The sequence below is a fragment of the Aquila chrysaetos genome, chromosome Z (assembly GCF_900496995.4).
Source record: "Aquila chrysaetos chrysaetos chromosome Z, bAquChr1.4, whole genome shotgun sequence".
Taxonomy (NCBI): domain Eukaryota; kingdom Metazoa; phylum Chordata; class Aves; order Accipitriformes; family Accipitridae; genus Aquila; species Aquila chrysaetos.
This window is the reverse complement of record NC_044030.1, coordinates 60146506-60286201: the sequence shown is the minus strand read 5'-3', so window position 1 is coordinate 60286201 and position 139696 is coordinate 60146506. Positions and strand designations below refer to the sequence as shown.

Genomic DNA, 139696 nt, shown 5'->3' with positions numbered 1-139696 from the left:
CAGGGATACCACAAGCTCAAAGGCTAAAATCTGAAGAAAGAGATAAGGACAGGAGTTTGCGATGCAGCCTGAGGAGGAGGAATTAATATAAATGTCAGGTATATTTTCAAAGAAATCCCCCAACCGAAAACCCACTTGTGCTTTCAGAATTAACAGCCTCCAGAGAAAAAAAGAAAGTTTGCAAAGGCTGGCTTTTCTTTGCAGGGTCTCCCTCAAACAGCGGAGCAAGTCTGATATGCTCTGGGTGTAGAAAATGAGGGAGGCTGCAAGGACTGCCCTCTGTGACCAGGTGCCTCTCCTATTTCCTTCCAGTGATTTTTTTTTTTTTAATAGCATTGCTTCTGTGTTACTGAGAATGCTCTGTGAGGAAGCCTACTGAGAAGGGACCTCTAACAGTTTGGGGGAAAATAGGAAACCCTTTCAGCAAGCAAGCTTTTTGGCACAGCAGAAAGTTCTGCTGCTCCCTTTGGCTTGGTGGGCTCTGCCACTTGGCAAGCTGTCACCGGTGCATAGTGAGCAGGGCATCAGAGGCTCTTTGTACCAACTGCTGTAAGGAGATCTTCAAGTTTCTGCTCCAGCCGACACTGGGTTCAAAGCAAGCTATGCTTCTGCAGCAGGGCTTTTTGCATTTGGTCACTCACTGGAGTTGGAATTTAGTGGGACTGCCTCTGGTCACTCGCTGTGCCAGAGACAGCAAATGCGGCATCCCTGTGCAAGCATGTGTACATGCATAAATACATATATATATTTCAGTGTGTATTTATGTAGGTGTACGTGTATAAATACACACTTTTATGCAAATACAGGCATAAAATACATATTCTGAATGAAAGGCTTTGTACTTGCTTTCTTGATTCACAGGTAATTATGCTGTTGTACCTTTCAAAAACAAAATACGCCAAGCAGCAGGTACAATTTTTGTCTTTCTCTTTGGCCTCTGCTTAAGGCCTGTCTTGTTGCTCTCTGTACTTAGGTAGATGCTTTCATGAGTACAAAATGCATATTAATGACTTTAACCAATTTCTTCCCATTTTATTGGCATGGCCTTTAGAGCATTTTATGGTATTTTGCTCAGATATGAATGAACTTGTCCTTTCCACTTTTTCCTTACTCCTACTGACTTTATTAGGACATTGCTTAGATTGATCTTTCGGATCTCCCTTTGATGCTTCCCAGAGCTTTCCCTGGGAATTCTGAAAGCATGTGTCAAAAAAGAAGAAAGAGGGGTGTAAATTCAGTCACATTACCCTGACTGTAACAGTGGTATTTAGCCCAGTCACTAGGCAGAGCATTATCACTTCACGTCCTTCTGGGTTGTTCCAGTCCAGCACAGCCTGGGAAGAGCTCAGGACTTTTGCTGCTCTCCCATGCCTCCTTTCAGGATTCAAAAATATCCCCATGCCAGGGCTAGGGCATGGAAATAACATAGGCTGCATAAAATGTGGGGGAGCTTTATGGCAGCTGGGAGATCAGCATTCAGAATCTGCTCCTTTGTGGTTTTGCTGGTCCTGCATGACCCATAACCAGAGTGCCTTGCCTCTGCTCCTTTTTGCTTTGCTCTGCTCTAGTGTGTCAAAAACAATTATTTCTTCCCCTTCTTTCTTCACATCTGCTTTCACTGTGTCCCAGATAGCAGAGACCTCCTTCCTCATGTCTTTAAAATCAGACATTTCTTCCATGAAGCCCTGATCATCCCCTCAGACAATAAAAGTAAATCTCCCAGAACCTTCAAAAGGTTGTCATTACCTGGCACAACATCTACAAGCTCTTGTTGCTGACTATATCCTGTTTTCCTAGCAAATGCTTCCTGCCACAGTGTTTGTACCTGCCACTCATCCAATAATAGTTTAATGTAAAGTCTTGTGGGTCTTGTGGATGTGAGCAGGCTTTATGCGTGAATTAGCTGAAGAGAAATTGGTGATTCAGATTTTTGTGTTTTATAGCAGAGAAATCTACAGTAGCTCTTTTCACTTTCTTGGATCTGCTGTTTTCACAGTGCTGGAGATAAGAACCTGGCCAACAGTTAATTCTTCGGAGAAGGATTGGAGGAGCACAAAATGCAGCCATTGGATTGTAAGTTGATTGATGCATAAATGCCTATGAAATACCTTTGAAAATTCATCATCTCCTTATGTGTACCAGAAGGTGAAAGATCACAAAACAGTCTTTTCAGTGCTTTGGATAGATTTGTTGTTTGGAATGTGCGCGTGTGTGTATATGGATAGTAGTAATACTAGGAAGTAAGCAAAATCAAGAAGAAACTATCTATCTGATTATAATGCTAGTACATATCAGAAAATGTAGAAGGGGGAAATCAATAGATTAGATTATCACTGAGGCATTTGTAGCTCGTGTTTTATTAAAAGCCCAGGCTGTCTATTTGACAGAACATGGAAGCTTAAGCCTCTGTATGAATGTGAGCAGTTCTGTCTGTGGAGATGTAACTACAGGTTGCAATCGATCTGCTGTAAGCAGGCCAGACAAATGGTTTTCCAGCTAAATGTTTCACAGAGCTGTCTGTGAATGCTGCATAGGAAACAATTTTTCCATAGTCCTTTTGGATCCCTACAGAAAAGAATCACCAGCTATGTCAAGAGTTTGAAGCCCCAGTCTTGGTGCATTGTTTGATGTTAGAGTTTATGCTGACTGTTTGCAAGACCCAAGAGAGTACTGGAAAAAGGCATGGAAGTAGAAAATTAGGATATATAAATTTTCAGCCTCCAGAACTTGTGTATCTGTCTGATTGCATACTCATAAGCTTCCAAAATACATCTTGACTATTTCTCAGGAACAAAGTTCTTTATCATACTCACTCTCAGGCAGTTGTCAATGGGGAAAATACTAATTACTTGTAATGCTTGAATATACTGAGTTTTTTATTATGGGCTGCAATTGCAGCAAGCTCCATGCTCAAAGGAGTTCTGCATTTAGCTGCTTCCCTGAGGTCCTGTCTGACTTCTCCTGAAAGCTGTCATACCAACAATAATTGGTGAAAGGAACAAGTACAACAAAATCTGTCTCACTCAATGACTGTGTTCAGTGGGAGGCCATTAAAGTGAGCAGACTGAGTCTGCTGGATGTAACCCTTTGCTAGCAGACCTCTCCGTTTAATATCACCCTGATTCATATTTGTCATGGTTTTGTAGGAAGCACACAGCGGATGGAAATCAGAGAGAAAGGGGAGAGAGGATTTTCCACACTTTAGCTTGTGGCTCAGGTCACACGCAATGACAAAATCAGTCAGATGAAGAAGCACTGCAGCACTGGAACCTCATACTGTATAGCATGACCTGCATCACTGACCGGAGCATATGAGAAAATGGGGCTAGCTGTAGTCAAGTCAAAGAAAGAAACAGCTCAGGGCAGCAAAATGGCAATGGCCTCGTTTTAGCCCATGCCAGATAGTTGGGCTGGGGGTGCTGCTTCTGCCAAGATAATGGGTTGAGGTATGTACAGCTTGCTCGTCCCCCTGACAGCACACCTCTTCCCAAAATCTTTCACAGCTGATGGTAAAGGAGCACCAAGATTAACTCTCCACCACCTGTTTCCCACTACTTTTTCCCTTTGTGGGTGCACAGCAGCATGACCTTGGTCCAGCCCTGGCCCTTGTTGCTGATGTGGCCAGACAAGCCTTGAGGCTGCTCTCCAGCAAAAATGTGCAGCTGCACCTACAGCTCTGGTTTTCCCAGGCATGGGCTGGGATAAGTCTGTGTTCTCTGAAGTAAAAAAAAAATTGTGAAATATAGCTCTGTTGTGCTTGGACACAACATGGAGTAATTTTGAGATTTCTATCTGTGTAACTGCTGGTCAGAGGCAGACAGAGAAATCTTCAGTTTTCCTAGGCCATTGAGTTAATTGGAAAGGCTGAGTCTGTCTATTATTAGGAATATTTTGTGTTGCTGAAGTGTCCAAAGCACCTGGCAATGTCTTCTACAACCCAACCCCACTGGCATTAGCACTGCAGGCTCAAAGCAAGTCCGTAGCCAAGGAGATGGCTGCATCCAGGAAAACAACGCCATGTTTGCTTTCAAACTGTTTAGAGATACCCTATATTATACTGCGGTGCAAAACAGGGCAATCAGCTCTACCACTGCCAATAAATAAAACCAACCCACCTAATTGAGACCCATTTGGCTCAGTGGCCAAATAAGCCAAATCAAAACACTTGGGATTACTGGATCCTGTTTAGACGGCTAGTCTTGGGCAGGCTGTTCTGTCCCAGCGTCTTGTCACCCTCTCTATAGGGTGCATAGGCATTCACCTTAGGAAGATGGCTTTCCTATGTACCTAGAATTAAGGTATGACTGAAGTGTTTCAGTCAAGCACAGTGAAGCCTGCCCTGGGATCCAACAGAAAGTTGGTCTGTTCTGGCTAGTGGCCAGATTAAACCAAAATGTGTTTGATGGAGCTTCTATACTGACTCGTAGAGAGGACAGTGCTTGCTAACAACCAGCAACAAAAGAGAATGAGGAGAGACAGAGGTCTGGAATGGTTTGTTTTTATTGACAGAAATGTCCTGGATGCAAATTAGGCTACTTCTCAAATAATTTACAAGTAACCTTATTTTACCTGTCCTTAGGTGAGAATTGCAAGCTCTGCAACACATTGTGGACTGGTATCATCACAACTTGCTTTGTGATCTACAAATACCTGTGGTCCCTTCTCATCACATTATGCACTGGTTTTGTTATGTCTAACCCTAATGCTCAGTAGGTCTTGAGAGGATTTCCCCACCTCCAATGCTTTGCCCTTCTCTTTCGTTGCTGCTTTTCTTAGAGTAGTGCAAGACGTAGAAACATCTGGCCTGGCCAGTATTTTCTGCACTGACACCAATGAAGCAATAGCATTACATGGTGGTCTCCAGTGAGCAGAGCAGCATCTCCTGTTATGAGTGTTATCACACAGACTCTGGTGAGACAAATTGTGTTAGGGTAATATTTCATTGCTTTTTGTTTTTTTTTTTAATTTCCTGCTCACTGCTGATTGAAGTGACAACATATCATGTAACCAAGGTGTGGGCAAATTTGTTCAGAAGAGGTGGGGACAAAAAGCAGAACACATGCAGGGCAGAAATTGCAGTTGTTTTTTCTTAGTAATTAGGGAAGCATATTTCTGTGACTCTAGCTACAAAAGCCACAAAGTTAGATTACATTAAAAGGTTTCACACCATATGAAACACTGAATTGCTTCTGGAGGGACTTCCTTGGTCTAACCGGAGAGCCTAATGCTCCTTACTCAGGCAGCAGTGTTTGTTGCCAAAAATTAAATGGTGTGGCTCTTCTGCTGGCTTTTACCTCAGCCAGATGGGAACTAGTCATACACACTTTGTGAGGCATGGTGCCATGGAGCAGATGAGCAAATGTAGCTGTGCCAGCTCCTTACAAGCCATGTGATTCTCCTGCTGCTTCCACCACTTGTTGCCATCCTTTCTGTGCTCCACCTGCAAAAGGAGATTGTAATTTCTTCATAGATGCATTGACAAAACCAGAAGACACCAGATGTCCTAACCTGATCCGGAAGCTTAGGCTCCTGTGTGCACAGATGTTAATATCAGATAAACCAGTCTCCAGTGGACCCTGATTAACTCTAACAATGAGCAGAGATGTAATAAATCTAAGTGTAGGGCATAGTTCACCTGGGCCTTCATGACCACCCTTGAAAACGATGACGTGATTGAAGATTTGAGCCCTCAAGACGCTAGTGTAAACGCTACAGAGGCTAACAAGAAATGATGGACTCAAAAAGTACGTGGTGACAGATCCTGCAAGGACAAGCCTGCTTTGAGCCACCTTGTTGGTGCACTGCTGAGTCAAACTGGCCTTAAGGGCCAATTGCTAGTCCCTGTTGCGTGAAAGAACACTCAGGAGTGGTAAGGCAGCTTGTGCTTGCCCATGCCACCTGCTTCATTGTGTACCCTTCACATCAGGAGGGTGAGGAGAGCAGCATGAGGAGGTGCAGCAGGGCTCCTCTAAACTCCTCCTTGAAGAACAGTTTCCTGGAGGCATCTCAGAGTTTTTCTAGGCACCAGGTCAACCATATGGCCACATGCAGGGGGAAAGCATAAAAATGCCCTACAGCTTTCCTACCTTACTGCTGAGGCTACAGGCAAGTGTGATCATTAAACAACATGTAACTTGATTAGGGAAGTAAGTTTCACGTTTCTGCAGCAACACAGACAAAACCAAACCAAAGCAAACAACCCCCCCACCTTCACCCTCAGTTTTTGCCTTCTGAAGAAAGTCAGGTGTGTATCTCTCCCTGAGGGCAGCAACATAAAAAGGAAGGAATTTTCATAATTCATCAGATTTCCTCCCCTCAGAAGCTGGTTGTTCAGGTCTCTGCTTCCCCCAGATCTTTCCCAGCCCTGGAGGACAGGCTGCCCTATATGCCTGTGAGTTTTATGTGGTGTGCTTTGGGATTGACTAAGAAAGCTCACTAACCCTGCTGTAATCTGTAAACTCCAGGCAGCTCAGCAGAACAGAACAAAGCTAAGGACTCTCCTGGACTGGTGTCTTTGCTCTCTTCCTGTCTTGGTCTGCTGGGTCCAACAATCTGATCAGACAATTATTTTTATTAACGATTGCTAAAAGAAAAAACAGGAGTCAAGCTTAATACGGCGAGCAGCCACTGTAGTTTGTTAAGAAGCAGCTCATTCGGTAGATGAAAGCTTTTCCAGCAGTATTTTTTTTTGAAGGGGGGGAATACTCAAAGATGTTCACACTTAATTGATCTTCGCTTCTTCTAAAAAGACAGCAAGACTTTACTCATGTTTTATCTGCCCTCTTCTTTTTCTCTCCAGTGTCTCTGTCCCTCATCACCAGGAGACGGGCACAGAATTTTCCCAGTGATGAGTATCTCTGCAAATTCTGCTTTTCATCTCCTGTCTCTGGGTAGGGAACCAGACCTTGAACTTTAATTACTTTTACTTTATGCATGTTACTTGATCTCTTTGTGCCTCTAGTCTAACTATCTCTATGGCTAAAAGAAATGAAAAAAATAGTTCTCATAAAGTACAGCTCACCACCTGCTTTTCTAACTAACTTCTTGCCTACAGTAAAGCATAGTAGCTTTGTGGGAAAAGATCAGCTTGAAAAGGTAGACATCTGTCACCTGAACTAAAAAGGGGACCCATTAGCTGTGAGTAGCAGGATGCTGTAGCTGCTAAGATCAGGCAAGACACGGACACAAGATCAAATACAAAGCTAGGATACCGCACTGTGTAATCAGAAATTTGGTAGTGGTTGTGAGGATTGTGAATTGGACCTGTTTAGTGATGAGTATTTCATTGAACTTGATGGAAACAAGATCTAAACAACAAGGGCAAGAAGCAAGCAAGAGTACAAAAGTGGTTAAAATCAGCTTTAAAATATACATGAAATGGATGAAATAAAAATTTCCTGTGAAATATTTTCTCCCTGATGACAGGACTGTGAGGTTTTGGGGCCCCACCATGGCAAAGAAGAGCAGCTGTGTGCTCTGCAGCACCAGGCGGTGGTCCTACTCCTGCACTGGCAGCACCCACGGGTGCTCTGCCCTGACGTGCAGTCAGCATGGGCAGCCACGGGACTGGCACTGCAAGATGCACCACTGCCAAAGCTTGCAAGGCACTCCAGGTACCTGGCTGCAAAGCTTCTCCATCCCCTACCTCATTTCAGGAATCAAAATTTAGAAGAAGCAGACAGGGACAGAACTGCATCCATGGGGGAATTCCTTCTGTGTGTAGACATTTAGAGAGTCTTCACTGTGTTCACCTCTTGTAGGGTGCAGCGCAGAGTACAGATGGACAAAGCCATAGATATTTATTGTTTGTGTATAAGGAGTCACCTCTGAGTACTAGTGAGGAAATGATCCTTTGATTTCAACAGGGTATTGTTAATGTTACCTTTACAAACAATGTTTGTGTTGGGCTGGGACTTTGTCAAAGCATGCTTTAAGCTCCAGTGGAAACTTCTGCTTTGCTAAGTTGCCATCAATATGCACAACTTATTTGAGTATTAGAGCTTAAATGTACTTCTCTTTGAAAGGCATATTTATATTCAGGTGCTGCAGCTCATCACAATTGGTTGGAAGATTCTCTCTAGTCTAGATGAAACACCCTTCTGCTTTTTCAGTTCATCTGATATTCACCTGGCATTTCTCGGAGCTCCAGGCTGGGAATTTTTAATTTCACATTCCAAATATGAATTTGGAAATTCTCAAGTGCACATTTTAGGAGGTCAAACTCAACTGGCTTTATTTTTAAAGCCAAGCCATCAGAAACAAGAAGGGGTAAGTTACCATTTAGTTTTGTTGGTGGAAAACTAGTGGCCGGATAACAGTCTGGGAGAGATTGGGTAAAGAAAAAGGTGAAGCCAATGTCTGCAAGGCAGTATTAATTTTAGGAGGGGGCTAGCAAAGGAAACTGGATAAGGGTTGGTACAAATTCTGTTGTGGTTTAAGCTGGCAGGTAGCTAAACACCACACAGCCATTCATTCACTCCCCTGCAGTGGGATGGGGGAGAGAATCAGAAAAAAGGTAAAACTCGTGGGTTGAGATGAAGACAGTTCAATTAGGACACAAAAGGAGGGGAAAATAATAATAACGATAAAAGAATATACAAAACAAGTGATGCACAATGCAATTGCTCACCACTCACTGACTGATGCCCAGTTAGTTCCCAAGCAGCGGGCCACCACCCCCTGACCAACTCCCCCCAGTTTTATTGTTCAGCATGACATCACATGGTATGGAATATCCCTTTGGCCAGTTTGGGTCAGTTGTCCTTGCTGTGTACCTTCCCAGCTTCTTGTGCACCCCCAGCCTCTTCTCTGGCAGGGCAGTATGAGAAGCTGAAAATTCCTTATTTTAGTGTCAGCACTGCTCAGCAACAACTAAAATATCAGTGTGTTATCAATATTATTCTCATCCTAAATCCAAACCTAAAATATCAGTGGGTTATCAACATTATTCTCATCCTAAATCCAAACCACACCTCTATACCAGCAACTGTTAAGAAAATAAACTCCATCCCAGCCAAAACCAGGACAAAGTCATAATAGGAGATATGGATAAAGCTTTGTGGTCTACATGTAATGCCTTTTGCTCTTATCTTAGAAACACAGATGGGAGATGTCAGTATGCCTACTTTTTAGTGTAAATGAAAAGTAGACAAAGATAGTGCTTGTGATTCTTGAACTGTGAACTGCCTCATTTTCTAATTGCGGGGATTTTTAAATAACTCTTAACTCTGCAGTGTGCTGTGCTTCATATTACCAGACATTTTTTTTATTACTTTAGCTTTAACTTTTTTGGTCTGGGACGCACCATTTTTTCATTTGTTAGAATGCTGTTTTTCTTTATCCACAAGCTCTGTGTTTTCTTTACTCATATATTCTATGTTCCACTGAAACAAAGAAAAACTTAACATGCTTGAAAACTACTCCTGCTGGTGGTAATGAAGCATACACATACAGACTAGGCATACAGTTGTGGCACTGCTTTCTGCTCTGTGTCTCTAACGTTATACAGGTCTACTCCCCGTCCCAAAGCACGCACGCAACGTTTCTCGGTGCTACTGAAACCTGCTGCATTCTACCCCAGAGGTAACTGCTTGTGGCTGCCATTTCCCCTCTATGGGGAAGACTATCTGAGGTTATTCAGCTGGATTTTTTTTTTCCCTCTCATTTCTATCTCCTGTGTCATGTGCCTGACATGACTAGAAGTAGATGAGAGGAATTATTTACAATTATAAAGCATGTTGTGAAAGAAATGCACATGGTCCTCTCGAGGAGTTTGCTGTCTTATATAACACTGTGCTAGGTACTGTAAATACATAGATGTTTTTGACCTTATTAGTAGCTTATATTTTTGTTCAGCCAAATCAAATCCTCCTTAAGCATCTGCAGAAGCGATGCACAAATTGTTAAATATTTGGGCTTCCAAGCATCTTTCCAAATGTACTGAATATTTCAGCTGTCTTGTCATGTTATTGCTGTTTGCCTTTCAGTGGGCTCAGCAGAAAGTATCTAGTCCAGATTTACAGCAGCTTAGTATTAAAGCATCTCTGTGCCAACACTGTGATTTGCTGGCTTTATAAATTATTAAAGCATCTGGGTGCAGGAATATACTTCAGAGAAAGCTTTGTAGGCCTTTGGCATTAGCAATACTATGACAAGATAATCTGGGAGCTTTGGTACCCTGAGGAACACAGCTTGCTTGGGGAACCCAAATGTGTCCATTATCTGAACTGCAGTGAGCAGAAGCCCTGAAGGATATACAGGAATAGGGGTATGGAAACAACATGAGGTTTCCAGATTCATGTGCCAATAGTTGCAGAGTGCTGATGCAGAGGAGTCCATGAAACATTTAGGAGAGAGAGTTGCTAATTCCAGCCCCTCAGCCCCGACAGTGACGGGTTCATTAGAGCCTGCTGCCATGCCCAGCTGCCCTGGGGCTGCGTGGTCGCCGTCTGTAGAGCAGGCACGGCTAAGGGGAGCTGGGAGCCTCAGGATTCTGATGAGATGAGGGAGCGCTCCCAAAGTGCGGAGGTGTCCGAGGTGAGGAAGGAGACACAGTAGCATCCAAGGGAGGGGACACAAAGGGCAGCTCCCTAGCTGAGAGTCACTGGGCTTCTAGCGCTTCTTGGTGTGGTATAAGGTCTTCTGTTATTTAATCTGCTTTTTGCAGCAGACATCTGTGGAAGAACAAGTCATTGCCAGGATCCAAGCAAAGAGTAAGGCCCCTCAACAGAGCACAGCTGTTCTAGGGAGATTTGGATTTAAATCAGCACAGAGCAGCTCCCCCCAGGCAGCAACCTGCTGCTGGCCTGGCAGTGGTTTTGCTTTTGCAGTGTCTCCCTAGCCAATTTTCAGCCAGTGGGGTCCTGTGCCATGTGTTGCAAATGCCAAAATAGACCCAGCAGTAGATCTTCAGCTGGGCTGTGGCCAAGCCTTCCTGTAATTTAGAACTGTTTTGTCTAGTAAGGTGTATGAAGGGAATTATAGGCACCTAGGCAAAATTGGTACAGATCCCGAGTGTCAGACTCCGGGGTGGAAAATACTGAACGTTCTATTTTCTGTTTCATATTTTGAAACATGATCCCATTAGTATACTGATTAAATGCCACGTTAGACATTTCATTTCAATATTAAAATTTTAATTTAATCTAGATTAACTATAGAAGCTATTTAATTTCTATATTTAGTATCTCTTCCCTGCCACACAACCCAGAAGGGGTTGTAGATGTGATGTGCAAGTTGAATTTCCATCTTGCTCTCGTACAGTTGGACTACATTTTTGAATGATGCATGTAGTCAAGAAATAAATTAGTGCAATGGAAAGGGAATAGATTTTTCCCTTTTATATTTAAAAAATAATGAAGTTAGATGAGATTTTAATAGAAGAGGCTGAATAACAGGAGGCCTGGAAAAGGGATGTGAGGGGGAGAGCGTATCTGTTCGCTGCAGGGTTATGAAAAAGGAGGAGGGAATGCAAGTGAGGGATAATGTGCAATCAGACAAAAACAAAAACAAAAAAAAAAAAACAAACAAACAAGCAAAAAAACCCGTAAAGTCAGTAAACTGCAGAGAGGATGTTTTTGTACTTTGGAGAGAAACATCTCAGTTTAAGTACTAGCCAGAGAGTTATGGAAATCCCTCTGAACCGTGTGCTGTGGCAGGCTTGCCATCCTGTGCCTTTTCATAGTAAGCCTATTTTAGTACATCCTTCTTGTTGCTCATTTCCTTAAAAGTGATACTGGAAGGCACTTCACTACTTGGCTGTTCAAACAATGAGCTCTACTTTCCTGTGTCCAGAAGGCAACTACTGGCTCACTGTAGACAATCACAATAACATGAAGAGGTGCATTTGGTGGCTAACACTAAAAGGCAAGGTTCCTAGGTCTATTCTCAACTTCTTTGCAACTTGAACTAAAGCCTGTTGAAGTCATCGAGGACCTACGATATGACATCACTAGGAATAGAAACTACAGGCTGGTCAGCCTCCCCTTGATTCCTGGGAAGGTCATGGAACAAGTAGTCCTGGAAACCATTTCCAGGCACATGAAGAACACGAAAGTTATCAGGAGTAGTCAGCATGGATTTACCAAGGGAGTATTCACAAACTGAAACACAGGAGCTTCTGTCTGAATGTTAAGAAACACATTTTTATTGTGAGGGTGACTGAGCACTGGCACAGGTTGCCCAGAAAGGTTGTGAAGTCTTCATCCTGAAGGTGCTCAAAAGACCTCTGGATGTGGCCCTGGGCAACTGACTCTAGGTGGCCCTGCTTGAGCAGGGGCGGGTTGGACAAGATGACTTTGAGACGTCCCTTCCAAATCCAACCATGCTGTGATTCTGTGATTCTGTGAATCATGGTATGATCCATCATAGACAAATGACTTAGCATGTCAGTGTCTCAACATACTTATTTTCAAAATAAACATATTACCTGCTTTGCAGAAGTACTATATTGGTGCACTTGTGAAGAGTTGTGAGACTAGGAGTACAAAACTGCTGATGATAATTTCTGTGTAGCTTTATTAGCATTAAACCAAGATTTCAGTGTGAGATTAAACACTGCCAACTTTTACACTCCTATGCTTCTGTTCCTTGTGGGTCATCTTTGAGGACTGTTAGGCAGTGTTTGGGACTTTCTGGGAATGGGTATAGTGGATGTCTGGTAGGTGTAGTCCTTCCGAATGAATTGCCTCATAAATATGCCCAAGCTTGTGGGGGACTGTCTTGATGGCCCTGACAGTCTCCTCCTGTCTTATGTTCTTCTGTGGTCTAGGAGAGAGGAGGGCACCTGCACCCCTCTCTCCTGATGCATTCATATCTCAGTTCAATGTCCTCTATTGACAGGTGACATGCCCCTTCTGGGAACCACATCCATAGATGTGATGGTTAGACAGAATGAATAGGGGACAGATATTTTTAGAATCCAGTATTTCAGTGTTCTTCCACAGGATGGGAGGAAATGCTAGACAGCCAGCATTCAAAGACAAGTCAGAGACAAGGAGCTGGGTATCAGGAGCTGGGAATTACATACTTAAATATGTTTGGGGCCTCACTGTTGACCTGACCTTTTCTGATGTCAACACTATTCTGGACTAAGTGCATTGGTTCACTATTTGAGACACAGAGAAACTGCATGCTGGGAAACTTTCTGAAGCATCTGGAGGATTTATGATCAGAACATAAGGTCTTCTGGAAGTCAGTAGGGCTTCTGTCCCTAAATCTTTCAGCTGGCTTTTAAACTCACTCCTGTAAACTGTAAATGGCCAGGGTAAAAGTAATTAGCTTCTTGGCATTTGTGGCAGAAGGTCAGTGACCGTGCCACTGAGAGGGAGAAGCTACATCAATTGGTTGCGTGCAGAAACCTCTGAGCACTTTGAGGCCTTTGCAGCTGTGTTGGTGCAGATTCCATCTCAGGAATTCATTCAGTGCTGACCCACTGACCCTGTTAATTATTCAAGAAGTTACATGACTGGCAAGGACCATATTTTTTGTTTGTTGTTACATGTGAATCCCCCAAAGTCAGTCTCTCTTGAGACAGAAAAGTTACCTGTCTCTTCCCTCTGAGTACGTGTGCTATGGTCAAGTCAACGCGCATTGTGAGTGGGGCTCACAGTGGCTATTGTATATCCTGTTGGATGCAGAAATACAACTTCTTGGCTTAGAATTTATCTCCTGGCAATGTCAGATGACTGACTGATTGCAGGTAAGATAATCACACACAACCACTGGCAATGTTGAGGAGCTTATATCACAACAGCCGACCCAAAATTATTGTGTCTGATGCAGCAAAGGCAAAAGTTGCCTGGCCCAAACCATCTGCCATCAGTTTAAAGTTGCATGGAGCTTCTATTTGATTTGGAGCTACATTTTCCTCTGTGTTTGTTTTCTAAACTATTTTCATTCATTCAATTTCTCTTCAAAAGTATGTTCCAAAGTGGTTCTTGAATACAGACAGAGCAAGCTGTGCTTCCTGAGCCTGGATAAATCCAGTGCGATCACAATGACCTTTTGGCCACAATTCAATTCAATGAATAAGCTTCATAATGAGGTAAGTCATAATAAAACTTCAGGTCCGTTTGAAATAGAGATAATACTCAATTACTGCAAAATATTTAACAAAGACCTTTCTGTCTCAGTCCTTAGAAATGAACAGTTTTCACTATTTCACAAGAACTATTATTTAGGTACTGGGGCAGGCTGACCTCTGTTGAGTAATGACTCATGTTTTGAGGACATTAAAAAATTAATTTTGAAACTGCAGAGAGACAGAAGATGAGTTTCAAGTCTTTAAAGATCCCACACCAGGTTTCCAGGGAAATGAACTACTCTCTTTTTGTAAGGAGGATTCTGTTTGTTGTTTAGTAAAAAAAATGCAGTAAAGCCCTGTAATACAAGTCACGTGATAGAAAATAAATTGGCATAATCAAGTTTGTCTAAAAATTAGATCAGGGTAAGGGTTTAACAGCCAACTCATAACAAGGGCTGAAAGTGGGGGTCAAAGAAATTCTAGATGTGGTGGGAGAAGGGAGGGCTGCTGGCTTGCTGTTACCAGTGAGAACAATTAACTATTTGAACAATTCAATGTAATCTTTTTCTCTCCCAGAGGAACTTTTATCCCCATTTGTGGGCTTCATACTGAGATGGGAAATGTTTTGAAAAAATGTGCTGTAATTGAGAGAGGAATTTTTGGTTTGCTAGCTACTTGTGGAATCTTGTATTGCAGAAGCAATCATATCATAGTAATTTCTGAATTTGATCAAAGTTTCTGCTAAGAGTTTAAAAAGGAGAGATTAAAAGCAGTATCCTTTTTCTTGGGTCTTGCACAAAATTTTCTCTGGTATGGTTGAACCTGACATAAGTTTTGACATGAAGGTAAAAGACAAAGACAAATTTGTTTAAAGAATTGGTCTGTTGGGAGTTTGGATGGCTTGCAGGCATTAAATGAGAAGGGAAGAAACTTGGAATTAGATTTTGGAAGCAGATGCAGAAGAAAATATAGGAAGAGTTAGGAATGCATGAACCATTGAGATATGTCTGACTATCTCATAGGTTGTGCCATAGTGCATGGGAGAGATTTTCTGTCTGTTTATTTCCTTTTGTGTAAGTCAAATCAAAGCCTAAAGGAAAGCATGTCTGGACTTTACACCTTTTTTAATGCTAAAATCTCTTGAGATATTCCACTTAATAATTTCAGTATTTTCCTAATACTTAAAGTACTTTTCTAGTATTGTGCATACTGTATTTCCTATAAAGAAATAGTTGGTAAATGAAATAGGTAATCCCAATGTTAACTTGAAAGAAAGTTGAGATTTCACATTAGCTCAAAATAGGATGAAGTTTATTTCTACAATCAGTATATTTAGGATTGGGGCTTTTACCACATAAAAGTCATTTTTCTTATTGATTCCTTAAAACCAAGGCTTAATGGTTGACTTACAGCATATATAGTAAAGTCTTAAGCACGATAACAAAAGAATGATGCTTCATTGCTCAAATGAAACTGGTTGCTAGGAACTTTTTAGGGCATCTTAATTATAGATCATGGTGTTCAGAGCTGAAAGTAAATTAATTCTGAACAGTTCAAAATTCAGTAGTGTTCAGATGCCAAAAGATAGTCAAGCATTAGAGATTTCCTCTAGGCTCTGTCTTCTAGGCATTTTCTTTTTGTCTTAGAGGAAAAGTGCTCAGGAAAAAACATGAAGGATGCTGGCACAATCCCAACATGTTCATCATTGTCTTAATTTGGCAGGGCAGTCTAGGATAGCCTGAGGTCTCATGTTCTATAGAAGAAGCACAGCCAGCATTTCCTCATGCTTCTGATGCCCTTTTCATCCCACTGCCTCCATTCCTCCTCCTCCATATACAGCCCTTGACTCCCAATACCTCAGTGCATATATAGTCCCCTCATTTCCTTTAGATGTTTCTGGTACCATTCTTGTATCCCCCTCCCATGTATATATAGCATATCCAGTTGCTGACTTTGTCTTTAGGGTTAGAATGGGTGGAAGAAGAGAAGAACTTGTTGTGTTAGTGCTTTTCTTGTAGCCTGCACATCTGAATTCCCATGGTCTTTTCCAAGTACAGTGAAACAGAGCTGACAAATATTCTCAGAGCTAGGGAATCTTCTTCCTGTGATTATTTTCTGGAGTGTCAGGAAGCTAATTTCAGATCTCTTCTCATGGCATCTGATATGGCTGCACATTGTAGCAGCTGTATAGAAATACTGGGAGGACATACAGAAAGTATAAAAAGAAGAAATAACATTCACTTCCATCAATCTCCATCTATGTGGCATAAATGGTGAATTCTGTGGCCTTTGTAGGGATGAAATAACTCTTAAATGGTGCAGGCATTCTTTTTGTACAGTTGAATTTAACACATTTGTATCTCCAGGTGTCCAAATCTCTCTGGGAATCCTGGAAAGTTAGTTAGTCTCTCTAAAGATGGCCTAATAACTTTCAAATGGTTGTATTTGTATAAAGTGATTCCATGAGCAGAGGAATTAGAGAGGACTGGTTTCCTCCAGATTTCTTTCCCTCTCTCCTCTCCATCTGTCCTCACATCCCCAGGACCCTACCCCCAGGGCGGTGTTAGGTCCTTCCCATGCTCCTAGACTTTCTCACCACCCCCAACACCTTCAGTTCCTCCCAGAGCAGCTTCAGCTTCTTCCCCTCTTCCCACTGCATGCTGCTGTAACTCCTTCATTTTCTTCTCCTGTCCCTTTCTGATTTGCCTCTGGCTAGTTTGAAAACTGCTGCACAAATAGGCAGTACCTACATACATGACTAATTGGCCAGTGTTTTTTTCAACTCTGTTAATTTGGGGGAAATGTGTAAGAACTTCATAGAACCATGCTCCTTTTAAAGCTTGGATGAAATTGGCATATAGGTTTAAAATAGAGTTAGAAGAGGATGTTAAGGGTACACCGAGGCAAACAGTCTATATGAAGTGGAGGTTTTCAAAAGCACAAGGGAATTTAGGAACATTCTCTGTTTGTGGGGAACTATACATAAAAAGTCCAGACTTTTACCAGATTGAAATGTTGGCTAGGGAGATTACTTTACTTTATATTTAGACATGTTTATTCCAGTGAAAGGAAGTTGCATGGATGCTGTTGGGGCAATAAAAGTCTGGCTGGTACAATTTCTTTTATTCAGAAACAATACTGACTGAGGCAATCTTTTATACTTTGCCATATAAATTTTCTACAGTAGGACACCCTACCAGTTTCTCTACTATGCTCCTAAATATTTTCAATATTTCTAGACCATTCCCTGCCCCTGTTTTCAGTATCACCTTGGGCCTCGGTGAAAGCACCAAAGATCAATTTCTGCAGCATCTAAGTTTCATTTTCAAGATCAAACATTTCACTGAGATAAGCCTTGTATCATATGTAATGATGAGTTTTCAGCAGCAGCAGCTTTCAGACAGGTGTGGGGGATTTACAGGGAATAAATTGCTGGGGAGCTGCTGTCGCTGGAGCAAGGGAGGTGGCTAGGAAAGATATCTGAGCCTCATTTCTTGCACCTGTGTCCTGGTTTTGGCGGGGATGTAGTTAATTTTCTTTTTAGCAGCTGGTATAGTGTGTTTTGTAGTTAGTGTGAGAATAATGTTGATAACACACTGATGTTTTAGTTGTTGCTAAGCAGCACTTAGGGTAAGTTAAGGATTTTTCAGTTTCCCATGCTCTGCCGGCAAGCACGTGTACAAGAAGCTGGGAGGGAGCATGGCTAGGACAGCTGACCCGAACTAGCCAAAGGCATATTCCATACCATAGAACATCATGTTCAGTATATAAACTGGAGGGAGTTGGCCAGGAGGGGCAGATCACTGCCCCGGCATCAGTCAGCGGGTGGTGAGCAATCGCACTGTGCATCACTTGTCTTTTCTTGGGTTTTATTTATTTCTCTCTCTTTTAGTTATGTTCCTTTCTTACAATTATTATTATATTTTATTATTGTTAATATATTTTATTTTACTTCAGTTATTAAACTGTTCGTATCTCAACCACAAGTTTTACTTTTTTGTCCGATTCTTCTCCCCATCCCACTGAGAGGGGGGAGGAGTGAGCGAGTGACTGTGTGGTACTTAGTTGCTGGCTGGGGTTATACTGTGACAGCCTGCCAATTCCCTGCCTTCAAAAACATCCTCAGTATCACAGTGTCATACAAGGTTTCCAGGAGACATTCCCTGCTCATTAGCATCTGTCTCATAAGGTTAAGCTCATACTGTACAAATACAGTTATAAGAAAAAGTAAATTTTTTTTTACATATTCCATGTAAAATTTAAGATTTCATTTAAATTACAGATCAGCATGCACTCTGCACAAAAAGGCTCCTTAGGATTTTCAAAGAATTTTTGCAGTGTCATTAATTTACAGTTAAAGTAATGACAAAAGTGAGCATTTGGTGCTGTGCTTAAAGCCCTAGATGTGTAAAGCTGGCAGCTTGCTTGTCGGGGAGAACTTGAAATGCCAAAGGCTGGAGGCCCCCAGACCAGAAAGTAGGCATAAATATTCCTTTTTGTTGTTGTTTTATATCACAATTTTTCAAGCCATTCTTCTTATGACTAGGAGGGCCCAGGCAGGTTTTTACTCTTGAACCCTTTGGTGGGCAATAGTGCTTTGTGTTTATTCACTCTGACTCGCTGTCGTGCTTGCTGCCCGGTGGGTGTCCGCCACGGTGCCATTCATCGAGAGCCCCACGGTCAGACCGACCTGTTAAGTTTCCTTGATACAATAGAAACTCTCCAGAGCAGACCATCCCTGTTCTTTCGTTTTGCACAGTACCTCTTCCCTGGGGACTAAATGAACGGCTAGCAAGTCTAATGGGAAACCGTAAAAGCTATTAGGTTGCAAGCCAATATCTGATAATGGGAGCAGCAATAGATGATTTATCGTCTGTTGGTTTCAGACTATGTTTGTGGTAGTGACTTGGCATTGATCTTAGTATGCAGTTGCAAAATGCATTAGCAATGGCCCCATTGTTTAAACATCCATTACAGAGCAATTAAATATTTCACCAATTAATGCAAACCTTGGTCAAAGCATGTCTTTGGAAAGAGCCTTGAACAGCCCCAGACCAACTCCTTCCTGGAGGAAGGGATCTTTGCAGCAAAGGGTGGGCAGGTTTGTAATAGCTGGAGAATGAGAGCTTGGAGAGTAACACCACCCTCTGACAGCACTTGCATTGTGTCTATCTGAGCTGTGTTTGTCAACCTGTGTGACTTTTTACATTTTCTGCTCTGGTGGAGAAAAATACATCTCAGTTCTGAACACAGAATCAGCTGAACTTGCCAGAAATTTTTATCAGGAAATGATTACCTCCTGTGTATTCCACTAACAGCAGCATGAGACTTAACTGAATGGTTTAGAAGAGTGATTCTTCTAAAAGCCCTTTTGTCCACAGACACCTTCAGACTATTCTGTTTAAAGCTATTCAAAATTTTCAGTCTCTCTGGATACTTTTAATTTATTTTCCACAAATCCAACTCTAGCTCCTACATTCAGGGATTTACACAGCAGACTAATTTGTCTCTGTCTGCTGAGGTGGTATGGAAGGAAGGATTTCGTCTCTGATAAAATTAAGCACAGGACCACAAATTATTTTTATAAAGATTTGTAAAACTCATTATTGCATTTTTACTGCAGTATCTTAAATAATTCTTAGTTATGCCACCCAACTAACTAAATTTGATGGGCTGCTCCCCAGTGAAAACTGAGACACATCTTAGTCCAGGCAGATATCACAATATATTTGGTTTTGATGTCTATTAGCTGTGTTATAGCTGAATATTATTTATTATGTGTCATAAGAGTAAGATTTCTGCTGTCCCCTAGTGGCTAGTTCATTTTCTGAGTTCAGTACATCCATTACTATTTCTGTCATCCTATCAGAAATTATAAACTGGCTTGCAGTTTGATTTACACCAGAGAGCATACACAAACTTAAAAAACTCAGTTAAAATACTTTCCAGCATAAAAGCTGATGACCTGATAAAAGCCTGATGAAATAACCAGCAATTGTATCTGTGTAGCTTTACCTTCCCGGGAACATGCCAGAGACTGTGTGGTGCCCTTTCACAGAAGCTTACGGTGAAAGATAAAAGCAATGAAACCTGGAAACAGCTAGAGAAAGCAGATTTCGTTTTTATTGAAGCAATTAGTGATGTTTTGACACTGTCTTGAGTTCGCTTAACTTGTTGATAGAGTGAGATACACCAGAAGTGGCACAGAGCAACTCCCTCTCCTCTGCATCCTGGTGTCAAACTGAGCTTGTGCACCCAGACCCCATCACCTGCTGGTCTAAAACCATTTTTGCACCAGCAGAGCTGAACTGATGGCAGCATTGCCTGATGGGCGGCATGAAGGCTGCAATAATTTCATGAGATGAGATTAAAAGGAGCTTTATGAGCAAGCCTTGTGTCACATTACTGGTGCCAATCCAAAGGCTCTGCCTGGCTTCAGCAGTCTAAAGATGGGGGTAAGGTGTGAAGTCTGTAAAGTGACTGCAGAACAGAAATTGTTGAAATGTAGTTCATGCATTAAAACTCAATTCAAACCGCTGGTGTAGAATGACCAAGTCTTTCTATAAGTCTCTATAGAGTGAATCCAAGAAAAGCATAGGGTGGCCCTCCTGTCTCAGCATGTTTTATCTCCATCAGTTAATTATAAGAATAAAGAATACTCCACTGCTTAAAGACTTCTTTGTTACTTCTACCCTGCATAAGCATGCTTTCAGGGTCCTCAAATGCACAGCAGGGGTTCTGGCCTCCAGAGAGTGTCCATAATGCTCTGCTACACTTCCTCCAGTCAGGGAATAGTTCACATGACTTGAAATATGCAGTGTGGGAGCTTGAGCTGATGGGAGGAATGGTCTGTTAGGGCAGCTTTTTGTATTAAGCTTATGGAGCAGAGCTTGGAGCCAGCAATACAGGTCTGTCACGCACTCTGCTCTGAGAAGATTCAAGTACAGTCAGTGTTGCCAAACCTCAGCATTTCAATGCAAGCCTGACAATATTTGGTGTTTTTCGTGAAGCCTTTGCCTCCTGGCATCCCACTGCATTCCACTGCTGGCCAGCACAGGAGACCACTGGTGTCCACGCCTATGGAGCCGGAGGATTTGGGGCAGGGGTGGCTCCACCTTGGCAAGGACTGACCTGTACCAAGGAAGACTGGCTGGACTTTGAGTCCCTTGGGAGTGCAGCTCCTTCGAGGCTGTGAAAGGACTCAGTGCTGGATTCACGCTGGTCCCACACATTGGCAGGGTGGCTCTACATCAGGTACGTTAGCCTGTAGCCAAAATTTGGAACAAGAGGAGGAGGGTGTGCTTGTTTTTCTCCTTAACTGCTTTGATTAGAGTAAGCTGTGTTTTGGGGAATGAGAATGTGTAGGTGGGAGGGCAGAAAGGTGTTTGGTGTGTGAAGACATGTGAAGAATCTGGCTGGCAGCACAGTGGAGGAAGCAAACAGCAAAGATGGAAAATGGAAACAGTTTTGCAGTTTTCACCTATTTGCCTGGGGCTGGAGCATGTGGCATACAAGGAGAGGGTGAGACATTTAGATGTGTTCAGCCTGAAGAGGAAGGAGCAGGCAAAGAGGACATCTTTTTCGTCTCTTCAGCTACCCAATGGGACACTACGGAGAAGACAGATTTTTCTTGGAGGTGCACAGTGACAGGACAAGAGGCAACGGGCACAAGTTAGGTACAAGGAAATCTTATTAGGTATAATGAAAAAATTTTCACCGCAAGGGTGGTCAAGCACAGTAACAGGTTGCCAAAAGAGGTTTTAATCTCCATCCTTGGAGATACTCAAAACTTAAGAAGGCCTTGCACAGCATGATCTGCTTAGACATGCTTTGGGCAGGGTTGGACTAGATGACTGTTAGCAGTCCCTTCCAACTGAAATTTTTCTGTTTCTATTATATTTTGCTGTTATTTAGCTAGTCAGTATTTCTGGGTCTGGCTTTGAGTCTTTATGCACACACATAGGGAGCTAATAAGCAGGATGCTGTCAGGACACAATAATGATTAACCATTAAAAATACAGATTTTCTGAAAAGGCTGGGCTGGCCCTGGTTTCATTCAGATGCACAAGTGTTCAGATTACAGTAGTGTTAGGGGAATAGTGCTGATAGTATAGTTGGATTTCTTGAACGGAGCTTTTTTGTATAGCTTGCAAATAGGTGTGTCATACAAATGTTATATTTTCTTGTATGTAAATCTGCAGCTCATCAAACTACTTCCATTATTAGTGGAAAAGTCTTACCTGGAATTTCAAAGGAACTTAATTATATTAAAGTTCAGTGGAAGTTGCACCTGAATCTCTATGAAGCTTCACTGAAAACAAGGCCAGTTTTGCAAAGAGGTTCTAGCCTAAAGGGTAGTACCTGGCATAAGAGGATATGTCTCAAGATCTCCCACAACAGTGGAAGACCTTTTTATTTTAGTGGAAGTCCTATTTAGTTATTAGACCATTATGTAAATTGGTGTAAATTGGCATAAAATGCCCAGTCAGGATGGGAGAGGTGGGGCCATAATTCAGGCCACCACTGTGTCTTTCCAGTACCTCCACTCTGTCTGGGTGGAGAGGGTCCCAAGAAGTTTGTGCAGGTGCTGTTGTTCCCTTTAGTGTTGCATATTGCAATACTGGAGCTGTAGTGCTTGCATATGGATGTTACATAAAATAGTTAACAGATGTCTGTTGCAAATGTTTTTTTCATACAGTTCCCATTTTTGCAGTAGGTTCTTTGGTAGAGACACTAGTTAATTTTTTTTTATTACTTCTTAGTACCAAAAATGAACTTCATGCAAGGTGGCTATAATGTTTTCCATCTGCTAGCCACATCAATAATAAACAACAAACTCATTTGTTCTTTAATTTCCCCATAATGGCACTGAAAAAAAAAACCCAGAAGCTTTGCTCATTTATCCACTGCTTTGTTACTGATACAGAGGCAAATGCAGTCCTTATTTTTAAGTCAATGGAGTGACTACATGGATGAATTTAAGCATATTGAACAAATTACAAAAACCAATCTCTTATTTTGTTTGCACATCCACACATGGTGTAAGGAGCAATAGAATGGAATGACAGATGCTTCTGTAGTCTTTTTTTCAGTAAGTCTTCAACCAAGCAGTGAAACTATTTTTTTACGACACTAAAACCCAATGCAACTAATATATTCATAATGGATTTTTATGATCCACTCTTGTATCCCCAATGGCTTATTTGCAGAGCTTAATGCAATTTTCCAAAAGCTGAAAAATGTAATTCAGAGCAGCTTCCTGGTCTAAAATCGCATTGATTCACTAATTCACTGTTTATAGGTTCTTGTTGCAGACAAGGCAGTTTTTTGCAGACAAGACCTTTCGTGGTAAGTAAAATATAAAGCAGCTGAAGACCCTAATTCTTTAGCTGAAATAATCAGAGAAGTGTTTAACCATGACTGCAACAGGCCTCAACTACATCTTAAAACTGAAGTGTATGCTTAAATATTCTCCCAAAGTAAAGAAGCTTTTACTACTAAACTAGTGCCAAAAACAATCGAGAAGGGCTTGTCTACCAAGAAACTGAAGAAGACAAATTACAATGCACCTAAATTAAAACATGTTTAACTCCTCAGTGCGTTCTTTTTATTAGGGGAACAGAAGCCAAGAATGTCTGTTACACATATAAAACAAACAGCAGCAAAAAATGTAATGAATATAACAAAGAAGTGACCATGAGAACACCAGACCATCCGTTTGGTTACCTACTCCAAAAATGCTCAGCCATGAGGCACAAAACATCCATGAACTACATGTTAGTGTTGCAAAAGTTTGTTCTAATGCTTGGGCCTGGTGAAATCTCCTTGGCCAAAAATGATGGTTTAACCTGTTTTAAAGACAATCATGAATTAAACTTCTCAGACTTTTTGTAAAAAAAAGCTGCTGGTGTTTGATAGCTGTGGAGTTAAAAATTGTAGTTTTCTTTAAACAAAACTAATGCTTGTGACTTTTCATCTTTAGGTGAAACTACATATAGTCCATCCTTCAGAGCCTGAATACTGCTGGCAAAAGAAAGTCCTGGGGCTCTCTTCCCCACCAAACCCAGAATTTGCATCTGATCCTGCCACCTCATTTACTCGAGCAGTCCAGTGACTTTGGTAGGATTGGTACATTACTCAAGCATGTCTTGCAACACCCTAAGATAAACATTACTTTCCTTTTTACAGCTGAAAGACCAAGTCTCAGAGAGATCAGAAGGTTTACACAGTGCCATCCAAAGTCTAGCTGCCCCCTTGTCTGCTGTCTGACCCTGCCAGCACCTGAGATTTTGATATTCAAGTTCCTCTGACGCCTGAAGGACTTCTCCCAGGACATCTAGACGCTCTTGGGTCCTGCTGCTCCACGGAACAGCTTGCACCTCAAGCCTAACCATGTTGGGATTCACAAACCTGCTGTTTCCTCACTGAGACTTTTTAAGGACCATTTCCCACATGTGCCCAGAGACACCTGCTGCATTGGCTTCCACATAAAATGCAGGTTCTCCCTGCTGGAGCAACAGATGAGGCAACACCTTTGTCTTCTTCATGGCCTGAGGCAGGAAGTTTAGTTTGGTCTCAGATCCCACATGTGACTGGCAGCTTTGCTCTAACCACCAAGTCACAGGTTCTTTGGCTTGAAGCACAAGTTAAGGTAAATAACCTAGATCTCCACTTGAAACCATGCTGCTGGCAAAAAGATCAATAAGATGGAGAGTGATGTAGGCTGAGATCAGGAGCAGGACTAGAGCCAGGTGGTTTGGGATCCTCTCTGGGAATGAGCATCCATGCTCCAAAGCCTACCTGTGCAGTTTTAATAACCGAGTCTCTAATTTCCAGCTGATTTCCCTAACATTTAGTTTTAGCCTTTGTCACAGCTGCTGCTTGATTTAAAATGTAATACAAAACAGCCTGTAGTAGGTGTCTAGGACAGTTTTTGGAGAAATGTGTGGTCTAGTATCCTCATGCAAAAGTGAGAATAGGAGCTGAGTTTTCTGCAGCCTGTAACTCATCTGAACAGTAGCTATTTGGCATTGAAAGGAAGGGCATCCTTGTCCCAGGATCTGTGTTGGAGGCACAGGAATGACCCATAGCACAGCATTGGCAGTGAACGCTCAGTGTGGCCAAGATTTTGAGATGCACTCTTTTGAATGGCATCACTTTTTCAGGCTATTTTCAGCGGATTCCTGCCCAGCACACTGCCTGTTGTGCTTTCCAGTCAGAAGCTGTCAATTCCCACAGGCATTTATTTGGGAACTAAACTGGGAACTGAGGATTTCTCTGCAGAGGTGAGTGTTTATAGCTTTGGTGCTGCGAGACTGAGTGTCCCACTCTCATTACGGATCTGGTCTTAAATTTCTTGTTTAGAATAAGGCATGAGGGTTTGATTCTGGAGAAGCAAAGCAAAGAACAAAACCCCTGAGACTCCTTCTGTTAAGTGTCCCTTTCTGGTGGAGACAGAAGTGATACCCTCCACGTGGGTGTGGGAAGTCTCCTCCACCCTAAGCAGGCACTTCTGCAGGTTGATGGTACAGGGCATCTCTTCAGGGGAGTTCGGCAGTGCGGGCCCTTCAACACGCAGTCTTGCAATTCAGGAACCCAATCAAATTGGTGGTTATTTTAATTATGAATGATGCAAATCTGGAACTTACCAGGGAAAGGCGGGCTGTCCTCTGAGCCTGTTCCCTGAGACGCTGCAAACAGCTTGAGAATAGCACCATCTCCTGGAAACGTCTCATACAGCTTTGCTTTTCTAAGTTGGCTGAATGCACTTTTTTCCTAAACTGTCATTCAAATCGATAGTTTGGTTAACATACGCCCCATAGTCAAAGAGTAGTTTGGCTAAGGTATTCCCATGCTTCAGCAATAACTGAACCACCCACACGTGTTTTTTCCAGTGTACCCCATGTAACGGTGAACCAAATGTGACGCATGCATAGGGCAGTTTTGTCGGTGTAAAACTTGAGAACACACTATATTTGCCACAGAGGCATGCCAGGGTGCCTCAGAAGGCTAACTGAAGACCTTTGGGCTAGTAACCTCCAATCCTAGCTAAACTAACTTTTACATTTTCTCTAAAGCCTTTATCTGAAAGCTGATTTTTCTCAAAGTAACGAAGAAAAGAAAAGAAAAATCAAAGTGTATTGGGTTTGCCTGGCAAGGTTTTGGTAGCAGGGGGCTGTGGGGGTGGCTTCTGTGAGAAGCTGCCAGAAGCTTCCCCTGTGTCCGACAGAGCCAATGCCAGCTGGCTCCAAGACGGACCAGCTGCTGGCCAAGGCCAAGCCCATCAGCAACAGTGGTATCGCCCCTGTGATAACATATTTAAGATGTTGGGGGGAACCAAAACAAAACAAAAACTTCAGCCACAAAAGAGAGGAGTGAGAACATGTAAGAGAAACAACTCTGCAGACACCAACGTCAGTGAAGAAGGAGGGGGAGGAGGTGCTCCAGGCGCCGGAGCAGAGATTCCCCTGCAGCCCATGGGGAAGACCATGGTGAGGCAGGTTGTCCCCCTGCAGCCCACAGAGGTCCATGGTGGAGCAGATATCCACCTGCAGCCTGTGGAAGACCCCACACCAGAGCGGGTGGATGCACACAAAGGAGGCTGTAACCCTGTGGAGAGTGAAGTTGAGCCTGGGAAGAAGGGAAGGGTTAAACTAATTTCCCCAAGATGAGTCTGTTTTGCTTGTGATGGTACTTGGTGAGTGATCTCCCTGTCCTCATCTTGACCCACAAGCCTTTCATTGTATTTTCTCTCCTCTCTCCAGTTGAGGAGGAGTGATAGAGCGGCTTGGTGGGCACCTGGTGGTGAGCCAAGGCCAAACCACCAAATTAACAGTTGCTGTCACCCTGCAGAGATCTCCCAGGATTGTCCCAGTGTTGCATATCATTCCCTTATTGCTTCCTTATATGTGCTGCTCGTATCACAGCCTAGCACAGTCCCATAGTCAATGCATTGCACTGCTGAACCACCCAATATCCATAGGCACATTTCTTCTCTTAGTGGTGTCCTATTACAGCTACAACAGGTTCGACCTAAGCTAAAACTTTAGAGTACTAATCACACCAATGGCAAAATTATCTAACAAGTTACAAGAGATTATAACTTTATGTAGTTTGGAGTCTTGGGTGAAGGTAAGCTGGAAACTATACATGTTTCCCGTTAGGAACAGATTTAGGATTTTAACAAAGTATTTATTGCCATAAATACAGCCATAATATGTGTTTATCTACACAAACTGTTGCACCAACGTTTATTATAAAGAAGAGAGAAATTGCAGTGGCTGCCTGGCTGCAGAGCAGTTGTTATATAGCAGAAAGTAACCTGGGTGGCCTCTGTGCCCTGGCACCCAGATGGCAAAATGGTCCCTTTGACTGTGCCTGCTCTGCGTGTCTTCCCATGCGGCACTTGTCATTCTCCTGCCCAAGCATTCTGCTGGCAGTGTGTCCAGGTCAGCCTTAGAGAAACCTGAAATGGGGACACTAGTCACCTCAACGTACATCAACGTATTCAGGGAGCTAACAAGTGGTGTCGTGTGTTGCCTGTTATTGGTAACCTCTTCCACCATTCTTCATTAGCAACCACTGAGACTGTCTTCTCAATTAGGGACCCAGTTAGGGACCTTTCATTGTGAGTGATGGTGCATGCAGAGAAGTACATTAGAGATTGTTAGAGGATGAGCAAGCAGAGGGGTGTGATGAGTGGTGCTGGCTGTTAAGGTCTCTGAATGCTCTTGGCTTCATGAATTCTCTTGCAGGGTATGTATGGCTGGCTGGCTTGCTCTGAGATGGGGGAGGCAGGGAGAAAAGCAGAATGAAGGTTGAAGCTACCTCTTTCTTGTATGCACTAAGCCAAGATAGTTTATCTAAGGGAACTGAGCACTTACACAGGCAAGACCTCTCCCTGGACCTCCCTCCCGTCCCAAGGCAATGGAATGGGGTGGAAGGTGATTGCTCTTCAGACTAGCGCAAGAAAAGATCACCTGGGTGACAAACGACAAACAGCCTGGCTTGTTGTCTCAAGTACTGAAAGGCAGTCCCAGAGGAAGGTACAGTGTAACACACGCTTAAGTACACTGATAAAGCTGGTGGTATAAATGGAGAACAGTGCTTTCTGCTTGATGGTTGACCCACAGCCTGTGAAGCCACAAGGCTGCCAAAGGAGGAACATGAGCTGAACAGGCCTGTACCCACAGCACCTGATGGGGATGGAAAGGACCAATCAGCAGGAGAAATGCAAAAAAGTAATTTCCTCCTTTCTGTGGCACTTTTAATTTCTCTCTCCCTCCCTACATCATTACAGTGGGTATCATCATTACATCGTTACCTGGGGCTATGGACAGCAGCAGAAGTTCAGGCTCAGGCTCTACAGGGCCAAGTAAGAACCAAAAAGAGCGCCACCTCAAACCAGATCTCCAATGACCCCAGGAAGACCAGCCTAGCGCAACGGTCAGGTTGAAGTATACTGGCATTTACTAACCTCTTGCTAGGTATCAACCCCCTTTGGGTGGACGGGTCAAATGTTTCCTTTTATTCAAAGCACAAGAGCACAGCAAAACCCTCTAGCCTATGGAAATTGTTGTCAGATATTTAGATACTTTTTGCTAAGCCTTATGTTCAGGTATTTTGAGATGTAATAGGTACTCTACATGGCACTGAGATATCTGTTTCCAGGAAAGAGCTGTTTGATGTAGATGACAACCTGTTCCCTAGATCTTCCTAATCTAGGTGGTACCTGGCTGACTTTAATGAGGTTAGTGAGGAAAATTACATTTGTTTAGTAACTTTTCTTCAGAATATTTTACAGTAACGGGAAAAACCGTGTCTGCCTCTTTTCCCCTCTGCATTGTTTTGTTCACCTACAATCCCTCTTTCACTGATGGTGCCCTAAGGGCCTGCCAGAAGAGACATGAGGTGTGAAAAATCCTCTCCAGAAAGAAGACAGTCATATGGCAACATACTGTTGTGATTATTACTGTTTTTTAAAAAGGAAAGCAATTTTCTTGAAGGATTTTCATAACCTCTTCTTGCTCTATACCATTTAGAGTAATTGGCTTCTGAAAATCATGTACAAGCAAGTGAATTGTGATATTTTTAAATACCATGGGCAGTTTGTAGGCATTCACTTCTATGCTAATCACTTCTGGCTTCTGTTACAATCAGTGGAGACAAGTGGGCAGTTCATCCTAAAGCAGAATAATATCTGGGTTTCTCAGCTGACTGTAAGAGTAGTGTATAGAAAGTAATGAATGTATAGACCTCTACACAGTAGACACTCAAGGTGAGATGAGATAATTCCACCCAAAAAGAGCACTAGGCTGTGTTTACACAATTTAATGAGACTATTTTCTGAAAGGTGGATTAACAATGGGAAGTTTGAGCTCCTTTTCATGTGCTTAAGTTTGGTATGTAAAATGACATGGTCTGAATACCCACCTAAATGACTGACTTCACATCACACCAAAAAAAGTACCTCCCTGTTCCAAAGCCTAAGTCTACATACACCACCATTCAGTAATGTTCTTTCCCTCAACATAAGGAATATCACTTCACAAATATGAGCTCTAGTAATCTGAAATACCAGTAAATTTGAGGAGGTGGGGTGTATCTTGCTTTCATGTAACATTATCACACTACAGACATTGCTGTATCCTGAAGCTCTGGGACTTGGGAGCTCAACTGAAGTCAGGAATGATCAGCAAAGTACTGAAATCAACAAAAACTATGCATAGGCATTATGTCAGATTTAGTCATAAATATCTGAAAGCCTTGGTTTAGATCCCAGTTTGTAGTGTTAAAAAAAACTTTACTATTATGTTCAATCCATAAATGTCAATTAAAATAATATTGATATACTTTAAAAGATCATGTTTGGACATGGAGTTAAGCAAGAACAGTATTTTGTGTTAATACTTTGTCCCGGTTTTGGCTGGGATAGAGTTAATATTCTTCTCGGTAGCTGGTACAGTGTATTTTGGATTTAGTGTAAGAATAATGTTGATAACACACTGATGTTTTTAATAGTTGCTAAGTAGCACTTATCCTAAGTTACGGATTTTTCAGTTTTCCATGCTCTGCCAGCAAGCAGGTGTACAAGCTGGGAGGGAGCATGGCAAGGACAGCTGACCCAAACTAGCAAAAGGGATATTCCATACCATAGAATGTCATGCTCAGTATATAAACTGCAGGGAGTTGGCCGGGAGGGGTGGATTGCTGCTCCGGCATCAGTCAGTGGGTGGTGAGCAATTGCACTGTGCATCACTTATGTTTTCTTGTTGGTTTTATTTCTCTCTCTTTTTTTTTTTAATAGTCATCATCATCATCATAATAGTGTAATTATAATTTTATTACTGTTATTGTTATATTGTATTTTACTTTAGTTATTAAACAGTTCTTACCTCAGTCCACGAGTTTTACTTCTTTTTTTCGATTTTCCTCCCCATCCCACTGGGAGCAGGGAGGAGTGAGCGAGCAGCTGTGTGGTGCTTAGTTGCTGGCTGGGGTTAAACCATGGCACACTTACCTTTCATTTTTTGAATTTGAGGATTACTTTTGGTCAACATTGAACTTTCCAAGTTAAATTTAAGCATATCTCAGAGCTTATCAGTTATCAGGTGGTAGAGATCTGTTTTGTTAAACACTTTATTTTAGTTAAGAAAATGATGATTAACTTCTTGAATCAGTGTCTCTAGACAGCCCACTGTGAATTTCAGATGAACTCTAGATGCAGTATTAAATGGTAAACTAAAATTTTTAACTCCTGTGTTTTACACCTGCATTAATTTTTAAATCTGTACACTATCTCACAAACCTAAAATGTCCTTGGAAAAACCTAAAATCTAAAAGCAGAAGCACAGTTCAACTTTTTTTGGCAATCTTTAGAAAAGCTTTTTAGATGTATCCAGATCTTCCCTGGAAAAAAGATGACTGGTTTTCTTCTTACTGGTCCACTCTGATACCAGTTTGGATGGCTGAATTCTACCTAAATTCTGCCCTACAATTCCAGCCAGATAGGACATTAGAAACTTCTTGTCCTAAACTGCTGCCTGTGTTCATGGTGTCCGGATCCTCCAGCTCCAGCAGAAGCAGGAGGATATTGCGCATCCCACTGTGTATCGGTCCCCATTCAACAGAAACACAATATCAAAGCGGCCTGCTCCTCATTCATTATAGTACACAAGGCATGTTTTAAGAGGAGAAATTTTTGCTGGGACTAATGAGCAGAGTCTTAATTGCAATGGAACTAGGACAACAACATTTCAATTGCAGCAAAACTGATTGAGGTAAAATGAGGCTATTCTCCTCAGGTCATCCTGAGCCTTTTGAAATGATCAGATGTGTGGATGCCAGTACTTCATAACTGTACCGTGGGGTTGTTTGCGCAGTTCAATCTATTGCAATTCTTTTTGATTTCAAGTATAGCCTAACAAGCATATACAAATGCAAAATTTCTAGTAATTTGTTTACCCTTTCTGGAACTGCCAGAGCCTCTCAGAGATATAAGTGATGAAGAATTATTTTTCCCCATTAAAAATTCCATACTTGGGATTCTTTTTCTTCTGAATTAGAATAAGGAGCTGTCATGGTTTAACCCCAGCCAGCAACTAAGCACCACGCAGTCGCTCACTCACTCCCCCCCCGGCCCAGTGGGATGTGGGAGAAAAAGCAGGAAAAGAAGTAAAACTCTATCCTAGTCAAAGCATTTTCAGACTGAGGTAAGATTTTATTATTATAAACAAATTAAAAACTCTGGTTGCAATGAGATGAAAACAATGTCCATACAATGTCAAAACCTTGTAACAGAGAGGACACATCTGGTAGTCCAACAGAGGTGAAGCCATCACAGCTCCACACTCCCAGGTCCAACCAGGAGTGAGGCTGAGCATGTAGTCCCAATAGGCACACACAGAGACACACGTATACAAAACACATATACGTATATGTATATTTATACATATAGCTGGCCACACTGATGAACACGGACAGAAAACGCACCACTCACACAAACACAAGCCACACCAATGGCCTCATCTTGTTCCCTTTTCTGGCTCATCAGGATGAAGGTCTGTTGGTGGGAAACATTTCTATACATATAAAAAAAATACAGGTTGCTTCAGTAACTGACTGAGACCCTCACTAACTGGTCCTGGATCCTCAGTTTCCACAGTTGCTAGCACCAGTGCACACAAGCTCCCAGTGCCTGCAGCCCCACTCACAGACATAAGCACCGTACGGATCCCCCAGTAAGTGTCACCTGGATCCTCTTGTCTCCAGTTGCCTCACACAGACACACACACATACAGATGCAAACAGGTCTCTCAGTTGACCCCAGCCCCCACAGTCTGGTCTGGACCCCAGATCCCTCTAGTAGCCAGCCCCTTCTGTGGGCTCACTCAGAGACCCATGCAGCCCCAGCTCCCACGCCACCCCTGCTTGCCACCTAGTCCAGCGTGATCTTTGCTAGTGCTCACGTACTTGCTCACACACCTGCACTCATGCCAGTCACTGGCACCATGGATGGATGGGCCCCTGTGACATGTGGTCCCTGCTCCAGTTGCTGGCACTCAGACACCCATGCCCACACGTGCATGCAGAGTAGAGAGTCCCTCACCCAGGAAATTGCTTAGAAATGGATTTTAGTGAGAAGACAGGACAGACTGTGGTGACCAGGCCCAGGGCACAGGCAGATGTGTGCTGAGCAGCAACATGTTTACATGTCACCACCCTTTTTACCCCCTCAACCCTCTATTTCCCACACTTGTTCCTCCCCAAACCACCTTGATCCCTTGCTTTCCCCACCTTTGGTTTCTCCCCTGAACATCCTTCAATAAGTCTTAAAACATCCCCAAATGCTCTTCCCTGTATCCCTGTTGTGGGTTAACACCGGGAGGCAGCTGAGCCCCACACAGCTGTTTGCTTGCTGCTCCCCCCCCCCCCCCCCCCCCCTTGGTGGGATGGGGTAGAGAATTGGAAGGGTAAAAGTGAAAAACCTCGTGGGCTGAGATAAGACAGGTTATTAGGTAAAGCTTCCCATCAGCAGGCAGGTGTTCAGCCATCTCCAGAAAAGCAGGGCTCCATCACCTGTAATAGTTACTTGGGAAGACAAACACCATCACTCCAAACGTCCCCCACTTCCTTCTTCTTCCAGCCCAGCTGTGTATGTTGAGCACGACATCATATGGTATGGAATATCCTTGTGGTCAGTTGGGGTCAGCTGTCCTGGCTGTGTCCCCTCCCAACTTCTTGTGCCCCCCCCCAGCCTGCTCGCTGGTGGAGTGGTGTGAGAAGCAGAAAAGGCCTTGACTCTGTGTAAGAGTTGTGTACACTGCTCAGCAGCAACTAAAACATCCCTGTATTATCAACACTGTTCCCAGCACAAATCCAAAACATAGCCCCATACTAGCTACTATGAAGAAATTCAACTTTGTCCCAATCAAAACCAGTACAATCCTGTAAGATGTGTAGCCCTAGGCAGTAACCCCTCTCAGCCTGAAAAGTGCCCTGGAGAACCTGTACGTTGACTCATGGTGATGGGTATCATCCCCAGCCCACGGGGCTGATGGCCCTCTTGGGACAGCTCTGGGAGGAGACAGGGCAGGGGTTCCCTTTCTCTGATGGGGTTTCTCTGACTCTCCCTGTGTGTGGGTGGAGATGTGCTTTTTATCACATAACCTAACAATACATATAGTAAATATCAATCAAATAAAAGCTCTAGGAAAATAAAACTTTTTTTTTACTTTATCATGATACTGTGGAGGGAAAAAACCCTGTGGATTCTGTCAAAAAAACCTGTTAAAACCATCAAAGTATTACCATTAAATATTTCAGTTTCAACAAATATGCACTTACCAGTTACAAAAAGTTATGTGTGGATTTTTGTCAGCCAGCTCTACGGAGCAGCAACTTCTTCTTGCTTCGGATTCTGTTTGGAATTTATCTGAGTAATATCTTTCACTGAAGTATTTTGCCTGTTTTGTAACTGACAGGATGAATTAAAGTCAAATTGACAAATATGCAAAAAATAACATTTCTCAGCAAAAATACAAACTTGCTGAAGAACCATTACTTTTCTATCCAGACAATTTAACTTTTTTTTTGTACAAAGAGTATAACATAAAGAATTAAACCAAATATAGTTCCTGGTCCTGCAGGAACGTACACAAGTACTTAATAACTTAATATTATTCACTCTGAACAAGTAGAATGCTAAACACAGCTAATAAATCTCTACTTGCTCCTAGTAATCAAGAAAGAAGTTCATTTGTTTGGCTTCCCATGAATATTGACTACAGAAGAAATATCCCTAAAGATCATCCTTGTTTTAAGGAGAAAAACTTAATTCCTTTGTCTGTAGATAAACTGAGGTTTAGAGTTCCTGATCACAAATGCTCCAAAGCAGAACAGTTGCTTGCAGATCACTACTCTCAGAAAAGTCCTTCTTTGCAGGTGGTGAGATCTGCCTTTTCCCAGCTGACGAGGTTCTATTCAAAGCTTCCTTAATGTCAAAGGATGTGTGTAATTTGAAGAGAATGGAACATGAAGATCAAATTGAGACCGGAATTCAAGTTGTCGCCTTCAAGACTGGATCGCTGAGCCCACAGCCCCTTCCTACCTATGAAGACATTACTGCTTCTCAGGAAAGTCCTCAGGGCATCCCAGGCTGAAGTATCCCTCCATCATTGTGCTTCAGACATTTCCAGACCCACTAAGCTGACTTAGCATATGGCTTGCAAAGGTGTCACAAGTAATGTTGTGCCAAAAGCAGTTGCTCTGCAGCATAGGAGAAAGCTCTTAAAAACTGGTGAATGGTTCTTGCAAGCAGAAGATGTAGTAGCAACAGAATGATCAGTGGACTTCAGCAAAAGCAAACGTCAGCAAACTTAGGAAATGGCAGAGAGGAGCTCTTTGGAAGCAATAGTAAGAGGAACAGGCACTGCATTTGGAAAGGAGAAGTCAAATGCACACCTATAACATAGGGACTACTAGGGCAGGTAGCAGTCTTTAGAAAAGGACCCGAGTGTTATAGTACATCGCAAGCTGAATATAAGTCAGGAATGGTACATTGCTGACAGGGAAGCAATTCTTTTCACGGAACCATGAGGTAATTCAGGTGGGACCTCAGGAGGTCTCTAGTCCAACCTCCTGCTTTAAGCAAGGTCACCTAGGAGGTCAGACCCAGTTGCTCTAGGCCTTACCCAGTCATACCATGAAAACCTCCATGCATGGAGACTGCACGGCCTCTCTGGTTAACCTGTTCCAAAGCTTGACTGTCTTCACCATTAAAAAAGTCTCTCCTGATATCCTGTCAGAATCTCTCATTTCAATTTCCAAGATGCATTAACAGAAGTAATGATTAATATGGTAATTATTTTGGTCTACTTGTGCTGGTAGAGTCTCAGTTTTACAGTACGTAGTTTTTACAATTTTTTCAGTTTGGTGTACTGCATTTAAAAGTATACTGACGAGTTGCAGTGTTGAGAGAAGAACCATAAAGGGTGAAAAGAGGATGAGAAACATGATCTTTGAGGCAAGCATGAAAGGATGGGGTGCTTAGTGAAGAAAAGAAAAAACAATGTACAGCACTGCATATAAAAATGTTCTCTCGGGCTCTAAGGGGACTGTGATCAATCATGCTCATGGACACAAAGACAAGGGACAAAAAAACATTTGACTTACATTGATGTGAAGTCTGGTTAGACATCAAAGGAATTTTTTTAAAAACAAGGTCGATTTTGTGGATTCTTCTTCACTAGAGGATAAAAAAGCAACATTAGACAAGTATCTGCCAGAGTCGTGCATAGGCTCAGTCCTCTCTCAGTATAAAGGGATGGACTGGGGGTCCTTGTAGACCCATTTATATCAGGTTTGTGTGGCAAGGTTTTGGGGGCAGGGGGGTACAGGGGTGGCTTCTGTGAGAAGCTCCAAGAAGCTTCCCCTATGTCCAACAGAGCCAATGCCAGCTGGCTCCAAAACAGACCCATCGCTGGCCAAGGCTGAGCCCATCAGCGACAGTGGTATCACCTCTGTGATAACATATTTAAGATAGGGGGAAAAAAAAACTCTGAAAACTTCAGCCACAGAAGAGAGGAGTGAGAACATGTAAGAGAAACAGCCCTGCAGTGTCGTGGTTTAACCCCAGCCAGCAACTAAGCACCACGCAGCCGCTTACTCACTCCCCCCCACCCAGTGGGATGGGGGAGAAAATCCAGAAAATCGTGGGTTGAGATAAGAACGGTTTAATAGAACAGAAAGGAAGAAACTAATAATGATAATGATAACACTAATAAAATGACAACAGTAATAATAAAAGGATTGGAATATACAAATGATGCGCAGGGCAATTTCTCACCACCCGGCGACCAACACCCCACTAGTCCCCGAGCGGCAACTATCCCGCCCCCACTTCCCAGTTCCTATACTAGATGGGACATCACATGGTATGGAATACCCTGTTGGCCAGTTTGGGTCAGGTGCCCTGGCTGTGTCCTGTGCCAACTTCTTGTGCCTCTCCAGCTTTCTTGCTGGCTGGGGATGAGAAGCTGAAAAATCCTTGACTTTAGTCTAAACCTACTTAGCAACAACTGAAAACATCAGCATTATCAACATTCTTCACATACTGAACTCAAAACATAGCACTGTACCAGCTACTAGGAAGACAGTTAACTCTATCCCAGCTGAAACCAGGACATGCAGACACCCAGGTCAGTGAAGAAGGAGGGGGAGGAGGTGCTCCAGGCGCCGGAGCAGAGATTCCCCTGCAGCCTGTGGGGAAGACCACGGTGAGGGAGGCTGTCCCCCTGCAGCCCAGGGAGGTCCACGGTGGAGCAGATATCCACCTGCAGCCTGTGGAGGACCCCATGCCGGAGCAGTTGGGTGCCTGAAGGAGGCTGTGACCCTGTGGGAAGCCCGCGCTGGAGCAGGCTCCTGGCAGGACCTGTGGATCTGTGGAGAGAGGAGGCCACGCTGGAGCAGGTCTTCTGGCAGGACTTGTGAGCCCGTGGGGGACTCATGCTGGAGCAGTCTGTGCCTGAAGGACTGCACCCCATGGAAAGGACCCAGGCCGGAGCAGTGTGTGATGGAGATCCTGAATATAGATTTGTTCAAGATTTACGAGCAGTGAATGAGCATGCAATTGCTCCACTCCCAGATCCTAGTCTGATTTTAACCCAGATTCCAGTCTGGGCGCAGTATTTCACAGTACTTGACCTTACCGGAGCACTCTTTAGTATTCCAATTGTTGAAGAAAGCCAACTAATTTTTGCCTTTACTTGGCAAGGGAAACAACTTACTTGGACCAGGCTGCCACAAGGTTTTACCAGTTCACAAACGATTTTTTCTCAGATTCTGAAGAATGATTTACAAGATCTAGTCTTTCCAAGCAAATCGATTCTGGTGCAATATGTTGATGATTTATTATTGGCAAGTAAAACTGAGAATGATTGTATTCAAGATACTATCTGTGTATCCCACTTGTTAAAAAAGGACACTGTACATCTCCATCTAAATTGCAGTTTTGCAAGCAGCAAGTAAAATATTTAGGATTTATATTAAAGCCCAGAAGGCGAGAAGTAGACCCTGAAAGAGTCCAAGCAATTCAAGAAATACCTAGACCAGTGACAAAAAAAGTTGAGAGGATTTTTAGGACAGGTAGGATTTTGCCATCCTTGGATCCCGGGATTCAGTGAAATAGCTAAACCTCTGCATGAAGCAACTCAAAATGAGGAAATGGAACCAATTGCTTGGGGCACTGAGGGGGAGAAAGCCTTTCGTACCTTAAAGGCTGCACTCTTATCCGCCCCAGCGTTAGGCCTTCCTGATTAGTCAAAATCTTTTAAATTATACTGTGATGAAGCAAAAGGGGTTGCAAAGGGAGTGTTAGTACAAACTTTAGAACCACATGAGAGGCCTGTTGCCTATTTTTCTTCTACATTGGACCCAGTGACTACAGGAACTCCTTTTTGCATCAGAGCAATAGCAGCTGCAGCTAAAACGGTTGAGAAAACCAGAACAATCATTTTAGGTCATCCACTAACTGTTTGTGTACCCCATGAGGTAGAAATTTTGTTAAAGCAATATGCGAAGAAAGCTTTGTCTCCACAATGACCACATAGATATGAAATAATTCTTTTATTGGCTGTTAATTTGAAACTGGAAAGGTGCAGTGCTTTAAACCCTGCAACTTTAACACCTTTACCCTCTGATGGAGAAAAAGATAACCACAATTGTGTTTACCTCAAGTGAAAACAGCAAGCCACAAGACGACCTGAGAGATCAACCTTTAAATAACCCTGATTTGAACCTCTTCATGGACAGCTCATCTTACTATGAAGAAGGTCGAAGATGTACAGGTTTTGCAGTCACCACAGAAACACAGGTACTGTTGGCTGGATCTTTGCCTGCACCTTTGGGTGCACAAGGAGCAGAAATAGCTGCTCTCACTGAAGCTGCTAAATATGCAGTTGGAGTAAGAGTTAACATTTATACAGACTCTAAATATGCCTTTGGTGTATGTCATGCTATGGGGACTTTATGGAAGGAAAGGGGTTTTCTGACTTCAGCGGGAAAAACTGTTGCCACGGACGACAGACCAAAGACCTCTTAGAAGTGATCCAGTTGCCTTCTCAAATATCTGTGATCTATATAAAGGCACACACTCAGAGACAAGACAGATTGCAAGGGGAAATTCTCTAGCCAGCCAAGCCGCTAGAGCAGCGGCACGACAGGTCGTGTCTGTTATGTCACTGTTACAACATGAAATAACATTTGAGCTCCCAGACGTGAATAAGCTGTATGAAGACCTCCCTGAAGAAGAAAAACAACAATGGACTCAGCTGGGAGCCCAGCTGCAAGAAGGGCAGTAGATTCTGAATAACAAACCTCTCCTTCCAAAAAGGTATTTATTACCGATAACGTGGTGGCACCATGAGAGGTCCCATGGGGAATGGAGAGTCTAGTGCTCTGAATCCGGAGACTCCAGGCAGCCCCGGGAATTTATGCAGCAACAAAAAGAATTTGTGAAGGATGTAAGCTTTGCAGACAATATGCTTTAGTGCAAATTAAACCTCCTGGTGGGAAAAGACCTCCAGCAGCCTTTCCTTTTCAAAAACTCCAAATTGATTATGCAGATATGCCAAAAACAATGGGGTACTCTTACATGTTAGTGATCGTTGATCAGCTATCAGGATGGGTGGAAGCTTTCCTGACCAGGAAAAATCATTCTAAGGCAGTAGTAAAAGCCTTATTGAAAGAAATCATTCCAAGGTATGGGGTTCCTGAAGCAATTGATTCAGATCAAGGGAGCCATTTCACAGCTGCTACCCTGATACAGATTTATAATTCTTCGGGGATTTTTAACAAATTTCATACTCCACATCACCCCGAATCATCTGGTCAGGTAGAACGAATGAATAGGACATTAAAGGAGAAGTGAGTAAAAGTTTGTAAACAGACTGGTTTGAAATGGCCTGAGGCCCTAAATTTAGTTTTGTGGGATATTAGGAATACTCCAAGGCAACCAATTGGGGTGTCTCCAGCTGAGATCCTTTTTGGGAGAATACTTGCTGTTCCAGTATATATGTGCCAGCAAAGACTAGCCTCTTGGATGGAGATAAACAGGTAACACAATACCTCTTGTATCTGCAAAACTCTTTTTTCCAAATGTGTAACCATGCTTATTGGTATCAGGGAATAAACCCTGAAATCCAAGTTCACGATATACAGCCAGGGGACAAAGTTTATATAAAGAATTTCAACAGAAAGAACAGATTTGAACCAAAATGGGAAGGACCTTATACTGTTCTATTAACTTCTTTTTATGCCATCAAGGTATCTGGGAAAGAAACTTGGATCCATCATTCACATGCCCGCAAAGAATCTGAAGAGTAATGGACAATTGTAAAGTATTATTCCTTTTTGTACTTGTTTGTATTTTACCCTGGAGTAACACCTTGTAGACAAAATTTGCATTGCGATATCGAGAGGCCTGTACCAATAGAACTGTTATTATATATAGTGATCGCTCTTCTCAACTTTTGGGCCAAATTACAGGCCTACAGGCAAAGCCTGGACAGGTCATTTTTTCGGCTAGTTACCCAATGACCAGACAGAGAGACCCTATTTATCTGCTTTTTAATTCTCTCGAATTCTGTGCCAATGTTAGCAGTAGACTTGATGATCTGTGGGATACTTGGTCCAATGGTCATGGCTTTTCTAAACAGCGGTGGAGATATGGCATTCCAAGAACTTACCCTGTATGGCATATTCACCTTCCAGAACCAACATGGGGAATTGGGACATGGTGTTTTGACCATCAAATGTGGGAAATTTATGGTAAATGAGACTGGTGCTGTCATCGATTCTATCTATCGAGCAATTGTTTTACTTTCAAACTTAGGATTGTAATAATCAAATGGGGACCTAATCTTGAGTGGAATTTTTGGCACCGTCATATGGATTATCCTCATTCATATTATAATAAGACACCTCTGAATGTGTTAAAACAATTTGTACGGAAACTTAGGGATGTTCACCAAGTAGAAAATGCCTGGACCAACAATATGCATGTGTCATTGATGAAATCTTTAATAATAATCTAAATTTAAGTGAATGTTAGATTTGTGTCGCTTTACCAAAGACAGTGAATCAAGGATTTCAATTAGTAGGAATACCGATTCCTAAAAGTACAAATTGGAAAAAATACTGGTTTAATACTACTTTTTCTGAATCTTATGAAGAACAAATTTGGGAAATTAAACTATCAAACTCAGGAGACTATTCACAAGTCCACTGTGTACAAAGATATTATCCCCCAAGCATTATCAACAGAAGTATCATATATCTTGGACCTAAGACATAGGAGTAAGTGATTAACTTTAGAGCAAGATAAATTAATAGAATAGCCTGAGTGATTTTCAGAAATTCAAAGGTGATCTTTGATGTGTAAGAAGATAGTGATTGTGGTGACCAGGGAGACCTTCTGCCTACGACCACTAACTTCAGAAGAACCGGGACACGAGAATTGATGAGATAAGATGATGAATGATAACGACACAGGAACCGAGATCAACTGGAAAATTACAAAGACTTTGGATTGGGGTAATAAGTGGTAAAAAGGTATATAAGACTGAGAAATTTTTGGAAGGTTGCCATTCACTGCGGCGGTGGCCCAACTCTGAGTTGTTAATAAAGCAAACCTAGAGAAACCCATGTTTGAAAATGCTTTAACACTCACATTGGAGAAGTTTGTGGAGGAGGACTGTCTCCTGTGGGAGGGACCCCACGCTGGAGCAGGGGAAGAGTGTGAGGAGGAAGAAGTAGCAGAGACAATGCATGGTGGACTGACCACAACCCCCATTCCCCATCCCCTTCTGCCACTCAGGGGGAGGAGGTAGAAAAAACTGCGAGTAAAGTTGAGCCCGGAAAGAAGGGAGGGGTGGGGAGAAGGTGGTTTTAGATTTGTTCTTACTTCTCATTATCCTACTTTAATTCGATTGGCAATAAAGTAAATTAACTTCCCCTGAGTCAAGTCTGTTTTGCCTGTGATGGTAACCGGTGAGCGATCTCCTTGTTCTTATCTCGACCCATTAGCCTTTCGTCATATTTTCTCTCTCCTGTCCCATTGAGGAAGGTAGTGATAGAGCAGCTTGGTGGCAATGTGGCTGCCAGCCAAGGTCAACCCACCACAGTGGAACACACAGACTTTTGCTAATAAGTCACATGTATGGACCAAATATCTCATTGATAGAGATGACAAGATGACATCACTTTTACTGGACCAAACACAGCTCTGCAAAGGATGCCAAGGCTGTGTTTGTCCATGCTGCGGAGCGTGGTGGGAGAGGCTAAAGAGAAAGCTGGAGGATAGATGTACCTGACATAGCTGCTTGATGTGCTCCAAAAGAACCTGTCAGGAAAAGGAACTGCAAGATGCACGTTTCTTTCTTTGCACCTTTCTTTCTTTACACCTAATCTAATAACACCCCCACTTTTAACGATTGCCCTTTTCTAGGAGTGAAAGGAAAGAAATACAGTGAGACAGTCAGTGGCTGTGATTTTGTGTGTTTTGTATGCTTGGTTTGTTATGCTTTGGTTTGTTATGTAAATCTTGCAAAAAGCAGGTTGTGTCTTTTTCTAGATGGGTTAGGCACTCCTGAATCATTAGCGATAACTGACTAATTCCTTCTTGGCTGCCAAATCTTGCTGGCCCTGCCCGTCCACTTCAACAGGTGTGTAGCCACCAGAACTCCCCCAGCAATGTCTGCCACCAGTTCTTTACTTGTCAAACCCATGTCTCCCACCGGTAAACCCCAGTATTTTGCCTGTTAAATTCTTGATATTCTGAGTGATAAGTCCCAGGATGACTAGCTGTAACAGCTGCTAATGAGTATATTACAATGAAATTTTTTACGATGAGGGTGGTGAGACACTGGGACAGGCTGCCCAGAGAAGTTGCGGATGCCCCATATTCGGAAGTGTTCAAGGTCAAGTTAGACAGGGCTTTGAGCAACCTGATCTACTGAGACATGTTTCTGCTCCTGGCAGGGGGGTTGAACTAGATGATCTTTGAAGGTCCCTTCCAACCCAAACCATTCTGTGATTCTGTGTTTCTAAGTACATCATATGTCACTGGAACTTATGTTTGGAGTACAAGTCACAGAAGCTGTTCCGAATGCATGGTCAGACACACACCTTGTAGCTGCATAGCATGCTTGTATTTAGTGTGCTACATAGGGTGCTTGTAATTTAGCATACAATCCTCATGAATATGACACCATTAGAACGTGTTACCTTTCCTTTTACTCCTTCCTTATTGGAAAAACTTTTAATCTGGAAGTTTAGGCAGGCTGTAGGCATGTCCCTTACTGGAGATTTAAGAAAAATCAGCTTAGACAAACCTCTCCCAGTCTTGGTCTAGCCTCATTGCAAGATGGGCCAGACAATTTGTTGAGGTTCCTTCCAATCTGACATTTCTTGGAGAGTATCAATTGCTCTAAGATACCAGAGACAGAAGATATGAAAATACAGGGTAAGATGCTAGACCTTCTACTTTTACATTCTCTCTTTAATGCAAAGGTTTTACAAAAGTATTTAGTTGTGGGAGGATCTCCTTTTCCTGTACACTACCACAGCTGTGATGAGGTATGGTCTTTACTGTAAAAATTATCATGGCAACCCAAAATGCCAAAGGAGACCTAAAGGCCCCTTGTGGCAGGTGGGAATGTGTGTGTGTGTGTATAATCTATTGTACATATATTCAGGGGATCATCCTAGTTCTTTTCCTAAAAGACTTTATGACCAGGATTTTAATAGCACATCCATATCCTAAGCAACTAAGAAGGGAAATATTTTTCTTAAATTACATTGTATATATTAAAGTCTCCTTATCTCCTTTACAATACCTAGTAAATAACCATGACAAAATATGGATGAAAAATTATTCATAGAAAAAGGCCCAAAGGTTCTTGGTCCTTCCATGAAACTGTCAGCAAAAATGAAGGTAGAAACCCACAACCGGTTTCTAGGTTACTTCCTTCACTTGTCATGAAAGCAAAAAATACAGGAGGTGGAGTTACTAATTTTAAGAATTTCCTGACAGTTTTAAATTCTCATCTTACTCCATTAACATGTCTGGTTTTCTACTACCACATATTGCAGAACAATTTTCACTATATAACACTGCGTAAAAGAAATCTTGTTTTTCTTTGAAATGCGAGTGAAAAATATAATCATTATTACTCTAATTAGGAGAAAAAAATTAAGGGAGCATAAACCTTGGTCCTACTACATAGAGCTGTATGAGTTGATCTTTTGAGCTCACAAGGCTTCTTGATGGAGTAAGTGTGTTTTCGTATGACCTAAATGATATTCCCATATTAATCCTTTTTTCCGTAGCCAAGAGACCTTTGTCAAAGCTTGGTCATAAATGGATTTTTAAGGTAATCAGTGAATTTAAAAAGTTCTGTTCATGCCGTCTCCCAAAACCCCTCTCGTAATCCGATAGTTTCAGCAAAGTTACATTATTTTGGACATGCACTTAAACATTATTAATGCACTGAATCCCTGCTCCTCTGGCCCCTGGAGTGACAAACTTATCTTTGGTGGATAGCACCGAGAAGTCCATGGGATGACCGCTGTCCCCCACATTCGGCAGTGACGCCATTTTGTGCCCAGCCTCCTCTGTTCCAGTGATGTCGCTACAGCTGTGCGCCTAGTACTTCCCCAGCTCAGAGCAAAGGATCGTATGTTGCTTAGTCTGAGTCAAGGGCGAGTGCCGTTCTCTCGTAAGAACCCTTGTTTGATTTTGTTGCTCTTCAGCTCCCTGGCACACAGGTCGTCTTGGGGGAGGACGCTCCGGTGCCGTGGCCCACTGGTGGTCAGTGCTGGCGAACAGGGCTGGCCGTTTTCCTTTGGAAAACACGGTCCTGCCAGTAATTCAGTTCAGTCGGGCCTCCAGTTTGGTGAAGAGGAGCAGCGGCGAGGCCTTGGGCTGGCCCGTGGTGTGGGTGTCTGTCAGAGAGGGGGAGGCAGCCCTTGATGGCCAGGGCCGTGAGGCCACCTTTCTTGCAGAGGGGATTACTTCACGCCTAGCCTCATGGCCTGCTGCCCAGCTCCAGCAGACTATGCGTGGCCTTGCTCCTTCCTCCCCGCGGGTGCCATTGATCTCCAAGGCAGCCCCGGGCTCCCCCTGTGTGCCAGGGCCACAGGGCAGGTACGGCCACCCCCACGATGGCGAGCGACGGCGACGGTACCACCGCAGCCGCCGAGGCTGACCACGGAACGGGTAGCGGGGCTGCCGCCACGGTGAGCGATGGCTCAGGTACCACACTAGCCGCCACGGTGAGGGGTGACGATGCTGCAGGTACCAGCACAGCGGTGAGCAACGGCGCAGGTACCGCGCCAACCGCCGTGGCAGGAGGCGATGGCGCCGGTACCCCGGCAGCCGCCATTGCGGGCGGCGCGGGGCGAGCAGCGGCGGCACGCGGCGTAGCAGCGGGAGTGCGTCAGCGGCGAGGGGCGGGGAGACCGCCGCCGGGAGACTATATCAGGCGCCGGGCAGCGGGACCGGGCAAAGCCGGAGGTGAGCTGGGGGGCGCCGTGAACGCTGTCAGGGAGCTCGGCCGCTGCCTTCTCCGCCTCCCGCTCTGCCTCCATTCATCTCCGCGCCGCCGCCGCCGCCTGCGTCGTCGCCGGCCGCGGTAGGCTGCCCGGCCTGCTGAGGTGAGGTGAGGCTGGGCGGGGTGTGAGGGGTAACCTGCTGAGGCGTCCCGCTTCTCCGCGCAGCCCAGCGGGTGGGAGGACTCGGCGGCCGCCTGCAGAGGCCGGGCGAAGCGATGCAGGCCCGGCCCGCCGCGCCGGTGGGCGCGGGGCTTGCCGCCCAGCGGGAGGCAGGTGGGCGGGCCGGGCGGCCGCTGCCCCGCGGCCCTCCCCGGCCGCGGCAGGCCCCGGCGCCAGGTGTCCGCCAGCATCCCCGCCGCGGGCGCCGCGCTCCGTCCCTGGGGGCAGCCACCCGGCCCCCGCCGCCCTCCGCGGCCATCGCAGCGGCGGGCAGGCCGGCGTGGCCGCGCCGAGGCCGGCGCCGCGGCCGCGGGAGGAGGGCGGAGGCGGCTGTGTCGGGCGGCGGGGGGGCGGCCCGGCCTCCCCTCGGCCGGGCCCGCCGCCCCTCGCCTCGCCCGGCCTCCGCGGGCTGCGGGCCGGGGCTTGCGTGATGCCAAGTTTGGTGTGAGTTTTTGCCCAGGCCACTCCGGCTTGGCTAGGGCCGGCTGTCTTTTGTGGGGGCATCCATTGCAGCTTTGCAATTTACGTATTGTAGCCACACGCGTGTATGTGATCTGTTACCCATACATATACCTTTACACATATATATGAAAACAATAATTGCAATGCTACGATAGATGCCTCCTACAAAAGATGTCTCTGAGCGTGTGTGCGCAAATACATGTAGCCACACAGAGTCACGCGCACTTCTGTTTTCCTGTATGTGATGTTTGAGGTTTTTTGAATTTTATTTTGAGGTAGGTTTGAGTCTTCCCTCTTAAAACAAGGGGAAGCATCTTGCCTCAGATATCTGTTGACGTCACATTGCTATCCTGCTTATGGAGTGTTAAATCCAGCCTGAGAAAGTGGGTTACTCTAGAAGCTGGAGCAAAAGGTTTTACTAGCATTAATGGAAAACAATATATACTAACTCACTGATTTTATATACATATTAATGTCCTATTTAGAGGAAACCACTGAAGAGTGATCTTTAAGCTCTTCTGGGCTGTGGAGTTTTTGGTATTAATAATGAGAAGTTTGGAAAACTAGCCTGTAGTGTCGAGACACTGCCCAGCTGATGCTTGTTTTTTTGTGTATGTGCATGCAGGAAAGAGGAGGAACCTTTTCTTCTTTCAGCTTAAGTGCAGATACTTGTTCTGTGTGTTGGGCTGCACCATTGGTCATAGTCTGGTATATAACCCACCAGTTTTTAAGGGCAATAAGTATTGTGGCAGAGTGATCAGTGTAATAAAATCAGCGCTGCCTGACTGGAGGACCTGTAAAAGATTGCTGCAGACCAGAGTGATCGTAGTCTCACTTCTCCTTCAAACTCTTCCTATAGGAACTGAGGGCATCTTCTCTCTGTTTCCTTAACCACACTGCCACCTTTCTTGTTTAATTCACCTCTGCTTCATTTAGATACTGAAGAACTTCTCACTTCTTGTCTTAATGGTGGCCAGTAAGAAAACATTTTAGCACCTGTTTCATAGAGGGAAAACATCAGGGCAGGGAGTGGTTTATAGGATAAATGTTTAAATTCAGGTGTTAACCTCAATGATCATGTCAATTTCAATACTGTTTTATGAAAGAAAAGCTGCTGCGGACTCTAATATAGCAGACTGATGTCTAAGTTGCTTCCCTGTTCCCCTTCCCCAATCTGATCTTACTTAGCATCTGGTCTGTATGGAAGCAAATGTTTTCCAGTGCCTTTCTTTACTGTTGTGGAAGATGAGTAATTAAAATGGGATTCTAATGTACTTTTCCAATATAACTCTCTCGAGCAATGTTTGATCAAGACACACAGTACCAAGTCTTTTTGGAGTGTTTTGTAACTAGCTCCTTTACAAAGAGGAATTACTCTGAGAAATTACTTGGAAAGTACTCTTAATTTCTTATGTATGCATATCAAGGTAGATAATGTCTCTTCACTTCAATAATTAAAAACAGGTTTTTTGTGGGGGCTGGTTTTTTTTGTATCTATTAGTACTGTAAAGGTAACTCAGAATGAACTTAAAACTCTCCTTACTTATCCAAGCATCCTGTCTGTGCAGGTTGGTTTAAATAGTTTTAATTGCATACCTATTACAGTGCAGAATCTTTGCCAGTGAAAGATGGAGGAAGTTCCCGTCAGTGTTAAGGCTGACACTTATTAATGCTTTTGTTTTCATTTTTGAATGTGAAAAATGGAAATGTTTGATATGAAATCATTAAAGGAAGAACATGGAATTTGGTGGTACTAGAGAAACTCATCAGAGTAGAAGAGTCCTTTATTAGCTTACATTCTTAGGTATAATAAGGGTTGGTCTCAGTCTCTATTTTGTACCAATCAATGAATATCAAGTAGTAGTTATCATTTAAAGGTGTTACCAATTATGTTTCTAAACTTCCAATACAAATAGTAATATTAGAGCTGAAGTAATGCATACTTAGGTTTATTTTCACATTGCTATTCCATAAGTATTTCTCTAATCAAGTTACTAGCTCATCATTTCTGCACAGATAAATACCTTCCTCCAGACTCATGAGGTTGTAACCTAGTCATCAAATTGTATCAGCTATACATTCCAGAAAGCCATAGTCATACTTTGATCTGTGAATTGTAAAGTTTGGGGCAGCTATGGTGGAGGTGCATGCTTTTCTTTGAAACTGCTTTCAGCAATGAATGTCTCTTGGGTAATCATTTAATAAACTCTTTGAAAACAAAAAAACCTTTTTCAGACAATAGAAATGGTTTAAAAAAAAAAAAAAAAAAAAGCAAAATTCAACCCTCTCAAACTTTTGCTTCCAGCTGTTACAGTATGGATTAAACAATTGTGAGTGGAAAAGCCTGCTTTAATGTGTTTCCTCTGCTGCTTTGTTTTAAATATGACTGAAATGGCATATGCAGTGTCTTGATAGCTCTTCTCTGGCATTCTTGCAGTTTTGTCTGCTATTGCTGACTTTTTTTTTTTGAACAATAGGATGTGACAGCATATATTTAATCATTATAAATTTAGTTGGTGTTCTCCAGTGAGCCTGAGATTTCAAAGACGCTTTTAAAGATCTCCCTAAAATATGTAAAAGAATCCTATTCCAAAACAGTGATGAGCTTTCAAATATTCCCTAAAATCTCACTAAAATTAGCAAGAATTGTCAGGACTAACATATCTCTTTCTTTGTTTTCAAAGTTAACTGGAAAACCTACTGGTGTTTTAAATGATACATTTATATGTACTAAATGATTCCTTGAATTGAAAATCTAGGAAGATGCACTTGTCTGAATTGTGTACTGAACTGTGTTGTACAGCTATTCAAAATAGCACTTCAGATTTTTGATTTGTTTTCAAATCTGAGTTGTTCCTCTCTTGGTCCTGTACTTTGTTTTGTAGTAAAATAATGTCTTATGATTTTATTATTACTGTAGAACAGGGGACCTATGTATTCACAGTGCCAGTGTCTCTCCCGTCTGCTTATGCTTAGAAATTGTTTATGGGCCAGGATGAATTGAATTCACTGTTAGTCTTTTGTTTAGGCTTCATCAAAACATGTAAAGTAAGGGTGGTTAAATAGATTTCTTTAATTCTGTGGATCACTGAAGAGGAAGAATAATTGGTAAAGGTGTGGTCTCTGTAGAAGATTGGTTATTGAAGCTTTTAAGGCATTTTTTCAAAAATTCAAGTACATCTGTAACAGGATAGCTTACGTACTAGGAGGTGTAGCTTGGAAGTTTGAATCTTACAAATGTGTATTACAGTGAGAAGCAGGGGAAATCTGGTATATTCACAGAAGCGTGTAAGTTCTTGAAAGGATGTCAGGATGGTTGGTGATGGGGATAAGGATAGGATGACACCAGGGAGGAGGTTGTGTGTAAATTCCTTTCCACTCTTAGAGGCATTCTTGGTAACGTTCTTAGACATAGAACTTCAGTCCTGTGGTAACATGTTTACTGATAGCTAGTGAATGCATATTAACGAATTTTTTTATAATGCAGCTGTGATATGTTGAACTAAAACAGCAGTGGCTATACCCAGACAGTTGTGGGAAACAAAAATGAACCATCTGCAAGTATGAAACTGCTGAAAGCAAAGGCAAACGCAGAGCTACTTAGGAATGTGCTCCCTCTGCTAAGGAGTTTGCTAAATATTGGTTCTGATGGCAGTAGGTATGGACAGCGGGGAGAAGTGATTCATTTTGGGGAAGATGGTGTGCCCTGAGCTGCTGCTCATTTGTGTGGTCCTGTTGGAAAGCTTAGAGAAGAGGATGTAAGTCAGTTGATGTCTGAGCAGATTCTTGAGGGCTCTGAGCAATGAAATACTCTTTTGATGTCTTATTATTCCTTTGTTTTGGGAACAGGACTTCTACATAAACAAGAAATACTAGACCTTGCTACTTTTTTTTTTTTTCTTCTAGCTGGAACAGCCTACAAAATGCCTGACTCTTTTGTAGCTTCTTAGTCATATTGATGCTAGGATTGAATTTCTGTTTCTAGAATGCTTATTTTTCAGAGGATGGAGTTTACTTCTAGTTTTACAGTTTTAGTTCATATGTGCCTTTTTTCCATCCTTCTGAAGATGGGATGAAGACAAACATTCTCACTGCTGAGTCCAGCTGTGAGCTAGATTGGGGTAGTCTGTCTGTATGGCCTTTGTAAAGATGAGGAAGTGTTGGTGCTTTTTTGCATGGACATAGGGAAATGCTTACACTTACCACTGTATTTGTGAGAATGGTGTCTGTCACCTGGGATGGTAGCTTAAAACATATCTTCACAAAATGACTGAGCTCAGACTGACACTCAGTAATGACTTCCTCATCATGTCTGTGGCCCAGGCATGGTGTCTCAAATCCCTGATTACTTCCTTTGAACATTGTTCTTGATGTCTGTGGTATTCTTGTCATCTGACTTTCACCCTGCTTTTCCCTTGAGAAAGGCAAGGTAAAGTTCTTTTTAGTTGTTGGTCTCCATAGCTCTTCTAGTGTTCTTTGATCCCACCCTGTTTTGGTGAGTCCACAAACTGCATTGCCTGTGAAGTTCATCATTTTGTTGTACATTGTGTGCAGCTGAAAGAATTGCTCCTGTAGAACACTGAGCGCAAATAGCAGGTAAAATTCAGAATTCACTTTTATTAAATGCCGTATTTTTAACCATCTGTCATCTTCTGAAGATAATTGTAACAACCATTGGAGATAGCTACCTGTTCCCTTTCTGGAAAGAATGCAATTCTTAATCTACAGTAAGGTTTAAATTCTTACTGCTCCAAATATGATATACTTAACTGTAGTCTGATTTCAAGATTCTGATCCTCGTGCTATTGTAAATGGGCTGTAAGGCCATGTAGTCAGAGACTGAAACTTATCAATTCTGTATACTTGCTGGTCTGCAAGAAAGTTTTAAGGTTCACTGACAGGGGTCTGTTGTTGCAGTCTTGTTTATTTGCTTTCCCTGCTTCACTTCTGTGACTTACTCCTACTCCTGGGAAGATCCCATGTTAATTTCTAGCCCCCTTTCTGCATTTTCATTTGAATCACCCACAAAACCAAGGCAATTGCTGCTTTATTAGTTATAGGTCTCCTGCTGCAAATGACTTTAGAAACAAAACAAAACCACCTACAGATAATTTAAAGGCAAAAAGAGCTTGAATACTACTTAACCCTTGAATTTCCTACGGCTCCTCTGCTGAAAGCCATGACATCCTCAGACTTAATGTGGTGTAGTCATAGTTCAGGCAACTGTTTTAGTAACTCCTTGGATATGGAGGGTATGATTGCAAAGCTTAATGACCTGCTGCTCACCGTTAGTAACCATGGATGCATGACATTTGAATTTGCATGTGGAATATTCTTGAAACAGCCATAAAGAGAATTGCTGTTGTTTGGCTGATGAGCAGTTGGCTGACTGAATCTGGGCAGCTTTGAAGTTCACCCCAGTTTTGGGGATAGGGGAGAGGACAGCACAACCAACCATTTTAAAAATAGATGCAAATGCGTACATAGGGTTACTGCAACAACAGTCTCGCTGCGGTGTTAGGTTAGTTATGTTAGGCTTGATAGACCATCAGCTGTCTAACCAGATTCAGTGGGGTTTTTTAAGTATGGTCAAGAGAAGAGCTTGCTTTATTGTTCTTATCTCTGAAATCACTAGATGTATTTATGAGGTGGCCCTTCCAAACTGGGGGGATAATGTTGGAGGAGGGTATGAAAGTTTGAAAACTGAACAAGTTGCCAAGAAACACAGGTGCCAAGGTGGGAGTAGGAGATGGTCTTCTGATGGCATGTGGCAAATAAAGCTGCAGAAAATCAGGGAGGAGGCATATATTACTACTGCCTTGTTGAAGAGGTGCCTGGAAAAGTAGGAGCCAAACCTAGGTGTTGTGGCTTAACCCCAGCCAGCAACTAAGCACCACACAGCTGCTCTCTCACTTCCCCCCCCACCCAGTGGGATGGGGGAGAAAATCAGGAAAAGAAGTAAAACTTGTGGGTTGAGATAAGAACAGTTTAATAGAACAGAAAAGAAGAAACTAATAATGATAACACTAATAAAATGACAATAGTAATAATAAAAGGATTAAAATATACAAGTGATGCACAATGCAATTTTCTACCACCCACTGGCTGATGCCCAGTTAGTCCCCAAGCAGCGATCCCCTCACCCCTGCTCCCCCCAGTTTATATACTGGGCATGTATTCCACATGGTATGGAATACCCCTCTGGCCAGTTTGGGTCAGCTGCCCTGGCTGTGTCCCCTCCCAACTTCTTGTGCCCCTCCAGCCTTCTTGCTGGCTGGGCATGAGAAGCTGAAAAATCCTTGACTTTAGACTAAACATTACGTAGCAACAACTGAAAACATCAGTGTTATCAACATTCTTCACATACTGAACTCAAAACATAGCACTATACCAGCTACTAGGAAGACAACTAACTCTAGCCCAGCTGAAACCAGGACACTAGGGATGGAGACTTGTGGAAGACAAGCAGGGGCAAGAGCAGCATGGCTGGGTGTGTCTCAGGTGGCCAGCCAGCCACCTGAGGAGTGTGGGCTACAAGTGCTGAGCTATAAGAAGGCCTTTAAGATATTTTAAGAGCAGATGCTGTGAGGTATAAAGTGCAGGAGCAAAATTGGAGGGAGCTGAGGGTGGAGCTGGAGAACTGCAAAACAGCTGCTCTAAAATGCTGAGGCATGGGAATGAGAGAGCAGTGACTAGAGAAGAGAGGTGGGTTTTTAGGTGTATTGGTTGGCTTTCTTTTTTTTAAGACCCTAAGCAGGTTTGTATTGTGTAGTGAAGGGGAGGTAGAGGAAAGTGGGAGATTAGAAGGAAGAGTTAGTGTTGAGCACAAGAGAGGTCAGATATATGTCAAAGGGAGGTGGATCCAGGAAGTAATAATCCCACCTAGTCCTATCTTTCTGTCTTTTAGATATTAGTTATTTTCAAACATAAATGGAATGGATTTCATTTTGTGTATGGATATGTTCATCTTGAATCTGAGAAGCTGAAAGGGAAGGCATGAAAGGTTTCTTTAAGAAAACCTCAATTTTTCAAATTTATTAATAGTGGCTATTTTGAGTAGTCTCAAACACAAAATTTTAACTTAGTAAATCTCTGGCACGCTTTCCTCGTAGGAACCACTTGTACATGTTCATTTCCCAAAACTCTCTACTGAAAAAAGTGTTCTTCAAGAAACCAGCTGATAATGTCATTAAAATGAGAGACTGTAGAAAAATGTAAATAACAGGTTAGTAGTTTGTATACCTAAGAACTTTGATTAAATAGGCTACCTAATCAAATACCTGATTTTAATCACTTGAACAAAATGCCAGTGCTGTTACACAGGTGCTTAATTGGGCATATGCTTAAGAACCTTACATACCTAGAGTGGGTTTGGGAGTGAAGCTGCATAATATATTCTCCTAATACTACTCTGTCACCTCAGTTTTGATAATTGGTAAGTTTTCTGTCCTATTTTCATTAAAGCCATATAATTTTGTAGCTGTTAACAGAACACATATTTTCTCCAAATCTAACCAGCAGTTGCTTAAAAGCACTCTCTAATCTTGTTGCTCATACTTTCCTTAAGAGTATCTACATTGTATCTAGTACATCTTGGTTGGAGTCTAGTCCTTTAGAACTACTGAATGTTAATTTTTTTATTACACATTGGAACATCCTGGATATGTTTAATTGTAGAATGAAATTTTTGATACTTTTTTAAAGACTGTATTTTGTTTTAAGGAAATTAATATACTTTTTTTCAAACTTTAATTTTTTAATTGAAAAGAAATCATGTGCAAATACTTCTTTTTTTAATGTGGAAGACTCTTTCTTTTTCCTTCCTTGTTCATGTTTCCTTTGACAAGAGATTGTTTGAACCCAGTTGTAGAGACCTTTTGACCATAATTCTTGCTGATCTCCACTGCAGCTGTGTTTTATACTAGGACTGGGGAGTTGGATCCTTTATGTAATTCTGTGTTATACAAGTAAATTAAAGTTAAATTGTGGTGGCTAATTAGTGAATGGAAGGGATTGATTATTTTTGTTTGTTTATTTACATTCAAATAAACAGCTTTGATTTGTGTCTCTGATAGAAAACCAGAGCTGCATAAGCTGCTTCAAGCAGATTATGGATAATGTGGCTGGCATATTAATCCAGAGCTCTTGGTGGATGTTGACAACAATTTCTAGACCACTGCCCTGTGTCGCCTTAAGAACTTTCTATCGGGGTTTTTATAGGATATGAGTAGATGTTATTTGGGGGTTTATGCTCCTTTTTTTAAAAAAAAAACAAAACCGAAAAACACCAACCCAAACCCCACTTCTTTTTCCTATTAGGAAAAAAAAAAACAGACCCTAAACGAGAGTAAATTTATCTGAGTTGGCAAGAGCTTGTATTCAAGATTGACATGTCTATATTCTCTAAATATGTGAACAAAAGCCACACTGCAGGGAAAGAGTATTTATATGCCTTAGTGCTATGATGTAGATAATGGTTTGAAGACTACTTAGGAGTATACAAAACCAAGCTTTTTGAATTAAAATGCAAGAAAACCTACCTTTAAATATGTAGATATTTGAGCCAGGAGGGTTTGAGTTGTCTATTCAGTGTGGCAGATCAAATAGTGTATTATTCTTGCTTCTTCAAGCCTGTATCATTTTCAAGAAATCCTAATATATACTCTTTTGTTAAAAAAAACCTTCCCATTCCTAAAATGTCTTCCTTTTCCTGCAGTTGAGGTTCATTATATTACAAATTAAAATTAATAGAGTTTTAAGAGATGGGGATATTTATAAAACATAAAAGCTTTTTTACAATAGTGGTCTAAATTGTTAATTATGGGACAGGTTTTCTCTATGTATTTCAAACTACAAGCTCATAATAAACCAGATAGGTACTCTCTGTATGTATTTAGATATGTATGTAGATGGTTAATTATCTTAGCATTATATTAGAAAAGGATTAACAACCTTTTTACTTATTTAAATGTTATAGATAATATTTGGATAGACACAAGAAAAAAACAATATTTAAAAACAACCTCTCCCAATTTAAAGTATTTGATGCTGAATAAAGAAGAAATAAAAGCAATGAAAATGTTTTGTCTGTGTGACAGCTGGTAGTCTAAGCAAAGAAATATTTATGTAATTTGTCTGTTAATAGAATTAGTGTTAGTAGAACTTAACAGTTTTAGAAGTGGCAGATGTGATGCTTTATTTTTTGTAGTTGAAGCTAGAAGACTGTAAATACAACTTTTTAAAAAATGTATTTTTATTCTAACTTTTATGTAGTTTCACAGCTTTCACCAAGCCAGGAATTGGACATCACAAGGTGGGAAACAAACATAGCAAAACAGAAATTATGTTTGTACTGCTCTGATTGAGATGATGATTGCTGGTTTGGTGCTTCATCAGATCAGCTTCTGGAGTGTGGCTTGGGACTTCTGCAGTCCTAGCTTGGTTTCCTCTGGAACATCAGCAGCTAGTGTATATATGGAGATACATATTTAGTTTGTTATTTATGTCTCTTCTCATGATGCTACCCCAGGTGTAGCTTTACAGCTAGCCTGGGAGATCGTGGTAGGACTATATTTTTAAGATAGAATTTGTTTCAAGGTGTGTGATGATTCATAAGAAATGCATGGCAGTCCTTGAGGACTTCTGTGATCCAATACTTCAGCACTTGTTTAAACAGATTAAAGCTTAGGTCGGGCACTACTGCGGTTTACTTTTTGTCTGAGTGGGCCAATACTTCATTCCAGGACTAGACCTGATATGTGTCCTTTGAGCTGGGGCTGGATTAGTTGTCCTGGTTTAGCAGAAAAGTTCTGCAGGTCATGGCTTGAGCACCCTGGTGTCTGTTCTTTAAACTTCAAATTTTAATGGGGAAAAAAAGCCCTTAATTAAATTATTTATTGTTAAACACAAATTTAAATCTGAACATTGTTCACCTGCTATGTAGCTGTTGATTTAGTTTTGCACATTTGTTATACCAGGCATGTTTACCTGTCCCAGTTATTTTATGATGAAAAGTCCTTAGTGGATTGTTTATGATTTTTTTTTTGAGGCAAATGAGCTGTGCAGTTGAGTTGTGCTGTGTAAGTAATTGTCTACTTTCAGTACTTGTCAAGTTTTGATACAATTTGTATTCAAATATCTCATGGTCGTGGTAAAGTATTTCTCATACTGGTCTCTGAGGTAATTATTATTTGCATTTTGTACATGAGGAGTTCAGGCAGGTCATGTAACATGTCTATGGTCACATGAAGTCTGTGCTAGAGCTGGAAATTCACCCTGATTCCTCTAAATCCTTGGCTGGCAGCCTAACCACTTAGACTACAGTTCCCCTAAGATAAAGGCACCCAAAACCAGTTTTAAGCTGTATTTAAGCACTCTGACATGCTGTAAGAAACAGTATAGCTTTTGGCTTCTTATCTTTCTGCTATTTCATGGCACTCGGTATTGAGGGTCTGTAAGGGGATAAACAGATCTCTTGATTCCTGCTGAAACACGTGTGAGGTGGAAGCTGCATGTACCATGTATTACTCCTTTATGCACTTCTAAGATGAAATAAGGGTTGCAGCTATAACTTATAATGGAATGAATTTGCAGTGTTGCCTGCTTATTCTAAATTTAATTTTTTTTTACCTTAATTGTAGTAATAAAGATTTTGTGAATAAGGAACTGCCTCAGTTGCACAGGAGTGTGTTCACTCATCCTGTTAAATGTGTTTTTGTTGGTGTTCCTTGAACTGATCTCTGTTACCCTCTGGTGCTGCAGCTGTTCCTAAAAAAGGATGTGCCATTTCTTGTGTAGTAGCTTGCATAATGTTGACAAGGGGGAAAGTCTACTATTCCACATTAAAGCAATTGTTGCTTATATGAGTTTTACATACAATCTTTAATACTGTTATGTGAAATGATACGGTTATGAACAGTGTAAGATTTATTTTCTTTCACTTGAAACATGAAAAGCATAATTTGCCTCATTTAAAAAATAAAATAAATTTTATTCCCCCCCTCCAAACACACACATCTAGTACAAATGGTCATGATGAGTTTGGTTGCATAAGGCTATGTCGTATGTGCTCGGTCAGCCTGACTGTTTGCTAACCAATTGGAGTGGTACCCCATGAGCAGAGCACAGTTCTGCAATGTGTGACAAGGATTTGACCTGACAGTTTTACAGTTGTGCAACACATGGAGGCTTAGAGCAACAAAAAAGGGCATGAGGGACTGTGTGGCAGAGACCTGTGCTGTTTCTGCTGCCTCTGTGGAGAAAAATGTGTAATGCCCGTGTCAAGGAAGGCTGAAAAGCTATTTTCTCTTTCCCTTTTTGCATTATTTGAGACTGGCTAGATGTGGAGCCATCTGTATTTTTACTTTGTTAAAGACACTGATAAACCAATTGTGTTTTGTGAGGGAAATGTATTAATTTATTACTACTGAAAGCCATTTGGTTTGTCTTTGTTAGGTTATTTTGCCTTTCAAAATAAAGATGCTTGCATTTTGGACTGTTGAACTACTTCCTTACACTCTGCTGTAGATTGGCATGGAACATTCTCCTTTCATCACCTGTTTAATGCTTTTAATGTAACCTGATAACTTTCTGTGTATAGTTACTGATTTCTTCAGGGATTTAGTGAATTTACATGTTGTGAGATGTTTCTGATCTTAACACTGAGACAAATTACATCACATAAGTGTTTGAGAGCTTGTCACCTTACATGTCTAATATGCTGCATGGTACAAATGGTAGATGGTTATTTAGCGGGGATGCTGAGTAGGTTTTTCTTTGGTTCAATCTTGCAGATTGCTCTGTATTGGTTTTTTTTCTGCACAACCCGTTCTCTGTAAATGATATAAGATGAGTCAAAAGTGACTAATGTAAGTGGATGAAATCAAAGTATGATATATGAAAGTGTTAAGTAACCCAAACAGTTAAACAGAAGGGGGGGTCTTTGAATGATTTTGATGGTAATTCAATGAATATATTAAGTAGCAGAAAAGAGGTTTTGTCTTTTTTGCTTATAAGCAAAGATATGGTTGTTGCTTTTGTTTTCATAGTGGTGTAGTGTTTGGAATGCAGACAATCTACTGAATTTCTTATTGTGTGTTTTCTGCTTTGGTTCTGCATGATTTTATTCTAAAAAAAATGTCAGGAATTATTACCTAGAGGCTTTCAGTTATAGTTTGTGGCTTTCTTGTCTCTTTGTCATGTAATAACGAAAGCTCAGCTCAATTTGTCTGTTATTCTCAGTTATCCAAGCACTTGGGTATTTTTTTAATAGTGGAGGGGGGTTTCCCCTTTCTGCCAGCATACAGAAAAGTAAATTTAGTTTTTCATGTGTCTGTATTCCCTTCAAGCAGAATTTACCTGGCCTGTTGCAACTAACTGGGTGCTAAAGCCTCATCCTGTTATAGAAACAATGATGTGTAATCTCACACCTCACCTCTCTTCCTGTTCTCTTGCACCATACTTGTTTCAACCTAGTCCATGTATGTGTATCATGGAATCATTTAGGTTGGAAAAGACCTTCAAGATCGAGTCCAACCATCAACCATGCCCACTAAACCATGTCCTGAAGTACCCCATCTACTTGCTTTTTGAACACCTCCAGGGATGGTGACTCAACCACTTCCCTGGGCAGCCTATTCCAATGTCTGACAACCCTCTCAGTAAAAAAATTTTTCCTAATATCTAACGTAAATCTCCCTTGCCTCAACTTGAGGCCATTTCCTCTTGTCCTATCTCCAGCCACCTGACAGAAGAGACCAGCACCCACCTCACTACAACCCCCCTTCAGGGAGTTGTACAGAGCGATAAGGTCTCCCCTCAGCCTCCTCTTCTCCAGACTAAACAGCCCCAGTTCCCTCAGCCGCTCCTCATAAGACTTGTGCTCCAGGCCCCTCACCAACTTGGTTGCCCTTCTCTGGACACACTCCAGCACCTCAATGTCTTTCCTGTAGTGAGGGGCCCAAAACTGAGCACAGCACTCGAGGTGCAGCCTCACCAGTGCTGAGTACAGGGGAACAGTCACCTCCCTGCTCCTGCTGGCCACACTATTTCTGATACAGGCCAGGATGCCGTTGGCCACCTTGGCCACCTGGGCACACTGCTGGTTCATATTCAGCCAGCTGTCAACTAGCCCCCCCAGGTCTTTCTCTGCTGGGCAGCTTTCCAGCCACTCTTCCCCAAGCCTGCAGTGCTGCATGGCGTTGCTGTGACCCAAGTGCAGGACCCAGCACTTGGCCTTGTTGAACTTCATATGATTGGCCTCAGTCCATTGATCCAGCCTGTCCAGATCTCTTTGTAGAGCCTAAACTACAATATTGCTGGTGTGTTTCAGAACTGTAATATTGGTGGGTAAACCATAGCTGCTAGAGCTGAGGAGACCAGTGGTGGATAAAATTGCTTCCCTGGCAGCAGCTCCTCTGGCTGCTGTGCATTGTAGCATTGCTGCTACATTCAAAGATACACATGCCTCACCTTTGGCTCTTGGAGTCCCTTCGCTTGGGAACAGGAGGAGCAAATGGAGTTGGCTGGTGTCAGGTGTCTCTGCCTGCTTCTGCCCTGTTAGCAACAGCAGCACCTGGAAGGTGGGAAGAAACAGGTGGAGAATTAAGAGATGCAGCTAAGCATCTGAAAGGGACAGTGAGCAGTAGGAGGAGGAATGTAAGGGACTGGAAGAGAAGGCAAGAGAAAATCCAAACAACAGGTAAGGGGAAGGAATGAGCTGAATTTGAAAGGAAATTGCTTTCCTGGGGGAAATCTGTGTGTATCTAAACAATAGCATTCATGGAAAGTATTAGCGTGTTCATCAGCACAAGCATTAAAGCTGTCAGTTGTAAATGCCAATGAAGTCATGTCCAAGTTTGTTTTCTGATTTTAACAGAAAAAAAAATCCCTTTTGTAGAAGGAGCAGCCTCATCTATTCAAACAACTTTATAGTAGTATATTATTGCTGTTAAAAAGCTTTTAAAATGCAGACTTTTTAATTACTACTGGGTGAGTTGAAATAAAAACTTCCTTTGCATTTCATTTACCTGTGTCAGTAGAACACTGAATGATGGCTTAAAGGGAGGGGACTGGAGATAAAGCAAAAAATCATTGGACACTAGGATTTAAAATGAAATTTTAAAAAAAGACTCCATAGTGGAGACCAGGAATCATAAATTCCCTATGAAAAGCTTAGTTGTTTTGAGAGTTGGGTGATGAGTTCCTGGGAGCTGAGCAAGACAGATCAAGAGATCCTGTGTTCCTGCAGAACAGGTTCTCATGAACTTGTGGTAGCTTATGTTTGTGGGAGTTTGGGCTGTAGCTTGAAAGGAGCTGAGGTCTGTTTCTGTGTATAGTTTTAAAGACCTGGAAGAGCCTTAGCTGAAGAGCACTCAGTGGATTCCAGGAGCTCTTGTTCATCTTAATTTGACACCACTTTGACATGGAAAATTTGAATCTAAGAGCTTTCAGGGAGCTATTGCCACCATGGTTGGTCTTCAGTGCTTTAGTTTTTGACTTTTCACCTCCTTAAAGTGTCTCTTTAGTCTGTTGTGGGCTCTTGTCTTTAATGAGCTTGTAGCATCTCCTGTTCATGTTGCCTCAAGCCTTCAAAATTATTTATTTATTTGTGATTAACAAATAAGAAGGTGGAGGTGATAGTTTAAAGAAAAAAACCTAAAACGTGAGAAGTGTGGTATGTTTGCTACTCAAGGACTGTTTAGATTATGTGTACTCAAGGTAAAGCTTATCTAGTTTAAGGTTCTGCTTACAATAGAGGATGCTTAAAGAGTCAGGGACTTGCTAATTAAGGACATACATCCTCCTTCAGCATTGAGAGACCAGGGGTTGGCAAGAGAAACTAAGACCCTGCTGTCCTCAGATGACACGTGGCCATGAAAGGACAAAAGGAGTAGGGGTATTCTTCCCCAAATGACCACTGAAGACCACCAGAGACCCCCTGCACAGGCATAGAAGACTCTGGGATGATTGCTCAAGAGAACAACATGTCGTGCTTGCTCAACATAACGAATATGCAATAGCTAGGCGGAACATATGTATTAGATAGGCATGGTGTTTTAACTGTAGTGTATAAATATGAACTAAAAACCTCAGTAGGTGTGCTTGATTTGTGGAAATCTTCCACCTTGCATCCTGCGCAGAGTAAAGCAATGCCTCCTCTCTAAACATACTTTGTGTGTTTTGGGAGTTACTTTCTGATCAGGTAATAGTTTTGGTGACCCAGATGAGACTTCAAAACTGGATTTCTATCAATGCTTGCTACTGCCAGAGGAATTGCAAGCTGGACTCCAGTGTGTACTGGAGGATTTTTCGGGGGACTCCTCTTGCAGTTCCCTGGTGGGTGGCAAGTGATTGATTGGAACTGTGGTAGAGACACTGCTATTTTGATATTTTGAAGTGTATCTGTTTAAGGTATGAATTGTTTAAGGTATGAAATGCAGCTGCTGGTTGGAAGTATTTTATCTCTCCTGTGTTAGTATGGTGATTACTGGAGCAGGTAGGGAATTCGGTTTGGTTCGGTGTACTTGTATTTTTGGTACTATTGGTTGTTTTAAATTGTTATATTAGGTTATATTGGAGAATACTTACAAATGGGAAACTTGGCTTCCTCTGAGGAAGGGGGAATAGTTAAAGTTTCCCTGTTGGGTTGTATTTTGAAACATTGGAAAAAGTTTGTGGGGATCCTCTAACAAGGAAGTAATTAAGAGTACTGTACTCAATGGTGGCCACTGTGTAAATTAGATGATGAAGAAAAATGGCTGGAAATGGGAACTTTGAATTATAATACCATTTTACAGCTAATCTTGTTTTTTAGAAGGCAAGATAAATGGGATGAAATCCCATAGGTGGATATGTTCATTGCTTTAAGAAATGATTATGAAACAAGAAAACTGCAAATTGGCAGTATTTGATTCAAACGTGTTAATGAGTGACAATCTCAACTGATTGAGATTTCTCTTATTATACACCTTATAAGCAGAGTTGGAGGTGGGGGAAAAAGGAAAAACAAAAGGAGAAACTAAAAGATCATAAACAAAAGGCTCCTATTTCAGCAGTAGCACTTACTCAAGCACAAACATCCTCCAGGGCAAGGGGTTTCCTGAGAGGATGGGGATGTGGAAGGGAACGGGGAGGAGGGGGAAACATACTTGGCCTCCCCCTTCACCCCTATCCCTAAGGCTGATTTACTAATGATTGGTACAGAGGATTCTGACTGATGGCGACCGGGGCTGAGCCCCAGCCAAGCCCCTGGTTTCCATAAAGCTGCGGAATGAAATTGTTAAATTTTTTGTAGATACAGGGGCAGCTTATTCTGTGTTAAATAGCTCTAAAGGACCTATGAGTAAGACCTATGTTGGTGGTTAGTGCCACAGGAAAGCAGGAGGTTAGGCCCTTTCTCCAACCTATGATGTGTGAAATTGGAAATAAAACATTGATGTATGAATTTTTATATATGCCAGATTGTCCATTACCTCTTATGGGATGGGATTTACTAAATAAATTGGGAGCACAGGTAACTTTCGGGAGAAAAAAAAAAAAAAACCAAACCAAAATGCAAGTGCATATTCCTCAGAGTAATGCCTGGGGAGCGCAAGTTTACATGTTATAGGAGTCAATGGGAATCAAGGACATGAAGAATGAACAAGTTGAAATCCCCTCCAAAATTATGGATGCGGTGGTCCCCTTTGTATGGGCAACAGAGAGGCTTGGAAGAGCTAAATCAGCTGAACTGGTGAAAGTGGAATTAAAAGAGGGAGCAAAGCCATTCTGGACCTAAAAGGCCTTTTTCGGTATTCCTCTGGAAGAACAGAGTCAAAACCTGTTTACATTTGAGTGGGAAAGTCCTACAACTGGGATGCAAGATGCAGCTATATTGGACAGTACTTCCCAAGGATTTAAGAATAGCCCCACCATTTTTGGTAATGTACTAGTGAAGGAATTGGAACAATGGCAAGGTAAGAACTGGGTAATTACCTTGTTACAATATGTGGATGACATCCTGTTGGGGACAAATACCACTGAGGAGTGTAAAGCAGCAACTGTTAGTTTATTGAACTTTTTAGGGCTGGCTAGATAGTGAGTGTCTCAAAGGTGCAGATTGCACAGAAAAATGTGACCTACCTTGGTCTTGAAGTTTCTCAAGGAGAAAGAAGACTGGGGATTGAGGGGTGGGAAGTGATTTGTCAGATTGCCCCACCCAAATAAAAAACAGAGTTAAGAGGATTTCATGGAATAGCTGGGTGGTGTCGCCTTTGGATATCTAACTTTGGATTGATGGCTAAAGCTTTGTATGAGGTTATTAAAGGACCAGGAGGAGTGTTGGAATGGAGTCTGGAATGTTGAAAAAGGTTTGATGATATAAAGGTTGCTCTTTTGAGGGCCTCTGCACTAGGCCTCCCCATTTTGACAAAGCCTTTTGAGCCTTAACAGGGACATCAAGTGATGGGAGTGCTTTTGCAGACTTTAGGGGTCTGGAAAAGACTGGTAGCTTACTTCCTGAAACAACTGGATAGCATAAGCTCTGGATGGCCAGGATGCCTGAGGGTGGTAGCTGCAGCAGTGATATTAATACAGGAGGCTTGAAAGTTAACAATGGGACAGAGAATTACTGTTTATGTGCCACATGCAGTTATAGCTGTTTTGGAACAAAAAGGACATGATTGGCTGTCTCTGAGCAGAATAGTATTGTATCATGCAATATTGCTTGAACAAGAGGATGTGGTAATGAAAATATCTAATACTTTAAATCCAGTGTCATTGTTGCCCTCTCGAGAAGAAGGATTAACACATGATTGTTTACAGACCATATTCTAGCTGTCCAGATTTAAAGGACTCCCCTCTATGACATCCTGATTGGGAGCTATTCACTGATGGAAGTAGTTTTGTAAATAAAGGGGAACAGAAGGCTGGGTATGCTGTTGTGACTTTGGAGAAGCAAGTGGAACCATTGCCTGACCTATAATGAAAGAGCTAATGGAAAGGATGCATAAAAGTGCACACATGGGAGTTGAAGCTTTGCTTGAGGCAACCAGATTATATGCTGTGGGAATTAATATGTTGTTAGTAGCTAAAAGGATTGTACAGAAATGTGAAATTTGTTTAAAGAATAAACCTAAAATTCAGAAAAGGCTCCCCTAGAAGAGGTAAGAAAATTAGCCACCTGGAGACTACTGGCAAATCAATTTTTTTGAACTACCTAATTGTAAGGGTGTCATGACCTGGGCTGGACAGACCAGGGACTTGTGCTGAATTCAGGATTCCCTTGGGCTAAATTAAGGTGAAATGACACCAAATGATCAGTTAAACATTTTATTCATGGCAGAAGCAAAGTGAACTTGAGAGGCATAACAATAGGTGGTGGGGTTTCTCACAACAGGAACTGGCATGGAACTACCTCAGTAAGCTGTATAACCTGTGTTAACCATATACATCAATTCCGGGAATAAAGAGATCCCTCCCATTGAGTCATGAGGTTCAGAGCAGACCCCCTTGCTTTCTAGACTCTTTCTTAGAGAGGAGCCTAGGCGTGGCTGGATCCACTCTTAGTCCCAGACTTGGCCAGTGGTTTTGTGTCTTAAAGGGATGAGGTGTAGGGATTATGAGAAGGAGAGAGAGAGACACAGAGGAAAAGAGAAAAAGATTTCACCAGTCCTGGGTCCAGTGTTGGTCTAAAGGTCCAGTTCTGGTGGGCATGCGCACCTGGGGCTTCAGTTCTTGTCCTTTTATCAACCTTGCCCCTCCTTCAGGCAGGCACTTGAACTCATTAGGCTAATTAGGTGTCATATGTGATTTGTGCTTTCAGAACCTTTGAGGAAATGGGTTGGTGGGCTTGGGTGTTGTTTGGGGAGTAACTTCTCCTTTCCAGTAGACATTTTGACCATTGTTTGATATTTGGCCATGCATAGTGAGCTGCCCTGCTCAGCATATCAGAACACAGAGCTCTGTACCCTGTGGCATGCCCTCCCCATCCTGTTGTATGTCCTGTGCTGATCGGCTTCTTTTCACCTGTGGTTCCTTGCTAGGCAGGGTTCATTGTTATGCAGATTTTGTTGTTATGCAGAACTTGCCCCACCACAATGTTTGAGACATTAACTCTTTCAGTCTCTCACAAAGGTATATAAATATCTAGTGGTGATTGTGGATACTTTCTCAGGATGGCCCAAAGCTTTTCTGTGTGGCACCAACAAGGCAAGGGAAGTAGTAAAGGTTTTATTGAAAGAAATCATTCTGAGTTTCAGGGTACTGGGAGGGTTCTCAGATCAAGGACCATACTTTGTAGCAGAAATAGTCCAAGGGGAATCCAAATTTTTACAAATCGAATGGGACTTGCATACCTCATGGAGGCCACAGTCTAGTGGGAAAGTAGAAAGAATGAACCAAACAACTAAGAGATCATTCAATAAAATTTGTCAGGAAACTCAGTTGAAATGGCTGGAAGCTCTCCCTTTAACATTACTGAGAGTGAGAATTACACCAAGATCTAAGGAAAAGGTTAGCCTTTTTGAGATATTATATGGGAAACCTTATCAAAGCATGAATCATGAGCTAGGATCTACAGAATTAATAGGGAAACAATATGTTAAAGAGTATGTGATTGCTCTAGGGAAGGTTCTGTCTTCTCTTAACAGGTACCTGCAGTTAAGGACACCTCTGGGCCTGGATACTGCAGTTCATGAATTTCAGCCAGGAGATTAGGTTTATTTAAAAACTTGGAACAACGAACCTCTAAAGGAACATTCGAAAGGACCCTTTCAAAATCTCCTAACTACATATACCTCAGCCAAACTTAACAGAGTGGGACCCTGGATCCATTATCAAGAAGGGCCTCCCTCCAGGTAAGTGGATTGTGGAAAAACAGGAAGAGAATTCTCTATCTAAAATTTAAAAGGGTTAATTCATAAATTGTACTCAGGAGTAGGGCCCAGTATGTTTTTTACTATTGTGATAATCTGTTCATGATTTTGATAGGAATATGGAATCCAAAATTTTAATTATCATTATTTTAATGATACTAACAAAAATTAAGGGATCGGAAGATAATTTAGTTTTGAAATTGATTCAGCAGTTTGGCAAATTACGAAACACTACGAGTATTACTACTCGTATACCAATTCCACATTCCAGCAAAAATCCAGTAGAATGGGGAATTATTGCATTGAAAGAGCCACCACTGGTAAACTTAAGCAAAAGCTTAAAAGCAAGTGTGACTTGCTACCTCATACAGGACAAGACATATATTCCAGGTAGCGATTATGAGACAGGTTTATCTTTCTATTATACTTAAACTGGAGGACCTGGAACAGGAGAGTTTGATCTACTCCAAAGGTTAACTGTCCTACACCCAGGGATCCAACAAATTGGAGAAGCTGCATGGAAGATAAACAGCCTGAGATGTGGTCAAAAGATAGGTATGAACCTTAATCCATGGTGTTTTGAATGGACAGAACAATTTATAAATACTAGCAATCAGTGTGACGAGATTATCATGAATCCCAAGGATGAAGTATATGCCCCTGAATGGAATTCTACTCAAGTGTTCAACTGCTCTCATATGGGAATTTTGAAGAACATAACAGGGGTGGAAAAAGCATTGCGAATTGGATGTCAATGTTGAAATTTAATTGTAGAGAAACAAGATTAGTCCCAAGACAAGTCCAATGTCACACAAAAACCATTTCACACTGTGTGGGTTTTAAGTGATGGGACTTGGACAATAGACTTCATCTTGATATCCCAGATCATCAAATTACCCTAGGGCTGTTAACGTTATGCCCATTGTGGAGAAAGAATCCTCTGACTCCTCAACTATGGGGAAGAGTTAAAAGAGTCAAATGTAGACCCATGGCATGGCCCCTCAACAGCCACAAAAGTAGGATGGGCCATGGAAGCAATTTTAACCCCCAGAATAATAGCTTTTGAAAACTGAGTATTATTCACTAACCTCACTTGGCAAATGAACAGTTTAGCAAATGCAACAGAAAAAGGATTGCTTATAGTAAATAAACAGATACAAGCAAATAGTGAGATGAACTTATGAAATTGCTTAGCTCTAGATTTGTTGTTGGCCAAAGAAAAGGGACTATGCGGATATCTCAAATTGGATAAGGAACGTTGTTGTGTCCACATTCCCAATGTGACTGAAGATCTTAATAAACAAATTGACCAAATCAGGGAGGTGACAAAGGAATTGCAAGAAAGTGCTGAAAACAATTGGATAAACAAAATTCTACAAAGCATAGGTGGATGGTCCCTTACAGGATGTTTGATCCAGAGTGTGATTATTATAATAGTAGTGATAGTAATCATTGCAATGCTAATTAGATGCATGAAACAAGCAGCTGTGTGGACTCTGCTTGTCCGGAATATAGTGATGATTAAGGATCTTGGAAGTCTCAAATAAAATATTTAAAACTTCCAAAGGGGGGCAATTGTTGCCTCAAGCCTTCAAAAGACTGATTAACAAATAAGAAGGTGGAGGTGATAGTTTAAAGAAAAAAACCTAAAACGTGAGAAGTGTGGTATGTTTGCTACTCAAGGACTGTTTAGATTATGTGTACTCAAGGTAAAGCTTATCTAGTTTAAGGTTCTGCTTACAATAGAGGATGCTTAAAGAGTCAGGGACTTGCTAATTAAGGACATACATCCTCCTTCAGCATTGAGAGACCAGGGGTTGGCAAGAGAAACTAAGACCCTGCTGTCCTCAGATGACACGTGGCCATGAAAGGACAAAAGGAGTAGGGGTATTCTTCCCCAAATGACCACTGAAGACTACCAGAGACCCCCTGCACAGGCATAGAAGACTCTGGGATGATTGCTCAAGAGAACAACATGTCGTGCTTGCTCAACATAACGAATATGCAATAGCTAGGCGGAACATATGTATTAGATAGGCATGGTGTTTTAACTGTAGTGTATAAATATGAACTAAAAACCTCAGTAGGTGTGCTTGATTTGTGGAAATCTTCCACCTTGCATCCTGCGCAGAGTAAAGCAATGCCTCCTCTTTAAACATACTTTGTGTGTTTCGGGAGTTACTTTCTGATTAGGTGACATTCACAGTGGAAATGCTTTTGGAGAAAAGCAGTTGGTAAGCGCACTAACTGCAGTTGAGGGAAGTTCTGAACAATGCTTTGGTTTCTTTAGAGATGGATTTAAATGCAAAGTCTCCAAAATAAGTTAATTTATCTTTCTTGTTGTTATCTTTCAGGGTGTTTACTTTTTATTTGACTGGTCAATTGTTGGTTAATCTGTAGCCTCAAATACTTCAGCTGTGAGGGAGATAACTGAGCCTTGCCACCTCAAGGCAGCATGTGGTATATTGTATGTGTGCTGCAAACAGGGAGCTTGTATGTTAGAAATCTTCCATGTTTGGGTCTAGGGCGATCTGTGGGCTAAACCCATCCTTTTCTGCTTATAAATAGAGATTGGTTTTATGTATTGTTTTACAGACTGGGCGTTAGTAGGCACCATCCTAATTAAATGCCTGCAGCATTTCTGCTTTCTGTCTTGGATATAGAGGGCTCTAGAGAGCAGCGGGAGGGTGTTCAACAGTCTTAGTTACCTGTTTAGTTGGAATATGTGATAAACTGTGCATTGTATCTCTCAGATTACCTACAGTAATAATGTTGCTTATTTCTCAAGAGGATGTCATTCCCTGTGGATATGTTGAAGACCTGCAGTCATCAGGACTTGGAGAGCTCAGCAGAGGTCTACATGTCTGGCCTTCGGTATAAGAATCCAGACTGTCCTGAATTCTTGTCTCTGCCAGACCACCGCAAAGTAAGAACCAACAAATACCTTAGTCCCAGTTTTCTTGATATACTTGTAGATTTAAGATTTAAAATATCCAGTCCATAACTATTGAATTACATAATTATTTTAGCAAAGCTTTTGTACTTTCCAAATTCTTGTTTGTGTCTTAAACTCTACCTTTTTTAATTCTGTAATTGGGTTTAAATCTGTGCATCAGTGACTATTTCCTGCTTCTAGGCAATGGATCTGTATGCATTAAGTAATTTTTTAAAAACTTTAAAATTTCAACTGGTGAGTCAAACTCTTTCCTAAAAAGCACTAACTCTTGCAGTCACAAAAATCTATCATCGTAACTATGGGGTTCATGATTTATTGAAGCGAACTGGCTCTTTTTGTGTGTCAGTCCTTCAGTGTTCTTGGTTGGGTTCAATTCTTGATCAGCAAGTTTCACTAATTTCAAAGGTGATTCTTTTCTTTCTATCTGAAATACTCTCTGCTGTTGTTGGGAGTTCTAGTAGAGGCTGGCTGTGACACTTCGTGTTTTAAACACTTGTCCCTGGTGTGATAAGTTGGTCAATGTTGGTTCTACCTCTAGATGAATATTTCTATTAGAACTAGTACCAATAAAAGCAATGGTGTATAAATTTAATGTTAAATAAGTGAGCTGAGAGGATTCTGTGTGGGAACACAAGGTCAATGCTGCAGATTCCTTGGCAGAAGCAGAGTCTTGAGTACTTTCCTGCATTTCTGCAGGTGCTGTATGCCTAAATATTTGTTTGTATTAACATCCTCGTTTATGGCATAGCATATCGTAATCTTCTTAAATTGGGTAAGCAAGTCTATTTACCACATCATTAATGTCTGTCTAGTTTTTATGTGTTAATTAAATATTGAAAACATGTGATTTTAAATATCAAAATGCATTTCCAGAAAGGTAGTCAACTCTTGAAAGGTGGATTGATTTGACCCTTCTCATGTTGCTCCTGAGGGGAAATCAAGCAGACAAGTTTGGAATTTCTAAGCCATATGCAATTTAAGGGAATAAACCCTTCTGAATGCAGCCTTCCCACCTTAGTGCATTAGGGCTCTTGTTAACAAACAGCAATTTCACTGTGGCAGTTTGTTTCTGTGCTTGACTGCCTGCCTTGTTGTTCTGTTGGCTTTGACAGCTTGCACAGCTGGAGCAGTTCAAGTGAACATACTGCTGGCTCTGTGCACACCTTACTTCAGTCGTGCACATAAATGCAAACTGCTGACAGCAGAGAGCTGTAACAGTATAAATCACTGTAGCTATATCTGCCAGAGCTTGAGAGTCAGAGCTCTTTATACCGTAGTGTCTTTAGAAAGAAATGTCTAAAGTAAGGGCTGGGGTCTGATGCTTGTCCTTTACAGTTAACTGTTAAGCACTCGGTTTTCAACATTCACCTTGCTTATCCTTCTATATATATTTTACTAATGTTGTTTTAGCAAGAGTCTATTGAAGTACTGTGCACTCTTGTTTCAGATTCCTATTAGCTTGTCAACTGTGGGCTTCGTTCCTCTTTATGGTCAAGAGCAGACACACAAAGTTCTTGCTTTGTTTGCACCAGGGGACTCGCTCACAGGTTTCATTTTAAGATTTTAATCTTTGTGTTGCTGTTTCTTTTTCTGTGACAAATACATGCAACCAGGCCCTTGCTCATTCCATGCTAGTGTACCTTGTAACTTTGCCACTTTTGCATTTGTTGTTCACTGTGTTCTTGTTTCCATACTATTATTTTTGTTGTGGATTTATACACACAAGTGATAGAACTCTGCATGCTAGTCAGAGTAGAACCGGACCCATTGAATTCAGAAGGTACATAGCAAAATAACATAGTGCTTGTCTGAATCCAAGTACAACGTGTATCTCTTGATCTCTTTATGTACACCTCACCTCTCCAAAAGGAATTTATTGGGCATTCACAGAATCCATTAATTTGCCCATGAATTTAGATGCTTTTTATTAGTGGTGATTGATCAGCATCAAGTTTAAATTCGTCTTTAGCTTTAGGTCCTAACATAGGTCTGGCTAAGGTGACATCTCACTGGTTTGGGGTTTTTTTTTCTCCCTTTCTTCCTTCCCTTCCAGTCCTCCATGTTTCCTTCTCTTTCTGTTTAATGCCATGTATATGATTGCCAAGTTTGCCACAAATGCCCATAGATCAAACTCTTCTTGATTGCTAATCATATGGCCATCAGCCTTTTTACATTCATCTGACTCCCTAAAACTTGCCCAGTTTCAATATCAATATCCATTAGCAACCCAAAACTAAAATACATGTATGAATGAGACTCTTCTTGGCAGGCCCAGTTTTTAGTGGAAGGAGGTGCTAGAGCACAGTGATGAAGGATAGTGCTTATGTCTGAAAAACAGTTTCTGTGTGTCATACTGCACAAAATCTGTGTTTGGTTTTATTGTCCTCAGCTTCAGACAAGTTTTGGACTGGGGAGCATCACGTATGGGAGGGTGTATAGCACCACATTTGTTGTGCTAGTGTAGGAAGAGCTGCATTAATACATTGCCAACTAGAAGATGCTTAACTTGGTTACTACAGTGTTATTCCTAACTATTTAGCAGCTTTAATGAATATGTTTGGTTTGGAATGGTAAGAATCACTAACTTTTTATTTCCCCTTGTTTCTTTCAAGCTGTAGCCCTGTATCTTGCTGACCAGTGGTGGTCAATTGATGACATTGTGAGAACATCTGTCACGGCTAGACAGGGGCTTCATCAGGTAAATTACTCCAACATTCGCCTAGCAATTATTCTTATCCTTCAAGATAATGGAAAGTAATGGCAAATAGCTAGTGTGTGAGATGTTACATGTTTTCATTTCATTCAGAAATCAGTTGGCTGTTTCATGTCAAAAGCAAGGTCAATGAGAATAGAAGAATACGTATTAGGTGGAAGGGAACTTCTTTGTCAAGATAGTGTCTATGCAAGAGTGACTCTCGTACAGTAGCTTCATATGTAAGCTATTTAGATGTTAACGATGTTAAGACTTTATTCTTTAGAACATCATATGTCTGGTTATATTGAAACATCTTAGTAGAGTGGTGCGTTGTACCATAGCAGTACTTGTTGGTCTTATCAGGAGACTAGTAAGCTAAAAATATTGTCAGGAACCTGTTTGGTAGAGGTGAGTTGGAGCTAGTGGCTTGCAGTGGCAGTACATCGGTTTGGGAAAGTAAGTTGCCTGGTATCTGCTTTGTTATGCATGATTGATCTTTGTTACCATTAGTGACACCTATGTAGCATGGAGTTTTGGGTTTTTTTCCAAAACTGGAAATCTGTATTTTTCCAGGGGTGCAATTTGTATCTGCTCATGGAATCTGGGCACTTGTCTTTGATTTTTGTATTTTTTTTTAATTTACTCTAGAGAACCTGGTGTCTAGCCTTGTTTTCCATGTGCTTCTTAATGATAGTATGGTGATTAAATCAGGAAAGCTGAATCTTTTACAGGTAGAGTAGCTGAGGCTCTGGGCATTCGTACTTCACAGTGGGTAGGGTAGTGGTGAATTTAAATTTCATATGTAAAAGGAGCCCTGCTGGACGGAAAAAAGGGTATTGAGTTCCTTGTTTCATGCCACAAAAACTGGTAACTAGTTCTTCCACTGCATCATGTCCTGTTGTCTGCCACTCTATCAGCAGTGATTGAGTGTGCCAAGTCCTGCTACCCTGTGAGGCTCCTCATTTCTCCTCTGTAGGTCTCCGTTACCTGCGAGCCTGGGAAGTCTGAGGCTGGTGTACTCCTATGGTGTTTTGTGAATGTTTCTTAAATCCAAAAATAGTTTAGAGTTAAAATCAAAAAATTCCCCTCACTGCCCCACTCCCAGCACTTCTCTCAGCTTCTACCTATCGGATTAGGAGTGACATTGAAGTTGTGAAATATCCTCTGTCTATGGTAGTGCTTTATACTTAACCTGTTGCTATGGCTTCTGAGCATCTCCTTGCCCTCAAACAAACCCCAGAGCTTCATCCTGCCTTAGCGCTTACAGCTTCTCTTGACTCTGTCTGCAGCTGTGTTAACTGGCAACTTTGAAAAATAAGGTCCCTGATGTGTATCAACTAATCTGACCACTCTTCTAAAATATTCTTCTCTGTCTCCTTAGGTGAAGTCTGTTGGAGAGAGGATTGTTCTCTATGTTCTGAATCGAATTATCTATCGGAAGCAAGAAATGGAAAGAAATGAGATCCCATTTCTCTGTCATGGTAGCAATGACTATGCTAAGATTATGTGGAAAAAAGGAGAGGCTATTGGGTTCTATTCTGTTAAACCTACAGGTAAAACATCTGAGTATTGTGGGATTTGAGGGGATCAGGAGGGGAGATAGGGAGCTTATTTCAAGAATATTGTATTTAGTAGACTTTACAAACCTTGTAGGCCTAGTGAGTTGGTGTTTTCCTGAAATCACAAGAGGTCAGATTGCTGTTAAAACTTCTAGCTTTTAAATGCTTATGTGCTTTAGCAATCTAAAAGTTCTTAGATTTTTTCATATTCCGCAAAATGTATTTAAAACTGTAGAAATGAGGTATACCAAAAAATTTTTTTCCTTTTTTTCTGTGGAACAATTGTTTATGGTTGGACTGGGCTGTGCTTGGTTTTTTGGTTTTTGTTTTGGTTTTCTTTTGTTTTTTTGACCTAGTTCCAGAATGCAGAGATCCTGTTTATCTGAAATGATTGTAGAATCAGATGTCATTATCACTTAAACATTTTATAGCATAACAGTATAGAAACTTTGCTCACAGGCATAAGATTCAGCTACACCTGGTGATAACAAAAAGAGATTCCCTTTTCTTCCACACATGCGTTCCCTCAGATTACAATTAAGCTGGCAGGTTTGTTATTAATATTACAGACTTCCTGTTGTTTTTCTGTTTTTCTAAAACTTTATCTCCCTTCATTTATTTAGGAATTTATTCTGGTTTTCTTTATTTTGCTGAATAAAATTTAGTGTTTGGGTAGGCTGTTTTGCACATTGATAGGACTTTGTAGAATATCAATATTTGGATTGAGGGGAAACAGTCTGGCATTTGTTTCATCTCTAGAGGGGGTTAACTAATTTAGGATTAATGATGGTACTGGAGGCTTGCTGGAGAATTGCCCCATCTAACATACATACATATATATATATATATATATATATATATATATGCCTTTGCAAACTATTAAAATAGTAAACTGTCTGGGTCACTGACCTATTCTGGTCTGGCAATCAAGATAGGAAAGCAACCAGCTAATTTGTTCTGATTGTCTTTGTTATCTTTTTCTGTGTGTTGTTGGTTGTTTTTTTTTTAAGAAATTATGCATTGCGTAACCTGTATAAATCTCAGTATTATTTTTAATGTAATAATTGCTATAGCATGGTGGTCACAAAGTAGTATTGCAGTGGTTTTTGTTGTGGCCTTTTAAAGCTGGAAATTGGAGTAGTGATTCTGTTTTTAGTCTAGAATATGGGGACACTTCTTCATGCGGCAGTGAGGTTTTGCTATGTTCCTACTCACTTCTCATGATGCCTTCTCATTTACTTGTCCTGAGTTAGCAAACACTGAAGGCTAATCTTTCTAGGCATTATCAATACTTCACCCATGTTTGATTGTGTGCTGTATTCTCCAAATGAGTAGTCTACGTGAAGAAAGGCAGCTCTGGAAACAGACGGTTAGGAAAGAATAGAGGAGCTTGACTGGTATCCCGAAGGGTACTCAAGTAATGTAACCTCTCTGCCCATGTTTTCCTTGCTTGACAAATGAAGATAAGTATGTTCATTGGTCTCAGAAGTACAAGGTTGCAAAGACTATGTTGTATAGACAACTGTATGCTTCTCCTTGGTCTTGTTAGAGAAAAGGGCAAGATTTTGGCATAGTTCACACTGACTCCAAAATGAGGGTGTGAAAATGGATTGGATAATTGATGGGCTAGCTTAATGCCATTATATGGCATCCCCTTTTCACCACTGAGTCCATATCTACCCTTTGAATCCTCTGATACTGAAGTACCTATGTGTTGTGACAGTCTGTTTCATCTTTGTTTAATTATGGATAATGTGGTGTTTATGGGAGAATTACAATGTAAAGTGTCCTAGGATTTCTTGTGGTTTCATTTAAAAAAATTGGAATTATTGTTTCAGTCTTTAAACAAGAGCTGAATTACAGTCTTCGTATTTGTCCTGAGGAGTGATATAATGTACCTAAAAGTGCAACTCAAGAATTTTATTGTGTCCTTTTTCCTCCTCGCTCTTTCAGCTTCATTTTTCGTATAGTTTTCCGATGGAATTGTATAGTGAGATTTCAAAGTGAGCCTTTCCTATCTATCTCTGCTATTCTTTTCTGGTACTACAGACTTTTTCTAACATATTAATCTATTGATAAATCTTGGCAATGTTATGAAGCTTGCCCAAAGAGCCAATAAATGGCTGGTAGTAATTGTTTATTTTTAATGAATGTTCTAAATTATTTTTATAATTTTTAATATAATTTTATATAACTTACAATTATATAGTTTGGTATAATATCATAAATTATAAAAGTCTTTGTTTGAATATGCTAAAATCCATGCTGCATCATGTCAGTGCTGAAGTACTGATGGATATTTTTTCTCCTATTATTCCAGGAAGTGTTTGTAACTCTTACCATGGTCAGAGTTACCAGCTGCCAGTGCTAGACACAATGTTTGTAAGAAAGAAACATCGTGGGAGAGACTCTGGGCTAATCATGTTGGAAGACTTTGTGCATTCCTTTTCTGCGGACTCTCTTGGCCTACGATACCCGCTGTCATCCTTCATGTACACAGGCAAGCTCTTTTCTGATCTTCTTTTTGCTTTCTTTACATCTTCAAATGAGTGCTGTCGTTCAAGCTCCATGTTTCTGGCTGCATCCTCAGTTTCCGTATTAATGTTCTGCTCTTCAGTAAAGGCTAAAAATTGTGATCTGTTTAAGATGAAGTAGTTTCTGATTAGACTTTTAATCCTCTACATGAAATTAGATTACTGGACCTCTGTTGGCTTTCTGCTACTGTGGAGCTTCCCACTGTGTCTCACCCAAGCCTGCACAATGGGCTGAGGTGTTTCTCTGTGTGATCTAATGTATATCTTTTGTAGCACCTTTTTCTTGCTCATACCTAAGCCTCGCAAAGTAATTTAATTAATGCTTTCTCAGAACTTCTGGTCAAATGGTCATACTAGGCTATGTTTTAACTTGGGTATAAGAAGGCACAGTTCTAATGTACAAGCAAAACACTTAGGGGTCTTCCATTAGCAACCCAAGAGGGTTATGTCGTATAGGTAATGACACGCATTCTGGAAATTATGTTGCTTGGGACTGTGTTCAGACAAGAAGCACATTTCCTTTGCTCTGTTTCTTGTCCTACTCTTAGGCCATCTGCCGGACATCCTTTTATGAACATTTTCATCTGGCCTTCTTAGCCACTGGCAATATTCTGCTTTTCCAAGTACCACTGTCTGTTGTTGGATCTTACCAGACCTGGTTTGTTAGGCTTCAACCAGGAAACTGTCTTGAGCAGAATTTAATGTCTAATCCATTTCCATGAATGGTACATTCCAAATCCATTGGTACATCCAGTCCATTCCAAAGAATGATACAGCAGGAATCTTGTCCACTGAGATTATGCATCAATAGTGAATCAGGTGAAAAACGGTAGTTTTCCTAGTAGCTACTACAGAATAATGTCAAAGCATGCCTCTCCACATGGATGTTTATTATGTGTATTGGGAGAAAAAAGGTGGAGGGATAGCAGAGAAGAAAATATTCCAGAAGTGAACAGTGAGTGGATAATAAACCATGCAATGGTAACATGTTTGCATTCCAAAAGAGTGCTTTTCACGAGTATCTATAATAACATGGGGTGACAAAAATCACTTGACTATATCCTCTGCCTAAAAGCCCTTCCATCCTAGGTTGGGTCTTGTGATTGGCAGGGACAGTGACCAGTGAAGTTGTAAAACTCTCAAGTGGGTGCTTAGAGAAGAGCAACATCCCATGCATCTTTCTTTGTGGTTTAAGATAATTACAGAAAGTCTTTCAATGTGAAGAAAGGATTTATTTAGAAGGATGAGTAGGGTAAAACAATATTATGTTTATTTCAGACTCGAACATTTTGTTTAACAGTTTTTTCTGTGGTGGTTTTTGTGTATGCTGGAAGATTGCAAATTTAATTTGATTTCAGATAAACTTTAAAAACTGAGGTACAGCCAAGTGTGTGTGTGTATATATATATAAAAAATACAGTGGTTTTTCTTATGTTTGTTCAGCTTGTAAGCAATATCTTGAGAAGTACCCTGAGGATCATAACCTGTTGTGGGAAGTGGAGGGAGCAGGATGTTGGTTCCAGAGAACTTCTGTTATTTCTAAATGGCAAAAGGAAAAGCTCAAAATTGCAGGTATGGATGCTTTGTTTTGTTGTTTTCTGTCACTTTTACGAAGTTGAATAAACGCTCTGCAAGTACAACAGTGACTTCTGTGAACACTGCCCATGGAAACTAGCAGAAGGATTTTTATTTGTTCTGAGATCTGTGAGATGATATTTGGAATGGTTAATTGTTACAGAAAGGCACTATAATTTTCCATTTCCCTGTTTACTCTTTTAAATCCCAACAACAGAGGCCTCACAGAAAGAAAATAAGAGTACCCAAGCAGAGGATCGTTTTCAGCAGTCTGCAGCAGTATCTGAAGCAAGTGGACAGAAGACCAAGCTAGAAACACAGCTAAGTGTAGGTACACTGACTGTTACCTTTTTTTTTTTATTGCTTTGCTACTAAAAACCAAATTATGAGAAATGCTTTTTGTCCACCTCATTATAATTGAATTGGCTCAGGTCTGCACTATATATGAGACAAATGCTTTTTGTTACTTTTTGAGTGGATGTTATGCTTCCCACTGATGTAACACCGATGACTAAGCTGGGGTTAAAAATAACTTTTTTTTTTTGCAGAGTGTTGGGGTGTCCCTATGAATGTCGAGGGTCTGTGCCACAGCTGTCAGGGTCTATAATTTGAGCTGTTTGCTAGCAGTTTAGAGAAGGGAGATTATTTCAACTGGCTCTGAGATTAAACTGTCTAGAAAGACTGTTGAACAGTAGAGTCATCATAGGAGTGGAGAGAATGAGGAAAAGTGTTTACAGAAGTACATATTCACATTACAGTTCAATACAGTGGAAAGTGTTTAGTTTGCATTTGTCAGATTTATACATTGTCCATATAAAAGGACTGCAGCTTTCTTTGTACATGTTTGAAATATCAACCAGATTTCAGCTACATATGGATATGTGGTCATTATTGGGTTTTTGAATATTATGAACCTGTTCTTTTATCTCATTTGTGTTTTGAGGCCACACAGAATGTGCTTGAGAGTAACTGAGCTCCAAATACAGTGAGCATGGATTTGTGTGCTTTCAGGACTGTCTGTAGTGTTGACATGACCATGCTCTCATAGAAGTCAATACTTTTGATTAAAAACGGGAAATAATGGCTGAATCGATACTCTCAGCTATTAATATCCAAACTTTAGATTTGTAATGTAAGTCAAATCTCCCTTTTCCCAGTTGAGAAAATTAGCGTTTCCCAAAGCAAAACTGACAGCAAAGCAATGATGTGTTTAGTCTCTAAGTGACCAGAAGCAGCAACTCTTAGTTGTCTTTCATTTGTAACAGTGTCTTCAGCAACATGACTGAGTTCTAGATTCAGATTCCAATAATGGTCATGTCAGTAAAATGATCTAAAGAATGAATGTTTTGGTTGCAGAGTTATATGGATATACTTGGAGAAGATAGCAGAGGGATAGTAGTTCTTAGAATTTTTGTTGCTGTGAGTTAAGAACTCATGCCTTGTCTCTTGCCTTTTTCCAGAAGAGGAAGATGGTAGATACCAAAGTGCTCCAGCTCCTCATAGCTTGGTAGAATTGCTGGCAGCTCTCTCCTTGGCACTAGCACTATCTATAAGCAGTTCTGCAAAGCTTTGAAAACTGACCACCAAACAAAAATGTCCCACCTTCCCCCAAACCAGGAAGAAACTTTCCCCAACTTTCATTTTCACCTTTCAACTTAGTGCTCCTTATTTTGTGTGTTTTGATGCTAGAATAATTTGTCATTAGTCTACAAGTTCTCATCTATTTAAAAGTCATTTGAAACTATTTCAAGCAGCAGAATGTAGATACCGCCACTTTTTGCTGGTCTTCTTGGGTGGTACTGGAAGTGAGGCTTGAAAGGTGGCAGAACACCTGGATGCTGGTTATTGCCAGTTCTAGATTACTTCCAGCAGCTAAGAGCAAGCAATGTGCATAACTTTATTATAATGTGTACAGCTTGTACCCACTTCAGATTATCACGTGCTTGACCACTGAGTCCTCAGCTAACTTGCAGAAAAAAATGGAAATACTGGGATGGTGGGGAAGAGCAAGAGGCAAAAGAGCTCTAGGGAGAGGGAACTCTGTAAGCAGCCTCTTGTGCTGACGGTGCATGTAACCTGTATTACTGCTGAATCACCAAGTTCTGGTTTTCGTCTGATCTTTTACATGGGCTACCATATTCTGTTGCATGCCACGATAAAAATAAGACTACAAAATAGAATACAAATAAAAAAATAAAACTTTCCTGTTAAATTTTGTCAGCTACTGTAGTGCAGTCCCTTGGGTTTATACAGAAAGGGGAAACAAAAAAAGACTTCTAGCATTTAATTATGTGGACACCTGTTATAAAGGGAATGGTTAGGAAGAAATCTTGGTAGGGTTGTTCATAAACACAGGTTACTTTCAAGTCTTGTCTTCTATGTTGAGGCCAGCAGTAAAATGCAGATATAAATATTCATCCTTGTAATAAAAATAGTTTAAAAAAATCTTTTGAGAGATAAGACACATATATGTAAGTATCTTAAATTAAGAATGCTTGTAGCTGCTCTTCTGAAGGATCAGTACTATGAAATAGTGCTTTAGAAAGATGCAACCACAGATAGGGAGATGAAGGTATTTCAGTCAATTCAGAAGTTTTTGAAATAACATTGGCTTTGCTTTTGCTTCACAGGCTGACTCTCAAAAAGGTAATGAATCAATGGATGTCCATCCAAGCACATCTGAAGGTAAAAATAACGTTGATTATCAGTATTGTGACTACTGTAGATTAATATGTTTGCAGGCTCTTTTACCGCTTTCAATCTTAGTGTATTCATCTGCAAAGTGTATAAAAATATGCCTTCCTCTAAGGTGCTGAGGTTCAACTCATAAATCTTTTAGATGACTTTGGATAAAATTGTTAGGAGTCTTGGTAAACATGTTATGCATGTGTATTCAGAAAAAGTACCACAATGAATGCTGTTTTACTTGCACTCAGTTTCTTTAATGAAATATTAGGGGGAAAAATTACATGGAGATCTTAGACTGCATTTGTTCACTTGCATCTATTTTGGTCTTTTTGCTTTTTTTTTTTCCTAAGGCCTTAACACAGCTCCTCTTGCCCTTCGAGTACTAAGCAGTCATCTAAAACGTCCCAAGACAGGAAGACGTAGCCGGGAACCTGAACCTGAAACTTCCCAAGGAGTTGAGGAAAACACTCTTCATGGATCAGAAAGCAGGTAGAGGAGCCCATATTTTACTGATTTCTTGTTTTGTTGCTTGGACAGTCACAAACTATAAGAGTGTCTCACAGTGCTACTTGTGCTGCTACTTCTTTTTTCTTTCTACATGCTTGATTTTAAAATTACTAAAAGTAAAGCCTGATTTGAGAAAATAGAGACATCACCTGAGGAGTGATTGCACCAAAGTGTAGCATCTCTGAAAGCTTGGTAGATACTGGGAGTAACAGTAACAGAACAGTGAGGGCTGAGGGTCTTCTGTTATAACTAAGTCTGCATGAAGGTGAAAACATCTGTATTCATACAGCATAGTTTCTTGTGATAATATAACTGGACATGTATCCACAATGCTATGTGTGATCTTTAGAGAGGTGTCCCTTCCTGACCTCTTTTTATGGTGGCATATTGCAGTAAAATAAAGTCTTGACTGTTTATAGTTTGGGAGCTGGTTACTGCTTGTCACTTAATAACAAAAGAGTTATAGGGAGCCACCCAGCTTCAAAGTAAAGCCCTTTGTTTAGACTAATTCTAACTTAAAACCATCATATCTAAACTTACATCCTGGAAAAAAAATAGTCATCTCTGGTTTAAAGGATGCTATCCTGCGTAATAATTGTCAAATGGGCCTGTGAAGAATTGTACCACTTGTGTGCTGTAAGTCATACAAGACAGGGCCTGAAGTAGTAATTTGCACTGGCTTCCATCCAGAAAGCAGAACTGTGGTTATTTAAAATAAATAAATAAATGAATAGCTTCTTCCTCCTCCTTCCTCTGTGTGAGTATATGTATGCTCATAGACACACACTTACTCCCCTTGTCTGTCTCTCTCATTCTCTTCAAAAAAACCCCCACTGCAACCTCAAAAACCTCTTCTGAAGAACTGAAGATAACCTGATTATTTTCTAGGAAATCCCTCAAACTTGTTCCACTAGGTTTCTTTAAACAAAATTAGTTGTTTGGGTTTTTGTTTTGGTTTTGTTTTTTTTTTATGTGAAGCTGAGGTCTTCAGCTAGATACAGACTAATTTTTGTGTTTAAGTTGCTCTGTGGAACTACAGAGATACAGCACTGCTGTCCTGCACTGTCATTGTGCTGTCTTAAGCTGATTCATACAGGGCAAATGGCATGGTTTGATAGTGTCACAGGTTGAGAAATTCTTTGCCCTATTGCTACTACTAATTGGCTAGTTGGTATGTGAGAGGACTAGCCTGTTATTGAATGTCAGTATTTTGGGCCTAGCAAAATGAAGTCAACAAGATGCCACTGCTCCTTTGAACAAGATGTGTAACATGGTGTTTGTGAGGAGAGCTAAGGGGGATCCTGATGGCAACAGGGCAGGATATCAACTTGGTTCTCTCCTTCCATGCACATTAGCAAATGCAGCAGGGTCTTCTGGGAGGGACTTTCTCCTGTGGAGTGCCTTCATCTCAAGACTGGCACCTGGGATAAAACCCTCCAATACTGCCTTTACTATGAGATTGTGAAGCAGCCTCTTGCATATCTATTGCATGTACTTTTTTCTTTGCTTGTATGTAATACTTCCAGTTCATCTAACTTTTATTATCTCAAAAGTAAGAACTGAATGTTTGAGATAGTTTTGCTATCCATCAGATGCATCAGAGCTTCATCTTCAGCTGTTTGCTAATTTAATCTCTAGCTGATTGAATCTTCTTCAGCCATGTGTTTATTGCCTTGAATTCTTTTCCAGTCATGGTCTTTAATATAGGTATATTCAACAATTATACAAACATATTTGCTTTTATAACTCCATAACTTTAAACTGTTTCTACAGTGGGAGTGAGAGAAGTTGTTTCCTTTCTGGCTTCCAAATGTAGAATGACTACTGCTTTCTAAATTTAAAATAACAAACAAATTTGACTTCTATTCCCATAAAATGGAAGTGAGATAGATGTTATTAGGAAAAAAATCAACTAGGAAAAATTGTTTTGGCAATTATAAAACGAAGACGAGTTAGCCATTTTTAGACGTATTTAGTCTTCTGGATTCTTATTTCCTATGGCAAGCATGTGATGCAGTACTTTATAATTGATCATGAAGAAGTTCCCTGCTGAGATCACCAAAATTATGTATTAATCTAAAAGATTAAAGGACATGTCTTAATACCTGCTGCAGGCTGGAACTTCCTGCCCACACACCTGAAAGCTCTGAAGACTTGGAATTATCTGAGGAGGACACTGAGGATGAGGAAGTGATTACTGAAGTTGAGGGCCAGTCTCTATCAGAAGAGCTACATGTATCGCTGCCTGAGAAAACGAGTGAGAAGGAGGTGAGCTGGATGTGACAGCAATAGCAGATAAGTTTGGAATACAGCTACAGTTTCTGTTAAATATGGTCCTTGCTGCCTTGATCCATGTGACTATCAACTCTTTGATTTTTGTACTGATGCTTCATTGAGAAGTATATCTGAGAAGCTAAGGCTAGTATGGAATTAGTGTCAGGGAATATTCCATTATACTTATTTTGAACAATAGAGTTCATAGGATCTTCAGTAAGGTGAATTTCTAGCTTGTCTACCAACCTAATTTTCTTAATTGATTTCTCCTACTCAAATATTCTGTGAACTGGAGTAAGGTCAAGATCTGACTCAGTATCTCTAATTTAAAAAAAAAACAACTTTATTTGAAGAAGCCAGTAGCTGGTATGCTTCAATGACTACTGTTGGCTTTTTTTACTTCTCCACTTCAAGCTTGCCTGCTTTGATGTTTAAATCCAACTTTTATCTACAGATTAACAGCTTGAATTTAAATCTGTGAGTACCCTTTGTGCCTAGTGATGCCTCCAGAGTTTTATGTTCTTACTGATTGGTGAGAAAGTGGATCTTACACTATGTTGGGTTTGAGGAATGACTGCAGCATGTATGCTTGTGAGATGTGTAAAAACTGCTTGTCTTGGCTCCTAACAGTGTAAGCTATGGTCAGAAATTTAGTGCAGGTGACAACACCAAGCTAATATGCTGGTCAAGTTAACTCCTCTGCACTAAACTCTGCTGCCTTAGTACACATTTCTAGGTACCTGAGCTATCTGCTTCTCACATTAAGCTGCAAATTTAGATCACAGATACACCCACTAGTGTTGAGGAGCAATGGCTGAGCATAGTCTTGACTTAGCAATGTGATTTTTAGGAATCTCCATCAGAACCTCTTAATGGTGAGGTAACAGAAGAAACTGGTAAGACCTCACGTATGGCTGAAGAGGAACCAGCAAATGAAGTTCCAAGTGGTGAATCAAAATTGCAGTCTGAAAGTCAAGGAGAAGAACCCTTAACGCTGTTTGTTCCGTTAATCCTTGAGTCTCTGGCAAAACCTTCAGAACACACTGTATCAGAGAAGGTGAGAGAATTGAAAAAAAAGTGAAGTCATTTTTCCTTCAGGGTGTACATATCTTGCTGGTTTTTCTTTTGTTAAGTAACAGGTAGAAGAAACTAGCCCCTACTGTCATATGAAATTCATGGGAGAAGCAATTATTACATCAGATGATGTAAATCCATAAACAGAATATACTAGTGTTTCTGTTCTAATATGCAGAAGTGGGGCATATATGCATGTGATACCAGAAATAACGATACATTGCTCCAGTTTGCCTTGGCAGTAATGAAACAGCTCTTTCTCACTAAAATATTAGTTGGATATGAGTGAAAAGCCACATCCTTATTTTGTCTAGTGTCATGGTTTAATAACCCCAGTAGGAAGCTAAACACCACACAGCCACTCGCTCACTCCCCCTCAGTGGGATGGGGGAGAGAACGTGGAGAGTAAAAGTGAGAAAACTCATGCATCTAGATAAAGACACTTTAGTAGGTAAAGCAAAAGCTGTGCACGCAAGGAAAGCAAAACAGGGAATTCATTCACCACTTCCCGTTGGCAGGCAGGTGTTCAGCCACCTCCAGAAAAGCAGGGCTCCATCATGCCTAATGGTTACTTGGGAAGACAAATGCTGTCACTCCAAATGTCCCCCCTTTCTTCTTCCCCCAGCTGTATATGCTGAGCATGACATCATATGGTATGGAATATCCCTTTGGTCGGTTGGGGTCAGCAGTCCTGGCTGTGTCCCGTCCCAACTTCTTGTGCCCCCCCAGCCTGCTTGCTGGTGCGGTGGTGTGAGAAGCAGAAAAGGCATTGACTCTGTGTAAGTGCTGCTCAGCAATAATTAAAACATCCCTGTGTTATCAACACTGTTCCCAGAACAAATCCAAAACCTAGCCCCACACTAGCTACTATGAAGAAAATTATCCCAGCCAAAACAAACACATCTAGTAATTCTGTCTTGAAGTGTACAAGCAAGGGTAAAATACCCTTTTAGAACACAGATTTTACTGGTTCTTGTTTATAGTGCAAAAGCAGATTGTTATATGCTATCAGAATGATAACTGTGTATGTCTAAAATAAAAAGTTACTTATTTTCCCTGGGATTAATGTGAGAATGTTTTTACTGTACATGAATAATCCTCTGAATAATTTGTATTTGAAAATAGGAGCGCAACTCTGGATATCAAATGCAGTTCACAAAATAGTCTCGTGCAAAAAGGAGGAAAGGACTGGCTTGTTGGTTGTACATGTTGTATTAAAAACCGCTGAATGCCAAAATACCCTCAGAGGTTGCTAGCTAGGGGCAGTACTTGTTCAGCCTCTTGGATCTTCTATTTATTGTCCTTTTGGTTGTTTTGGCACCCTTCCCCTCCCCCTGCAGGTTTTAAATGCAAATGATTCAGAAGTGCTGACTGAAGAAAGTACATCAGTGGAGGAGGGCACTGAAGAAGAGCAGGAATCTGAAAAGACCATCACTGAAAATGCAGCTGCTTCGGTCTCGAAGGACGAGCCCTCTGACAATGGCCTGACCAACTCTATGGTAACTGAAGCAGCAGAACAATCTGTTTCTGAAAACATATTGCCCAAAACAGCTTCCTCATTGGAAGGTCAAAATGAGGAAGCAGGGCACAACTCACAGGAGGCCTCTGTTGCTTTGGGTCAGAGCTCTTTGATAGTGGTTGAACTTGAGGGTGTTTCTTTTCAGCAGCCTTCTGGACAAGAAGGACAGAAGAACCAGTTGGAAGAGCACTCAGAAGAGTCTGCTGAGCAGATGGAGCAGTACATGCAAACAGCAGCGGAACGAGCTGACAGCAGCTCTGAGGAAGCAGAAATTGAGGTACCCATTGTAGATCGGAGAAACTTGCGAAGAAAGGCCAAAGGCTACAAAGGTCCACCCAAGAAAAAAGGAAAGCCAGCTTAAAAATTAAATATTGATTGTTAATTCCTGTATTTATAAGAAAGTTATTATTTTGTAAAACACTAGGGTGTAACTAAACCATGTGGGACAGGGGACATGTGTTTAAAATTCTGGGTTGGATTTTGTCTTGGGATTCATCACCTTTCCTCAAGTTTTTCTTAAATTTTTAACTAGACATTGAGCTTCATCAGAGTACAAAAGTAAACAGCCAGTCTCCTCCTTTTATAAAGGATACATGCTGAATAAATACAGTTGTGCTAGCAAAGGGAACAGTTTGCATATTTGAGGTGGCAGTCATGGAATTAAAATGCAGCGTGAAATCCTGGCCCTGTCAAGGTCTCTTAAATTCCCATAGACTTCCATGAGGCCAGGCATCAGTCTAACTTTTTTTTTTGATAACTTTGTGTTCTCTACTCTGGAGAGAAGCAGAATAAGAAAAATCTTTCCTTGCTTCTTGTTCCCTCCCCATAGATTTTTCTCAGATGAGATTAAAAGAATGCAAGACTGTATTACTAGGTCTCAAATACACAAGAAGGTATAACTCATTAGATCAAAACAATGTAAGCAGCATCTGTTTCTCATGAGAATAACTTGAAACAGCTGAGTCAGTAGAAACATGGTCAGTGTAGTACCTGCCATAGCGCACTCTGATAATAAAGTTCTTTAGATGAAGATTGAGATGCCTACACAGTAAACTACTTGTAGCTTCCAAAGTGAGCATCTCTGGAAGCATAAATTTTTCCAGAGTGTATGGAGTATAGATTCCAGTACATATACATAATTTGTCACACATACAGTAGGTTACTCCTTCGTTAGCTATGTGTTTATTTCAATAAATGAAGCTCTTCTTGCAATGGGTTAAAAACTCAGGAATAAGAAAAAACAGTGGTTCTAGGAACAGGAAATCATGCCACTATTTGTCCTGCTATATGCCTTTTCTAAAATGAGTGAACTAGTCTCCCACAATGTCTCAAAAATAGAGGTATCTAGAAATTGCTGTTCAGGACTTCTGAGTACAAGGTTCACTTGAATAGTTGCAATGCTGTCTTAGCTTTTATCTCTCTATGAAGCTAATGTGAGAATGTGGTTTTGGATTTTATGCTTACACAATTTAACTGTATTTATAAGGTCTTTTAACTGTATACGTTACATTCATACTACTTCCTTCAGCTGACAAAGTACCATGTTCCTTTTTAATCTGTTGAGCAGTTTATAGAGAAAAAAAAAGAAAAGTTTTTAAGAAAAGTGTGTTACATAAACTTTAGATTCAGGGTGCATGGGATTACTGAGTTAAATCTGGGTTTCTTGAACTGTTGCACGTAGCTGTAACTTCCTATCAATGTACATTCATGGGGTTCATAAGGAGTACCTGTCTGATAAATGTTCAAGATCTTTGATTGTTTGTAAACATATTCAAGTGAACCTTAAACATTTCTAAAACTAATCAAGCATTTTCTATAAAGCACATGAAACAAAACTTCTGTTATCTTCTGTATGGCTTCTCTTTTAGTGGTAAGATTTATTGTGTTAAAAAAAGAGTGGCTAGAAAACACATCTATTACATTGCTAAGAATTTGGGATTTGTGAGGGCTGGTGGCTTAAAGCATGGTTGTATACAGTATATTGTGACTCCATTTTTAGAGCAAGCTTTACTAAAGATTAATCTGCTGAATACTTCAGTTGATACAAATGGATCCACTTTCAAAAAGTTAAGGATTCTTTTGCTTATGAAAAGTGAGTACCAGTTATTTCAATTACTTCCAGGTGGATTTTTGATAAATATGTTTATTGCTCATATTCCCTGTGAGGTCAGAAAACAGTGTTTGTGAGAAGGTAATGCCACTCACCTGGCTTTTACTTTTCATGGCTAAGTTGGAACTGATTTCGATTAGTATCTTTAAGACATTTGCATATCGAATACATAAATATTACAACAGGATTATTAGATTAGGTCAGTCTTGGTTTCTACTGAGAACAATCAGATTTCTGATCTTATTTCAGTGAGTCAGTTTTAAATACTGAACTTAAATTTGCATCTTTAAGTATACTCTTGAGTAGAGACCTCTGTAAATCTGGGGTACCTGAGATAGTGCTGATGGCCAGACTGTTAATGTACAGAATGTGAGCAGTTGGGGTGCAATTAGCAATTCTGATAACCAGTACAGTCTTGAAAACTGGACATTGCTCTAATTGTGATTGCAGCAGTACTTTGAACTAAAGGGCGCAGTTTATTTCTGTAACAACTTCTTTGGCATCAATCATCTTGCAGTAAATATGGAATAGCAAAATCAAAATACTGACTTTAAATAATAGTTTTCATTGCTGTAGTGATTATGCCATTGGAACAGTAGTTTTAATAGTCTATACCTTCTGTTACGTTAATGCAAGGGAACATATCTGACAACTGTATTGACTGCAGTGTTTTACCTTAGGAAAACCAGCAGTTTTTAGGCTTGGACAAATTTTTTTTTGGTCTGTTAACTGTCTGTCTTATTACCATCAAACTCTTAAAGAATTTTTAAGATCTTACTGCACCAGCAACCAATGAATAAAACATCAACTTTATACAAGTTTGTACCAAATGCTATTACAACATGCTGTGGAACTACTACATGTGTGCAGTGGAAGCAAGCAGTATTATTTTGAGCTTTATTTAGTCTAGGAATAGAGCTTAAAGAACATTAACTTGTGGCTTCAGCCTTGCACTTCAATGGTAAATGGTTTTGTATTTGAATCCAACATTTGTTCAAGTGTCTTTCTTGTACTGCTTATTAATTTTTAACAGGATTTGCTTTGTTTCTCCCACATTCTCTTTTGGTCTATTTTCATTTCATGCAGAATTCTTGTTTGTTGTTCTCATGTTTCATAGCCCCTTACATAAAAATGTATACATGTCTTATTTCAGAAGTGCGTTTAACTCATTTGAAATGTCTAACCTTGGTTTGTTGCTGCTTTTATAACACTGCAGTTGTAGGTGTCAGTAACCAAACTGATCATTTACAATGTCATCAATGCTACCAAGTTAAACATAGCAACAAATAGGCGTAAGTTCAGCTTCTCTGCTTTCAAGTGACCATTCTAACATTTTATTTCCAATAGCATACACTTCACATTTGTGAAAATAAATATAGGTGTTGGATGTTTTCTAAACTAGTGATACCCTGTTTATAAATCTGATGAAAGATGCATTGCTATTCTGGAGTACTATACTTAAGTCTTGTTACAGTGTTAGTTTTTCCTTTTTTTTAGTACTGTCTTGGCTCTTTTGGATTGTTTCTGAAGTAGTAATTAAACTTATATTTTGTGGGGGTTTTTTTCTTGGTTTTTAGTATTTGAGTCCTTTCTGCTATACAGGAGGCATGTTTTAAAGTGGTTCAGTTCACTAGAATGAGCATTTTAGTCTGCTACCTAGGAGCTTTAAAAGCTCAAAGATTATTCATTGAAAAATTGCCTATTGATTAAAACTATTTCCTGTACTTAATTAGCTCAGGCATCAGACTTTTATGAAAAAAGCTGTAGAATAGGCTGTTCTGAATGTTACAGCATGCATTCTGCTCTTTACATCATCTTACATAGTTGCTATAAACTTAGCAGTTATTAACGTAGTTTGCTATAGACAAGCTAACTAGAAATGCTGTAACACACTCCCTAGTGTGGTACATTAAAATGTCTTAAGTGCAACAATTGCATTATTCAGCCAACAAGTCATGTATTTATAGCACAAAATGTAGTAATGTTCTTGACACAGCTGTAGAAAATTAAAGTACTCTGGTGTTAATGTGCAGTAAAGGTTAAAGCAACAAGAAAGTAAACAGAGGCTTATCTGTTTTGACAAAATGAGTTCTCTCCAAGCAATGACTTACTGGCTTGTGACCCTTTCTGAGTTTCAAATCACTTGTCCTTCCACAAAGAAGTAAAAATCATAGTAAGTTGTTAAATCTAGACTAGGGCAATATGTTAAACTAAGAAAATAGCCTGTAAGAGGGGAAGACTTTGGTATAGTTAAAGTACTGCCTCTATCATATAGTGTAAGACAAGTTAGAAAGCTGGTACAAAACCAGCTAGCTTGACTTCCTGGCCAGACTTCCAGATCTGGAACATGAGCTGGTCATGAAGATGATGAAGGGATTGGAGCATCTGTCATACAAGAGGCTGAGAGCTCTTGTTCAGCAATTGTTCAGCCTGGAGAAGAGAAAGCTTGGGAGGATCTTACCTTGTGTAAGATCTTACCGGGGGGGGGGGGGGGGGGGGGGGGGTATAAAGAAGATGGAGCAAGATTCTTCTCAGTGGTGCCCAGTGACAGGACAAGAGGCAGTGGGCAGAAACTGGAATATAGGAAATTCTATTTAAATGTAAACCACTTTAAACTCTAAGAGTGGTCAAACATTGGATCAGGTTGCTCAGAGAGGTGGTAGAGTCTCCATCCTTGGAGATACTCAAAACCTGACTGGATGTGGCCCTTGGACACCTGCTGTAGTTGGCCGCTTTAAGCAAGCAGCCTGCACTACACAATATCAAGAGGTCCCTTCCAACTGTTGCATTAAAGGGTAAAGGAATTTGGCAGAAAATAAACTTCTTGCATTCCAGCTTATCCTCAGATGTCAGAGGGGCTGGGGGCGGCTAGGTTTAGTTTCTGAGTAATGTCCAATTCAGTGCTGTAAGTCTGGTTGCGTCATGATGACAGATGCACTTATAGCACACTGCACTCTCAGCTTAGCTGCATTCAACACATGAGAATTACCAGACTTAGGGAGTTTGGTTGTATTAATGAACTATCATGACTAGATTAATGAGCAGCGCAGTTTATATTAAAGCAACAGTACAGGTTCTTTTGGATTGCTGGTGATAAATACAGTCTGCAAAGCATGTGCAAATGATAATACAGTTGACTACAAGTGCATTAAATTATGAAAGAAAAGAGCTCTAAAGAATTCTGAGTTTCTTGGGGAAGCACTTGGTACAGCCCAGTGTTTGACTGTCACCCAATAGGCATCCCTACAGTGGGGAAGAGAGGTTCAGCCTGTTGACTGATCTCAGAGGTCAGCGCTGTCCTCCCGACTTGTCTGTGATGGTATCTTCCCTAACGGTCTTCCTCTTTTGGGTCTTTTTATCCTACTTTTTCCTTTTAGGTGGAGCTTGAGTGACTCTAGTCATACATACCTTTACTTTGATTGGTATAAGTTCTCTTGCTTTGCTTTTAAAGGTATATGCTAGAAAAAATTCAGAGTGCATGTTCCATGGGCGGGTGGTTGGACCTTAGAGGTGGGTAGCTTTTGGGATGGAGATGTGTTTTGGTATTATGAGCAAAGTTCACCCAAAGGACATGGTGTTGCACATTGGTGCCCCAGAACTGAGCACATGTGATATAAATCAGAAGTAGGGCACTAGGTCGACAGAACCCCCGTTATTTTACCTCCTTGTTTCAGTGGATTCAATGCAGGGACCAACCGTTCTTGTTCTTATTGTTCAGTTCCCTATCCCTGCAATCACAGAGCCTGGCTGTGGCGTCTCCACCCTCCTCCACCCTCTGTGTTACTTTTCAGAGTCAGCACACCAAGTTCCCCTGGTGTTGCTAACATCTGAAGTTGCAGGTTATGTTGTTCAGGGAACTACCACGGAACTGATTCTTTACGTGTCTACTGCATTCCACCCTGGAGGTTCATCTTCCCTTGCAGGGGCAGTGTGGGGGTGGGGTATCATATTGATAAGTCACCTCCAGCAATTGCTCCACACCAACCTTAACTACTCTGTGACTCTATAATCTGCTATTTAACCTGCTTATTCCATGTATGACTACCTCTAGCCTTAAACTTCTGTTAATGCAAAAAGCCCCATGTGGTGGGTTGACCCTGGCTGAATGCCAGGTGCCCACCAAAGCCATTCTATCACTCCCCCCTCCACAGCTGGACAGGGGAGAGAAAAATATAACAAAGGGCCTGTGGGTTGAGATAAGGACAGGAGAGATCACTCACCAATTACCATCATGGGCAAAACAGACTCAGCCTGGGGAAAATTAATTTATTACCAATCAACCAGAGTAGGGTAATGAGAAATAAAACCAAATCTCAAAACACCTTCCCTCCACCCTTCCCTTCTTCCTGGGCACAACTTCACTCCTAGATTCTCTACTTACCCCCCGCAGTGGTGCAGGCGGACAGGGAATGGGGTTTATGGTCAGTTTATCACACAGTTATTTCTGCTGCTTCATCCTCCTCAGGGGCAGGACTCCTCACACTCTTCCCTCCCACAGGAGACAGTCCTCCATGAACTTCTCCAACGTGGGTCCTTCCCACAGGCTGCAGTTCTTCATGAACTGCTCCAGCCTGGGTCCCTTCTGCGGGGTGCAGTTCTTCAGGAGCACACTGCTGCAATGTCAGTCGCCCGTGTGGTCACAAGTCCTGCCAGAAAACCTGCTCCAGCGTGGGCTCCTCTCTCCACAGATCCGCAGGTCCTGCCAGGAGCCTGCTCCAGTGTGGGCTTCCCACAGGGTCATAGCCTCCTTCAGGCACCTGCCTGCTCTGGCGTGGGGTCCTCCACGGGCTGCAGGTGGATATCTGCTACACTACAGACCTCCATGGGCTGCAGGGGGACAGCCTGCCTCACCATGGTCTTCCCCACGGGCTGCAGGGGAATCTCTGCTCTGGCGCCTGGAGCACCTCCTCCCCCTCCTTCACTGACCTGTGTGTCTGCAGGGCTGTTTCTCTTACATGTTCTCACTTCTCTCTCTGGCTGCTGTTTTCTGTCTGTCCGGCAACTTTTTTTCCTTCTTAAAAATGTTATCACAGAGGTGTTACCACTATTGCTGATGGGCTCGGCCTTGGCTGGCAGTGGGTCTGTTGGCTCTGTCGAACACAGGGGAAGCTTCCAGCAGCTTCTTGCAGAAGCTGCCCCTGTAACCCCCCCCCCCCCCCCCCCGCTACCAACACCTTGCCACACAAAGCCAATACACCCCAACACAAACCTGTTCACATTCTGGCTTCTGAAATATCTTAGTTTTGTTGGAAAGTTTCCTTCATACAATGTTGAGGGTTAAGACTGCTCTCATAAACTGAAGAAAGTTTATAAGGATTTGACTTGCAATTTGTGTTAAAAGCTCTTTGGCTTGAAACCAAGTACTGTTTAGGAATATAAAATGGTGAGTATGTTTATTTGTAGTGATAGATTGTGCTAAGTTTGTCTACCACAAATTCTTGACTGGAAGATTACTGATGCAGTTATATACAGCATTGCTGAAAGCTTCCAGTTTAGAAGCAGCTTTTGTTTCTTGTATTGCAATGATTCAAGCTAAATATATATTGGATCAGTTGATGCTTGTGACCTTTTAGTTTTTCTTGAGTGTTTCTTAAAGCCACCAAAATAGCTACAAGTAGTTGTAGTATCAGGGCTGTCATGCCATTCTCAAATTTCCCATCTTAAAACCCCTATAACTTCATAAATTTAAACTCCTGAAACGGTTCTCCTCTTGCCTGGATCTACAGTGCTATACTCTTCAGCCCTTATTCTTTCCACTAATGCAGTCATGGATGCAAAGGGGAGAAAGAAATGAGGTAGGCAGCGGGGGAGAGGGAGGAGAATAGCTGCCCTCCTAGTTATCTTTGCGCCCCACTGCTGCATCCCCATGTTGCTAATGTGTTCTCAAGCCCATGCTTCTGTAGGGGCAAGTATCAAACTCAGTGTTTAATTTCTGATATCATTCTGCAGTAAGATTATAGCTGCATTCTTCCAGCTCTTCTGCTTTCCCAGAAGCAGAATACAAGTTAATATGTTCCTCTGTACTTTACCTATTCCAGTAGCCTATCGTGGAAGATAGCGGTTCTATTCCCCATCACTAGAAATGTGAGCTGAATTAAGTATTTATAGAGTATCTCTAAGTCAGGAAACTGCTACTGTAGAAACACCAAGTGGTGGTCAAATCCATACCACATTAGCAAAACATTAAAATTGAATCACTTTATTTGGACAGTGTTCAGCTGAGCAAACATAATAAATATAGAATCCCAAGCAGTCATTTCTGGCATGTTTAAGTTCCTCACCAGCTTGTGGGATCAATGTTCTTGAATGGCTGAAGGTTCCAGAGATCTTGCAAACTTGTTGAAATGCCACTGGTTTTGCAGGAGCCCACGTCCAACGCTTAGTATCAAACACAACTTAAACAAGTAGAACTGCATTAATACAGCCATCATTTTCTGGATTGTTTGTTACTTGTGCATATTTCCCTAAAGAGAAAATGGAATTAAATGTCTTAAAATAGTTCATACCATTAGAATTTTCTATGTTTACAAGTTCAATCCACAAGTCTCTTAAAAAGTGGAGGAAATTCTTCCAAAACTGAAATGTATTTTGAAAGCTAAACCTACCTTCTGCTGAGCTGCAAACTTAGGTTCTCAAAATATTTTATTCAGGCTGGTTTTTATAAATGGATCATTTGGAGTTCTGGGTAGATTTAAAAATAATTCATAGGTTCTGCTATAGTCTAAGTCAACATCTCTGTTAAAAGTCAGCCTGTTCCTATGAAGATACTTCCACCCAGAACTTCCACTGAAAACATAATATGATTGTTCATAGTTCAGATGGCTAGGTCTCTAAAGACTTGTAGTACTGCTTAATGTGAGACATAGGCAAGCAAGTAGTCTTTGTTCTGAGCTTCACCTAATTTGATTTTGAAAGTGTGAATGGAAAGCCTAAGATTAAAACTTAAAACTTGCAATTTTAGAGCTGCCTAGCTTCTGCTACAGCCCAAACCTAACATTTAACAGTGAATCAATTATGACAATTTATAGGAAGTGGTCTCAACAATACATCAGGCAATAAAGATTTAAAACTCTTTAAAGTAGTTCTGCAGTATAGCTGGTTTAACTACTTACCCCAGATAACTTTTCCCCCTTGTGTCACAAGGCCAAGCTCACTCACGTTCACCTCAATGACGGTACCCTTGGTAATTACACCCAGCGTTGTATACAAAGGAGAAGAAGGATTCTTTTTTACACCAAGGATAGGTAGGCAAAAAGTAGCTTTAAGTTCAGGATGTGTCACATGTGCCTTCTTGAAACGTAAGCCCTGTTGCATAAGGAGTGTTAGAACAAGTTAATACTTGCTTTAAGCCCTCACGACTAATCTAGGTTAACACTTTTAGCATTATGTCCTCAGCTTTTTATGTTTTGAGACCAGGAGGAATGAAACAACCTAGAATACAGAATGCTATCTGCCTACTATAGAATGCCAGATTTGTTTAAAAACCTGATTAATGACAAGATAAAGCTTTCCGTGTGTATTTTCAGGATGCCAATTTTTAATAGTAGTACAAGAGGAATACGTGCTACCTCAGATGGCTTCTGTTCCATGAAGAAATTAAGCATTTATGGCGACGCATTTAACAGTGCTACTGGTTTTTAGGACTAGAAATTTTTCCTTTATTCTTGTAAAACTGAAAAACCTTTCACATATTGTAAAATATTAAAAACCCATCTCTTATAGCAGTTTCTATTTAGCAACCTGTGCTTCATAAAGAGTACTTTACCATGAAGTACCATAAACTTCTGTGTCAGTAAAAATTTATCCAAGGCTTCTGTGTAAGATGACTGTCAAAATAGTAATGAGGTATGATCCAACAGGTACCCTGCCTAGTGATTCTGTTGATTCCTGTGAGGAACAGGTATTTATAGAAAAACTGTGCTGTCTTAGTGAGTTTAATTGTTCCTCCTGTGCGCTGTTAGAGCCCAAGCATTGTTCCTGCAGCTGTGTAAGAAAAGGTCAGGCTGGAGGCACAGCATTTCCCTTGCTTATGGTCACGACTATGCTTCAAGCTTACTTAACAAGCCAGAAGGAGGGAGTTCTGGAGTCCTAGAACAGAGCTGGCTTCTGCAGCTGACAGAATCACAGTAGTTTGAAAAAGAAGCCTCCAACTTTAAAAGCTATTCAAAGTGCCTTTGCTGAAGACCTTCCCGTGCTAATTTGACAGCTCAGAACTTTTAAGTTACTGGCATCATCTGAGTTATGGGAGTAAGACCAGAGATTTCAATGGAAACTGTGACTGCAGGGGCATCTCTCCACCCTCAGGCTATTCTATGTTTAGATTTCTGCGAGGAAGCTAATAGGAATGTTCTACATTGGTAGTAATCAAGTGCATTATCACAGAAGAAAGTTTCCTTGCCACAGGAACTGAAAGCAGTAAGTCAAAAGAATTATTACTTAAAGGTTCTTTAAGGCTCAAGAACATTACCATTGGTCGAATGAAGCGTTCGTATTTAGGAGGCTTCCTAGTAAAGCCATCTCCAACAAAACAAACTTTGGTAACCATTCTTTTCCAGGCCTTCTTCTTTCTCTTTCCTGTACGAATTACTTTTAAAACTTCTGTTTCTCCTTGTGCACGGACCTTTGGCACAGGAACCTCCCATTTCCCCTGGAAGGGGGGAAAAAAAAAGTCAATAGTCTTAAATGCCACATTGCTAAATGAAAGGGGACAATAAAAGCATAAGATAAAATTTCCCAAAAGAGTAGTGGTATGCCATACTTTTTATACAACTCATAGCTACTTGTTTTAATTAGCATTTAAAGTTATTAAAATCAAGATATTCCATATGCTTACTTTGTCCTAGATTGCTCAGTTACTCAAGGTTTCAGATTTTGTACAATATCAGTGTGTAGACTTTGCTTGTAGGCTGTAAGTCACCTGAGCATCAGCAACACAAACTGGTCATTGTCACAAGTAACAGTAAGTATCTGAATTTTAATACAGTTACTTACAGCTTTTTCTTTTCTTTTCTGCTTGATCATGTTAGAGAGAACCTTAGCCCGGGACTGGCCCTCTCTGTCCAGCAGGTATGCTGGTACAGCTCCTTTAGGTGTTTTTTCATCATTCTTTTTCTTTGTATTTCTCTTTTCGTGCATCTTAATGCTGCAAGGAAAGAAAACCAGTATTAAGAGTAGAAAAAAGAAAAGCTCATTTTTACATATATCCTTTAACTTAGCTTGTGCCTACTCAAAATTTTCTTTTAAGAGATATTTGTAAACAAGTACATATTTATATTTAAGGAATAATCCTAAATAATTTTCAAAGTAAACTAGTAACTTTGCTTAATGTAACAACTGACAGACTGCATGGTGCATAAAAACTTGTCAATTCCTGTCAAGTCAGGAACACAAGACATAAATCTTATTAATGAATTTCTGAATGACTTAACACAAGCAGCCAAGCACTTTGAGAGAGAGTAGCCTTCTCTGACAAAAAATAACATGCTACTACTCTTCCAAGATTTAACGTCAATGCTTACAAATCTGAGGAACGTGTGTGTGTAAAAGGGGTCGTGTTCTGTTAATTTTGAGGCCGTTCGGGGGGGTGGGGGAGGGCGGAAGGCTCACAGACAAGTTAACAAGCCCAATACCTTTACAAGTAGCAGAGGAAAAGAACTGTCTATGCTTGGAAAACAACAAAAACGACATGGTGGACAGATACTAAGTTCACTAGCCATAAAGAATATTGTTAACAGCTTTGACTTCAATTTCTGAACAACAGAAAGAGTTTTCAGAAAAACGTTTCTGTTTACCTATGCTCGATATTTTAATTTATCCTGGAAGACAAGCCTCACGTTCTGCTCAAACGCTCTGTATGTTACTGTACTTTTTCTATTAACGGTGTTAAAAAAGCGCCCGCTGCCTGTTGCTATGCTAATACAGCAGTTGATGTAAAAGCCCCAAGAACACGCAGTCGTATTTCTGTCGCAGTGACATCGTCACTGCTGTTGCTAACCAGCTCTTCTCTTAAAGAATCCTTTTAGGAGCGGAATTGTTAACATCCAGCGAGAAGAGTCTTCACTGTGGCAAAACCCACGTTCCCCTACGCCCTGAGCGCTCTCCAAAAGCACACGCGTGACCGACCCCCGCGGTAAGCAGTCCTTTCCAACGCCACGGACGTCGCATCCCGTCCTTCAAACGTCAGGATGACTGGGCGGGTACTCACGTCTTCTTCATCTGTATCTTCTCGGCGTGCCGCTGCTTGTGGTACAGCTTGGCCTTCAGCCCGATCATCTTCTTCGCCTTCCGCGACCGCTCGTGAGCCTCGCGGCCCTCCTTCTTCCTCCTCTTCTCGTGGTAGTCCAGGCGGTACCCATAGCGCTTGCGGTGCAGCTCGATGTACTCGTTCTGCGGCTGTGGGCACAAGGCAGCGCCGTCAGCGGGTACCGGCGGCCGAGGACCGGGCGGCCGGCGCCGGCGCTGCGCCCTCACCCGCGCCACGCGGCGGGGGCCCGAGCAGCAGGCCGCGGCCCGACGGCGGCACCCTCCGCGCGGGCCGCCGGGGCCCGCTCCGCCGCTTCACCGCTGCGCCCCTTCACCCCTCCCCCGCCCCGTCGCCGCCGTCCCGCCCGGCCGCCCCGTCTCCCACCATGGCGGCGGCTCCGCGGTCTCTCCCCTCGCTCCGCCGATCCCTCCGCCCTGCGGCCGCCTCCGCAGCGAAAAGGGCGGGCCGGCGGAGAAGGGGCCCCGGCTGGAAACGCTTCCCCCCCCCCGCCCCCGGCGGCGCTTTGGTTCCTGCTGGCGGGGAGGCGGCAGTCCGCGTCCCCCGAGGAGCTGCGCGCCCGACTTGGCGGGGCCGGGAAGGGGACACGGAGTGGGGTGAGGCCGGAGCAGCGCTTTTTGCCTCCTGGGTCTGTCGGGGCGGGTCGGGAGGTCGGAACCCGGGGCCGTGAGGTGATGGGGCCGGCGGGGAGAGGAAGCGTGAGCGCGCCTTCCGGCGGTATGGCGGCTGTCCCGGCCGGGGCCGGGGCAGGCCCGCAAGCCCAGGCTTGGCCTTGTTAGAGCTCTTCCTCTGGAGGGAGAGGGGGTAAGGCGGGGGCCGGCGGAGTAGCGTGCCAGCGGTGCGTATACACGGCAGGGAGGGCAGTGGCGGTTTGGGGAGCGGCCGCCTGGGCGGCTTGTAGTGGGACAGCGTGGGGGCACCGCTGCCGTCCAGCTCCGCAAAGGGCAGCGGCGGCTCTAGGAGACGGCCTGTGGCTCCTGAGGCGAGGGGATGGGAGTGGGCCGGCGGGCAAGCCTCCTTCCCTTCACTGTGAAACTCTACCCCGAAGCGCCGAGTCGCCGGCGCGCGATATGGCTGTCTCCTTAAATAAGCAGCAGCCAGCTAGGAATGCTTCTGGAGCCTCTGCCCTTGGGCTTTGTGTCGCAGTGGTTTTGGTGATGCTGAACAACTCGTCGTATTTAATGCATTCTGTTTTTTCTGTCCCAAATACATGCTCTTCCTGCGCCCTTTCCTCCTTCAAAATCAGAAGAGCTATTTGTGCTTCACTGGTCAGTAATCGGCACTCGGGAGCTTATCTGAGCATGAGTGTGAGCTCTGATGTTAATTTTTCTGCTTTATGATTTGCAGATTTCTTTGAGAGATCTATTTAGTGTTTGCAGGCATGCAGTTATGCTGCATTTTTAAGGCTTAATAGCATTACTTTTACAGATCTGACACTGATTTAACCTGCAAAGCAGTAACCTGGAAAATCGTAACCTGACCTAACTTGAAAAACTGTTAAGTTTCATGATTGATTTGCATGCAAGTAATATCGTTACCCATTTCCTGTCATAAACGTTTGGTTTACTTATCTTGGCAGGGAACAGCTTTAGAGATGGGAGCTACAATGTTGAGAATTACGAGGAAGTTTTCAGTGAACGCACTGAAGTCATCGAGTTTGTGCAATGAGGTAAACTTTTTCCCAAATTTTGATACTTCCTCTGTGAGCAAAAGAAATAGTCTGGTTACTCTAGTAAACCTTTTTTTTTTTTTTTTTTGTCTTTCCTTTAAAAACTGGTATCCAAACGGAACGCATAATTTCATGTTGGAATTGGACTTCACATAAGTCAGAATGTGGAAGTTGAATTTGTAGTTTTTCTGTAAACTTTTTTAGTTATCAGTGATTTTGGTTACCTAACATTTGTCATTGTTAAATTTATATTTACACAAATAATTAGACGTATTTAAAATACTGTGGCTACAGCGAACATGTTTTGATGCTATTGTGGATTTTTACTGGACTTCCCAAATAATATTGGGATTGGACTTGGTTTAAACCTTGGTGCTACCATCTTCATTCTTCTGCTTCCACATAGCTGGTATTTTGAGCTTATATAAATACCTAACAACAGTATCGGTTCCTCTAGATATTTTTTTTTAGTTCAGTTTTCTAGAACTGGCAATAATGTAACTACAAAGTAATTGCTTATAATGATTAATATTCCATATGAGGTTTTTTTTCCTTTTTAGCATGTGTATTTCAGGAAGACAAAAATGAGAGTCGTAAGTGTGACAGAGCAAAACTGCAGTCTAAGAAACTACAGTTCTGCACCAGGTATAAGTTTAAATTATTTTCTTAGTAGTAAGGATTACTCTAAAAATGAGTAAGAATGCTTTCTAAGTTGTGTTTTATTGTATTCTTTTGGTCATTATTTATAGAATTTGGTGTATGAAGCGCACAGAACTTTAACAGAGCAGTTAAAAGGTTCAAGGACTGGAAAGAAGTGTTTTGTATTGCTGCTCTTTTCTCAATAAATGTATTGTATAAAGCCTTTAGAAAATAAGAAAAGGGAAAGTTACAGATGTATAAGGAGTCAGATCAGTTGTGAAGTGTGCTGCAACCTCTGTCCAGTTGCCTGAAGTATTAACTGGTTATCAAGTAACTGATGATAGCCAGCATGTTGGACAAGGGGGGAAAGACAGGAATCTGATTAAATAGAAGTTTTAAGTTATCATTAGTGTATTTTCTTTGCAGACTCAGGATAAAAGAGAGTAAAAAGAATAAGATGCATAGAAAACAAAATTTCAGTTAAAGGCAATTTTTGCTGGCTTTTTGAGTAGCTACACTGAGATTGAATGGAAATCGACTGATATAAGGTAGTGTTGGGAGTCAGGGATGCTTTTTCTACATCAGCATGGAGATGGGAAAAAAATATTGGTAACTGGTAGGTAACCAACTTCTTTTTAAAAAAAAAAATTGTTAATGGATTCATCACTGTGTATCTTTGCAAAAGTCTTTAACCTGCAGTCATCTACATGAGAAGACGACTTACTCTTAATTGCTAATGTCAGCACAGTCTCTGTTGCTACGTATTACTGTTTCTATGTAGTTGTCTATGCAATGTCCTTGCTGTCTACTGTATTCATCCCCGGTTTTTCTGTGCTGAATACTTGACTGTGTCACATGGAGGCACAGCTTTATTCCGTACACAAGAAGATACCGTGACTTAGGCAAGCAAGACATCTCAAACATACCAATGTGTTATTTTGTGGGTTAATTTAGAAACTGGTTGGTTGGAGTTTTTATTTGGGGGAGGGGAGCAGTGGTCTTGTGGGTCTTGGTGAATTTCCAGCCTGCTACCTTGCTTCTCCTAAGATCAGTCTTCTCGTCAGGATGTTAACCTATAAGATGCCTCTTTAATGTCTCTCTGGTAAGAGGGTTGATCTGTAGATGGTGAAGGAATGTTAATTTAAATATTGTTGAATTCTGTTTGGCCTATGAAAGATAAACTAAAGTACTAGGAAAGTGAGTTCCTGAAACACAACTTAAATAGCTTGAGTAACTGAATTATGGATTAGTTTTATAAAAATTTGTCTTGGTAGCTTACTTTCCAACTAAATACGGTGTGAGAGAGGAAATATCTTTCAAGAAAATACGCATTTAAAACTCCTCAGTCCTATGTTTTCTTAACCTAGGTCAGTTTGTGTTTTCTCCCTGAGAATTATGCTGTCTAGCTTCAGCATTTAAAGGAGAAATGACTTTTGAAATTTGTTATCTAATAGTCGGTTCAGATGAATGTCAACATTACAGTTGTCTTGAACTGTGGCATGTTTTATTATTGCTTCTGCAAAGTAAGATTTTACTGTGCTGATGATACTTTTCTGTGTTGACTTTTTCCTATTGTTTCTAAATTACAGCCGTTTTGAAGAGTTTCTGTTTTTTGAGAGAGAGATTTACTGAAAAGTACATATCTTTAGAAATTTGAAGTGGTGGAGATTACAGATTGTCATGGGTTGTGGCTCTGAATCTTTTTTTTAATAAGTTTTTTAGGAGTTTTCTTAAATATATTTAATTTTGTTAAAATCCATCATTTCTACATTGGGATCAGTCTTACAAATTGTTGTTTTGTTTTGTTTGTCTCCAGGGGATGTTAAGTCTCTGCGTTCTGTCATTAATCCTCATATATCCAGGTATGTCATGCTAGCTTATTTTTCAGATGCAGATGGCAGTCAGAGCAATTGATGTGATAAAAAGTCATGGGTTGTTGCTATGCCCATCACATGCATAGTTCGTGTGCATGTTCTAAATTAAAGTTAGTACTTTTACTTTACTTTTACCCTTCTGACATTTCAATATAGAATGGTTGTTGGTGTTGGAGAGGTCTTGGACTGTCTCTTGTTTACATCATCAGAACGAAAACTGGACACTTAGGGAAGCTCTGAATCCGTGGTGGCTGCTGGGAGCTGAACAAGGCGGGAGGGATGTCTTGGCAGCTAGACCACTGCTGTGGGCAGGGCTGTATACTTTGTGTTAGTGGGAGTACTCAGCGGTGTTAAGTGTGGGCCTTAGTAAGGAGGGCAAGGTAATTAGGGGCTCAGCTGCCGAAGAAATGGCTTGAGGGTAAAGTTCCCTTGGAAGACTACTTCTGTCCTGAGGGCAAATTCAGCTAGCATTAATGGTGAAATGGGAGCTGATCGCAAGCCTGTGATGCGCAGAGCTAGTGAAGCAGTTTTGGAAGCTGCTGGCGAGGCACTTCAGAGTGGAAGACTTGGCTGGACAGAATCAAGAACAACTTCATGGGAACTTGGATGTTATATTTGGGGCATAAAGGGTATATACGCAATGGATTGTTTCAGGCACCAGGAGTTAGGGACTGGGGTGGACGAGAGGGTGGAGGGGCTGCTTCTGTCTGTGGGGAGGGCAGATGGGTGCGGATGAGGCCAAGAAGTGGCCTTCCCCTGAAGTGAAGCATGGAAACCTGTTCCAAAACTCTTGAGTACTACTGATCTGAAGAAAATCCACCATTTCAATACTAATGTACTTCAGTACCAGAATGTATGCTGTATCAGATATGCAACAGAGGAAAAATGTTATTCATCTGGTATGCTATTCTCAGTGAATATTAATTGTTTATACAAGTAACAATATCACTGAATAAAAAAATGACCGCAGTAAAAGCAATGTTTTCACATTATGCAGAATCCGAAACATTGGCATTATGGCCCACATTGATGCAGGGAAGACTACGACAACGGAGAGAATGCTGTATTATTCTGGATACATAAGAACACTTGGAGGTTAGAAATACTTTTTCTATTTCAGTAGGTTTGAGAGATTTAATAGTGTACAATAACGTGCGAAGCATTTAGAGGTTGCTGGTGGAATACTTAGCATAGAAGCCAGTTGTTCCAAAGTTGTGCTGCAGTATGATGAAATTTTAATGCACATTCCATTATGTTCTAAGGCAGTTGTACTTTGAGTAATCATAGGTTCATATTTTTCTTTTACTTTTAGTGCATTGATTTGCTTAACACTTAATTAGAGGTTCTCCTTGTTTTACTTGTTGCTCATTGGCTGTTTGGTAAAGCTGTTTCTTCAGTTCTCTTTTGACCTGTAAAGAAACCAGATTAACAAAAAGTAACTATTTCTTTTGAAAGCCATAGCACAGGAAGAATTCCTTGCATCAACAACTTTCATAGAATTCTTCAAGATTGAAAGGGTCACAGCAGCCTCCATTTGTGCTACCTTTTGACCTTTTAAATTTAATTCCCTGTTCTCTACTGTGTACGGGAATGGTAGAAGATGTTAGGCTTGTGGAGCGGTTAAACATGGTAGCCTGCTTGTTTAAAAACTTGGTGGCCTGCTTCTCTTTTTATAAAAAATAAAAAAAAAAACCATGCAAAACCCAACCTCTTACTTATCTTTTGGGGGTTTTGTTGTTTGGGTTTTTTTTTAACTTTAACTTAATTACCTTTTAATTACTGAATTTTAAAATGTCACATTCCATACAATGAGTGCGGCGAGGTTTCTTAAAACTGTAGTTTGTTTGTGATTTTGGACTTTGCTTTAGTTTTTAAGTTTCTCGTGGTGTTACTAGGATTAAGAACAACAAAAAGGTTGTTGGAATTGCTTGTCTTTGACTTACAGAGCATTTGTTTTCTGGAAAGGGAGCCTGGGTAAATTAGCTGACATTATCATTTTATGAAAAAGGCTAGTTTTCATAGCTTATACATATACAAAAGGGACAGTATTTCCAGATCTCTCTCAGCATCTGTATTCAAAGACAATTTCAGCTTTTGAATTATTTACCTACCCAACTGTAATCCTGCTTCCTATTCACAGATGTTGATGATGGGGACACAGTGACAGATTTTATGGTACAGGAGCGAGAACGTGGTATTACCATTCAGTCTGCTGCTGTTACATTTGACTGGAAGGACTACAGAATCAATCTGATTGACACCCCAGGTACTACACTTTAGCAGTACTCTCATTATTAGGGGAGAGTAGATGAGGTGGGGTGTTGTAGAACCTAAGTCTTAGTTTTAAATACGATGCGCTATTTAATTGGTTTAATTGTGGCAGTAAAAAGGCCTATACTGACCTCTGTTTAGCTTTGCCTAATTATTGTTTACTGGTGCCTAATCTAGCTTGTTTAAATTGACCTCACACATTTCCACACTAAATTGCTCTCAGTTCTGGGATTGCAATGTAACAATCTTATGTGTTTCCAGGACTGATGGTTTTATTTCTCTGCAAGTGAAGACAGGGTTGTTCTGACATTTAAAAAAAAAAAATTGTAATGACTTGTTGATGTTGCCTGTTTGATTTATGATGGTATAAAAGGAAGATTGTTTTTTAGGTCATGTGGACTTTACAGTGGAAGTTGAGCGTTGCTTGAGAGTCCTGGATGGAGCTGTAGCGGTGTTTGATGCTGCAGCTGGTGTTGAGGTAAAAAGAATTGATAGATTTTATTTTTTTTTTCTAACAACTTAAATCAGACTGAAATAATAATAGTAGTACAGAGGTGTTGCTCTGTATTATCTCTTTTGATGCTTTGATAAAAATTCAGCTTCAGGAAGCTGAGTATTTAATTTCAAGTGCTGTTAGTATACAGGAATTTCCATGGTAATAAGGAGCAAATAAGTGGGATTCCCATTGAAGTCTAGGGGGGGTTGTTGTTTTGTTGCTGTCCTTTACAAACGTTGATTGAGGTGAATGCTTCTGGCTAGCTCCACCAGTGGAAAGAAATGAGTATCTGTTCATTTCTCATTTTCAGTTTTCATGTAGAAAATGAGTAATTTTCTCCCTGCCCAATGGCCTATTTAACATGCCCTTTGGGGCATAGTAAAGAAAAGGTGGAGGCAGGCTGGAGTTTGACTTTATAGCATGAGATGCTTGAGCAGTTCAATCCTGTAGAGAAGTTACACGTTGTGAAATCACTGTTACATGGGACATACCTTTTTGATAGATGAGGGGTGAGAGAACTCTTGATCAGTGAAAGTCACATTATTTAACTTGCTATTGGAAAGCATTTAGGAACCATCATATATGAACCTGAACTGAGTAACAGCCCCCACCCCCAAAACCAAAACAATTAGATCTGCTTGTGGGTTTTTTTTCTGAAACTGTAGGAAATTCTTGCATTATTTCCATGTATTGGTAAGAGACTATTTCTGAATCTGAACTGATTGTCATATATATGTGTTCTAACTTTCAAATAAAAATGTGTATCATAAATGGCTCAGCAGTACACAAATTACTAGCAAAACCACAGTAGTTTTTAGTGTTGTATGTGTAGCCACAGAAATGCTTGCCTGTGTGTGCTTAAGTATCTTGGCAATGAAGTCTTAAGTCTCTACATTACAGAGTTTTTTCCATATATATCCCGTGTAATGCTTAGTTTCTCTCCATGTTCCCTTGCCCGTATGCCTATGTGCCCTTAGTGAAGGACAGTGAATGACAACAGCTGGGAGAAGAGACAAAGTTGCTTTTGGAGTTCATCTGTACTGCTAGATAATAGGATTGTCACAACACATTCAGCATAGTTCCTTTCTGTACTCTGAACTCGGTCCCTCAGCAGTATTCGGAAGTGTATAGTTCAGCTACAGACACTAATGTTTCCATTTTGTCTTTTGCTTTAGGCCCAAACTCTGACAGTGTGGAGACAAGCGGACAAACATCAGATACCACGAATTTGCTTTTTGAACAAGATGGACAAAAACAGGGCAAGGTATTTAGAGAGTTATTTTAATCATTGCTAAAAACCTTTTAAGAGAATGTATCTAATCAAGTTAAAGTTTTTCCATTAAGAATAGAGCAAGCCAATTATGTTAATACTTACTATATACATCTTTGATTATGCAGATGCTTATTTTTGTGTAATTTTAGGAGTAGTCAGTAAATAAGGAATGTTAAACCTATTTTACTATATCATTAAGTTTTGTGTAACTTAGTATCTGTTCTTTTAATATAGTTTTACATATGCTGTTGAGAGTATCAAACAAAAGTTGAAGACAAAACCTTTGCTTTTACAGGTAAGCTTAGAAATTAAATGTTTATTTGCTTTCTTTCGAATGGAACTCCTTTCTTAATTTTTTGCAGCTGTCTAAAATCCCTACTTTATTTGCAGCTCCCCATTGGGGAAGCCAAGACCTTCAGAGGACTGGTTGATGTTGTGACTAAGGAACAAATAATTTGGAAACCTACTTCTGATTTGGATGATGGGAAAAATTTTGAGCAAAAGCTGCTGCGGGAGGCTGATGATTCCAACCTGTTCCAAGAAGTCCAGGATGCCAGAAATACCTTAATAGAACAAGTAAAGTTCTAAAGTAAATACATAATATATTTAAACCCATTATTTAGAACAGTAGAAGAAATAGGCTGAAAGGGACCTCTGGAGGTGTCTGGTCCAGTGACCTGCTCAAAGCAGGACTAACTTCAGCATTAGATAAGGTTGCTCAGGCTTCGTTCAGTTGAGTTTTCAGGTCTCTAAGGCTGGTGATTACAGTCTGTTTAGGCAGCCTGTTGCAGTGCTTGATCATCTTTGTAGTGAAACATCATTTCTTTTTGTCCAATGGGAACTTACAATGTTGCAACCTACAAAGGTGCTCCTTGTCCTATCCTTGTGTACCACTGAGGAGAGTCTAGCTCTGTTTTCCCTGAAGCAGGCCCACCATCACTAGCGTTTCAACTGGTAGGAGACAGCATTTGCATCCTGCCTTAGTCTCTCCAAGTTAGACAAACCCATCTCTCTGGGCCTCCAGCCACACTCCAACCACCTTAGTCGTTTTCCGCTGGACTTCCCACAGTTGGTCAGTCTCTTTTGTGCTGGGGAACCTAAAAGCAGACAGCTTTTTAGATGCAGCTTCACAAGTGCAGGTTAGAGGGTACTAACCACTTGCCCTGATCCACTGGCTATGCTCTTGCTGATGCAGCCCAGTATGCAGTTAGCCTTTGTCACTGGAAGGGGATGCTGCTGACTCATGCTTGCTTGTCCAGCAGGGTGCTCTGGTTGACTTCTGCAGAGCTGTTTCCTAATTAGTTGATACCCACTCTGTATCAGCGCATGAATTGGTTCTGTCCCAGGTGCAAGATTCTGCATTTGTCCTTACTGAACCAATTTCAAATTTTCTTCACTTCCTATCTATCTGTCAAAGATGCTTAATGGACATTGGAAGTGTTAATATATGATGGCAAAACATGCTGAACAGAGAGATGGACTCCCTGGCTGTACAGTGTGTGCATAAAATGGAAAATACTCCCTGCTTTATAAATAGGGAACTGAAGAAAGCAGATGCTAAATTCATCATTCAGTTGGCTAACATGGCATCTTGTACTGTCTTAGATGCCAAAAGATACTTGGGACATTCACATAAGGCCTGGCAGATGTGATGATCCAGAACCTGCAGGATATCCATACCCTTCTGGAATGGCAGCTAGAAGCTGGATAGGATGTTGCAGGGTGGTCAAAATGGCACTAAATACTGTGTTAGGGGTAGCTGAATTCCACCATAAATGTTGTTCCAGATCTGTCCAAAAAGTCTGTGGGAGAGATGAGAAAAGAACAGTAGAAATATTTCTTTAACATAAATTGTCATACTGTGAAGCTAAGAAAGGTAATAGAAACTTGGTCTACTTGATACCAGGTTTTGCATGGTTGACAGCTCAGAAGGGGTGAAGAATGGAAGAATTAATGGAAGTGAAAGAACAGTTTGCCTGTTGAGCAGTGCGAACATTTGAAATAGTTTGTCCAAAGTGTTTTCTTCTCCCCTCAGCTGGCATTTTAAGACCCCACATTATTTTGTGTAATTTATATAATTATATTGGAAGAGTTGGTTGTACTTGAAAGACTCTAAGTAAGTCTTCTCTGCAAGTGAAAAGTTGGATTTTTTTTTACATTCTATTTGCTTTTATACAACTTAAAAGTGTAGTAGTGATTACATTTGAATGCCTACTTTTGTAAGCAAAAATATGGGAGGTTAACAACTACGTTTATCTCGGATATCGATCTATTTTGCTGGAAGGGCTGCCCTCCATACAACTTCGAATAACATTGTGTGAGTGCATGAACACATGATGCTAGGCTTTCAGTTTCCTTTGAAACATCAGAATCGGAGAGATCCATTTTATATTGCTCTGAGTTCAGTATAACGCATACACAGTCTGGTTTTCAAATTCCCAGGTTTTAAGTAGGGATGTTCTTCCTCAGCCTCTTATCTTAAGAAAGGTATTGTCAGATAGAAAACTTTTTAAGAACAGGTTTGGGTTTTTTTCCTCTGGTTTCTGGGCCCTTCCTGAAGAAGGAAGGGGTGGACCGGTAGCTTTCTATCCTATGAATAGTTCTTATCAGAAACACTGTAAAATTTAGTAGTTCTAATACCAGCCATCTTGCACACTTTTCTTTCACTTAATTAAATGAACGCTTTTCTTTATCTCTCATGTTTTAATTATTAGCTTGGTTAGACTTCTAATTGCTTATCAATGATTCATTTCAGTATTTGGTCAATTGCTGTCGTAGCCACTAGAGGGGGCAAAGTGCCTTCCTGCACTTAGGTTGTCCCGAGTCTATGACAGTGCAAGGTGTATATGAGAGGAGGTTAAAAGAGTAGTTAATTTATTTGTCAAGCTAAGTGGTACAGTTTAAAAACACAGATGAGTTCTTGGACCTCCAAGCCTTTGCCCTGAAGAAGGTCAAAATGCCCTGAAGGCTTGACTGTTTCTTCCAGCTGTGCATATCTGTTGGCTCGCAAAGGTTACTTGCTGCTTGCTTCAGACATCGCCTTGTTTGCAGATCTGAAATACATTCAGTTATACCCTTCATGGCTGTCACCGTTCGGCTGCAGGCCTTTTCAGTTTCAGGGAGAAGTACAAGAATTCTGTCTCCCACTGATGTTCTGCCTGACAGCAACTTTATGAGTTGATTTCTTCCCCCCCTCCATCCTTTGTTGAAACCTTCATTTCCCTAATTTTCTGTGGCTTGAGTTTATGATCTCTGATGTCTTTAAAGGCTTTGTTCCTGCTCTGTTTAGCTACATTTCCTAAATAACTAAGATTCGTGACTTATCTGTGAAACTGCTATATGCCAAATAACAAAGGACTATTCTGTTGAAGGTTGCAGATCTGGATGATGAATTTGCTGAACTGGTTCTAGGAGAATATAGTGAAAATTTTGATTTAATACCAGCTGACAAGGTAATTTTTACATTTCATTATTTATAAACAAGTTTTTACTAGCTGTTATTCTGAAGGGCTAGGTTTTTCTTCCTTTGGCACATGCAGATTATGATTTTGCAGATGTGCGTTTTTTATCAACAACAAAAAAATCACACCAGCTTTTGTAGTGAATTTAGGACAAAGTATATTCAAGCTTAGTGTGAATTTTACATGATAATGCACTAACTATGATTCTCAGACATGGTAGGCACAATTTTACAAGTAGGGTACCTTTGTTCAGGAAGGTTTGGTTTTTTTAAAGTTAGGCTGCTGTGAAAGTGTTTAGGGGAAGGTGAATGTTATTTCCAGGTAGAATCAGTACAGTTTGTTTCTGAGCTGCTGATTCTTACTAACAAAAGTAGCATCTCAACCGCTGTGGATTGGCTGGATCTTCAGACACTGCATGTTTAAAGTGGTGAGGTACAACATTCTGAATTAAAAGGGCTGTTAGAAGAAGAACAAGAACAGCTGCAGATCTGCATGAAATGTTTAGAAGTCTTCAAAGCAGAGTCTTCTGTTTTAGCATCTAAACATTTGGGTTTATGGTTTGGAGCTCATTAAAAGCAGTGAAAGGAGTTTGGATGAGTAATGTTATATTTGCAAACATACTTCTTAACTTTGGGGGATTTGTTAGCAATAGCTGATAGCTGGAATGCAATTTAAGGATAAACTGTAGTTCATATGTTAACAGAAAATAATTATTTTTTGTAGTTACGGTCTGCTATCCGCAGAATCACGCTAGCTCGGAAAGCGGTGCCTGTGCTCTGTGGCAGTGCACTGAAGAACAAAGGAGTGCAGCCATTGCTGGATGCTATTACTATGTACTTGCCTGCACCTAATGAGCGTTCATATGAGTTCCTGTAAGTACAAGGAGAAAAGGAGGGTCAGGAAAAAGGAAAACTAAATAGGAAAGTATAAAAGGAGAAAATGAAAAACATCAACAAAGCATTCATATCTTTAAAAATGTTTATTGTTTTTAGGTGTTAAATAACAGTAAAGATGTGCAGACATAAAAATATACTTGAGTGCTGAACCTGCTTTGGTCAGTGCAACTGCAATTGTATGCATTTATCTGCAGTTGTCAAACTTGCAGCTTAGAGGTCTGAAGTCTGTTTTTAATCTCAGGATATTGCCATTTTACAAAATTGGGGTCTAGGGATCATCTTTAGTATTGGCTGAGTCACATGACATCTTACGTACCCTACTGGAGCTGAAACTGCTTAGGTTAATATTTTTTGGTATAAATGATGATTTTTAAAAATCTGCCTCTATTAGTATTACAGTAAGAAACATATTGCTTCTTAAATGAGTGGAAATTTAGTTAAATGTGAGTTTGAGTGGATTAATCCTACAAGTGTGCTTTTTGTTGTGCTTTTTATTTTGTAGACAATGGTACAAGGATGACCTGTGTGCCCTAGCATTTAAAGTTCTCCATGATAAATGTCGTGGCCCACTAGTTTTTGTTCGCATTTACTCAGGTTCACTGAAACCTCAATCAGCTGTATATAATATTAACAAAAGTTGCACGTGAGTAAGATAGATGTGTGGTTTAGTGTAGCACTGGAATGTCTGATAAAGTCCTGAGTAATTCAAGAATTTCATTTTCAGGGAGAGGATGAGCCGGCTGCTCCTGCCTTTTGCTGATCAGCAAATTGAAATACCGTCACTAATGCCTGGCAACATTGCCCTTACTGTTGGGTTAAAACAGGTAATGGAAAACACTGATTCTGTAAGAGAGCTTGTTTCACTAATGTGCTTTCTTGACCTGGGAGATACAGTGCTGATTACATGCAAAGGACTGAAAGCCGAAGGTGTATTTTAGTAGGGTTCTGAGCTTGTATTTATATTGTAACTCTTAAAATACAATGCAATGCCAGGTAGGGACCTCCTGTGAGGAAGGAGAGCAATGTTCTAAATGTTACCCAAAAGCAACAGCTTAACTTAAGTTGAAGTAAGTTTGTTTCATGCTTGCTTCTTTCTGTTAGTTTACTAATTCAGTGTTTTATTGTCTGAACCGGCTACATAGATCTCATTTGTACAGATTTTCTAAAATGTAACCAACTTTGGCATGCATAAGCAAATTTTCATTTACCAATACTGTTCTTTGTGGCTTTATATCTTGACTGGTAAGTTAGATTTGAAATGCAGTGAACTGGACAAAGAAACGTTAGTCTAAATTTAAGCACAATTTTTCCTCTTCCACATCATTTTAGTTATTTCAAGAGAGAAATTAGAGTGATTGTCTATGAATAAGTAAATAAGTGGCATTTATCACAAGTAGTTTTGAGGAAGAGAAATGGTCAGGGTTTGTGGTTCTGGGTTTTTGGTGTTTGGTTTGTTTTCGGGTTTCTTTTTCCTATCCCCTCCTCTGCCCCTCCTGTGTCTTGTGGGTCACTGCATGTTCATCTATAGAGTGCCACTGGAGATACCATAGTGTCGTCAAAGGCTTCAGCAGTAGCTGCAGCACGCCGAGCTGGAAGGGATGCTGGGGGAGAGAAGAGGTCTACCAGTGATGTAGAGAGCCTTCTGCTGGCAGGTGTTGAGATCCCTGACCCTGTCTTCTTCTGTACAGTTGAACCTCCTTCAATGGCCAAACAACAAGGTACAATGTAGCTACCTGAGAATATGATAAGATATTCTACAATTGAGATCTTTAAGCATAACCATATTCTCATATGTAAGGAACAACGCTCATCCCTAATCCATGCACACCTGGTTGCATGAGTGAGTTGCACAAATTTATCAGTCCAGTGATCTAGTAAGGCCCCTTGTGGTGTTTTGCACAGATGATATATTTTAGATTATGGTTGTCAGTATCCTCTGCTATTACTATATCAAGCAGTACTAGTACTTTTCTAGTTTTTGTGTCTAGAAAAGTAGTGGTTCTTCATTTTGAAAGAAGAGATGGAAGCACTTTCATTTCCTACTGCCATGCTTAATTTTGCTGCAGTCACACTGGTGTGCTGTACATAGTATCCTGAGTACAAATAACCTTGAAATGTGGTGGGGTTTTTTTCAGTCAGCACTCACATTTTTACTCTATGGTGTAAAGTCTTCGCTTACCAAGACTTCTGTGTGTCTAGTTAAGGTTCACCCATGCAGTATGACCTGTAATCTTAGTGCCTTTCCCTAGAATCTGTACCAGAGAACTTGGTTATTTGACTCTTTTTGGAAATAGATACTTTAAACTCTGTATCTTCATTCCAAAAAAGCTGAGCTTGGTTGGGGGTGAAGAGGAGGAAGGGTAAGTACCAGTGTAGTATGATGGAATGGAGGAGCAAGGTAAAATGCAGATTTGGAGCAACATGTCTGCAGGCTGAGCCACTGGGTTGTAAGGATTTCCTGGTTTGGGGGAGTTTGGATGTTTTGTTTTGTGTTTTTTTGGTTTGTTTTTGTGTTTTTTTGGTTTTTTTTTTTTTTTCCAAAGACTGCAAGGGAGATAAATGCAATCTCAGCTGTGAGTTAATCATTCTGTAGCTGCTTTCCTGCAACTGCTTTCCTCAGTAGTCAATGGGGAATCAGAAAAAAATAATTTGCATTTGAACTTTTTCATGTTCAACTCATTTTGAAATACTTAGGTAAATCATATAAGAGTTAGTTGACAATTTTTTCTTACCTGTAAAAAGGGAGCAGTACTTTTTACCGACTTGATGAAGCACTTACAGTTTCTATTATGTCTTCATACAAGTACAATGTACCGCTCTGAAAATGGTATTTTTAATAATTAAATAAGCACTCTATAGCATGCAGTTAATTTGTTGGAGACAATCAGAAGTTGCAAGTTGCTTGTAATTTGAGCTTACTTTGCCAAAATCTGTGCTTCTCTAGGGTCCTTTTGATTCATTCTGAGAGTAAGATTTGACCTTATGAGGAAAATAATGTTAGACTTTCTTAGTGATTCTCAAATTACTGAAGTCTCTTTAGATATAATATTTGATATTTATGTACAGAATTGGATAATGCATTGAGCTGCCTTCAGCGTGAAGATCCAAGTTTAAAAGTGAAGCTAGATCCTGACACAGGCCAAGTAAGATGAATCTTCTATTGCTTACCTTATAACCAAGCTCTATTTTAGAATTGTCAAGACCACCCTTCAGTTAGTTCATTTACGTATTGAGATTTTCTTGAATAAAAAGGACTCTCTAAATGTTCATATCGTAGATGTACAAAGTTCTGTGCATCAAACTAAAATGGAGCCTTGTGCACTTGTGCTTTACAGAGTAGAGGAAGTCATCCTGTGCTCTGCATGTTTTTGACAGTTCTGTATTTTAAGTTTTAATTACATAGTCTTCAAGATAATGTAAGATGACTTTTTTTATAGTGGTCACAGTAGAGGTAATTACCCCCTGGTGTTTATGTCAGATGACCTAAAGCAGTCCTGTTTTCTCTCTAGGCTCCTTTGAATTTGAAATATTTCTAAGAGACTATTAAGAGCGTGCAAGTCCTTGCTTAAGCAGTTTGTATGAAAATCTGAGTTCTGCATGTTTTTCCTCTTCTCTCTTAACTCTTCTCTTACTAGACTATTCTTTGTGGCATGGGAGAACTACACATAGAGATCATTCATGACCGAATCAAACGTGAATATGGAATTGAGACTTATTTGGGACCTCTTCAAATAGCATACAGAGAAACCATCCTAAATGCTGCCCAATCTACAGGTAAAATGAGCGAATGGAAGGAACATCTTGTTTCTGGTTTTGCAACTTGATTTACTTTAAATGATCTAATGAGTTACTTCCAGATAAATTTTGTGTATTAGGTTTTTTTCCAACTGGTTGTTTCGCTTTTTTTTCCTCCTGCAGATACATTGGACAAAACAGTAGGAGATAAACGACACTTTGTAACTGCAGAGTTAGAAGTGAGGCCCAGGTTAGGGGAGAAAGCAACAACAAAACCCGTCATCGAGTACGCTGCGAGTGTCATTGAAGCGCTACCCCAAGAACTCCAAGGAGCTATAGAAAATGGAATCACAAATTCATGCATTCAAGGTAAACGAAGTGCTATGACAGCTGTACTGGTCTAACATTTCTGTAAGAAGCAATGTAGTATTTTTCTAGGAGGAAAAACTCCTTGGTAGCTTGAAAACTGGAAGATAGTATGTATTAACATTAGATGCAAAGGAAAATTCTGAAATTTTCTTGACAAAAATTGCCAAACACTCCTTTCCCTATGCCAGGAATGGAAGTCAGCATGCCTTTGGTTTTAACGCTGATTTCTTCTCAGTCACTCAACAGTGAGCTTGGGGTTCTTTTGGTTTGTTTTTTTAATCTGGTATAAGAGATAAGACGTTTACTTGATGACAACATGTAAACCACAGTGATGTGACAGAAGTGGTTTCAGAGGCCAACATGTACATACCACACTTCTGTTAGAGTTACTGACGGGGTTTTTGGGTTTTCAAATATGTTAAATCATGAAAGTATACAGTAATGAGCCTTACCTAATTGCAAAGTATAGGCTTTCTAAAGGACTAAAAGTGTCCTTTATGTTTGATTAAAAACAGGAAGTATTTAATAATTTGTGACTGAAGAACTCTCCCTTACAGTAAAATTAACAGGCAGTGGATTGATAAATGAGAATTACTCTAGAAGCAGCAGCATGAGGTGTTTTTCCCATGTTGCTTTGTTGAGTTGGAAAGCATCTCTCATCTCTGGCTGTGGAATGAGTCTTGACTGTGTGCTTTCTTCATACTCCTTGAAGACATTTCAGAACTGTGCTGTCTCCAGCCTAGAATTCATGCCATTAAGTGCTTTAAAAATACATAAATAAATAGATCAGGCCATGTTCTCTGTAGGAAAAAAAGCTGTGTGTTTTTTCTCGGATGTGTTTCAGGCCTCCCATCCATTCTAATACAGTTTTTGGTCTGGTTGAGAGTGCTGGGTTGGAGGGAGATAACCTACATAGGACACTAGACATGGTTCATCCCTCATGGAATTGAGTTAACCCTGCAATTTTGGTAGTGGGTTAGTATCAGGCTTTGCTGTGATCACAGTGTGTTGACAAGGAAAATACAGAAGCTATTCTGGCTTCTGGTTAAAAAAAGGTTTCGCTACATTTTCAGATGAGATCTTGTTTCAATAGACAAGTTTTAGATACTATAATGTATTAAAAAATTACTTCATTTGGGGGAATGGTCATATGGATGAGCGCACTTAGGAACTTCTGGTTCTGAAAATTATCTGTGCTTTTGGTAAAGAGAGTAAGAAAGTATGAGTCTGAATTCCTTTGTCTCTTTTGGCAAAGCTAGGTAATGACAAAATCACAAAATGAGGAAGAAGACTAGTAGTCATGCCCTTCAGGGGGAGGAGGGGGAAGAAGCAAAGTGGGAAGCTCCAAATTAATCCTGAAACTTTTTTGCATGTGTCTTAATATTCTGAAAAACAGATATGCCTTCTTAAAATTTTTTCTTTTTTTTTTTTTTTTTTTTCCTCTCCTTCCCTAGGACCCTTGCTTGGATTCCCAGTTCAGGATATAGATGTGACAGTGCAATCGCTGACGGTGCATCCTGACACCTCCCACACAATGATTTCAGCCTGTGTCTCCCGTTGCATGCAAAAGGTACAGTGAAACTGTAAGCTGCCGTAGAACATAGTAGCATGATATACTACTGGGAAAATACATGTGTATCGGCATCTGTTCTTCTCTGACAGTGTAATGCCCTTGCTGGGGACTTTATAGCTTTTGGAAGTAGAGAATTTGAGAAGCAGTGTTAGCTTGAGTTATGCAAGTACTTATGTCCATTTTCTGAGGGAAAAAAAAAAAAAAAAGGGAGTCAACATAACTTTCATTACCTTCCATGCAGGCTTTGAAAAAAGCTGGTATACAAATACTGGAGCCCCTAATGAACATAGAAATCACAGTAAGTGAAGATCATCTCAGTGCAGCACTTGCTGACCTTGCACAGCGGAGAGGTACTATTCAGGAAATCCAGAGTCGTCAAGATAACAGAGTTGTGGTTGCTGCTGTTCCACTAGCAGAAACAATGGTATGCAATTATCTTATTAATGGTAAAATGCAAATCTGCTCTTTATATGAATAAAAATAATTAGGCTTCAGTTCACTTTTCTTGTTGTTATGGATGAGTAAGTTTGGAATGGATGTTTTTTATTGTATTTAAATTAGTGAAGGTCTGAAGCAAGTGCCCACAAATCTAGTAGTGTTTTTGTGCCTGATTCAGATTGTTAAACCAGCATGTTTTCAACTGTAAGTCAGAGAAGTAGTAAATACTACTAAAACAGATTTTAGAGAATAGTATTTTAAAAAGTGTACTAGGTTGACTCATGCATGCATTGCACTTTTAATACAGTAATATTTAAAAATTAACTTGCTAATATGTTCTAGTATACTTCTGACTCTCTCTCTCTCTGACCTATGCAGCCTCTTGTGATAACTTCTCTTCCTGTATCCTAAATTGAGTGACATATGTTCTCCATTTTGCCCAGGGCTACTCCACAGTTTTGCGTACTCTAACATCAGGCTCAGCAACCTTCACTTTGGAGCTTGCCAGTTACCAAGCCCTGAACAGTCAAGAGCAAAGTGCACTTCTTCAGAGAAGGATGGGGCTGGTGTGATTGCTTTACTCTATAGAAAAGTAAAGGTATTTTCTATCCACCCTGTTAAATATTTTCAAGAGCCTACTTATGTACACCAGTACGTTCTTCTGGGACCAACTGGTTGTGGTAAATGATAAATTAGCAGCTGTATGAGCAGACTGTGCTTTTAACTGTCCAAGGGAAGGTTCAAGAGACTGCGTTCTTCTGCCACAGCCTTGTAATTGCAAAGCAGCCGAACCAGAGATGCAACCACACTTTGCTGCTTTGCAAATTCTTATCTTACAGGTATCTGCAATGAGAAGTGATGCAAATCCTCTTCATAGAAATGAGTGCTATGTGCACCTAAATGTGCCATTAGGACCGTTTCTTACTTTAGTAAGTAAAGTTTGTGAAGTTCATGTCTATAAATGAAATTACAGTTTTGGCAGTCTTTATCTTGATTTGCTTTCAGCTGAATAAAAGAATAGGGTTAATAAGCATTTTAAGCTGTACAACCATAAGTATTACTTCCTGTATTGTTAGAAACCAGTCTGAACCAGAGTTCAGGACTTGGTGTAACTGCTACCTGAGCAGTTTTAGCAAATAAGTGGAATGGATACTTCTGCAAATTGAGTAAGATCTGTGCAAAAAATACAAAGAATACAAAAAATACAAGAAATGCAGAGTTTGCCCCTGAGAACAATCCCTACCTACCACCCTGGGGTCTGTTGAGGGAGGAGGTTTTTTTTATTTGAGTGATTTAAGCTGTAATGGTTCTGATTTGCTATGTGTTACAAGTCAGTTCTGATTTGTAATTACCCTGTTACATAGAAAAGTGGCAAATTATAAGATACTTTGAAATAAAAAGAGAGTTTCCTCTTTATTTAAATAGCGTCTTATGTTTATTTTCCCTCAATTTTAGAATGTAAGGAAACTGGAATTGGTAACTCCATGGTATCAAGTTTCAGGATTTCACAGTGAAGAATCCCTATTTCTAATGAAAGCTAAACCCCACCATTTTTACTCCAAGAAGAATGTCAAATAACTTTATTTTAAAAGTGAAAAGTTTAAGCCTTGGTTCAAATATCAAACTGCAAGTACCTATATTCATACCCCAGAGGCACTTCAGGTTGTTGACTAGAAGTCGTTGCAGCAGTTACTGCCCTCTTGCTTCATGGGGGCAGTATCCAACAAACACAGGTTCGGCTGCTACTCCACGGCTGTTAAAATAAAGGGGAATGTGTATGATTATAATAAAATAAAGTGGCTGGTTGTGTAGGCAGGAAGAGAGATACTGGCACTCTTTTAAAAAAATTTTGGTCCAAACAAAACTACTTCTAAGAAATAACAGATGGCCTATTTGAGGAGTAGAAAAGGGCCCTATTCAACAGTTGATTTTTACTTCAGTACAATCAATTATCTGTTTCAATGAGAGGACTAGGGTATTAGAAAACAGGTTGAAAAGCTTAAATTCAAGGGCTGGTTGTCTTGATGTTCTGCAAAATCTACTGCTTTTATTGAAGAGAAGTCACAAGAATATGAAAATATGAGTCAGTTGACATTTGCACACTCTCCCCCCAACCCCAATGTTTCCTTCATATGCAGCTCTAACTATGTCATTTTCATTCATTTTCCTGGGGAGCCATTTTCAGTAAACAGAACTTTTTTCAGCTACACTAACATAAATTGTTCTGTTCTTATGTTGCTTTAAAAACAAACAAAAAAACCCTTTAGCTTATGATGGTGCAATAAGACAGTATAAAAAGATGTTTCAGAGTTAAAGTAGTTGTAGTCAAAATTCTGCCTCTTGGATATTTAAGACCTAGATAGTACTGCTATAGTGATTTGTAGGATAATGTATATTAGTGTTTAAATTGCACTTAAGAGCTGCAATGGAAGAAACTGGATAATGAAGTAGCTCAGCTGAACTACTGCTTGCAAGACTTCCCCTTAGTAAAAGACAGGGTTGTTGTCTAGGTCTCTGGAATATACACCCACCTGTTTGTTTCCCTTCTCCTACCACTATTTGCAATTTGGGCTGCTGTATCCTCCTACAGGAAGTTGAGTTTAGATCTGAATAGCAGCTATTGCTTTCGTGGTACTATTTCAACAGCAGTGGCCTCAGCCTTGGATAGGCAGAGCTACTTGTTCTTCCAATGACCTTGATCTAGCTGTTAACAAAGTTGTACCTACCCATTCCTTCGCTGCCTGGTACCCTGCTGCAGAGCAAGCCAGAGCTGTTCCACTTGGAAAAGCACCTTAGCCTGCTACAGCTGCCACAGTCTGTATACACCACATATAAAAATGGTAGCAGGGACAGAGTCCTTTGCACACGCTCCCAAGCCTTCACAACAACCTGACTGATTAAATCAGCTCTCTGAGTTCACACAATGCTAAGGAAGCCCCATAGACATGAAAGGCAACATAACTGTAGCTCCAAGGAATGGTCATTTCATCAGTGGAAAGGGAATGGTTTCTCTAGTGTTTTTGTGGTTCAAAGCCTACACAAAAGGAATCGTTCTCAGGAGGATATGTCCTTTTATTAAGGCAGTCTGTTTGTAACAGGAGTTGTTCACCATAAGTTTATATGCCAGCAAAGCAGTTTCAGCACCAGAAAGTAGTTAAGGAAAAAGTGTGCAACAAGTGCACAGAGTACTCCTTCGTCTGCCCCTGCATTTTGCATCTCATGCTAGCACTACCAGAGCAGCTGCAGTCATCTGGATCAGCTCTACACAATGCTGGCACCTGTATTGCTGTAAAGAAGAAGGTGGAGATGTGGCAATAGTTAACCAGATCCAGGAGCAGCATGGCTTAGTTCACTGTAAAACCCTAATCCTAGAGGTACAGCCACCATACACTTCACTGTTCAGTTGTATCAGTGTTTCCTCCAAGTCTCATCAAGAGATGCACCATCCAGTTAAGTGGTAGGACGTAAGTTTTTTTAAAGCCCTTTAATCTTGTTTTTAGAACACATTTGTTAACTCTCCCTTAATGTATCTATTTTTCTCATGACTGAGATAACACAATTTACATATAACTATTTTCCTATAGCATTATTTAAAGCCAGCTTGAAATAAACCCAACAACCAAAACTTATGAGTCTTTCAGTCACTCTTACCTTGATTAATTAAAGAGCTAGTTCATACTGCAAGCTAAAAGTAAGTGATTCCAGCAGATAATCATGCTGACACATCTACAGGAGTGTGAGGAGAGTACTTGAGTTTTGCATGCTGACTAACTGCCATTGTATCTTGTTCTCTAAAAACCTAATTTGTATCTACATTGTGAAGAAGTATTTCACTGTTGGGATTTTCAATGATTTGTCATAAACTTTTGTAGAGAAATTAAATGGCATGTTGCATGCTTGCTGCAGTCCAACTTTGCAGCAGCATTTGGGAAAACATAAAAGGCTCTCTGACTGCATACTTTTAAAAGTGGAGTCAAACTCGGGCTTAAGACGTAGAAAGCACTCATCTCTACAACTGTGAATATACAAAGACAGCACTAGCAAAAATTAACCAGTAACTTGCCTAGGTACTTTTTAGGAAAGAGCTGCAGAGAATAGCATGTTATGAGCTGACTTTGTTTACAGTAGCCATAAGTGAAATTTAATTCATCAGGGACTCCTTATCCACCCCTTTCAGTCCTTACACTAAGGCAATACCTGGAAGAACAGCTCACTCAAACCCACCTCTCATGCAAACAGCTCCACTTGATTGCCTGCTGCATGTCCTTCATTATTTATAATAAATAAATAATAATTTTAAAAAATTTAAAAGTCTACTTTTTCTCCTGTGTACTCCTCCCACATACCCTTCAATATCCTTTTTGTCTGAAGTAAGTCAATCATGGTGTTGTTTTTTTCTTTAGAGGAAAGAGAGGCATAGATGAATTCTAGTATTTCACTGAAGAAAGTTAATGAGTTATGAAAACTGTCTAGAACTCCTGTCTTAATATATCTGTTCTTCCTCTTCTGAGGATACAAAAACACATGGGCTGACGTTTACATAGCCAGATTAGACTGCTAGCTCTCCTCCCTTCACTTCCAGGCCAGCAATTTGGGCCTGTACTTGAACTCCCTTGGTTATAAGGCATGAGAACCAAGCTTTACTATAGCTATTAATCTTACCGGAGCATGCGGCATCGATGATTAGTCAATCTTTTGTAGGCATCCTGTAAGTTGGTCACATTCCTGCTGCTCCAGAGTCTTTCCCCTACAGCACTTGCTCGAGGCCTGTAAAGATATACGGAGTTTTAGAGTAGGTATAGTCTATAACCAAGAATAAAGTTTTTAATGCCAGGTCTTATATCTAAAAGCATCAATTTTTATAGCTGCTCAGGTTCAGTATAGAGCACTGTTACCACTAACATACAGTCCTGTTGGATTAATTAATGTTTCTTGTAGCTGACTTTCTAAAATCTAAAAATAAAACAGTTCATACCATAATCTTGGTGTGAGGTTAGTTGCATCCACAAATTCCCCCCACAGGCAGGCTTCTCCACCTATTAAAAGCTTCTTCTGTTTTTCAGATCCTGAATTCAAAGCAGAAAGTTAGAATTTCTATTTGCCCAGAAGATGGGCAAAAAAAATTTCACTTTCCGATACTCAGAGAGGATTGCTGTTCAATTGTTTGCTTTATCATACAAAATATCAATTCTGGACACTAACTTAACATTTTGGTAGTCTTGTTACTGAATGCGAGAACCACCAGGCCATTTGCCCAGAGAATCCACTTCCCTTCTCTGTCAGAAAGGATTTTAACTTTTATCTTCCGAGAACATTCCTCAGCATTCTGACATTCTTCAGAGATTTCAGTCCTGATTGAAACTGTTCATTCAATTACACACAGAACATTCTTTGAAAAAGCTACATAAGTCAAGTGTTCTCCCTAATCAGCTCTGAGCTACCTTGCACAAAATGAAAGCCCCAGGCAGAGCATTAAGATTGTATCGGCTTTAGCCAGAGGGAGAGAACATGTCTTTTTCTAGAACAGTCTAATGCTCTAGAAGCTTGCTAACATATGAATTCAATGTCCATCTACCAACAGCCATTTTGCACAACTCTGCCCATAATGCATTATGCATCTGTCCACCTAGTACAGCATCCTGTGTCACACAGTCACCAATGCCAAATGCTTGAGGAAGGTCATACTTTTTCCTGTGAGAAACTGAAAGTTGCATTTTTTTATTTGAGAATTTTCCAGAGTTCTAGGTGACACTAAGGTCCTTTGATTACAGCATATCTGATCGCAGTGACTCTATGACCACTCTGAAGAGCCTTATTCTGTCCGTTTACACCTTACTGTGCACCAAAGACTTTCATGCGCAGAACATGCATATAGAAGAAGTAACAAACCAGGGAAGTCAAGTGGTTCAATGCTGTAGTACTTCTTCCAGTCTTGTCCATAACTAATGTAGTCTAAGTACCACGGAGCTGCCAGGATAGCAGTAAACCCCGCTCCAGTGACACTGCTCAGTTCATGAGCATAGTTGTTTTCCATCCACACTTGAACTACAGTGTCTGGTTTCAGCTAAAAGAGAAAAAAACCAAAACAAAAATCCCAAAACATTAAAGACAATCCTAACTGCTGTTGTCAGGAAAAAGGATGACAGATTTCAAAACTGGGAGGGTGGTATTTTTTTCTGAAGAGGAATATTTTGGAAGCTACCTTTTGTCTTTTTTTTCTTCCCCCCACAGTCTAAAGCTGGTTAGCTCTTTGCTGGTTTAAAACAGAGTTCACACTGAAGTGAAGCCTAGGTTACACTATAGACAGTTAATGCCCCAAGAGAGTTCCTAAATGCACCAATTATCCGAGCAGCTCCGAAAAGCTGAGCATCGGGTGTTACTAGACCAGATGCACATTTATGTGAGAAAAATATATGGAAACTCATAGAAACTTCCCTACCCTTTACTCTGATGCTCTAAAGCATATTATATTATATGTGTTCACCTTTAGAAAGCACTTCAATGCTAGTATTCCTGTTCCACATATTTTACATGTTCAATAAATGATAATTTCAAGGGAGACCCCACAGCTGTGGAGACTTGCTAAAGTAAGCAGACTTGCTTTAACTCTTAAGAGACACAACCATAACTACTCAATAGTCTACTTTGGAAGCCTTCCACAATATTTTGCTGTTATGCGAGAGTATCTTATTTATTTTCCCATCTTACCTGCGCTTTGTTATCAAACACTTCTTGCCAGACAATGTATCCTTTATTATAGGAGGAAACAATGTCCAAAATCCTAGAATTTAGAAATAAGATCATGTTTATGAACTTCAATAAGATCAGTACAGGCACATAAAGTAGCAACATTTTCTACCCTAAGGCACATCAGGCCTCTCCCAGCACTGCACAGGGGACCAAGAAAAACCAGGTTTTTCTGGTTTTGGCCTTCAGTGTTCTGCCTCAAAGAACCTGTTCTCCCATGTATAAGGATATGCATGTGTAGTAACAGAAACTGATGTTCAGAACTACTAGCAGCTCACACAGGTGTCTAAATCCATGGTATTTGAGAGAAATGGCTGCAAAAACCTTAGGACTTTTCCTCCCCACTCTGTGTGCTGACATTACAGCAGATGCCTAATTTAAGATAGCCAATACATTCAGAGTGTGCATAGAACTAGCCTACACATCCTTCTTGTGTCCCACATTTTAAAGCTGTGAACTTTACATTCTATGTATTGAAATAAAAGAAAGTGGGCAGTCCCCAAGACATGGCAATTTTTGAAAACAGCACAGGCTAGCATAAATCAGCTTCAGGATCTTCACCTCAACACCCCCCCTCAGACAGTAGCAGTGAAAAGCTGAGCAAGAATTAAAAAAACAACATACTTCTGAATATAGTAAGATTCCAGTTTAGCATAGTCAATGCCAAATCCTTGCTGCTTCATGAATTCTTTCACTTCAGGGTTAGATTTCCTTAAATAATAACAAAACAAGTAGAAAAAAAAAAAAAAAGAATAATTTGGTTTTGGTTTAAACCAGATTTCCCAACCATTTCCACCTATGCACAGTACACTAGCTGATGCCTTAGCATGCCATAGACTGGCATGCACAACAGAGCAGAAGCAGCAGGCTAACACGATCTAGGTATTTTGAAACAGTTTCGTCCTGATCCTCTGGTAGAACTACTGGAGTCCCTGTTCTGAAGCAGTCTCTGGCAGGCTGCCTCAAGCTCCTAAGAGCTCTAGCGTTCCTGGCTTCTCTGTGATGTTGTGGGAAGGTTGCCAGAAGGTCTGGAAACTGAGCAGCCATAGTACCAGGGGATCTGCAGGAGTGAAATCAAGAATTTGGGAAAATACCCCAAAAGCAAACTAACACTTCTGTGATAAAGCATCTGCCAGAAGTCTTCTTCCTTTTTAAAAATTAAAGCAAGTCCTGAGCATTCAGATTTGATGTTTCAAGAGAACGCACAAATACTAACTAGATCAATTTGAATACTCATGCAATTAGATCTGCTCCAAACTCTGTATTATTAGTTACCCCAACAGACAGACTTCAAAATACTCAAAATCCACAACCAATGTAAGAACTCTATTAATACATGCCATACTTTTAATACAAGACTCAGTACTGTAATACTTAATGTTAGCAGACTTTCTGGAAGGCAGAACTCAATGGAAAGAGCTGCTTTTCCTTTAACACAAAGCATGCAAATGTTAATTATCTTAGTACTTTCCCACCTTACTAGTTCTCTTTCCTGCCATGTTAATTTTCATGAAGAAATCCTTTAGAGTACCTGAACATTTATAAAACTACTAGTCAAAGCAAAATTCTGCACATCACTCACTTGTTGAGGATCACAAATGCTCTGCCTGTAAATAGTTATAGAAGTAGGAGTGGAGATCTTTGGGTTAGGCACTGAAAACTGTCTCACACAACTGAGTTCCGTAATTGATGGATTTAGGCAAGTTTAAGAGGCACTAGATATTTATTCTTTGAACTGTCACCATACCAACAATCGAAGTTCACTTCATCTCCTCCCAAATGAATGTATGCATCTGGAAATACACTGCTGATCTCTTTGAAGAATTTAGTCATGAAGTCATAAGTTGTATTCAAAATAGGATTTACAGGTCCAAAGGACCCAGATGGCTGTTCTCCATTATAACAGGGGGTAAGAAGATCTTTTTGACCTAATAGAAACATTAATAGAGGACATTCAGTTCCACATGGGCAGTTACCCATATTAAAAAGGTTAATATTAATTACTTAAGTGCTCATCTATTCTAAGTATAATCAAATAGAGGCAGGATGACATTAAACAACTTGCCCAAGGTTGAAGAACCCTCTAACTCAAAATCAGGACTCTGACTTTTAGATTTGTGATTTAATACACACTAATTTATGGAACATGTCACTATACCTGGAAAACAGCTTCTGGATGACTACTTGAATAAAAAAAACAAAACAAAACAAAAAAAACTTTAATGGATTTAGAAAGGAAGCCAATTAGAAGGAAGCCAAATATAATGAATGTGCTCCAGAGGCCTCTTTTTATTATTCTGCTTTGTTAACACCTAAGTAGGTGGGAGGTACATGGCTCAAGGTAGAGGTCCTACCTGAGTCTGCTAGGAATTTACCTCTACACAAGAAAGGAAGGCTAGAAAGACATCAAAACTGAGCACTGGTTCTTGAGTCAAGATATCTGAAAAAACATGAGCCAGGATAACATAACAGGAAAAAGATATAGGTAGGTTGGAGATTCTTAAGTCCAGTTTATTTGGTAAACTATGGTTGCAGCAGCAGCAGCATCTTCCTGGCTGTGTGCTTCCTACTCCAAGCACATTTCCCCCAAACAGGGCTCTAGTGGTAGATTGCTTCAACTACCCTCCTCACATGCCTTAAGACTTCTCTCCAATATCTTGAATTTGAATGCAAACAAAGCATAGCTACCCAGGTTCATAGGCAAAGCCAGGACTGGCTCCTATGCATCACATTAAAAAAAGACTAGTATACAAGAAGCTATCAGGAACAACTGATTGTAGGCAAGGGAGCTGAACCTGGCTCTTAATATGAATGTAGACCACCTCACATATCACCAGGTAAGCCACTGGCTTTTATTAGTGCTTCATAACAGCAAAGACCACATGAGATGAAGGATTCAGAAAGAGTGTTTAGCAAATTTAGGTTTTGCCTTATTCCTTTCCTCCTCATTTTAAATTAGTGAGAAAGAGCCTGAGGCATCTTCCAATATTATGGCCACATCCCCAGAGGATGAGTACCACACTCACCCCATGGCTAACGCTCAAGTTATGAAACACTAGAAAAATCTTTACTACTTCCGGTTTGGCCAAAACCATCTTATGTTAATTGCAGTGCACAGTCAGTGCACCTTGAATTAAGGCACAAGGTTCCCTGGCCCTTGAGTACATGTAAACACCACCACTCTCAGGATTCAAGCATCCTCTATCAAGAGAATTATTACTCTTAAACCCAGAAGATAAAGAGTGAAGAAGCATCCAACTTTGCTGTGTTTTGTACACGGGCAGATTATCACTTTACTAATAGAAACATCAACCACTTTGAAAGAACCTTCCCAAAGCAGAAATCTCTACTCTAGAGGTAGCAACTCATGATTTCTAGCCACTACCTTATTACTCTAAACTCAAGAGTACTGGGGGCGGCGAGGGGGCGGGGAGCAGAATAACAAGAACATAAAGTTTAAGGCAGACAGAATATGTCTGTGCCTTCACACACACATCCAGCACAGGAAGTGTCAGCTTTCTCCATTCACTTTAGCTCCTGTAACAAATAACAGTCATGACCATCACCAAGTCTGCCCCTTGCTTACCTCTTATCAAAGCACTTTAAAGGCTGATTTTTAACAAGTTAATTTGCTTGCTACACCCTACTTACCAAAGTCTTTTAACCATTAATACTTTCTTGGACATACCTTTTCCCCAAGACTGGGTGTGTCCTGGGGTATCAAACTCTGGGACAACTCTAATGCCTCTTAAGCGGGCATACTCAATCACCAGATGGACATCAGTAGGAGTATAGATGTGGTTATAGGAGTACGCTCCCTGTGAAGTATTCACATTTAGAGACAGTTTACAAAACATTATACCAGCAGCTTACAAAATTGGGATTAAAGTGTTACAGTTTAGACTGGTGAGCAGTTTTACAAGTTGGCCTTTTCTGGTTTATCACATGTGTAACTGCACTGACAGAACTTTTCAGCTGACTAGTGGGGGAAAAAAAAAAAACAAACCAGAAAGCCCACAAAAATTAACCCCTTTTTCCACACTAAGCCAAACCTCCTGAGCAGGTCCTTTCCTCCTTAGCTCACAGTTATTGAAGAAAGCAGAAAAGCTAGTTTCTATTCCATCAGATTTTTGAAAGATACATTTTTCAGTTCTTCTGCACACAAGCAAGTTAGTTTTCCCCTCCACCTCTGCATCATTAGTTCTGAAACATAGGGCCCTTGTTACATGACATGCAAGGCCAACGGAAAAATTCTGCTAAGTCAGGAAGAATGGCGTCTTCTTCCAACACCTCTGCTTGTCAGTTTCGATACAATGCCCAATTTAGCATGAGAGCATGTTTGTTTTGTGATGCTGAATTTGAGCATTATTCTATTCTCACAAAGCCAACAAATGTGACAAATGACCCAGACTGCTGCAGTTTGGTGGAACAGATGCTTGCCAAAGAGCCTAACTACATAAGAAAAGCATCATGACTCCTCATGATTAATAGCACCTTAAGCTTCCATTTATCTAGAAACGGTTTCCACAGCTGAGTTACTCAAAAAAGATAATGGTAAACAAGAAGCCTTTCAAAAAGAAGGCTATTGAGACAAAGGCCATCTCCCTCTCTCCAGCTGTCAGTGTGGAATAGGACAGAAATCCACAGTCATTACTAAGAAAAATAATCTGACTACACCATCCAACATTTACAGGTTTTGAATTACAAAAGTCTTCATGGCATCTGCTCAAGCACTGCCTACATAATTTTCATGAGGGTCAGATTCTAGCAAGCATTTTAAAACAGAATCACAAATCTAGTGCTTAGGCTCAGTCTACTTAATTATTCATGCTTGATTTGGCTACTACCATACCATGACTGAGCAAGAACCTCATGACGGCTTTCATTCATTAGCAAAATCTGCTGTGAATCAGGAAATAAAGAGATACTTTGCACTGTATTTCTTTTAGAAAACATCCTCTCACTTTTGGACCTCTTACAGACGTACTGTGTTTTGTGAAGTTAACTAGATCTCAGACAACGCAAAAGTACTACTGCAGTGATACCAAACCTAGAGATGACAGGAAACTCTTATATTTGTTTGAGTGGCACGAAGTCTACCAGTTAAACAAACCAACAGAAATCCAAGCAGTGTTCACCACAACAAGTTATTTGCACACCGTTACTACTTGATGGCCTGCAAACACTGAGGATCACTGTCACGAGCAAATTTGCACAGAAGAGTTAGGAAGGTCATTTACCAAGCATCCACCAAGGAAGACTTGAACATGGTCCACACAGACACTCAGGTAGGGTCCTAAATGTGGACTTGCTGGTTACTGGTCCTCTGGTACTGTTTCACAATCAGCCAAGGCAGACGTACTCAACCATTGGTAGGCTCTCATTTTATTTTCATGTAATATGTGCCAGATTTCTGCCCTCCCACCCTGCTCCAATGATGTTTACTCACCTTGTCACTTAACTCAGGGAAATAAATACTCTGGTAAGGGAATGACTGATCATCGACTATATGCCAGTGGAGAACATTGAACTTGTTAAAAGCCATGGCATCCTGTAACAAATAATGCAATACAGTCTAGTTAAGCACTTCACTCTCACAGACAACCTATGCAAAAAAGGTGGTCTTGTCCCAGTATATCCTGCATGCCTAAGGCAACAACTAAAAAAAAAAAAAAAAAAACCCCAAGAAAAAGCATACCATGTTTCACCAAATCCCAGAAGCATACACCAAAACGCACCAGCCTGTTTATACTACTGCTCCATTCCTCTGTCATCTATTTGCACCACTCCTGTGAACAAGCTCTTGATCGGATCATGCTACACTGGCTGGTAAAAGGGGAACTGCTATAAATGCTTATGAATTTCTTCCACTTCAGAACATATCTGGGTAATTCTTTATACACCATCAACTATTTCAGCTTACAGAAAAGCTTATACTTTTCTACCTGAATAGTTTGGACTCAAAAACTAAACAGCATGAGAGACTTTCCTACTATTTAGTACATCCTTACTTGCTAGTGACTTCTGCAGAATCCATTTCAAATGCATGCAAAACAAACCATGCATTTTCCCCACAGAAGATAGCGTTCCCCTTATGTTTTCACTCATTACTGTGTGAGTACTTCCCTTTTTTTGAACTTGAAGATAATCAAGATAAATGTTAACACACGTATTTTAGAATTACCACTCCAGATGGACAGTTACACACATACCCTGAGTTATGCAAGTTTGTTAGAGTCACTAGAAGTGTTGTGTGCTGTGAGCAGACAGAGTAAGTGTTCTTTACATTGATCGTGACTGAGTAATTGCAACACAGTTGCTTCCAGTTCCTTGCCACAATACAATTATTTCCACCCCTCCCCCTTTCTTTTTTCACAAAGCTGTGTTTAAAAGAAGTGACAAAATCTCTTCAGGAACTCCCACCAAATCCAAAGAAAGATTTATACCTTGTCCACTCCCCAAAACTATCTCATCTGTTTTATTAGGCAGCAGAAGTTTTAATTAGTGCATATCTTCATGCATTTCTATCAAATGCCATCTTTCCACATAGAAAATTATTTCTCCTGACCTTCACCTCTGCCACTCCTTCCTCAAGGACAATGCCCTTCCTGGAAATACAGTACAGCAGCTGAACATAAACAAGAAATGTACTTGAACTGCTGCCTTAAGCATCTAGTTACCACATGTCAATGAAGGGATTACTGCTGCTCTTTATTAGGTTAGCCTGGATTCAAGCAGGCACAGAGGTGGGAGGAAAACCATACTTGTTCTTAAACTAGCAAAATGGCATAAAACATAGCTCTGGGAAAGTAATAGAGCCACAGACATAATTTAAGGAAACAAAACTGTAATAGCAACAGTTATGGAAACACAAAAATGTTTAGAAATGCAAGTCTCAAAAGTCAAGTTACTCTTTGGGCATTGTTGTCTCTTTTAGAAAAGCCAACAAATACTGACACAAGTAGCTACCTGAGTCTTTGAAGCACCCTCAGCTGCAAATGAAACACTACACAAACACTACTTGCTGAACAGGGACTGATCTTAAAGGTAAATACAAGTGTTAAATACCCACGGAGGGGAAAGTTCATAGAATCCTAGAATGGTTTTGGTTGGAAGGGACCTTAAAGATCGTCTAGTTCCAAAACCCCATGCCAGGGCAGGGACATCTTCCACTAGACCAGGTTGCTCAAAGTCCCACCCAACCTGGCCTTGAACACTTCTAGGGATGGGGCATCCACAATTTCTCTGGGCAACCTGTTCCAGTGCCTTGCCACCCTCACAGTGAAGAATTTCTTCCTGACATCTAATCTAAATCTACTCTCTTTCAGTTTAAAGCCATTACCCCTCGTCCTATCACTATGTGCCCTTGTAAAAAGTCCCTCTCCGGCTTTCTTGTAGGCCCCCTTTAGGTACTGGAAGGCTGCCAAAAGGTCTCCTTGGAGCCTTCTCTTCTCCAGGCTGAACAACCCCAACTCTCTCAGCCTGTCTTCATAGAAGAGGTGCTCCAGCCCTCTGATCATCTTTGTGGCTCTCCTCTGGACCTGCTCTGACAGGTCCATGTCCTTCTCGTGCTGGGGGTCCCAAAGCTGGACACAGTACTCCAGGTGGGGTCTCACAAGAGTGGAGTAGTGGGGGAGAATCACCTCTTTCGACCAGCTGGTCATGCTTCTTTTGATGTGGCCTAGGATACAGTTGGCTTTCTGGGCTACTAACGCACATTGCCAGGCCGTGTTGAGCTTCTCATCAACCAACACCCCCAAGTCCTTCTCCTCAGGGCTGCTCTCAATCCACTCATCACCCAGCCTGAATTTGTGCTTGGGATTGCACCAACCCATGTGCAGGACTTTGCACTTGGCCTTGTTGAACTTCATGAGGTTTGCACAGGCCCAACTCTCAAGCCTGTCAAGGTCCCTCTGGATGGCATCCCTTCCCTCCAGCGTGTCGACCGCACCACACAGCTCGGTGTCATTGGCAAACTTGCTGAGGGCGCACTCAATCCCTCTGTCTATGTTGCTGACAAAGATGTTAAACAGTGCTGGTCCCAATACCAACCCCTGAGGAATGCCACTCGTCACTGCTCTCCACTTGGACATCGAGCCGTTGACCACAAATCTTTGAGTGTGACCATCCAACTAATTCCTTACCCACTGAGTGGTCCATCCAACAAATCTATGTCTCTCCGATTTAGAGACAAGGATGTCATGTGGGACAGTGTCAAATGCTTTGCACAAGTCCAGGTAAATTACATCAGTTGCTCTTCCCTTATCCACCAATGCTGTACCCCATCATAAAAGGCCACCAGATTTGTCAGGCACAATTTGCCCTTAGTGAAACCATGTTGGCTGTCACAGGTCACCTCCTTATTTTCCATGTGCCCCAGCACAGTTTCCAGGAGCATCTTCATCTGTCATCCACTTCATTCGTCAGCTCCCTCAGGACTCACAGATGCATCTCATCAGATCCCACTGACTTGTGCACCTTCAGGTTCTTTAGATGGTCTCCAACCTGATCTTCTCCTGTGGTGGGCAGTTCTTCATTCTCCCAGTCCCTGCCGTTGCCTTCTGCAACTTGGGCGGTGTGGCTGGAGCACTTGTTCTGAGCATAGTTCAAGGATGACCTCAGAAATGAAGACTGGTTTTACCTGCACTATCTCCCTGCCCATCTTAAGCCTGCTCTTCAAAGTTCTGCAACATGGAAGGGAAATTTCTAATACTACTTCACCTTGGAAAAGCAAGACAGAGTCAAGACAGGAAACTGCATGTTCCACCACCCAATGGCTCCTCCATTTCAACCCACCAAATAAGCCCTTCTACATGGGTTTCAACAGCAGAAAAGGGGAGTACAAAACAGAAAAAACCACAGCTTTTGCTGCTATGATTACACAAATTCATCACCCTCCCATCAAGGTGGGAGTATACAATTCTTAGTATGCTTACGTAAGCTTTTTGGAGAAAGTTTTGTTTGGTTTTTTGTGTGTCTGGTTTTTTTTCTCTTTGAAGGGATGCAGTGAAAGAAATTAGTAGCTTCCAAAGACCATTTCCAATTTCCCCCTTGCTCTGTACTACTTAATTACTGGCTTGCGCTTAGCAGTCTAAGAAAGGACTACCGAAGCCTGGTTATTGAAAAGACTAGAATTTTCCTGCAACCGCTGGCACTGAAGCTAGGACCGGCAAGGTCTCCCGTGTATTGCTTGGTAACAGTCAGATGTCTCAAAACATGCTTCCAAGATATACGTGAGCTGGTTTAGGCAACAGAAAATACAGAAAACCTAATGTACCACACATCCCAGCCTCCCTTGCAGATTCACCATCATTGTGTCTGCCCACTCAAGTCCTCTCCGGTGTATGTTCTGACCTTTACTTAACAAAGTTCACTCTGTTCTTTTAAAAGTCAGCTAGGGGAGACAGATTCTCCTTTCATGCCAGCTCTAGTTGCTACCTACCTCGGGGCAAAACACAACAACAAAAAGCCTTCATTATTAATGATACAAAACTGCCCACTTACCAGGTTTGTAAGAATAGATTTCAACGGTAAATAATGCCTTGAAGTGTCTAGTAAGATTCCTCTATGAGCAAATCTTGGGAAGTCGTCAATTTCAGTTTCATTGACAAGAAACTATGAGAACAAGATTTAAAAATTAGAATTTCCATTTTATATTCATCATTTCAAACAGGAAATACTTACTTTTCAGTTTGTTAACAGCTTTCCAAGGATCACTTTCTTAAAAAACATTTGATGAAACTAGTAGATCTGCTGTTTCTAGAAGAGCACCTAATAAAGAATGTGGTTGTCTGTTACCAGGACTGTGGTTTCCGTCAATAGCTATACTTACACTTCCATAGTCATCTTCATGAACCAACTGGCTGAAGGTTTCCAAACCTGTTAAAAAATCCAAGAGAGGGATCTGGAATACAATCAAGTATCGTCCTTAAAGTTTTCGTTAAAAACAGGACCACAACTATTTACAGGTATTCACATAGCCAGAAAGAATGATTTGTAGCCAAGTTTCTTTCTCTTTAGCACAGCTTCCTTAATTGCTCAAGCACCACAGTTAAAGAAATTCTGAAGAGAGAGAGAGAGAACCATTCAAACTCTCCATTATACACAAATACTGAACATTAGCACTACAGCTCAGCTATACCAAATTAATCCTTGAATAGAATGGAAGTTACTGAGAGTACAGTAGAAATTTCTGGTGTTGTCATGCATCTATTCCTGTCATTTCTGGAACTAGTGAAGTTTCTAACTCAGCATGAAAGATCTGCTAATTTAGTCTAACATTCCAGTAAGAACAGCAGACTGAAACTTCAGCTTTACAGTCTTCTTGGTGATGTGTCCAGCATGTTCGGTTATCAGGTGCAGTCAGAGAGTAATTTGTTCACACTGTAGATCAGAGAGCTTTTTAGCACCCAGAATTTGGTTGGCTTGGCTGATTTCAGGCACAGCAAGAGTGCACTTACAGTGTGCCGCTGGATCCGAGATGCTCAGCATCCAGACCGAGGGTCTGACCAACATACATCTGGGTATCCTTATGGCCTCTATGCCTAAGCTTACTTTCCATGAAGGACTGAATGAGGGCAAGGCTCAGTGGTCAGCTGGTTCTTACTCTGCCACGGAGTTTGTATAAGCCCAGAACAAATAGCTCTATAGGAAAACTATCAGCTTACCTCTTAAAGCACCCCATACCTCATCTGCTTTCAGTATAGCCACAGGCTCAGTTACAGTTAAATGATCTAAAGCAAAGAAAAAAACCAAAAGTTATTCCTCAAGAAAGCATGGATTGACAGGACAATGCTAACAGGCAATAAAGAGATTCTTCAAGTGCCACATCTCGCTTTTTTTAAATTCTAACCAATGCTGTTTTAACGGTGATACTGTGCAGCTCTTTTTCATTTATGTGCTTCTGAAATAATGCAAGCTACTAGTCAGACAGTCAACAGTTAATCAACAAGAGGATAAAACAAATACGGTGCTCAATAATGGCAATATTAAATATCACACATGGGCCGGAATTCAGGCCAAGTTCAACCCAATTGATTTAAAACATATCAGATTATATTTTTTGCATTTAAGACATAGGTGATAAGGGTTGGGTAACTAAGCCAGACTTAACTACAGAAGTTTACTTCTTCTTTTATCTTCCTTTTATATAGATTATGCTTACATATTTTTTTAGAGATATAGCTTGTCAAGTAATATTGTTAGGTGCTTAGTATAAAGATCTAATTATAAAGGGGAAAAAAAATAATCAGACCCCACCATCTAATGCGGACATGTATGGGGGCAGCGAGATAAAGTAAGGTAAGTAAAATGAAGAATGGTATCTGAAGGTACCCATAACAATCCCTTAAGTTTGAATACTGAAGTAAAGTACAAAGTACTGAAAAAGAAAAGCTAAAGTAATTCTGTTTTTCCATTGAAGGTGATTCAGTAAACTTCAGTGAAGAAAGAGTATCTTTTAAATATGTTAATTAAAAAAAAAAATCACATACATATGTATAAAAATACACTATATCTATAAATCTATAGATTCATATTATTATTTAAACATCAAAGCAATAATAAACTGACCAGAGTCGCACTTTTGAAGCAACAGAGGGAAAAAACCCAAATCAGATTGCTGATCTCCCTCAGCATGAAAGAATGGTTGGTTACAAGTTATACAGTTCAAACATTTATCTAAACTACCAGAGAAAAGCCATTCAGGGACATGAAGAAAGTACCTCAAGCTTCCATTTTAACCTAAGCACAGATTGCATACACTGGAAGTTCTGGGTAAGAAAGAGAACTTAGAAGACTACTGCAATCTCCACAGGTCTTTCTGTGATAAACTGTAGTTCAGTCAGGGGTTTACTTCCAAGACAGCAAGCTTTTTTCTGAACATATAACATACCTTAAATGAATACAGAACAAGTTTTGTATGGCTATTTGGAACCTTTCACACAAGCAGGCAAGAAGCCAGCAGGGAGTAGGGCAGATAACTTGTACTTTGATTACACATCCAAAACTCTTGCTATAAGATAGTCACTGACTGATCCATACTATCTCTATTAAGAAAAAAAGCCAAACTGCTCAATCCAGCAAGTGACTTATAACTGCATATTTCAGCGTTTGTTCCCTGAACAAGCTATCTCATTAAAAGCAGAATATTAAAACCTTGCTGAAGTCTGAAGAGTTCAGCTTACTACATGAGGAAAACATGTTACTTGTAACAGGAAACTCCTTTCCTACAGCAGAGGGAAAAAACTCTTGACTGTTCTCAAGAGTGCAACCTAAAAATCACATGATCTGACAGATTCCCTGACAGAAAAGAACCACCAGCTTTGGTTAAAAGCTGAGGTTCAGAAACTAGTTCAAAGTTCAACCAGTAGTAAAGCAGTATAACCACCTGACTGTGGCAGAAAAATTCTAAAGCATTAGCAGTTTTGCTGCTATACCTCATTTGCATTGAAATGTATGATAAACTTGCACACAAAAATCTTATTACTTGGCTAAATGTACCAAAAAGATTGAGTACACTTAAAATCAGTGCATTCTATCACAAGTCAGATGGAATTAATCCTGCTGTAGATGTATGACTTAAGATTAAATGGATCTTTTTCTAAGGATCTGTATCCTGGATACCAAACAACTGCCTTGCCTAGTACAGAAGATTATCTCAAGACAGAACGAGATGAATTGAGTACGTTGAATTCTGTGCTAACCTGCCCAGCCAAAAAGCAATACTATCAACTCATCCTTATTTCTGTTAAGAAACTTCTCTGGTGATTAGGACTTCACTTTAGAGCACTTCTCCACTCTGGACTTCAGTCACAGAAGTAAGGAAGCATAGCAGGACAAATCCAATGTAACCATCATGTTTTTAAATCCTTTCTTGTAACTACTGATAGAAAGAAAGTGGATTTATAATACTGCAAGATGACTAACAAGAAGTTCAATGAACACTTTCCGGTTTTCCTGGAAAAAACAGAAATACCATGTATATAAGCCAGCGTAGGTTGGTTCAATTCAAACGTAGCTACTTCTAAGGAGAGCAGAAGAATAAGCAAAGCCAGCCTTCACTCGACACCCTGTACTGAAAGAAAGGATGATCTCCTGACTATACATAGATCTCAGCACACACAACTGGGTACAGCACAGCATAATACCTCTGATTCTTAATGACAGAGGACAGCAGCAGGCAAGCGAGTTGGATGCTAGCTAAACTTCAGAAATCATAGGTTACACTTCTAACCAGCCTCATGATTCACTGTGGGCTGCGACTTCCCACAGCATTCAGAGCAAGAATTATCTCCTTGCTGCCGCTGTTGTGAAATGTCCTCGAGCGCCTCAGCGAGCCTGTGATTTCCAGTTCCTTAAAAGTAAATAAATAAGTAAGCCCGCCGGCTTCTACACGGGCCAGGGCCACACGATTGGAAAGCGAGGGCTAACGATGCTGTAGGAGCCGCGGAAGGGGAGCGGAGCGCGGTGAGCGGCTGCGCGCCGTACTCACAGGCCTCGCTGGAGGCGAGGTGCGGGTAGCTCTGGCAGCCGGGGTCCCGGGACTCGATCACCACCTGCAGCTGCGACAGCTCGGGCTCCGCTCGGGCGCCGACCGGCCTGCGGCCCCGCTTCCGCCGGCGGGACTGCCCGAACATGTACTCGTAGTACCTGCCGGGGGAAACAGAGACGCCGGCGGGGCCCTGAGGTAACCGCTCCCGCCGCCGGGCCGCCGCCCGCAGCCCCCCCCCCCGCCGCCCCTCACCTGCGGAAGGCGTCCTGCAGCAGACCGCAGGCCGGCCCCGCCGAGGAGCCGGCGCCGTGCACCAGCTGGAAGCGGCCGGGGGCCAGCTGCAGCTGGCGGCGGGACGTGCGGAGCCACTGCGGCAGGGGCCACAGGGAGTCCTCGGGGACGGCGCCCGAGGCCGGCTCCCACTCGGCCGGCCCCGGCGCGGGCGCGGACTCGGACTCGCTCCGCGGGGCGCCGTGGCGAAGGCTAGTGCTCACCAGCACGGCGGGCACGAGGAAGAGCCCCAGCAGCAGCCCGGCCAGCCCCATGGCTCTGCCCATGGCGCGGCGGCTCCGGCGGCTCCGCCTGCCCGCGGCGACCCGCTCGAAGGGCAGCCCGCCCCCGGCCCCGCCCCCGCCCCCGCCTCCATCACGGGGCCGGCGGGCGGCGCTGGGGAGCGCGCCTCAGCGCCCGCCCCCCGCGCGCGGCGCCGCCTCCCCGGCGGCTGGCGGCGGCCGGCGAACGGCCCCTGGGGGGGCCGGGCTGGGGGGGGGCCGGGAGGTGGGCCCCGCCGGTGGGCCCCGCCAGAGCCGCGGGGCGGTCCAGGCTGCCCGGGGCGGGGCGGGGGTCGCCTCCCTCTGCTGTCATCGCGGGGTCCTGCGCCTGGAAGCGCTCCCAGGAGTAACCAGGGAGGGTTGCTGAGTCTGGAGTTTTGAGCGGTTTGATTTCTGCGTGGAAAGGCTCTGGTTTGGGTTACGTTTTTATAAAGGGGAGACTAACGCGTCTTTCGTACTGCCACAAAGCAGTTTCAGTCTCAGCAGAAATCGCTTTCTAGCAGACTTTCCACAGATGGCGTTACAAGCCGTATCGCGAATAAGCAGGAGTCTGAGTTGCGGTGAGGTATTTCAAGCCTTAACCAAACAAGTTAGGTGTTTTGACAGATCCCAATACAAATTTTGGAAGGTTGCTCTGGGGTGTTGGGAAGGCAAATCGAGCGTCTGAAAGCTGGAAGTCACAGTGGGGAGGAATTCAGGCTTTAAGCCACCTCTATTTGGACGGTTAACGCACACACTGAAGTGTCGTCACTGTTGCTTTGGGTGCCTGACACCTGCGTGTCAGCCATCGCTCCCTCCGCCATCTTCCTTGTGTGGAAGGTTAACTCTCTAGTCATGTGCTCTGGGTTACAAAATGGTCTCTTTAAGTTTATGAAGAGTGTCTCCATAACGAAGGCTACGTCTGTTTGTAAAGAGCACAGACGTCTTGCCATAGAATTACTAAGAAGCGAAAATCCTCCTCTTTGCTAGGGTTTGTCCTCCTCTTTCGGCCTATGTCACTCCGCAAGTTTGGAGGAGCAGGTCTCCCTACTGTCCGGAAGGCTCCCCCGGGAGATGCTGGTGCCTCACCCACCCCAGTGAATCACCGCAGGGCTGGGCTGCACAGCAGTTTAAGAGGTGCGTCCTGGCCGCCAGGTCTCCCCAACGCTGCTCCCGGTCATGCAGTCAGATTTATGTGAGTGCACATTCAGCAGGTCTGGGGAGCTGATCTAATCCCGCCCCCCTCTAAAAAAAGTCTTGACACGCTGGAAAGAGGAGGAATAAACGGCAGGATGAGGGGAAGGTTGGGACTATGCCATGCCTGTTTAGACTGTGAACTGCACCTGAAGGGAATGAACCACAACACATCCTGGTTTTGTCGTTCGCTGTGCCCATCCATGCAACTGGAGCATGAAGGCTTGATGCAAGCTGTTTGATGCAGGCTATCCATAGCAGAATTTTAATCTTGTCATGCTGTAAGTAAAAAGCAATTCTTTATTATGTGATACTGAACAGGCACATAGCACCTAACGCTTGCACATCTCCCCTCCCAATCCCCAGCATGCCGTGAGATATGTGGAAATGGCAGTGCAGTCTTTTCTGGCCCTCTCAGAGGCAATTTTCACACTTTGCTGTTCAAGTGGCAGCAGAGGTTTTGGGTTGCCTGTTACACACACCATTCCCTTTGCATGGTGTGACTGTCTCCTCAACTGGGCTGACTCAGCTGTTCATGTTGCCTACCTCTGTACACCTTTTGGGGCATATTTAGAAAATCTGGATTATTTCATAGGTTTCTTTGGCACAACTGAGAGATCAGTAAACTCTGTTGGTGAAGTAGAGGGCAAGGATGAGTAGCTGAAGTTGCTGGCGGGCTGTAAGGTACTAAACTAAGTCTGCTGTTTCAGGTGTTAACCAGCCTGGCCATCCCAAAGGTCTGGTGGCTATAGACACACTGAACATTTTTGCTTTCGGTTCTGTTATCAGTGGTTGTAGCTTCCATAGAGCAAGGCTGTTCTATACCAATTAAGTACACCTATTTACTAGTCACCTAATAAATATTCACCTATTTATTACTTTATTATTGTCAGTCTTTAAATAAGCTATTCTGTGCACAGAAAACTAATTAAATAAATTTTGCATTTTGTTTTATTCTCTGGGTAGATTTTCTGATGATCAATAAAGAGAGCAGGTAGTCTTTCCTTGTGTAAGTCCATGAATATAGTTTCTTTCTTTTACTCTTCTGTATATTGGACAAACTTGTAGGAATTTAATATCTCTGAGACATCTACCTCTCTGCCAGTTTTGCTTGAAATTAGCCACTGGGATTTAAAAGTTATTGGGTGGAAGGGTGGAGTAGACAGACATGAACGTGCTATCCTCATTTTCTGAGGAAACCTGACTGTAATGTCTTTAATAACCACAAGCAATCTGAGTTTGCATTAGTATTTTTAGACACTATTATGTTTGAAGTGCTGCAATGTAACCCAGTTCTATATTGCATCTGGGGACTGATTCTAAGCTCACAGGGAAGAAGTAGAGGATAAGCAGGGAGCCGTAGAATTGGAGAGTATTTGAGTTCAGGCTGCAGTCCTCCAGTATGTCGGTGTCTTCAGAGGCCTGCTGATTTCAGTGGGGTTTCCACTGAGCATAGCAGACTAGTGAAACTGCAGAACTGGGACTGTAATTGTTTCCAGCATGTGCACAAGGAGAGAAGACGTCAGTGTGATTCATGCTGGTTTTTTTTTTAGAAAAAAAAAAAAAAAAAAGGCTTAGTTGATTCAAGGAGCATATCAAGGGGAAAATTAAAAACAGTAGAGTCTGGGCTAGTACTGCAGAGATGTGGAATGGAGTCTGAGGTTAGACAGCAACAGGCTG

General features: G+C 41.2%; 4 protein-coding genes and 1 long non-coding RNA gene across 25 annotated transcripts; 2 read left to right on the top strand and 3 right to left on the bottom strand.

The window, feature by feature from the left end:
• Positions 1–21515: 21515 nt before the first annotated feature.
• Positions 21516–44828, bottom strand: LOC115336711. 3 transcript variants are annotated; one of them, XR_003921874.2, is made up of 4 exons: positions 42913–44828; positions 35696–35768; positions 33869–34789; positions 26748–27488 (listed from the first exon to the last, which is right to left on the bottom strand). It is a non-coding gene; the product is annotated as an uncharacterized LOC115336711 (long non-coding RNA). The 3 variants fall into 3 exon arrangements; XR_003921873.2 differs by lacking the exons at positions 26748–27488; positions 42913–44828 and adding an exon at positions 21516–21631 and having other exon boundaries at positions 35696–35973; XR_003921872.2 differs by lacking the exon at positions 42913–44828 and having other exon boundaries at positions 35696–35973.
• Positions 44829–44955: 127 nt separating this feature from the next.
• FAM169A (family with sequence similarity 169 member A) lies at positions 44956–88656 on the top strand. Of its 10 annotated transcripts, none has more exons than XM_030004132.2 (15): positions 44958–45235; positions 65383–65589; positions 66046–66162; positions 68396–68533; positions 70011–70110; positions 71176–71261; positions 72640–72811; positions 75138–75317; positions 76795–76923; positions 77138–77253; positions 79557–79611; positions 79965–80103; positions 82236–82389; positions 83246–83452; positions 84810–88656. In XM_030004132.2, exons 4-15 carry the CDS (start codon positions 68399–68401, stop codon positions 85347–85349), a joined length of 2013 nt encoding a protein of 670 aa, XP_029859992.1. In that variant the 5' UTR covers positions 44958–45235; positions 65383–65589; positions 66046–66162; positions 68396–68398; the 3' UTR covers positions 85350–88656. The 10 variants fall into 10 exon arrangements, with proteins under 10 accessions (XP_029859996.1, XP_029859992.1, XP_029859991.1 ...); XM_030004140.2 differs by lacking the exon at positions 66046–66162 and having other exon boundaries at positions 44960–45235; positions 84810–84968; positions 85137–88656; XM_030004139.2 differs by lacking the exon at positions 66046–66162 and having other exon boundaries at positions 44961–45235; positions 84810–84968; positions 85134–88656.
• A 4625-nt stretch (positions 88657–93281) lies between these two features.
• Positions 93282–98015, bottom strand: NSA2 (NSA2 ribosome biogenesis factor). Its single transcript, XM_030003434.1, has 6 exons — positions 97726–98015; positions 97303–97490; positions 96090–96240; positions 95566–95745; positions 94211–94403; positions 93282–93562 (listed from the first exon to the last, which is right to left on the bottom strand). The coding sequence occupies exons 1-6, from the start codon at positions 97726–97728 to the stop codon at positions 93495–93497; spliced, it is 783 nt and encodes a 260-aa protein (XP_029859294.1). The 5' UTR covers positions 97729–98015; the 3' UTR covers positions 93282–93494.
• Positions 98016–98045: 30 nt separating this feature from the next.
• On the top strand, positions 98046–117469 carry GFM2 (GTP dependent ribosome recycling factor mitochondrial 2). 10 transcript variants are annotated; one of them, XM_030003429.2, is made up of 22 exons: positions 98059–98163; positions 98788–98855; positions 98939–99028; positions 99589–99673; positions 101484–101529; positions 102539–102636; positions 103682–103807; positions 104202–104290; positions 105484–105572; positions 105816–105876; positions 105972–106157; positions 108953–109033; positions 109766–109914; positions 110441–110581; positions 110663–110762; positions 111467–111656; positions 113005–113081; positions 113574–113712; positions 113857–114042; positions 115497–115612; positions 115857–116039; positions 116497–117469. In XM_030003429.2, exons 3-22 carry the CDS (start codon positions 98954–98956, stop codon positions 116623–116625), a joined length of 2346 nt encoding a protein of 781 aa, XP_029859289.1. In that variant the 5' UTR covers positions 98059–98163; positions 98788–98855; positions 98939–98953; the 3' UTR covers positions 116626–117469. The 10 variants fall into 10 exon arrangements, with proteins under 10 accessions (XP_029859286.1, XP_029859289.1, XP_029859283.1 ...); XM_030003427.1 differs by lacking the exon at positions 98788–98855 and adding an exon at positions 98606–98627 and having other exon boundaries at positions 98083–98197; XM_030003425.1 differs by lacking the exon at positions 98788–98855 and adding an exon at positions 98606–98627 and having other exon boundaries at positions 98087–98163.
• Positions 117470–117618: 149 nt separating this feature from the next.
• HEXB (hexosaminidase subunit beta) lies at positions 117619–136925 on the bottom strand. Its single transcript, XM_030003433.2, has 14 exons — positions 136545–136925; positions 136293–136450; positions 133468–133533; positions 132633–132679; positions 132305–132415; positions 128250–128351; positions 126489–126618; positions 124548–124728; positions 123425–123511; positions 122762–122834; positions 121943–122117; positions 121029–121119; positions 120716–120820; positions 117619–117806 (listed from the first exon to the last, which is right to left on the bottom strand). The coding sequence occupies exons 1-14, from the start codon at positions 136847–136849 to the stop codon at positions 117743–117745; spliced, it is 1695 nt and encodes a 564-aa protein (XP_029859293.1). The 5' UTR covers positions 136850–136925; the 3' UTR covers positions 117619–117742.
• Positions 136926–139696: the final 2771 nt, after the last annotated feature.

Coding starts and splice junctions, on each gene's coding strand:
- FAM169A (XM_030004133.2), top strand. CDS start 68,399: ATGTCATTCCCTGTGGATATGTTGAAGACCTGCAGTCATCAGGACTTG. Junction 70,111..71,175: donor ACCAGGGGACTCGCTCACAG/GTTTCATTTTAA, acceptor GTTTCTTTCAAG/CTGTAGCCCTGTATCTTGCT. Junction 72,812..75,137: donor CTATTCTGTTAAACCTACAG/GTAAAACATCTG, acceptor CTATTATTCCAG/GAAGTGTTTGTAACTCTTAC.
- HEXB (XM_030003433.2), bottom strand. CDS start 136,849: ATGGGCAGAGCCATGGGGCTGGCCGGGCTGCTGCTGGGGCTCTTCCTC. Junction 136,451..136,544: donor CTGCAGGACGCCTTCCGCAG/GTGAGGGGCGGC, acceptor TTCCCCCGGCAG/GTACTACGAGTACATGTTCG. Junction 133,534..136,292: donor CCTCGCCTCCAGCGAGGCCT/GTGAGTACGGCG, acceptor TCTTTGCTTTAG/ATCATTTAACTGTAACTGAG.
- NSA2 (XM_030003434.1), bottom strand. Junction 95,746..96,089: donor AGAAAAGAAAAGAAAAAGCT/GTAAGTAACTGT, acceptor CCCCCCTTCCAG/GGGAAATGGGAGGTTCCTGT. Junction 93,563..94,210: donor AGGGGGAAAAGTTATCTGGG/GTAAGTAGTTAA, acceptor TTTTCTCTTTAG/GGAAATATGCACAAGTAACA.
- GFM2 (XM_030003422.2), top strand. CDS start 98,541: ATGCATTCTGTTTTTTCTGTCCCAAATACATGCTCTTCCTGCGCCCTT. Junction 102,637..103,681: donor ATACATAAGAACACTTGGAG/GTTAGAAATACT, acceptor TCCTATTCACAG/ATGTTGATGATGGGGACACA. Junction 109,915..110,440: donor GAGCGTTCATATGAGTTCCT/GTAAGTACAAGG, acceptor TTTATTTTGTAG/ACAATGGTACAAGGATGACC.